This window comes from Anas platyrhynchos, chromosome 25, assembly GCF_047663525.1.
Source record: "Anas platyrhynchos isolate ZD024472 breed Pekin duck chromosome 25, IASCAAS_PekinDuck_T2T, whole genome shotgun sequence".
Taxonomy (NCBI): domain Eukaryota; kingdom Metazoa; phylum Chordata; class Aves; order Anseriformes; family Anatidae; genus Anas; species Anas platyrhynchos.
The window spans coordinates 4,524,858-4,665,175 of record NC_092611.1 but is presented as its reverse complement, the minus strand read 5'-3'; the positions used below and the strand labels follow the sequence as shown (position 1 = coordinate 4,665,175).

The following is a 140,318-nucleotide window of genomic DNA, read 5'->3' as shown; positions in this document are numbered from 1 at the left end:
CCCTATCCTGCCTTGCTACAGCCTTCACTTCATGCTTGAACTCCCAGGGTGAATCCCTCAAAGAGGGGAGAGCTTCATCATGTATCTGCTGATGGATGGATGGGTATTTACCTTGGCTTTCCCCACCTCGTGCCTGCGGATAGCTATCTGAGTGATGAATTCATCCACGCAGAAACCCTTGAATTGTGGGGGCAAAGGGGACGCATCTATTACAGCAGCTTGGCGCAGGGGAGAATGAATAACAGAGAGGAGCCGGGTGGTGGTTGCACATCAAAGCCCACTTCCTAGCCTATCTCCTAGATTTCATCTGGCCATGGCAAAATTGCAGGCACAAGCCAGCGGTCTTGCGCATTCACGGTTTGTGTCTGTCTGTGGGGGGAGAAAGGAATTTCTTAATTCCCCTTCTTCTGGATGTGCTGCTTTCCTCCTTGCCTACCCTGCCAGGGATGCATTTTTCCAGGGTGGAGAGCCCCGCTGCAATCCCTGAATGTGCTCCAACCACGCTGCTGCCGGGAAAGGCGTTGGGACACGTGGGCATCACCGCCAGGGCTGCCACGGGGCTTGGATTGCCTGCAGCACCCAGGAGGGAACAGCCCTGGTGCCAGGGGATGATTTACATCTTCCCCCATTTGTGGGGTGAAGCAGGCTTCATTCTCTGCATGGCAAGGGAATTTGGACCCTGCTCTCTGAAGGTGTGACCTGTGCACCCCTGGTGGGAGCAGGGATGCCAAGAGAGGTGGGGAAGGTGGCAGGGGTGAGCCACAGCGCCGTGTTTGCACTGAAAGGGAAAGGTTTCCTTGCAATGCACACCAAGCCCAGGCTGTTCTCCCACCAAACCTGCCTGGCAATTAGCACAATTTGCACTAACGAACCCTCTGGCAGAACCCAAGCTGGGTTCTGAGGCTGCCCCTGCTTCAGAGCGCAAGGTTCAGCTTGGTGTGAAAGCAGGGCCAGCGCTGCTGGCAGGGGATGGGGACAGCTGGCACAGCCCGAGCCCTCCGTCCGGCTGCACAGCACCAGTCAGCAAATCCAGCTCGACCTGCTGGAGGCCATCTAGGTAGGAAAACAGCTGGAAAAGGGGTCACATTCCTTCTTCCCCACATCCTCAAAGCTTTCAACGTGTTCTCCATGAAAGGGGGACCTTTTGCCAGCATTGTGCAACGCTGGCTCATGTTTTCCTTGAACTTTAGTCATCCTTTAATCTATGCCATGGTAGCCTCCAGGGAAAAGTGTTGCTGGTTCCCGCAAGCCGCTATCAAAACCTTTCAGCCCCATCCCAGGCCATTGTTCTGCGTCCTGTCACCCACCTTGTCCCCAGGGCGACGGCACCAGGCGGTGGCCCTGTGTCTGGGGCACTGCTCATGTCCCTCTCCCTGTGGGCTCCCGGCTGCCAGCAAAGCTATCTGGCAGATGGGCTGTGAAATGAGCATTGTCCGGATCCCTTATAGCCACATTAAAAAAAAAAAAAAAAAAAAAAAAAAAGCCATGCTGAGCTTTCACATATTTGTTTGTTTGCTTATTTTGGCAAGAGGAAAAAGGGCAAATTCACGTTTGGGTAAATGTATCCTGCGTCCTTCATCTCTCATTGTGGCTACAATTGGAAAAGTTGCTCCCCACTTCCTTCCCTTATCAGCTAACGAGGTGGGTAATGTGGAAAAGGCAGCTGGACGGCAAAACGCACGGTCCGCGTGTTCAGCATTACTGCTGTTATTAATAGCCTAGCTCTTGGGCAATGTTTCTGGGCAACGCTGGGTCCAGGAACTGCGTTTTTTGGGATTACATATTTGCTTGTCGGGCTCATCCCAGCCCCGTGGAGCTTGGGTCAGGGGGCACAGGGTCCGCTCCCAGGGGGCTCTCGGTGCCAGCAGCTCGCCGCCTGTCTGGTGCTTGATAGGTGGTGCCCACCTCAGGCAGAATAAGATAGGAACAAGGGAAAGGTGGTTTTCCAAGAGGATGGGGGTGTCATGGGGACCAGGGCTCAATTCAGCACCCAGGCATCAGGAGCTGAACCGTGGCTGCAGGCAGGGTGGGAGCTTTGGGGAACTAGGAGCAGGGTGGGAGCTTTGGGGAGTTGGGAGTGGGCTGGGGACTTCGCACCTCTCCGGAGGGCTGGGAGCAGGAGGAGAAAGCAGAGGGGGTTCACATGGGCAAGGGGAGTGAGCATGTATCCGACGGCAGCCTGCCTGACACCCCTCTTTCCAGGAAAGCCATCTCTCACCCCAGCCTTCCCAGGGCCCTTTTCGCTGGAAAAGACTGCGCGTGATGCTCTCAGCTGGCTGTTTCCTGGAAGAGCCTTCGCCGTCCCACCCTGTGCTGCCCGTCCCCACCCCGCAGCTCCTTCCAGCGGCTCCCCAGCCCTGCCAGCTCGTCCAAGACCTCAGGAAAATCTGTTCCACACGAGGCCATTGCTCGGAGCCCAGCATTCATCCCAGCTGGAGCGGGACGGGGTTTTAGCAGCAGAGGATGTGAGAGCAGGCACTGGGGCTGGTTGGTTTTTTTGTTTGTGTTTTTTGTCCTGTAGTTCTCTTTGTTTAAATCCAGATTTAATAACCCCATAGCGTCAAGCTGTCTACACACACCCATGGGTGGCAATTGCTTGGAAGGGGACGAGGAGGTGCCACATTAGGGACCTTCATTTAGCTGCTGGGTGCAGTTTTGGGTTCAGATACAGGATCCCTGAGCTGAGAGCAGCCTCAGGGGAGTAAGGCATTTTCTGTTGTGTCTCCAAAGCTTGGTCTGGTAACAGCTGGCACACAAAAGCTTTAAAATGCTTTAAGGGCTCTGCAGATGAGGCAAGACCATCTAAATTAGGTGAAACCATCTAAATTAGACAAAGCTGTCTAAATCAGACAGGCGCCCTTCCCAAACTTGCTCTTGTTTGGAGTAACCCTGATTCATATCACTGGCCTTGAATCCTATAGGAACTCTTGAAGAAACTGGAAGAGACATGTCATCCAGTAAGTCTGTGAGCACTCGGTTTTGGTGGATTTACTTACCCAAATTCTTCATGTTACACATTAAACCAGGATGCCCTCAGACTTGACTAGAGAAATGGGAAATTCCCCGCCAGCCTGGAGGAACCAAACACAAATGAGTGGGAACCACCAGACCCCTACAAACCCCCTCGGGTGTGAATTAACACGCGCATCCCCTCCCTCCCTGCCCCAGGAGCAACCACACTGCCTCCCTTGTCCGCAGCTCCCAGCTGAGGCTGGGGGCACGGCCACCCTCACCGAGCGGTCCTGGTGCCACCACCTCGCCCGAGGCCGCGTGCTCATTGTGGTCGGGACAATGGGCACGGGCATGAATGGAAAATGATCTGCTTTGTGGGGCTGACAGCAGAGCTCTGTTCCCCAGCAAGTTGTCCTTGGGCTCCTGGGCAAGGGGAGTGCTCCCAGCCCGGGAAGTCCTCGCTTTGATCCTCCTGCTGGCTGCACTGTGTTTTCTTACTGCTCCTCGGTAATGCAGCGCATTAAAAAAAAAAAAAAAATAGTAGAGGAGAGGGAAAATAGTCCTTTGCAGCCTTATTTACTGATTGAAGCTTGCTTATAGAAGCCCAGCAAGGAAACAGGGGAAAGCTCTCTGGTATCACCAGGCTGCTGGCCAAGGCTCGCACAAGTCCTGTTCACCTGAAACTATCTCAGCCACTTCTTATGGAGGAGAGAGCACAAATCCACCACGAATCTTTAGGACATGTTGGGTTTCATCATTTTCACACGCTACCTTTTGCATGTTGTTGAGAAGAAGGAGATTATTTGGGGAATACAAACAGATGTGGGAGTCCAAGAAGGGATTTTTCCTGGCTGATGTGATCCCAAGCTGACTTCACACCCTCCGCTCCTTGCCCAGCCTGCAGACCCCTTATCCCAGCCTGCCTCTGCACATCGCATCCCGCAGGGCACAGAGCGGGGAATAACCGTGGGAGAGGAGCTGTAAAGAAAATAATCTGGCCTGTTTCTCTGCAGAAGTGCCAGGAGGAAGGGGCTGGGATGGAGATCTCAGCCTCTCCCACCCGGCCCCTCTGCATCCGTGTAGTTTGCTGGCCGCGAGTGCCGATCCCCTTTATGGGGTGCTCTGAAATCTGCTAAAAGCAGCAGCGTGAGCCAGGTGCTTTCATTAGCTCCTGTCCTCTAATTCCTCAGCAGTCCAGCTGGGCAGAGCAAGGGGCAGGGAGCTTTGGGGAAAGTGGAGGAAAGACAGGATTTTTGTATGACAAAACATGTGAATCACCAGGGCCCTTTTCTCAGCTTTTCTACTTTTTTTTTTGAATGCAGTTTTGAGGAATGTCCAAACATAGAAAACTTTAGCCCAAAAGGAATTTTATCCAAAAAATTTATGAGCAACTTAAAAAGAGAAGGCAGTGAGAAGAAACTGAAAGCCAGATGTAACTATAACTTTAGATGGCTTTTAGTTTAGTTTCTGATTTTGTAGGGGCTCTAACCGGGAACCTTTCTGCAATATCTGTAACAGGGCATTGAGGCAACCGTGAACTTTTGATCACTTGGTTCCTGGTCTTCTGCCCATCTCCAGAAGGGAGTATCTGACCACTTTGTTAAACTTTTGCCATTAGATGCTGGTATGAGGAAGAGGGCAGCAGGAACTGGCAGCAATGCTGCGAAATCCTGGGCGCAGGGGCAGTGAAATACCCAAAACCGTGCAGACAGCAGCTCCTCCCGAGGGCACATCCCAGGGTCTGGCTCCAGCAGAGCCAGTTCAGGGTAAGCAATGCCTCATTGTGCCTACCCACACATGGCATGAGCCCATCAGGAAGCACAAGCAAACCTTCGCCTTGCTAAGAGGGGAACAACAAGACAGCTGCAGCTCAGGGAGGAATGGTGCAGTGCCCACAGGGGGGACAAGGAGCTTTTGAGAAAAGCACCCAGAGGTGACTGGAGTGGGCTCTGTCAGCACAAGCAAGCTGTGAGGTGCTCCTCTGGGGAGGACATCCTTGGCTAAATGTCTCTGGTTACTACCATGAGGAATTTGCCCACTTTCTCTGTATATTAAAAATGGGATTCCCAGCATCGTGTGCCATTTCCCCAGAAACCAGCTGCTCTGGTGCACCAGGAGGGGTAAGCAGTCTGCAGCAAAACCTTTCCTGAGATGTAGCTCAGTGCTCACTGTCCTGCTGGGCTGGCAGTGGAGCTGCAACCAGGACAGGGGTGAGGAATTAGCCTGAGAGATGCTCAAGGTGCGAGATTTCCCACTTGCAAATAAGGGCTCAGATCTTAAATCAGTGCCATTTCTATCCCTGTGGCTGCTGGAAAAACAAGTAACAGCACATGTAAGTAACAGCACATAGATACTCCTCTATAAGGAGTCCTGTACAACTTCCCTGGGAAATGATAAGTGATAATTAGGACAAGGTAAGACATTAACACCTATTTGAATTAACATCTTCTGCTTTGCTTTCCAAAGGACGCCCAGGGAGACCCTGGCAGTGTCACTGTCCAAAGCTGGGGGTGTCCCAACACAGGCTGGGGGAGAGCAGCCTCCTTCTCTCCCCCCTGTCCTGTACCCCAAGCAGCATCGGGGCCTGGTGCTCTCCAGTGTGTTTAGCTTCGCTCTGTGTTTTGCCAGAGACTGTTATTAAGAAATAAGGCTCTGCCTTTTTATCATTCCTCTGAGCGTCTGTCTGATGTCATTCTGTCTGGCAACCAAGCGATCAAAAGAAGCTCCCCTGGGAGAAATTTCTCAAACAAACAGCCAGCAAGAAAAAAAATAATACCCCATTAAATATAATAAAATGCAAGAAACCACGGCGTCTCCCTGATAAATGAAAAGGCGGTGTAACCCGGACTGCAAACACACCAACTCCCCTTGTCGAGAGCCAGGTCCCTCAGAGCAGGGATGCAGCGTGCCCTGCGCCCATTACCTGGGTGATTATTCCTAATTAAAGCTTTGTCACAGTCTGAGATCACACGGCTCAGGTCCAGGCTCACCCAGCACATCCATTTTGGCCAGCAGCCCCCGGTGCCATCGCTCCCACCTGCACAGAGTCCTCATGTTTCACACCAGCAGTGCAGATCAAGCAGTTTTAGGTCTTCATGTTTTTCGGCAGATTGGTGGGGTTTTGCCCTTGTTTGAGGAATCTGTGTGCCTGCAAAGCAAATCCTGGCTCTGCTCCTACATATTCATTACATCCTGGAGGTTGCAGGGGTGACAAACACCCTGTTGCCAACACCTCCGAGCCCCTGGGATGTGTGTAGGCTTCTAGTTTTGGCAGCTCTGCTTTCTCTTCCTCCCTTCTCCCTCTCCACATCGATTTTTGCAGTGCTGGCAGAGCCCTGGGAGACCTGCTCACAGAAATGGGCAAGGCTGAAGGAAGGCAATGCAATCTGCAAAGCTTCTTTCCCCGCTCCCAGGTGGGGGAAGGAGCGCCCTAAATGCCAAAATATTTCACAGCCACGTTTTCAAAGTGAAAAGGACAAAACAGCGACTTGAATCGGGATGTGGAAAACAAAGATAGGAGGAAATTATTTTTTTTTTTAATGTCAGAACAGAGTGTCTGAAGAGGAGCTGTCGTGGAACGGAGCGTGTGCACCGATGAAAAGCCGCCCATTTGAGCTGGATCCCAGCTGAATTGTCTTGGACCCGTCGCTCACACATCTGTAGCTGCGATCCTCCTTTCCAAGCTGCTTCTCCTCGGAGCACTTTGCAGAGGTCATTCCTCTTTGCAGAGCTTCGTTCCCTCTTGCCTTGCAAATTTCCCTGCCATTTTCTTCTCTCCTGCTGGGAGGTTTTTGGGGCCGGTGCTCACACTCAATACCTTCAGCAGAGTCTCTTCTCCTTTTCCCTGTGCTCTTTGCTCGGCTTTGCTGGGAAACATCCCCCAGACAGCTCTGCCCAGCAGCAGCCATACAAGCAAGGCCCATTTTTCCCCAGCTGTTTTCCTTGTAGGGACCAAAGCAGCAGCGGGGCTGCCTCTTGCTGACAGCCCAAGCCCACAGCGAGCATCCCACAGCTCCGAAATGAGGCGTTGGTGGTTTCTCCACCACTTCGCAGGGTCACCGCCGCATGGCTCAGATGAAATCCAGAGAACCTCTGTCCCAGCAGGCATTCACCAAATGCAGCCAGATTGTACCCAAACCAACCCCTGCGGGATCCCAACCCCAGTCCGGGGCTGTCACTCTGGGGCTGGGGTCTCTGCCTCTCGCAGGATCTTGCAGCACAAGGGGTTGCCGCAGTCCCAGTGTGTGCACACATGCACCACTTCCATTTCTTTCCCAGGGTGGGAAAATTTTGGGAAACTCCTGGGAGATTTCTCTTCCTGCTGCCTGAGGCCAGCTTCCTTCCTCGCAGATTGTGGGGTCCCAGGCACCAAAACCAGCAGCTTCCCAGCCAGAACAGCCTGCCCTCCTCATCCTTCTGCCATTCACAGGGGCTGAGCTGCCCCTCGCTGCATCACACCAAGGCAGCACCGCGTGTCCCTGCCACCAGCTCTTCCCTTTGCAGTGCGGGCACGCTTCTGTTGCACTCTGACCAATTGTATCTGCCTCAGTTTCCCCCTGAATAGGGATTTTTTTCTGTCTTATTCTGTGAGATCCTACACAAATCTCCATGTCCAGCCCTCCTAGGTGTGCCGCTCACCCCAAGTCCCACAGTCAAACCCTTGTGGGTCTGCAGACGTTGTAGGGTCGCAGGTCCCTGCCTCTTCCTCTCCCCACTCTGGATGTGGGATTTTCGGCTCCTGTCTTGAAGGGCTGGTATGGTATCTCTCACGCTTGGCTCAGGGAGCTGAAAGGTTTTTCAATCATCTGCTAATGATAGGAAAGCAAACTTTCATTCCCTCTCTCCCCCAGTCTTGGCAGGGAAGGTGGAATGCGGAGCGTGAGAGGAGCAGCCACCTTTCAGGCCAGCAGCTGTTTTGGGGGATGGGGCAGATAAATGTGCAGGATTTCCAATCAGCCCTACACATCCCGGCCAGAAGACTTCACCGGAGCACGGTGTGGGGGAATAGCTGACTGATAACGCTGCCTTCATCTCCGGAGATCCCTGAGAGCTCACCTGGAGACACCCAGCTCTGCCCGCACCGATGGAGGGGACGGTGGCGGACCCCAAACCGAGCACAAGGACACCGCTGGGCAGCATGCGATGGAGAAGGTAAAGAGAAAACCAGGTCAGCTTGCTTTGGAAAGAGCTGGAAGGCAGAGCAATCTCCCCGTGGCAGGAACCAGCCCTGCTTTGAAGCACTTGCAGGCCAGGCAGCACCGAGGTGTGTTTTTCCCCCTCTTTGCAAAGGGGGTGTGGGGATGCGGTAGGGCTGTGGCCCCAGCTCGCACGGGGAGGATACGGCAGGCTCAGGAATTAAATTTTCTGGGCACGGGGCAGAAGCTCAGCCTTGCTGCCCTCCCACCAACCCATCACTGCTACCTGCCTGCCCCTGCTGAGCTGGCTGCCCCCTCCCAGAGGTGGCAAATGGACGTGGGGACAGCCGAGGGGACACCCACGGTCTGCGGGGTGGCGAGGCGTGAGACGAGCAGGAAAATGCATCGGTGGAAAGGAGATGCCGGATGAGGATTCACAGCTGTCAGCTCGCTGTGGGCAGACTGGAGAGGAGCCACGTCCCCGGACAGGCTGTGATCCCCATGGGGCCACCTCCGGAGGGCTCCCAGCCACCAGCCGTGCCACCGGGGGACCCGCCGCAGCGAGGTGTGACGGCCTGGGGGGCAGACACCCCCACACAGAGAGGAGGTCATGTGGGATATTTGATTTTTTCTTCTCCTCTTCCCTCTAGCCACCACCTCCCCAATTCCCACCCTCCCACCCCAGCTTCATGTGTGGTGAGAAAGGAAGGAGCCCTGGGGGGACACGCAGGGACCAATTCCCATCTGGGCACCCTGCAGCACAGCCCCAGGCTGGCCAGGCACGTTCCGATCCCCCAGGCTCCAAAATCAAAGCTGTCTCCGTTCCTCCCAGTTGCCAAGGGATAGAAATCCCATCAGGACCCAAAGTGGATCGTTCCACTGGGAGATTTATACCGGGAGAAGGAGCAGAATCAGTTATTTGATGATTGTTGTGCTTTTTTTTTTTTTAATAAGTCCTCAATATCTCCATTCCCTCCTTCACTGCACAGCACAAATCCCCTTTCCAACACATGCATGAGAGCAGAGCTGAACCGTCCGCGCAGAAAACAGGTGATAAATCACGGGGAGATTGATTCAAACCATTCCAGGGAATGGGAAACACATGGACGGGCTTTCTAATTAACTGTTTGATATGGCTGCAGTGAGTTTGGGTGTAGTTTCCAATGTTTTGCGTTTGGCTTGTCTCAGACCTCTCCATGGTAACTGCAGGTTACCGGAAAGTGAGAAAATTCTGCATTCAAGAGAGCTGAAGTGACTTGGTACAGTTCAGCTCCACCACAATAAATAAAAAAAAAAAAGTAAATACAGTGTTTCCTCCGAAGGAACATTTCTCTTCTCTTTCTCTTTCCAGCTGGGAAAACAAAACAAAATCAAAGGTCCTTCTGCGTTGCCTGTGAGCCTTCCTCACCAACCAGCATGCTCATCCTCCCCTCACACCCCTCAACCAGCTTGCCCACCCATACACAAGCACCCAGCAAGGTACCCAAACACCCCCTTTTTTCTTGTCAGTCAACCTGCCCACCAAAAAAATACTACAGAACATTAGCCTGGGGATGTGCTGAGACATCCCCACCATCTTTCCACCCAAACTGCTCAACACTTCGGGCTGTGTGTGTGTCTCAAGCAGAACACACCTGCAGGTTTCTTATTCATGGGGTGGCATCATGCCCCAAGGTGTCACCATCTGTCCGGGGTCGTGGTGTTACCCCAGCAGGGCAGCAGGCTGCAGGGCGTGCATTTCATTCAGCCCAGATTCATGCTGCTGAGTTAATCAAGCCTTTTAATTCATCATTAAATCACAGCAAGCCTGGGAATCAGGAGTGATGCAAGGCCCTGTGAAGGAACCCAAATGCTCCAGATTGCTTCCAAAAGGAGCAAGTGCAGCCTTCCAGCCTGCACACAAGCACCAAAGCTGCCTGCTTGTGCCGTGGTGGGCAGGTGTCGGCCACTGAGGTCCCTGCGGGGGTGCAGAGCACCAGGGCTGGGTGCTGTGACAGCTGGCAGAAGTGGTCTGCAAGCAGCTGGAGAGCAGGGAAGGGTGAGCAGGGGAGGACGGAGATCTTAGGGTCCTGGTTAGCAGGATGCCCTGGAGACGCTCACCCCAAATCTGTCCGAGTCCTGCTGGCATCTCCTGTTTCCATCAGCCGAGAGTAGCCAGCATACTGAAATCTAATTTAAAAAGGAATAAAGGTTGGATCCATCTGTGCTTGAAAGCAGCCTTTTCCCATATCCTGCTTTTGGCACGTCCCCCCAGCTGGGGCATTGCACCTCGCGCTGTAACACGGGCACAGCTGCTGCAGCCGGGAAGGGGAGCGAGGCACAGCCCCACCACGGGGATCCTGCACAGCCACCAGGCTCTGAGCTCCAAATGAAGTTGGGACGCTAATATTTTATTTTTTATTGGCTTTTTTTTTCTCTTTTCCCCCCTGTTTTACCCTTTCTGCACCACGGCTCCCTGGGGCCCCGGTGGAACATCTGGCCAAGCCACTTCTGGTTCCATTTATTAGCAGATAATTTATTTGTGGATCAGGAGGGAAAGGTGACCCCACCATTTACCGGAGGTATATTGTTTGACCCCTTGGTGATGCCTCTTGAACACGGGTCCGTTAGGTGTTTGGGGCCTGATCCAGACCCGAGGAAGTCAGACGCAGATCTCTGCTTTAAGATCCAGGGCTGTCAGATCTTGCTCCAAAAACACTGGGGGAAATTAGTCAAATAAGTGCTCTGTGAATATTATTACATATTATTCATTCTCTGGGAATATTCTGAAGTATTATTCACTCCTTGTGCATATTATTAGAGCAGCTCCCACTCAGGGAAGGAAATTAAATTGTATAAACCACCGTTTCTCTGTTTTCGGTCCTTTCATCTTTTATGCTCTTTTTGCCCACCGTCCCTTTCTTCCAGCCTTTATTTTCAGCAGTCTGTGAGCTTGGGAAAACAGCAGAAGCACCCCAGACCCCAGGGCATGAAGACTTTAAATCGGGGACCATCTTCTGGAGCCGTGTTTCGCAGCACCCATCGCTGTCCAAGCCTGCCTGTCATCCTCCCCGTTGCTTGTTTGTATTGCAGCAGTGAGCTCAGCTCATTGCATGTGAAAGGTGTCAACAGGCTAATGCTCCCTTGTCAGCAGGCTCTTCGAAGCTCTCTTAAGCCTGTCCAATGGCCGTGGATCCTATTCAATTTCTGTTCCCCATGTTTGGCTAAAATTATCCAGCTTTCAAAAATAAAAATGATTTTTTTTTTCCTTGCACAATCAAAAACGTGAGTTTATTTTTCCTCAAATCAAAATCCAGAGGCATTTTCCAATGAGGCATTTTGGAAGAAAAAAAAAAAGAAGAAGAAGAAACGAAAATTTCACAAATTTTGCAGCCAAAGGCAATCGACCCCTCTCCCCGGGGAGGAGTTTCATTCACTTCTGGCATTGCCACGCATACCGGTGGTCAGCCCCATCGTACACGTGGCTGATCACGGTGCGTAAAATGAAACGGGATTCTTTGCATTGACTTTTGGGAACAACAGCCTGAGCCCGTGATGTGTAGGGAACACTTCTCAGCCAGGCACAGCAGCTCTGGAACAGCCTTCGTACGTGTGCAGCACGAGGCAGTACAGCATCAGATGGCTGAGAGGCTTCCCAGTGCTTCCAAAACAACCTGAAAAAAGCCATTTTCCCCATTTCTGGGGGACTGGTCTTTTTATTTTTATGCCTCAGCCTATGTGCCAGCCTCCTGGGCAGGTTTGTAGCAGCTTTGCCAAATCCACAGAGTCACAGAATCATTTAGGTTGGGGGAGACCTCCAAGATCACCTAGTCCAACCTCTAAATTGTTCATTGTCCAACCTGCCAAATTGTTTGCAGCCTTCCCGGTGCTCGGTCAGCGTGTCCTCTCCTTTGGGAGCAGGGAGCTTTGCTGGCTCGGCAGTGGAAATGTTTTTTCCCCCTGTGCCCCGTGCAGATGGGACCATGGTGCTGAGACACCGTGCTCCTCCCAGGGGCTGACATTCAAGGCACAAAGCCAAGTGTGAAGGTTTCCCCGCTCCTTCACTAACAGCCAAGTTGTTTGAGGTCTGTTAAGGCCCTGCAGACAGGCACAGCTGGATTTTAACCTGCCTACCACCACAGACCCGCACCCAGGGGATGCTCAGGGACCCGAGGAGCTGCCCACCTTTTCGGGCTCTCCGTGGAGGTTCCTTTCCCACCCACACCGCCCGAGCGTGACATCAGATCTCACGGCTCGGCCTCTCGCGGGGCCCTTTCAGCTGTAATGAGATCAGCTTTTCCTGCTTGTGACCAAATCCAAACAATTAGAGAAAGAAAGCCAAGCCAGGAACTAAGTCACCAAATGCTCTCATAGCTTGGTAGGGCTTGGGGATGGGATTCAGTCCTGCCTTCTGCTTTTGACAACAGAGGAATCAGAGGGACAGTGCAATACATGCTCTGTTTACAGAAAACAATTTATTTATCAGACATCTACTCTTATTGATGGATGTTTGTTTGGAAAAGAGTTAGTCCTAAATGATGGCGGATGCTGATTTCTGTGGCCCCTTTGTGCTGATGAGATTACTGGCCCCATTAAGGACTTATTTATGGTGAAATGGTTGGGATATCTGGGTGACCCCATGGGCACTGGGAGCTCCTTCCCAGTGACCTTTCTGTGCTGTCTTTCCTGCAAAGAAAAGCGGATGTGTGGCACAGGTTTATATGGGAAACTCACTGGCTTTCAGGTCGGGGTGTTAGGACATTTCCTACCCATGGAGCCACCCACGGCTGAGGTCAGGGCAGGCTGCTGCTGGCTTCTGCCTCCCACTGCAGCCCTGGCTTTGTGGGTGACCTCATTCGTGTCATTTTGGCTCCCCTCAGTCCATAAAGGACATCCTGTGATGCTCGGCAGGATGCTGAGCCCTGCAGCATGACAGCCTGCAGAAAGCCATGGTCAGTTCTGTTACAGACAGTAGCTGCAATGGTGTTTTCTTCACAGGCTCCTTCTGCCTTTTCAAGTCCTTAACCCTTTTTATTTCTTGGGAAAGCATCTGGGTTTCAGCTTTGGGTCTCTCCAGTCTGTCATTTTACACAAACACCCAAACATCCTTTCTTGGGTGATGGATTGGGGCTGCGCTTTGGCTGGGATCACACAGCCCAGACTGGCAGAGAGGCTTTGAAGTCATGAAAATTTCACATTCCTGGCCTGCCAGCAGAACAGCGCATGGGAGAGAAGTACACGCTGGGAAACACAGCCCCTGGCTCATTTACCCTGCTCCAACGTCATCCCATATAACTCTACACACCCCGTTAATGCACCTAAAGGGCATCGTTACCCTCAGCTTCCTCTGCAGTAAGAGGGAGCGGTTCGGATCCCACGTGGATTTACACACCCAGGCCATGCTCCTGGGCTTTCGGGGAGAGCCACAGCCCTGATGCTTAAATCCCTGCTTTAATATAACTCCACAGCTCCCTGCAAGTCCACCCCGCACTTCCAGAGCAGTGCAACACCAGCTTAATGCTTGCACAAATTGCCTCCACGGCAGAAAACACTCTTGATTTTTTTTTCCTAACCTCTCCATGCAGTGAACCCTGGGGATTTGTTTTGGACCCAGTGCCCAGGCTGCGAGCAGCCTCCCAGAAGGAGCATGAGGGCTGTGGTGTTGGGTCCCAGGACCTTTTGCCTTGCATGTGAGAAGGCTCCGCTTGGAAAAATATTAGCAAGCACTGCGATGATTTTATGCTGATTTACTAGCTGAAGCCGTAAATCAGCACTTGTCAGAGGCTTGAGTTACTTGCCTGTGCCAGAGATTGATGGAGCCAGCTGCCAGGACAAATTACCAAGCGGCAAACCTGAGCCTGAAATCATTGTTTTAGGCCTCGGAGCGAGCTGAAAGCATCCAGGTGATTTATACAGGAGGAAACGGCTTTATGTCCTCTTCAACTGGAGCCCTGAGTGCTGCCAATAAAGACCCGCGAAATCTCCTGGTTTTAATCTTGCGCTCAGGAAGGACAGCACCAATTTAATTAATTTAGGCTCTGAACTCATCATTAGGATCAGGTTTATGGGTGAAGTCCTGCCCTCAGAGGAGCAAGTGGCATTTTGCCTTTGTCCTCCACAGAGCAGCACCCAGCATGGTCTGCCCATGGCTTCTATTATCCCTCCCAGATTTTTTTATCTGGGGTTGTGGCACCACCCTTGTACAACACCCACAAAAAGCCTCTGTGATGCCTCAGTGATGGGTTCTGCAGTCCTGGGTGGGCAGAGCTTATCCAGCAGCTCAACAAAGCAGAGCTGGCTCAGTTAGCAAACAGCCCCGTGCCACATCTACAGCCACATAAAAAATAAACAGCAAGTTAATAAATAAGGTGCCAGCAGATGGTGCTCAATAATTTGCAGCATCCTCGCTGGGCTTTAGGAGCACAACAAAAACTGGTCAAAGCAAAAACTTTCTCCTGCGTGGTGTGCTTCCCCCCTCCGGACCAAGAGAAGGATGACGTGCACGCTCACAGACTATTTATTACAGCACACAAACAGGATTAGCACTTCTTTGGGCTGCTCCATTGTCAAAACATGAGAAAGCTGAAGAGCAGCTTCCTGGGCAGAAAGCTGGTAGTGCTGTGCTGTGATGGCTGCTTCATGTTGTTTGGAAAGAGGTTGTAGAAGCGTTTCTTGTGCCAAAAGCGGCTCTGCAGATGCAGCAAGCCGAGGCAGGGCTTACAGCCCCGTGCAAGCTGTGTGTCAAACTCCTCCCGGTGTCAGCAAGGAAAGTGCCTTGGTGCACCTCAGCCCCTGCTCCTGCTGCTTGTTTGCACCATTTTTGTTTGTTCAGAAAACACGGGGGAGGGAAAGCAACAGGAAAAAAAAACAAATCCTTTTCCTTCAAACCCAGACCCTTGCACAGGGGAGCAGGGACCGGGTACAGGGCATGGGGGCACCCAGCCCTTAAAATATGCTCCAGCCTGCGTGAGATACAAAACACTGCAAACAACTTGCAGCAGGAATGCACTTTTTGTGCATTAACACAAAGAGAGGGCAGCATGGGGCCCCTGGGCATCCTGTGGTATCCTATCCCTGGGGTACCACATCCCTTGGGGTACCACATCCCCAGCCATCAGAACGGCACGGGCAGCAGGTGCAGGGATGGAGGCAGGAAACTGTTTATAGGGCTTAGGAAAAGCTGAGGTTTCTGGCAGGTTCCTGAGACATTGGGTTTGGCCCAGGGCTCTGCTGTATAAATTGTGGGATTAGAGTCAAACATGAAACTGGAGCAAGAGGCCAAAGGCAGCGCTGGCAGCTGGCTGGAGGTATTTTTTTCTTCGCGCAAGCGTGTCCAAGGCAGGCTTTTGGAGAAGAGAAAGGTGAGAAAGGGGGAAATGAAAGAAAGGGAGCCCAGCAAAACAGGGGTGAAAGTAACCCCAAAAGTAAGAGGGATGGGGCAACAAGGGAGTGTAGAAGGCAATACAGAGACTGCATAGTGGGAAGCATCCCCAAAACAGGCTGTGGAGGGGACGGGAGAAGCCACCACCTCCTCGGGGACCCTGTCCCAGGTGGGTGCCCCCAGACCTGGTGCCCGTCCTCGCTGATTCCTGTCCCTTCCCCACTCTCTCCCAGCTCCTGGCCCCTCTGCCGTGTGGGCAGGAGGGTGTTTGGCCACCGAGGGCTGTGATTATCGTCACCGGAGTCGCTGGAGAGGCAGCGCTGCTTTTCAAGATCCCGGCCGTGCACTGGGCTGACCTCCGCCTCTCAGTGCCGTTTGGTTTGGATTAGCTGACTCATTGTTTGTGGCGGGGTTTCACGGTTCTTTGGTGGGGCCAAGATAAAAAAATAATATCCATCCGTGCTGGGCACGGGGGGAGATTTTGTCCACAAAGCACCGAGAGCAGGGTCTTCCTGGGCTCTTAACGAAACCTGTGATTTTTTTGTAGCTAATTGCCCGTTTGCTGCAGGTATCACTCAGGACCAAGGGGATACACAGCACATTTCCAGCATCACAAATCTTATCTCCATCCTCCCAACTTTTGTTTTCTCTAAGCAGCCGTACAGACGTGCTGGGGATAGAAGTCAGATGTGGTCTGAATCGACATGAGGAATTCAGGCTGGGAAAGCCATACCACGTGCCTGGAGCAGGAATTTGAGCGCGGAGCCGCTCGGTGCTGGTATTGCCTCCCGATTCTCACAGGCACCCACTGAAGACCCCATTCTTTCATCAAACCCCCCCAGATGGTCCCTCAGCCCACCAGGAGATGCATGACCCTCCAGGACGGGTGTCAGAGCCTGGTTTGCTCCATGGCCCCATCACGCAGGGCGCAGCCAGCTCTTGTCACCTTGGGTTGTGTCACCGGGCTCCCTGACTGAGCCATGCAGGCAGCCCCATTCCACGAGGATATTTTAGGTGCATTCTTCTTGAACTCAGCCACGAACCAGGAGGTCAGCGCCTGGCCCAGATGTCCATGGAGCCTGTGGGCATTCAGCAGGCAGATTCCTCCTGGTCCCGAACCTGGCCCCATTAAAACTCTTGGGAGGTTCCCATTGACCTCACCGGGTCTGCAGAATGCTGAAGGAACCAAGTGCAGCTGCTGTCACCAGATGCCCCAAGCCTGGTGGGATGAGGCTCTAACCGACTGCAACATGGCCCTGTGCTGCTCCCTCCCTGCCCTTTATCTTTGCTCATGCACAAACCCAATGACATTTGGCAAGTGCAGCCCCCAGAGCCCACGGTGCTGCCCCCAACACCAGACCCATGCTCAGGGAGGGGGCACAGCACACGGTCCTCTGCTATTTTCCCCAGGTCTGGTTTGGATGAGATTTCAGCAGCGATTTCTCCTGCTTCTGTCTATTAAAACAGCATCCCTGTGTGCTCATTGCCCTAGATGAAAACCTGTTCCCTTTACAAGCTATTTCTCCAACCTCCCAAGCCAGGATCTGGCTCTGGCTCCGTCACCCCCAGCACTGACCATTCCTCAAGGGACTGGGAGGCTCAGATGTGCCCCAGGTCACTAAACTTCCTTCTTTTTGGGACTGTCCCAGTCCCAGGTTTGGGTTTGTCTCATGTCAGAAACAAGGGCAAAGTAGCAAAATTCAGATCAGACCCAAATGTAGGCTCTGGATTGTAATGCAGTTGTTCCCAGTAATGTTCCTTCTTGCAAACCAGAGTCCTCGTCCACAGCAGACGGGCTGGTAGCACTCCCAAATTCCTTGCGCACCACGTTGTGCTGGCATTTAAGCAAAACGTACAGAGTTAAGGGGCACGAGGGAAAGGCACTCGGACCAGCTTTATGTCCTTGACCTCCGTGCCACCGCTCCAAGCTGCTGTACGCCACACGCCGCTCTCCGGGGACAATGTCCCATTGATTGCCCGAGGAGCTAAGGGCACTGCAGAGGGCTGTGGGGACACTGCAGCACGGCCGGGCGCTGCCGTGCCCTTGGAAATGCCTCGCACAATGCTCACCCTGTGCGTGCTGGCACATCGCAGCACCGACACGATGTCACCGGGGGCCTGATGCTCAGCAGCACAAAAAGGGGCTTATGGCGCAGGGGCACAGCCGTGCCTCTCCCAGCGTCACGAACGTCACTGATGTCCCCCCTTTTCTCACTGGAGACAGAATGCCATTTAAAAATAAACCAGCAGGGCTGCCCTGGCCATGCCTTCAGTGTGAGCACCGCCAGGCCCCCCACATCCCCCCTCACCCTGTTGCAGACCCAGAGCTTGGCGAGGCGCAGCTGGAAAATCTGCGTGCTGCAGACCAGGAGCGAGGTCAGCCTTGGTGTACATGGACTGCTGCGATGCTCTGCACCCAGAGAGGGGTCCTGGCCATGGGGGGTTGCAGCCTGGCAGAGCTGGCACATCACAGATTTTTGGCTCCAAATTCCAACACTTTTTGGAAGCATGGGGAAGAAAAAGCCTTTTTTTTAGCAGAGCAATAGTCCAGGTGGCAGGGGGTGATGGGCTCGACCCCATCCCGTGGAAACCCCAGCCCCTCACTCTGAGAGCATCCATCACTCAGGACCGTTTCCCAAGAACATCATCAAATTCTTCTTTTCCAGTCTGGTCTGGGGGAAAAAAAGGTTGAGTCAGGAAACTTCTGGCCAGCTGCAATTTTCATTGCAGGGTAGGGACGAGGCCCTGTGAAAGGCTCTGTGAAATGCTAAGGAGGGCTCAAAACCAGCATCACCTGGCCGTGGGATGTGTCACAGCTCCGAGGGGCCAGCTCTGGATGGGGTCCCCATCGCCAGGGCTTGCAGAGGCTTTGCTCATTCCAGCTGCCCCACTCCACATAGGGATGCCGTTTGGTTGCTTTTTATTTAACCTTTAATACCATGTTGTTTCTATATAAGCCTCTTTCCAAAACAAAGCCTATAAACTCTTCAAGCAATAACAGATTTCTGTCCCCCTGTCTCTCCCCAAGGAAGTATTTTTAGCTCTCATAAACACAAGCCATTAAGGACTCAAGGGTGAACACCAGCACTCTGCATCCCAGGGGAGGCACCGCTATAGGGGCAGCCCATCTTCCTTTCCACCCAGCCCAGCCTACAGCCCAACCCCAAATCACACCCTTGGTTTTGGGCTCAGGCCCCACTGCACAGCGCAGCTCTGCAAAGCAGGTGCTAAAGTGGGATTTTTTTTCAAGGGAAACCCAAAGGAACACGCTGTCCAGAGCTCAACGAGTTGCAGCTGGCTTTCCCCAAATGTCACGTAGCTGTGAAAACTCTCGTCCCTGTTGCTCGTGCTCCTAAATGCTCAGGAAATGCTGCACAGGACATGCCCAGCGAGCACCAAAACGCACCTCTCCACCATCTGCTCCCAGCCTTGGTCACAGAATCACTGCAGTTCTCACAAATTTTTCCTAGAATTCATGAAAAATTCATTCTTTTTGTGTTTATTTTTTTCTTCCTATTCAAAATTTGGACACTTGGGACAGCGTGAGCAGCTGCAGTGTTTCTCTCCACTCAGCTGGACGCCAGCACACTGGTTTTGTACAAATGACACAAGGGACCACAGAGGGGGTGAAGAACTTGCCTGGGTTGCGAGTCTTCGTGTTCACCACAGGTTGTGCAACAGGAGGGGCCAGGGATTAACTCAGTGGGCTGAGACCCTGCATCTGTGCTGCTGAGCACAAGATGTCCCCAGGAATGGGGACAAAAAAAAAAAAAAAAAAAAAAAAAAGCTGGAATAAGCCACCAGTGCTGGGAAAGGAAAGCGGGAAAGTCTTTGATGAGAGCACAAATGGTGCTTGCTTGGATGCAGCAGCCCCCTGAATTAGCAAAGGGCTGGGGACATGGTTTGGGGACAGAAAGTGGCTGCTCTGTGGGTCTCTGGTGGGTCTGCAGGGCTGGGCTGCCCAGGGCAAGGTCTGGAGATGCAGCATGGGGAAGGGGCTCAGTGGCACTCGGATGGAGCGAGATCAGAGCTGGGCTCGTCTCCAAGGTTCACGGCAGGGCATAACTCTGAATTTCCCAAGCTACCCAAGCTCCTGGGGCTGCAGCTCCACAGCCCCCTGGGATCAGATTCCCATGATGGATTCCCAGCTGCAGAGATAGAAAACTTCCCGAAAGGGCCAAAGTACCATCTGCTGAGCAGCCCCGTTCTCAGGCTATTTGGGGTATTTTTATTTCTGAACAAGGCAGAAAACCAGGAGGGATTTCTCCCTGCTTCAAGGCTTCTGTTTTCCTTCTCCCTTCCCCTGCAGTGATGCAAGCCTAAGGCCCCCAACAGCAGCAGCTCTTCCCACCATCCCCTGACCCCAAAACCCTCCTGTCGTGAGAGCATCCCATTGCCATCGGGTGCAACAGGGCTCAGGTCTTGTCTCTGCTTTCTCCCTCCACTAGGCTTGCCGAGGGGTCACTGGGATGTGATTTGTATAGTTTAGGGGTAGACACATTGCTGGCTGATTTTTTGAGCTGTTCTGCCTTGCTGAAAGCTCAGGGGCATCCCAATTTGTGGCTACCTGGCTAGAGGGTCTATCAAAAGATTTAGGGCAGGGTGTGCCAGCGTTTCTTCCCCTGCAGCTTCTCACCCACACCCTCACCTTTAGAGGGGAATAGAGCCATCCAGGAGGATGGATGAGGACGGACTTTGCTTTCCAAAGGGAAAGAGGTCTAAATGGTGGGGGCACCAGCTGGGAATGGTGAGCCTCTACCCAGACTGGAGCTCTGGCCCTTCTCTATAAAATATAGGCTGTCACCCGCCTGTGCATTGCTTTTCCTCTTGACACCAGCCTGCCCCAGGGAGGCGCGGTGGGAAGCCCTCCTTGCACGGCAGCGGGCTCTGGATCGCGTTTTTCCATCCTTGAAAGGAGGCGAAGCCAGGCCCTGGGGAGACATCAGATCTGCCTGAGCCATAACAAAAACTGCACGCATCCATTTTGCTGTCAAACCAGCTTTAAACAAGCCCCGTGTGAGTAAACATGGGAGCACGGGCTGGAAAGGCTGCACACCCGCTGCCGGCTCTGTACACGCTCAGCAGATGTTGGCCTCAAGCAGGCGGGGATCTGAGGAGCTGCTCCAGCAAGAGGCTTCCCTGTGAGCAGGGAGAGGTGATGTGGCTGCCGGATCCGTCCCTTTGGGTGGGCAGGACCCTCGTGCACCCACACTGCAGCAGGTGCTGGGATGCAGATGGCAGCGGTGCAGCCCGGAGCATCCCCCAAATCCTCCCACCTGTGCCAGTTAAATAGGAGACCTCCTGTTTGACCCCAACTCAACATTTAAATCACCCCTAGGATGTGCCAGGGTGGGTGTCCCTCTGCAGGGCACGCTCCAGGGGTGCAGCAGTTTTTGGTCAGGGCCCCAGGAGCCTTTCCGAGAGCTGCCCCCGAGCATCGGCACGTGTAGCTGAGCAGCCACGATGCTGAACTAATGTTATCTTAGCAAATTGTTTTGTTATGGCTGTCGGATTCCTTGAGGAGCGGTTCTTAACCTGGAAAAGCAGCGGCCCCGGTGCAGTGGGAAGTTTTTCATTATCGGCTCCAAGGAGCTCAGAGATGGGAGATTAGGGGGAAAGGCGCACGAGTTCTCTTCCCACAGAGGAAAAACACGGAGGGGCCTCCTCAGTAAGGTGTGAAAACACCTGGGAAATGCTCACTGCATCCCCAGAAATTGCCATGGGTGAACCTAACCAGGCTGCGAGCATCTCTCAGTGCTGCTTTAGCAAATAAAATACAGCACAAGGTGTGGAGAGGAGGAGAGCATGCCCACAACAGCACCGCCGCTCTCTTTTCTTCTTTTTGTAACCTTCCCTGCATTGTTTTTCACTATATTTTGAGCAAACCCCAAATATTTCTACTGATGGAGGCACAGCGCTGGCTCTGTATGTGTAATTCAGGGCAATTTAGTGCTGGCACAGCCAGGGCCAGAGGAAAGGCTGAAGGTCTGGTGCAGCAAGGCTGAGGACACTGTCACGGACGGGCGTTTGGGCTGCTCCCAACAACTTCATTTTCTTTTCCTTTTTGGGCCATGTCATTTTTCCCTAATTTTGGTTAAAGTGGGTTCTGTTTTGTTGTTGTTGTTGTGTTTTGTTAGAGGCATCCACAGAAACTGAAGCTGGTCCTGGGAAAAGACAAAGGCTGAGCCCAGAGGACGCTGAGTGCCTCACGTATCCCCTGCAGTCGGTCAGCCTCTGGCCCTGCGAAACAGTGCAATTTCTCACAAGTTCCCCTTTTCCTAGAGCCACAGATTTATCCCCAAAGAGCAGGCCCAATGTCCCGCATGAGGAGGATTTAGGGCCTTTTCCTAAATAACCGTGCTTGCATCTCCCACCCCATTGACAGCCATCAGTGAAGCCCCATGGCCTCATCCGTCTGTCCATCCGTCCGTCCCACTGTGCTGATCAATTTATCAACATTCTCAGCTCCACACCATGAGGGGAATGTCGTCAGGTTTTTATCTCCTTTCCGCTCCGGGTTTATCAGTTATTTATTTATTTGGGCTCATGGCTTCCCTTGTTCGTCCTGACGTTTGGTTTCCTCAGTCCCCAAGGCTGCCGGAACGAGACACTGCAATTAAAAAAAAAAAAGAAAAGAAAAGAAAAAGACAAATAATTTAATGTTCTCTGGAACAAGCCAAGGAAAGCCTCTCCAGGGAAAGGGCGGGATTCGTCTCTGTTTGGTTTATTTTTTTATTTTTTTTTCAGAGGCAATATTAACAAGACAAAACGAGAAAAAAATGAGTGGAGCATTTAACCCTTGCAGCTTCACACCGGCAGCTTCTCTGCGAAGTCTTGACCACAGGGAGAAAAGAGGTCATGGTAGCAAGGAGGCATCAGAAGTGGGTTCTCTGGTGCTTTTTGGCTTTCTCCCAGCACAAATAATGCTGTTTAAAAAAAAAATAAAATACTGTAGGAAATCTTCTCAGTGAGGAGAGAGGAGCGGTGCAGTGGGATGTGCGGGGCACTGTTTTGGCTACAAAGGGCAGCACTGTTAGCTTTTTCCCATGTAAAATCACCCCAAAAATAAGGACAACCCCCCCTGGCAGTTTTAGGAATTGGTGAATAGTTTCCCAGCCGTGTTGGCTGCTCAGCACCACGCACGTTCCCCTCAGCTGGTTCAGAGCAAACCCTTTGGATCCCCTTCCCCCTGAGACAACTCACTGGCTTTGCAACAGAGCTAATTCTGTGCTTTTTATTTTTTTGTTGTTGGTGTTTTTTCATTTTTTTCTTTCTTCCTAAAAGGAAACAAAAACATTGCCTCCCCCACAGACGCACACGCACGCGACACGCTAATTAGAGCAGACGTTGCTTTTTTGGGTCCAAATAGGAAACGTCAGCGGCGGCAGCCCTCCTGCCGCGGAGCAGCACAGCAGCTGCGTGCATCCAGCAGCTTTTCGGCTGCTGCCCTGTCCTGTGTTGTCCCCCAACAGGAGCTGTGCCCACCTCATTTGTTTCCAAAACCAAGGGGGTTCAGCATTTTTATCCATTTTTGCCAGCTCTGCTATTCGCATGCATCCCCTGCCAATCAAACATTTTTGCAAGCTTATTCCTGAAACTAAAAGGACAACAAAAATAGTGAATTTCCCATTGTTTTTCCAACCTGAGATACCTGACTTGGATTGACAGGGTTTGTGATGTCCCAAAACCAGGATTTCCCCATGTGCTGTGGGATTAAGGATTACCCAGAGCCAAGGTTGTGCTGCCAGCTTGGGAGAGCCAGAGCAAGGCTGCCAACACCCCCCCAAACCACCACTCGCTTCCAAAATGCCTTTGCCCTTTAGCTTTGAAAGCCTTGGCCTTAAACCACAAAGAAAAACCCAAAGCCCCCACCGGGACCAAATGACCAGCTCTGCTTTTCCGTTTAGCACATAATGAATGAAAATACAGAGCCAGCGAGGGTGAAAGGAGAGCTAGGCGATGGGTTGGTGATTCCTGCTGGGCAGCGGGGGTGGCATGTGGGGTTTTGACCAGGAAACCCCAAAAAGGGTGACTTAGCTCAGGGATGGAGATGTTAAGAGCAGTCAGGGACAGGGTGAGGTGAAAACAAGCTCTGGAAAGAGTAGGTTTTGATGGTTTTGTAGGTCCCAGGTCTGCTGCTTTTCCAAAATGGGGAAAAAGGGAGAAAAAATAATAAAACAAGGAACACAAAATAGACTCCATTAGCAAATCAAATCACTAAAGTCTTTATAATTGCATCTGCACGAGCAATGGGAGGAAGGAAGGAAGGCTGCAGAATCATTAATCCTGGAGATTGTCCTTTTATATATATATTTAAAAAAAAAAAAGGCTTTGGCAGCACAAATTTTGTGCTTCACTTTTTCATCAAGATGTCAGATCCTCGTTCCTGGAGACAATGATAGCCCTGAGAGCTGGAAGGAGAACATTGTCTCTTTTTGTTTCCCTTTCTCCTCCTCAAAAGCAGAAGAAAAATGTTGAAAAGGAAATGAACCAAAAATTCATTTGCAAAAAGACACATACTCCCAACAATTCCCCCCCTTCCAAAAAAACACAAGAGAAAACCCTCCCTCTGACTAACATAAAAACATTTTTCTTTCTCCCCACCACCTCTGACAGCTGTGCATTACCCACAGCCTGAGCACGGGCTCATGAAGCATCCCTGGCTGCCCTGCAATGCTCCAGGGACATGGAAAACCCAAAACCTGGGATGCAGGTGTGATAACAGCTGCCTTGTGTTAGCAGAGCAGGGCAGCAGGGGCCACCAAGCGCATCTCCTTCTTGAGGTTTCCCTTGTTTCCTTTTCTCCTTGTTTCCTTTCTTTCTCCTTGTTTCCTTTTCTCCCCATTCAGTCCCTTTTCTCTTGCCTTTGGGATTGAAAAAAAAAAAAAAATACCATCCAGGTTCTCCCTGTCTTTCAGTGCCTGTTATCCTGCATGTTTGTTTTGCCACGTAATACATCCTCACCTCAGAAGTGCTGAAGCCAGGGGTTAACGGGCACCTGGGGACAACCCAGATCAAGGCCATGCCCCGGAGCGACCCCAGGAAAGACCCTGAAACCTCTCCTCCAGATTCTGAAGGTATCTAAAGACAAATGAAGATGTGGCCTTTGGTCTCCCTAATTTTACTTACCACAGAGCATGGGGATGTTGTTTTTTCCCAAATTCCCTGGGCTTTCCTAAAATGCCCTGGTAGAGCCGAGCATAACGGTGGTTCTCAGTCTTCCCTCATCTCATCCCCTCGCTGCTCCTTTCCCTCCATCCCTGGCCCAGACGTCCTGCCTGTGCTCATGCAGCATGTGGGGCTGCTTCTGGACAGTACCTGGCATCGGAAGCATGGTGAGCCGTAATGATCCCTGCCACCAGGTTGTGTCCCCGTAGTGACCAGGATTCTGCTAACACATGTTTCTGCTACACCGAGCCTGGGCACTGCACTTTGAAGGCATTGCAAGTGCTATGGGCTTGTATAAAAGGCCAGAGCAGCATAATAGCAAGAGAAAGAGCCTGTCCAGTGATGTGGGGAGGGATATATTTAGTGTATTCTCTCATCTCCATACACCACAAGGGTTTTGATTCAGCCTCCTTGTAAACGTGGGGCTCGTGTGCGAAGCCGAAGGCTGCGCCGAGCAGGGAGGTGCTGGAGCGCCTGCACAAAACAAACTCACGGACTCAGAAAAATGGGTGGTATTTTAGCATTAATAGCAATTAGGCACCGAGCCGTGTCCCAAAGTACCTGGTGGCTTAGGGACAGTGTGTATTGCCACCGGTGACCTCGGCCAGCTACCGCCGTGCCCAACATTCCCGGCCACCTGAAAGCATCTCAGCCACTGCCAAATCCCCGTGGTCTCGCAGCAATATCTATTATTGAATTTGGAGCAAAAAGCAGCTGTTACTGTCGCTGCAAATAATTACCCTAACGCCTGGATTACACGCGGTGTTGTTACTTACAGGACTCCCAAACATTTTTCCTTCAGGGCTTGTATTTCCAGAGCTGTCAATCCAACACCTCTCCCCAGCGCTAAATTCATTTACAAGGAGGAAAATAAAACACTTTAAAAAATAAATAATCAAGCCACATTAAATAACCATTTGGGAGACCATCAACCTCCCAGGCTTGCTTGGCTGAACTTGATATTAATTACACTAAGCCCGAAAGCGGCACCTTCCCCAGGAGTCTGCTGGAAAGCTCCCACCGCTCGCCCCATGGAGCAATTTCCAAGGGCTTTGCCTAGTTAAGGATTATAATTTTTAACAGCTGCCGGATCGACTCAGCTCATGCCCTCACCTCCATCTGAGATGCTGACACGGTCCTTGGCCAACAAACGCCTCCTCTCTCTTTCCACCGTCTCTTCTTCGAGGATTATGTATTTGTAGGAGTCTCCATTGACAGCGCGTAGACTTCCAAAAAGCCTTTTCTTGACAAATTCTCGCTCCTGCCACCCTTCAGCAAGGAGGTGAGGGTCTGTTTGCCATAAATGCTCGAGCTCTGCCTGCCAGATTAGAGTTGGCTGGACACATTTGGCACCGACTGGGTTATATAATTAGAAAAAATACAGAAAAAATAAATGCTTGTGGGAACGTGTCAGCTTGCTGGCTGGGGAGGATGATGTGGGGAAGTTTAGTCTGCTGCAAGTGACTGGCAGTCTGTGGTGACAAAGGGGGAAATCAGTTATCCTGGTATAAAAAAAAATATGCTTTTTTTTGTCCCACCCCTGTTCCACACCAGCATTTTGTTGCACGCCCCTGGCCTCACGTGAGCCTCTGTGCTTGCTGTGTGCGGGCGCGTTGGCTACGTGTTACCCGTTAGGTCCATGTGTTCAGCCCACGCCTGGCTTTGCTTTTGTCTCCTGGCAAGAAGCAGCAAAAACAACAACAATAATAATAACAATAATAGGCAGGCAGCATCCCAGCCCCGGGGAGCCGATCCACAGCCACGTGTCCAGCTGAACAAAGCGCTCTTGTCCAGAAAAATGCCCTCGCCCTCCAAGGTTTCTCTCCCTGAGCTCACACTTCAGGTAACCCCCTTTTTTTACCCCCCTTTTTCTCCAAGCTTCTCAGGTTTCAGCTTGGGGCAAATTAAAGCAAGCAGATTTCCAGGTGGTCCCAGACACAGGGATGGATTTTGACTTCCAAAAGGCATTTAGTCTGCACTGCCCAGCCGTCCCCAGTGCTTGGGCTCAGCAAGGGACAGGTTTGGAGCAAAACACTTGGTGGTTTGGCTGGAGTGCCATGGGACCCTCCTGCTCAGCAAATACCCTGGAGTATTAAATCGTTTCATTTAGCTCCTGTGATACGTGCTGCCGTAAGAGCTTGAGAGGTTGAAGCTCTTAATGCCCCAGCGTGAATACCAGCCATGTCTTGGGGGTAGATTCAATTTTCATGCTATTTTTATTCTTTAAAGATGTAAGGAAAAGGTAGGCTGGGTGAGAGCAGAAGGCTGCTTAATCCAACATTTTTCTCCAAACATGGGATGCCCAGGGAAGCGCACAGGAACAGGGCAAAAGAAGTGCACGGGGGGAACTGCACTTACTCCACCTAACTTTGGAAGGTCTTTATTTATTGAAAGTTTTTTGTTTCCTTTGCACAAAACCCCTTCATGAGACAAAGGCAGGGAATAGAAAACCCACCAACCACAGAGGGGTTGTTCCTAAATACTTGCCAGGGGCAAGCAACACCTGGGAACCTGTGGCTTTGCCCTTCTGTGGACGGGACATTCCCTTAGCACTTGAAAGGGACCCCTGAGCCTGGCTTTTGGAAAGCAAACAGGCAAACCAGACCTCAAGCTCAGAAGATCACCAATGCCATGAAATACTCATTTTTCAGCCTCTTTTCCTAAGGCATGAGTCCCGTGCTCACCGGTCTCTCAGCCCATACGCCACTCCCCGCTCCAGGTAACCTTTGAATCCCTGCTTTTAACCACACCATGGGCTGAGGTTTCAAAGACAGGGGTCTCCTTTATATTTAGTGGAGCTGGAGGAAGCAGGTGAAGATGCATTGGTGTCCCCTGTGTCGCTGCTCCTTCTCCTACAGCCTGCTCCAGCTGCTCCTGGCCCCTGCTGCCTGTCACCTGCGTCCCCCACCCCGTTCCAGGTGTTCCCGTGGTCCCGGAGCCGTTAGGTAATTGCAGGTTTTCCGGTGGCAAAGGGCCCTGAGCAAACAGACCACGACTTGGCCAAACACGAACTTTCCCTTTGAAGCAATGGTGCTGGCAGCAGCACCCTTTTTCTTCCTTCCCTATCAGGTAAATGTTTCCCTTGTGCCAATTTTTATCTCTCTGGGGGATTTGTAAGGGTGGCTGGTTACAAGCATGGCTATCACCTGGCCCTGGAGGAGTGAGCCTCTGTTCCAGTAAAGCTGCGTGCAGCTGGAGCCTTTGCAGCGTGGGATTTGCTGGGGCTGGGGCCATCCATCACCGGGCTGGAGAGGGGGACAGTGCTCGCTCGGGTCTGTCCTGTTTGTTTCTTTATGGAAATGCAAAACGTGCTCTGCCTTGTGCAAAACAATAAAGCACACTGAATTTGTCAAATCGTTACAGCACAGCTGCATAGAAAACTGCATTTTAGGAGGGAAAATGAAAGAGCAAGCACTGTGTCCCCACAGAGCACCGGTGGCATCAGGCGTCCCCCAGCAGACATGCCCCATTATCAGAAAGGGCCTTATCTCACCTTATCTCACCTTTGGCCATGGCCAAGGGGCAAAAAGGAGGGCTGTGACTCACGGAGGCCATGCGGGGAACTACTGAGGGCATTTTACAAGTATCCTTGAGCTTCTGCTCCTGAACCAGGCAGGGGTGGTGCGAGGGGCTGCTGGCTCGTCCCACGAGTGGAGGAGCAGATGAGGAATGGGGAGCCCCGATAATGGGGACAGCTGTTCCAGGATGTGAGAGCACAGCTCCGGTTTGCATTAATCCATTTAACTCTATGTTGCTCTTGTTCTCACAAAAGAGCATCCCAGTTTCAGGCTAAAGCAAAGCAGCTTCATGCCGCAGCTTTGCTGCAATTGCTTCCAGGTGTGGGCGAGCCCGGACATTTGCATGGACTCACCCAACAAGCTGTTTTGTTTTGTTTTGTTTTCCACTAAAAATCCTGCAACAGAAGCACAAAAAATGTCATAATATTCAGAATAAACCTGCCAGGCCTCCAAAATTCTTCCTTCAGTTAATGAGCTGGGACTGCCATAAGACAAGAAATGCCCTGCAAACACCGCCCAAATGGCATGGGCACAAGCACGGCCCCCGAGGAACCAGGTGGATCTTTAAATACGTTTTTATTTCAGGTTTGCTATTGATGCACAAACAGCAGAGATCGATGTTTAGTATACATGGTATACACAAAGCAGCCAGTACAATAGGCATCTCCGTCCTTTTGCTGCACACTTGGCAAAAGAACCGCACACAAGAAACCCCTCCCGCCCCGTCCTTCCCTCTTTGGACAAGGACGACGACTTCTCGGTGGCTTGGAAGCCATCTGTTTGATGGCAAGACACAAAAGGGCAGCTCCTCGGAGCTCTGTCCCCAGACAAAAGCGCTGCAGGCTCGGCTATGCAGGAAAATTGTCCGAAAATGGATGATACGTTCATGGGAATGTAGACCTGGAAGGGATTTCCTAGAACATTAAATCCCGTCCCTGCTGTGCAAAGCAACCACAACATCTGCTCCTGGCTCTATCAAGCACTGTGGAGACCAGAAATACTATTGTGTTCAAAAAGGCATTACATAAATCCAGGGAGGGTGGGTCCACAAACATTATCACGAGAAATGTGCTAAGCTGGTGGGAAAGGTCTCAGCAAGAAAATGTTTGTGCTGCCATGGTCCCGTCTCTTGTGACCTTCCTCACCCTACCCACAGCTGCTGGATGCCTTTTGGAGTACGAGGAGCTTCCACATTTTATCTGCACGGGACAGAGCACAAGGTAGGCTTGAAGAAGATGCAAGGTAAGCATCTTCTGCCTTCCCAAAATCTGTGGCTCGTCCCTGTGCTCCCCTCCTGCTGATCCCAAAAACAGCAGAGCTCCGCCGAGAGGCTCCGGGTTGCTGTCAGCCAGAGCTAACTCCCTACGAGTTTTTTCCTTCGTCAGTGGAAAAGCAAAACATAAAAATGATCCCTGATGGTTTGCTCTGAGCAGGAAGCTGGGGGGGGAGATGTGCCGCAGGGTTGTTGTGAGGAGGGCGGTGTGTGAGGTAAGGCAGCCTCCGAGCACTACGTAACCCTCAGAGGCACAGAACAAACCCTCGCACAAAACCCTGGGGGGGTGAAGCTGGTCACAGATGCTCTGCAAGAGGTTCAGGAAAACCCAGGACCCAAATTCATCTTCCTCTCCTGCAGCTCAGAATATCTCTGGGGGTTAATGCAGAGCAGAATAACCCAGCCAAGGCTCAGAGGGAAGGGGCAGGATGCCTGGGCACGGTGTGCCAGTCCTGCCCGGCAGCGAGCACCATCTCCAGAGTGGAGTCGAGCACCAGCGACGTGCAGAGATGCTTCCAGCCCCATGGCACTGCGCCCTGACACTACAGTACAATTGCTTTCTGGAGTTACAGCTCAAATCTCACTTCCACAGTGATCCCTTTTAGCCCTGAAGAGCTCCAGGTGGGCACTTTACTCCTTGCCCTGTACCGGGGGGTAAATGAGCACCCGGCCGTGCTCTGGGCACCCGGTTCGCCGAGAGCCGGTCTCAGCCTCCCCAAAGCACCGTAGGAAAACCTCAGCCTCAGGAGAGGGATTGCTGGAAGCAACGCCACCCCCTCTGCACAAGGTTTACAACCAGAGGGAGGAGGAGGTTAAAAAACAACACGGAGTTAAGCACCATAAAATCTACACTGGTCAGGTCATAAACACGAGGAGAAAAAGAAAATGAAGCCACCGCCTCCCAGCCTGGCATGGGGATGCTCCTGGAGCTCCCCAGGCCACAGCAGTGGTATGCCCATGTTGCAAAGTCATTGCCAGCGTGCCCCAAAGTTGACAGCCCCTCGGAGACCAGCACCCCATCACGCCGGTGGCTGGACAGAACAATTTGCCATCACTGTGTCAGTAAATCCGTTTGGTCCCACGTAGCACGAGTGCTGGGGGAGACAGGGAAGGGGGGAGGTAGGCTTGGCCCTGGGAAGACGGGGCAGGCATCGGATGTGCAATGAGGGGATGGTCCCACGTGTCCTCGGGTCCTTCCTGGGCAGTGGCATCTGTCTGTCCTCTGGCTCCCAGCCTCCGCCGTGGGTCCCTGTATGGTGCGGAGGCGTCGAGGTAGATGTTGGTTCCTGCTCCGGCTCCAAGCGACCTGCTCGGTGAAAGCCCTCTGGCCTGGGCGCACGCCCTTCCCCGCACCCAGGTCCTGTTGTTTTTTCATTTGTTTTTTTTTTTTTTTCCCCTTTTTTCTTTTTCCCCCGTTTGATATGTGCTATGGACATCTCCCCCTCTCCCAGCCCCTGGCTGCTGCTCGCCCGCCAGCCCGAGAGACACCATGCCCGTCCTCGCCGGCACCGCTCAGCACGGCCTCAAGGTGCAGAAGTCCAGCTCCTGCGGCTTCCTCCGAAAACTGCAGCTCTCCCGGGGCAGGAGGCGCCCGGCCGGGGTTGTGCACTTCAGCATCCTCCTCTTGAAGCCTCGACCGCAGCTCTTGGAGCAGGGAGCCCAAGGTCCCGCTTCCCACACCGGGCAGGGCTCTCCGCAGGACCGGACCTCGGCCGGCCTCTGTGCAGCCTCGCACTCGGAGGCCGGGTGGCCGTAGGAGTCGCGGCAAGCCACCGCTCGCTTCTGCAGCCCGCTGCCACAGGTGACGGAGCAAGCCTCCCAGCCACCCGCCGCCCACTTGTAGGAGGGCCGCTTGTAGGTCGGCCTGCCCCCGTCCAAGCGGTTGGACAGGCTGAGGACGCTGTTGTTGAGGTCCGGCGGGGTCTTGCCCTCCTTCTTGTAGGAGGACTTGTCCTCCTTGCTCTCCTTGGGGAGGTAGAAGGAGTAGCGCACCCGGGGAGGGGTCATCTTCCCCACGGAGAGCACCTCCAAAGTCAGGGGCTCCTGGATGGGTTTGAAGGCCTGGAGGCTCTCAACGGCGGTGCCGGTGCCGCTGTAGCGCAGCACGCTGCCCTTCACCATCAGGTCCCTCTCCACGGCCGAGACGATGAAGTGGCCGTTCAGCAGGTACTTGCCCTGCCCGTTCTTCAGCGCCAGGTAGTTGTCGTCACTGATCAGCCCCTTGTAGCCCCGCTGCCTGATGTCGATGTTGGAGGCGCCCGCAGGGATCACCACCACGAAGTTGTAGCCGTGCCTGGAAGGGAGGAGAGGGCAGGGGGGCGTCAGGCTGAGGGCTGGAGGGGTGTCCCCTGCTGGGTGTCCTTTATTCCCACCCCCTGCCACTTGGCCTCAGCCCCAAGATCTTCCCACCCCTGAGATTATCTCCTCCACCCCATAGAGATCTTTTTCCCCATGCCGAGTTTTATCTAGGCTGAGGTCACCCAGATATGGAAAGAGGTTTCAGCTCCTGCAGCTCAACAGCACGAAGGAACCAGAGGTGGCTCCACCAGCAGAAGCCATTAGCACATTAAATGTGTCCTCACAGCTCAGCTCTCCACACAGGGACATTCACTGGCACCTGAGGTTTGCTGCTCACCATCCCCACAGCCTTCCCGTGTCCACCCCAAAAAGCAGAGCTGGGAGAGAGGGAGGCACGTGCAGCCACCCAGCACTTACATGGGTTTGGTGAACAAGCCCGAGACCTTCTTGCAGCTCTTGTTGTCTCCCCCACACACGCTGCATTTGTCGAATTTCTTCTTAGAGCCCAGCTTCCCGTCGCAGCCTGCTTTGATGCATTTGCCCTGGACGCAGACCGAGGTGGAGTCCGGAGAGCAAGGGGTGCCGTCCACGACCTGTGGAGGTGAGACAAGCTGCTGCGGCCCCGCATCACCCCACACCACCCCACTGCATCCAGCCCCCGTCCAGCCAGACCTGAGGAGGTGCTGGCAGGTACTGTATCACTCTTTGTTCGTGCTCTGCTTTGTAACGGGGCTCTGCTGGGTCTGATCAGAGCCATACAGCATCAATTCCCCTTTCTACATCATTTTCTTTGCATTGGTGCGAATGTAAGGGGTTGTGTTGGGAAGACAGCCAGCACTGGCCTGCCCAGCCCAGCAGGTGAATCCCTTCCCCAGTGCAATAATTATTGAATGGCTCAGGTTGGAATAATGTCTAGTCTAAATTTCTCCTCTTTTAGTTTAAGACCATTCCCGCTTGTCCTATCATTATCTACCCGAGTAAAGAGCCCTTCTCCATCCTTTTTATAAGACCCCTTTAAGTACTGAAAGGCCACAATGAGGTCTGCCCAGAGCCTTCTCTTCTCCAGGCTGAACATCCCCAGCTCTCTCAGCCTTTCTTCATAGGAAAGGTGTTCCAGGCTTCTGAGCATCTTTGTGACCCTTTGCATCCCTCCTCTGGACTCATCAACTGCTCCAGCCTCATCAGGACTACGAGCCTACCCTATAGGCAGCCTTATAACCCCAGAGGAAGACCCTTTATAATCTCACACAAGCCCAGCTGCCCACCAGACACGGACAATTCGTTCATGCCCCCCAGCCCTCACCAACCTTGGGTGCCAGCACGTAGAAGTAGCCCGTGCCATTCGCCCGGCAGATGAGCTTGCACTTGTCCCGGGGCGAGACGCCGGAGTACTTGGGGACCCAGGAGACGGAGGCGGTCAGGCGGTTGGTGCTGTGGCTGTAGCCATTGAAAGCCTCACACTGCTCCTCGCGGAAACTCTTCCCTGGCACTGGAAGAAATGGGGAGTGCATGGGACAGGGGCACAGACCAGTCCCTCGGTGTGGGTTTTACTGGTGGTGCATGCGGTGGGGGCCACGCAAACCCCGTGGTGCCCAGGGTTGGCACCGGCAGCCTCAGCACAGTGAGCTCAGGACATTCAGTTCCCCGCACAGCACAGTGACCCAGGGACACCGGGGGAGTGCAAATATCAAGGTCACCTCTGACATTTTCAGGGGGCGTATCTGGGGATATGTTCCCACCATGTTTCTAAGCGCTTTGAAACAGACAAAGAATTTGACATTTGGAGACTGGCTCTCCTCCCACCCCACCCAGAGAGCTGCGGCGAGTTTGGGGTTTTGGCACGCTCAAGGCTCAGCGTTGCTGAAATTCGGCTGCTCCGGAGATGTGAGCGACACCTCTGCACCCAGGAGGGGTTGAGCAGAGGATTCACAGAAGGGGTCAAGCAGAGGATTCACAGCTGCGATGAGCTTGCCCGGCTCATTTCAGGGGCACCAACACATGCAGGAAGCTGGGTTTCCCTCTCCGCTCACTGCAGGAACATGCATTAATGACGACAGCCACGAGCAAGCCGAGCTCAGGCTATATATTTCAGTGGGATTTTCCTCTCATTCCCTTACCTGCAGAGGAGCAGGGGTCCAGGTTGCAGGAGCGGTACTTGACGCGGACGCCCTCGCAGTAGGAGCCCCCGTTGGCAGGCACGGGGTTGGTGCACTCGCGCTTGGCCAGCTGCACGCCACCACCACACGTCCGCGAGCACTGCCCGTAGGGCGCCCACTTGGCCCAGCCGCCGTCCACCTGGTGGGACATGGCACGGTGAGACCCGCCATCCCCTTCCCTGCTGGCTCCATCCCAAGCAGGAGCTCTCGGGGCTCAAAGCCATCCCTTCGCTAGCTGCATCTGCAAGGGAGACCTGCGGCTTTACAGGTCCACAAACTTCCATAGGGCTGGAGAGAGCCATAAAAAGAGCCATAGGGCTCTTTTTCACATCCAGCCTTGAAAAAGAGCTGGTGACCACTTGCACCATGCATCCCTGCTCTCCCTCTGCTTCTTTACACATCACTGTCCCCGTGCAGGGTCCCCAGTGGGGACCGCCCAGCCAGCACCCGTGCCAAAGCATCCAAGGATGATCCTGCAGGGCGCTTTCAGGCACTCACCCTGTACTTGCTGATGTTGTGCCTCTCAACACAGGCGCCCTTGAGGCAGAAGCGTCCCTCACCGCAGCCGGTGCCGTCGGCCCAGGGGAAGTGGCGGGTCTGGCAGACGATCTGCCCGCGCGCCTTGCCCGTGCACCAGAGCTTGGAGCAGTACTGCATGTACGGGCAGGGCTTGGAGCCCACGCCGAAGGCCAGCTCACACTGCTGGTTCAGGCTGTAGCTCGTCCCCGGCAGGTCCTCGGGCAGCGGGATGGGTTTGGAGGGCTGGTCCAGCAAGCAGTCTCCTGCGGGAGCAGGGAGGGGAAGATCGATCGGGTCCTCGTGGGGAGCCTCGTGGGCTCAGCCACGTCTCAGCCCGCTCATTGAGGATACGAAATCCAGCAACAACAAAGGCAGAAGGAAAAAAAAAAGTGACTCCATCTCTTGGTGACGCTGGGTAGAGCCTTGCTGGCAGAGCAGATGTCACTGCTGGGGACACCCGGCTGATGAGGAAACGCTGCCAAACTCCCCGCTTCCTTCTCGCTTTGTTTGGAGAACAGCCACTGCCCAGCCCAGGAGCCTGTCCCCATCACAGCCACCCTGCACCACCAGCCCTGGGACAGATCCTGCTCCCCACAGCAGGGACCAGGACAGGATGGGGACGAGGGCAGGAGGGCGAGGGCGCAGCAGGAGGGCTCACCGTGGCCGCTGTCGAGGAAGTCGGTGATGATGGCAGCGCTGCAGGCTGACCAGGGGTTGGCGCGGTCGATCTGGATGAGGGTGGGGGACATCATGTGGTTGGTCTTCAGCCGGCCGAAGACCTCCTCGCAGGCCTTGACATTGTCATGGGGCATGTTGAAGACGTGGCCTGGGAGATGGAAAGGGGGCAACGTGAGGAACCCCGCTCGGCACACAGCAGAGGGAACCCTCTGCTGTTTGCAAGGGGGGAAACTGAGGCACAGAGCAGGGAGAACCATTGTGAGGATGGCAAAAGGCTATGGACAGCCCAAGAGGAGAAGGAGATATCTGGGGATGGGTGGGGATTGCATACAGCCCGGCTCAGGCTGCACGTGGATGCGGGGACAGGCACACATCACCCTGACAGAAGCCAGCACACTTCCCCTCTCCTTCCCGTACAGCCATCAGTTGCAACAAGGACAAAGGCAATTTCAGAGAAAAGGAGGCAGCAGAGCTCGTGTCTCCGGATGTAGGTGTGCCCTCAGCACCCCCCAGACTGTTATTTCAGGATTCCCAGATCCTGGAAACCAGGCAACCACAACAGCAAAGCCTTTCACTTTCTCAGCCACTCTTTCCCACCCGGCCCGAGGTGGAGTTTCCCTGCTCCGGACGCCTGTCATTGTCTGGCCTTCCGGAGGCTGGACCGGAGCTATTCTGAACCTTGCCGCTGTCCCTCCACCCCTCCTGACTTCAGAGCTGGGCTGGAGGATGGGATTTGGTGATGCAGAAGCCACGAGGCCAGGGAGCACCTCTCATGTGAGCACAGCACCAAGACCACACGTGGTTTTTTCCTCCAGAAATGCAGGGCTTGCCATGCGCTGCACCACGATGGTGTGGTGCCCGTGCCTCAGTTTCCCCCTCCATGATTTGAGAGCTCCCAAAACCGTGCCTTACCCAGCTCGTGGGCGGTGGTGAAAGCCGAGGGCAGCCCGTCGTCCTCGATGACGGAGCAGCTGCGCTTGGGGTCGCACATGGTGCCCACGTCGGCCATGCCCAGCGTGTCGCAGGTGGTGGCACCGCACAGGTCCTGTGGGGCACGGAGGAAGGGGGTTAGCCAGGGGCTGGCACACAGCCCTGTCCCCACCAATTCCCTTGCACCCCAGCAGGATCTGACCCCTGGCTGCCGGGAAAATGTCAGCCCCAGGGGATAGGATGATGCAGCCCTGGGGGATGCTTTTTTTATACCTAGCATCCTCCCATGCCTTCAGTGACAGCAATTCCCACACCAGTGGCCCCTCCAGCCAAGGTGGAGCCAGTTTTGGCACAGAACAGCCAGCCCGGCTCCGTCCTTCAGCAAGCTCAAGGTCCCGACCCAGGTCGGTCAGTGGAAAGATTTGGTCTTGACTCAGAGCTGGCACATTTCTCTGCTCCTTCCTACGAACAAGAAGCTCCTGGAGCGGGCCCAGAGGTCACCGCAGCAAAGAAAAATGCTTCGTGTCCCCAAGACATTTTGCAGCTGTCTCTCCAGGAGGAACCAAGTCCAGCTGAAGCCAGCCCAAATATGGGGACCCCACGTAGATGTCACCAGGACAGGGGACAGAAAGGTGCTTGGACAGGGCAGCAGGGTGGCTGCAGAGCTGCTGGAGTCAGCTCTCCTCTCCAGAGCCTGGCACCTGCTCGTGGAGGACCTTGTCACAGCAGGGGGATCCCGACCTTCCAGACACGTCCCGGCACACCTGCCCGTCTCCAGCACCCAAAGGTGCCAGCACAAATCCAAAGCTACCATTTGGAGAAGCCCAAGAGCTTGTCCTCGGATGCCCCCACCCCTCCGCTCCTCTCCAAGGGACATCACGCCAACACCGCTGGCAGCACTGCCCATCCTGGGCTCGGCCAAATCCTGCTCTCAGCCACACCGTGCTTCTCCTGGCTGGGCAATGCCGCATTTTCTTCCCAATTTGCAATCCCCACGTTTGAGCATCACAACCCGCGGGAGTGTGGCTGGGTGACAAGCTCCCTGCAGCTTCCCCAAAGGGTTTTATTGCAGGGCTGGAGCATCATCCCCATCCCACAGAGCCCAGAGCTGCAGGGGCAGCCATGTACAGGGCAGGGAGCTGCAGCAGCTTTCCACAAGAAAAGGAAACGTAAGGGACTCGCCGGGCGCTCCCATGCTATAAATAAGAGTGATTCATGCTCAGCTCCTGGCCAGCCGAAGTGCCTGGGTTGCTACAAATCTCGCACGAGTGGCCCTGCCAACATTTCCAGCGAGGTTTCCAAACCAAAGGCATTCCCTTGCAGGCAGGTTGAGCTACCGGTAAATAACAGACCCGACAGCTTCGGAGAGCCCCGGCCAGGGCCGAGGTGGCTTTAGCAGGAGGTGCAGGGCTACCGGGCACGGACAGGACCCTGCCCTCGGGAGAGGTGTGGGGTGCACACGGTGTGATGCCCTTGCTCCTGCAGCACTGCAGGTCGGTTTGGGGGCCAGTGCCTCACCAGGCTGAGCTCCAGGAGGATGCAAAGCATGAAAACCCCATCTTATAACCAGTTTCAACTCCACTTTGCAGCAGGTTTAATCAGCAGCTGGGATCCCATTGCATCGCAGGCCCTGTTCCATATACAACATCCCATGGCAGGAGCTAGCATGGGGCATCCCCACACCCCCAGCAAGAACAAGGTGACCAAGTGAGGCCAGCAAGCCCGGCTGCCCCAAAACACCACAAAAACGAGCCATCGCCACACTGAGCTACACCTGGGGGTTAGAGAGAGGCAGCGGTGCTGAGGCTATGGGTTGGGGGGCGGTGGTGGGTTTGGGGGTGTCCTGGGGATGCAGGGAGCAGGCAGCCACCCTCCCTGCTCGTTGTTCTTTTAAGAGTTCCCATTTCCTTGCTGGCGCGGAGAGCTTTTGGCTCCTGGCCCAGCACCTGCACTGACACACTGACCCACTTCTTGCTCCCAACCTCGCCTGCTGGCTGCGGGGCTGCGCTAACGAGCAGCTCTTAATGGGGTTTTCCATCACCCCCATGGCCTGAGCTCAGACCCCAGCCACAGCCCCCATGGACAGCAGCTCCGGGCTCTAATGAGGGGGTCCTGAGCCCCCAAAAACACCTCCTGGGGTGCAGCCTGCTGAGGAAGGGCAGCACACGAGGTAAGTGGCAGTGCCAAGAGGAGCTGGAGGAACAGGAGGAGAGGCTGGGAAGGAGTTCATAGGGGGATGCCCAGAACAGGGAGAGAGACTGAAACTATGGAGGGAAGGGGAGGGAAATGAAAGGGGATTAAGGTGGGAAAGCAGCATGCAAAGGGCCAGTGCTCTCTTTACACGGTACGCTCACCACCATCGCTCTCCACAAAGCCCGTGATGGGGTTGTGCTGTCATTCTGTCATGCGTGGACATCAGACATTTGGGCTCTGTCCGTTTCGGAGACAGCCTGGAGAGCCTCAAGCTGCGACTGAGCGAGGAACCTGGCTAACAGGCACCAACACCTCACCCATCCTCAGAGCACAGACAGCCAGAAATTAAACCAGAAGCAGGCACGGACACACAACTCACAGGGCAACAGCCACGACCGTCCCATCCCCGCCAGCCGGGTGCTCCCTGTGCTGCCCTCGCCCTAGCACCGTGCCAAGGGGCTGCAGGCAGAGTGAGCTGCACCACCAGGGCTCCCTTGACAGCCTCAGCTCCATCTGTGGACACTTTCCAAAGGTTTTTCTTCTTCGCCTTGCAAATTTCTGCAGGTCAGCTGAGTGGGATCCTTGTGGCTTTTATATTAATTCGCATACTCAGAGGCTAGGTCAGACCGCAAGCATTCTCCTGGCTGTTGAGGTTTACCCCGCACGTGTCCAAAGCAATCCCAAAAATCTGAGCTCCCCGGCCTCAGGATTTTTCAGAGCATGCGTTTCCAAACTCCCTCGTGACGCTGTGCTACAGCGAGATGTCCCCTGGAGCAACATCCCTTCGGTTTGATGGGAGGCCAAAGGTGTTCAGCAAACCTCTGCTGTTAGGGCCAGCGGACGTCAAGGTTCAGGACGGGTGAAAATTTTAGTTGAGCCTTTCCTCGCAATGCGTGATGCTGTTCCCAAGAGGCAGGAGGGCAGCTGGAGGATGGATGATGCTCTGCGAGCCCCTCCGGCAAGCACCGGCTCAGGAAGGGAGGTGAAGATCCCGTGGCCATGCTTGCTGGCACATCCACACCATCCAGCTGGGCAGGAGCGAGCTCCCCAAAGGCGAATCCTCTGTCCAGCACGACCGGCATCAGGGAGCAAAGCCGGGCAGGAGAGGCCAGCCCCATCCATCAGCAACTTGTTGACAAAACTGGAAACTGCCGATCAACTGGGCTCAAAGTGAAATTTAAGTTGGGGGCTTATGTAACAGCTTTTTGGCAGGGAGATAAGCTCTGGGGTGTCAGGGGACCACAGATGGATGCATTCAAGGAAGGCAGATGTCTCCTTGATCGTGTGCCTTTGCACTGAGCTTGCCTTGGGATTTCAGGAATGGACGGTTTAGCAATGTGTAAAAAATGCAGCCCAGCCATGCTGTGCGCTGCAGGACGGCGTGGCTTGCAGATCCACAGGCCCAACTTTGTCCCACGTGCAGCTCTGGCGACCTCACCGGGTTTCCACCAGAGACGGAGCTGGCTCCTGCCCGCAGGGGTGTCAGCAGGTTTCCTCCTCCCCTTCGCAGCCACCCAACACAGACAGGAGCTGCTCCAGCAGGATTTAACCCTGCCAGAGGACACAGACCCTGCCAGGGCGGGGGGACAGGGAGATGGGGGCATTGAGGTCCCTCACATCCACACAGCATCACTCCTGCCTGCACTGAGCGCATGCGAGTGGCGGCCAAGCTGAGCTGGCAGCAGCATCCTTCCCACCCTCGAGTGCTTGACCTGGAAAGCAGTTTGGGGACGGCCTCACTGCTTCTGAGGGGAGTTCCCAACACGTCCCTCATCCAGACAGCTGGGCAGGGAGAAGGGAAGGAGAAAACGCAAGTTGTCTTTGCTGCCACAACCTGCCCTGGGGAAAAATGGGACCATCCCCTTTGACCTGGGCGCATCCTTCTTCCCTCCCACTAGCAGCCTGGGGGCCGATCCAGCACAGTGACACCTCTAGCAAGAAGCAGGGATGCAGCCAGACCCTCAGCTCCCCGGGGCTGCAGGCACTGCCTGTTTCTCCAGTGTTTTCTTTAGCCCTGAGCTGGGTCCACGCGGAGCAGCCGGGACACGGAGAGCTGCGGGTCCTCAGGAGGACCTCGCGCATGACTCAGAGGAAGCAGGGAGAGGTTTTTTCTTGGCAGGTGCCACCACAAGCTGCAACGCGCGAGCGCTTCCCAGCCAGGGGGAACTGGAGCTGGCCACCCTCCTCCTCCTCTTCTGGGCTCAGACTCTGCTTTTTGGGGTGGCGGCTGCTTTGTGCCAAGACTGGGGGGGGGTCCCCCTCCTTGGGGAGGGACCGGCAGGTTTCTGTGCATGGGGACAACCTGCCATTGCACACCTCCTGGCCTCACTTGCCTCACGGCGGGGCTTTCTGCAGGATGACAGCCAAAACCAGGCTGGCTCAAGCAGGCTCCACACCTCTGCTTCCCTCCCCGCCGCCCCCCTTTGCCATCCAAGCTGGGCAGTGAGGGTGGAGGGCTCCTTGGGAAAGGGCTGTGGGGCTGGGGGTGGACACGCAGGGTGCAGGGGATGCAGAGGAGGTGGGAGGTGAGGGGCAGCAGGGTGCAGGGCTCCTGGGGGAAAGGGGGGGCAGCCCTGCTGGGTCGTCCCCCCCTCCCTGGGGACCCGCACCCACCTGCTTGGTGAAGAGGATGGCGGTGTCCCAGTACTCGGGGTGCTTGTCGCTGACTTTGTTCCACTTCTTCTGCCAGGCGCAGAAGTTGCGGAGGGTGAGGGCGGCGTTGCCGGTGACTTTGGGCCCCTTGTCGTCCTGCCCGATGAGGAGGAACTTGACGACGGAGATCTGGATGGGGTTGCGGATGCTGGGGTGCTTGTAGAGGCGGGCGGCCGTGGCCATGAGGGTCAGCAGGTAGTGCTGGAGGTCGTCCCCGTGGAACTTCACCATGGACTCGTCGGCCACCACCAAGGTCTCCACGTAACGGGGCACGGAGGCGAACCGCTTGGCTCTCCCCCCCGGCGCCCCCCCGGCCCTCCCCCGGTACTTGGCCAAAGCCTGCAGCACTCCGGGGGTGAGGCCGGAGCCCACGGCACACCGCGAGGCGGAGGCCCCGAGGGGGAGGCCGGCACCGCGGCGCTGCAGGCGGTGGGCTCCGCCGGCCGCCCCCCCGGGCAGGGGGCTGATGGTGTACTCGGCTCCCCGGTAGCCGAAAGCCCCCCGGAGCCCCCCGCAGAGGCTGAGGGCGGCGAAGGACTCGCGGTCTCCGTTGACATCCCCCGAGTAGAAGCAGTGGCGGAGGCCGGGGCGGGGGCGTGCGGCCCCGGGCGCGGTGCCCAGGTATTGCGCGGCGAAGGCGGGGGCGATGAAGCGGGCGTCGGGGGCGAGGTGCAGGTAGAAATCCTCCCCGAAAGCCGACAGCTGGAAGACCACGGCCTCGGCGGAGCCGCCTCGCTCGAAGTGGGGCCTCCCGTTGATGTCGGGGTCGAGGCGCAGCGGGGTGACCACCGCCGTGTCCCCCTGGGGCGCGCCCAGCGCACGGGCACCCAGCAGCAGCGGCAGCAGCAGCGGCAGCATCGTCCCGGCTCACATGGGGGGGGCGAGAAAGCAGGAGCCCCCCTCTTCTTCTGTCTTTTTCTTCCTCCCTCCCTCCTCCTCCTCCTCTTCCCAAAACTCGGCGGAGGCCGGAGGGAGCGGAGTGCGAGCCGCCTGCCCCGCCGCTACCTGCCTTGTGGGGCGCAGGGTTTTTATACACGGCTTTGCTCCCGGGGGGAGCGGGGCGCGGCTTGGCCCCGCCGCAGCCACTCCGGGGCCGGGAGAAGCGGAGCGGGGCCGGGAGAGCAGAGAAGGGGAGGGGAGAAAAAAAAAAAATAAAATAAATAAAAAATTAAAAAGCGAAGCCGGCGCTGCCAGCCCCGCTCCTGGCACTGCAGCCCGCGGGATGCTCCCGCAGGTTCGGCTCCGAGGAGGAGGGGGAGGATGAGACCCCCCCCCCCCCAAAAAAAAATTCCCCCGGGGAAGGGGGAACAAAGTTGGGGAGTGGAGAGGAGGAGGGCTGGGGGGAGAATTGGGGGATGCTCTGCTCGGGACAGGCTGTGTTCGGCAGGACGGAGGCTGTGCTGGTCACTGTAGGGGGTTTGGCTTCATTAATCTGATTTTCAGACCGAGCCCTGCACTGTGCCCGGGGCTGTGTCCCTCCATGCGCCCTCCAGCCCAGCACAACTCCAGCTTGTGTCTGCAGACCAGGGGGCTCCAGGGGAGCAGCTTTGGGCATGGCCCATCCCTCACTGCCCTGCCCCAGCCCCTCCCCGGGGCTCCAACCAGGGGGCAAAGGGACAATTCCCACTTGTCAGGCCAAGCTCTGCCTCCCCACACCCCCAGAACTCCCAAAGGAAGAGCTCACGCACTCGGTGTGAGTTGGGACCAAAGTTGTCCGCTCCCCTGAGACCTCAAGGTGCACTGTAAGGACAGTAAGGGAAGGGAGGGGTTTCTTCATGCCCACCAAACACACCATGATTTGAGGGTGGGAAGGGTGCTGGGGCTGCTGATGCTAGAAAAATCTCATCACGTTTGGGATTTTTAGAGCAGGAGAGCTAAAAGAAGAGAGCTGAAGAGGTCTCAGTGATTGCGGCCAGGGACCACACTTCCTGATGGCGATGGGCACGCTGACATTGGGACAAGCTGCACGGGGAGGTGCCCAGGAGGGTCTCCCTCTCTCGTTCCCATTAAAGCTGGTTTTGTGCCCAGAGAAGCACAGACATCTCAGCAGCACTCCCGAGCTGCCATCGGGCACCCAAGTCACACACATCCTCACAGCCCACACACTGTTCCAGCAGCCTGGTTTAATGCTGAATTAAGGCCCTTTTGCAAATGCTCTGGTTTTGATGTGATTTCAAGCCCCAGCAAAGGCTGTAAGCACAGCCTGAAAATGTGTGTATATCTGGAACATAAACCAAGGCTGCTGCTTGAGACACAGAGCCCACAGCCTCACCTCGGTGTCAGCCCTTCCCCATGCAGTGGTTTGTCACCGGGCTGTGCTTCATTGTGTAGCTGAACTTGTGACCCAAAAATCCGCAGGCTGTGCTTGGTGAATCAGGGATTTTGTCTGCTGGCCAACATGCAACGTGTCCGGGGATGTTGAGAGGGCCACGGAGATAAAACTGGCAGCACAGTGAGTGGAGGTGGAAGGGGAAAAGGCCTGGACATGATCTGGGGCATCTCCAGGTGCCAGGAGGGAGCCTTCCTTCCTGCAGCACTGCTCCATCCGTCGGGATGAGTTTATCCCTGCAGGGCAGGGGACAGGAGCAGCATCCCTGGTGGCATGTGGTCCTGGCGGTGCCCCTCACAGCACCATCCTGCTCTGGGCTGAGCGCACTGCTCCCGGGGACATCTCAGGAGCTGATTTCTGAAGCCGTGCCTGGATCCTGCGTGGGACGGGGATGCTGGCGTGTTTCCTCTTGTCTCCGCCTCTGCTCTGTTTGCTCTTTGTGGCCTCGTGTTTAAGGACAGTAAATTCTCCTTCCCTTCACACGCAATGGGAGGGCAGCAGGGGTTTCACTATCTCCAGCAGGGGCTGGTGCCCAGCGCTGGGGAAAAAAACCCAGCACAGACCTGGCACGTGGAGCCAGGAGCTCAGGGGTCTCTGCCCCATAGGGATACCGGTGAGGAGCAGATGGAAAGGGGAGCAAAAATATCCCCATGTGCACCATGAGAGCACCTTGGCTGCAGGTACCGCAGCCCCATGGCCATCAAGCCAGGGTTAATCACTGCTGCATCGGGCAGATCTTCTCCAGCAAGAGAGGATGAGTCAAAGCAAACTGGCAGGGCTTTATCTCCAGCCTGGAGAACATCTGACTGCTCCTGATGGGGAAAGCAGGCAGAAAATGTGAGTGTTTTGGATCTGCCTGAGCCGGGACCCACTCCATCCCCTGAGACTCTGGCTTTCAGCTCTGCCCATGACGTTAGCACTGTACCAGTGTTTTTGGGGTCGAAGTGAAGTGATGCAGCTCAGCCTGCTGCTGTCTCACAGCCCGCCCTGCCCTTGCTCATCCTCTGATCACCAGGAAATCACCTACCCACAGTCAGAGCTTTGTCTGCAAGCCAAGGTGAAGCCAAAATGAAGCTGCCTTCATTTTTCTGCCTTCGATGAGCTGGAAAGCTGTTGACTGTATATGACATGCTGCCTATAGCTCTCAGGGCTCATCCTTTACTGGCAGCTGGCACATCTCAGTGCGCTCCAGACAAGAGGGGAGGCATTATTATTTTTTTTTCCCTTATCTCAAGGGCATGGCATGATTTCCCCAGTCCCTGCGACTAGAGAAGACATGGACAAAACCCCTGAGCAATTGTGGTGTCTGCTTGGGGCGCTGCTATCTGTAAGACACATCCCTTTAACCAGGGTGGTCGGGGGGAACATCTCTGTTGTGTCTCCTGCCAACACAGAGGGGCAGATTACAGAAACCAGCCAGGACAGAGAGCATTGGGCTGGGAGGAGCACGCAGGGCACTCCTTGATGTCCAGAGGAGCAGGACAGTGTGGGCACCCCAGCAGCAGTATGGATGCTGGGGCTCTTTGGGGTTCTGCAGAGCTGCCTGCCCGAGATAACAACTTGGGCTCACTGTGAGTCAGATGTTTCTGGCTGCATCTGGCTGCTTTTCACCCTTTGATGTTTGCCTGGATTTAAAGGAAATGGGCTGGATAGAGATGTCCTAAAGAGAGTGCCTGGTAATGAAGGAATGGAGATGGAAGATGCCTTTCGACCTCACAGAACAGCTACTGGCAGTGAGATGCAAATACCTGAAATTCAGCTCTTTGGTTTTTGCCTAGAGCCCACTTTAAGGTAAATCCCACCTCCTCCAGACCTAACCCACAGCCCACCCTGTTCTGGTGTGAGCTGGTCAGCAGTCTGAGCGCTCCTTCCCACCTTCCTCTCTTCTCCTCGAGCACCAGCAAGCACCAACAAGTTATTTTCTTTCATTACTTTTTCATCATCGTCGCAATGCCAAGTGTGAGAAGCTAGAAAGAAAAGGCGAGCAAAAACCCTCACGTATCCCCTGGATGTTCCAGTTCATAAAAGAAATAGTTTAAAATAGATGGGCCGAGAGCTCCACGCCAAAGATAGAGTGGAAAGGTTGTAGCCAGGGAAAGCTGGCGTTGCGAGCAGTTCACTTGTCTTCGGCTGAAAGGTTGGCAGATCGGCGGCCTGGGCTCTCACCCAAAAGTTCAGGCTGTGCTCTCCCAACTCCCCACCACATGGGCAGGAAGGAGGATCCTCTCCAGGGACTGAAGATGAGTCAAAGCGTGTTGTTAGGCGGCTTTCCAGGAAAGAAAGGCTTGGACAAAATCTAGCTGTGTCTAGATAGGGTCATTGAGGGAGAGAGACGCAAGAAACTTGAGCACGTGGAGGTCTTTGACACCTAGAACCAGCCCCATCCTTGGTCCAGGAAGACAATGAATTTAACTGGATTCAGCCTGGCGTGGGTAACAGTGGCTGGGACAGGTAGGATGCTCTGCTTGGGTTTCCCATGCTGCAAAATGGGGATGAGAACAGCTCTTTTCCTGTCCCACGAGCAGAGAGGATCTGTGCTTGGGACATCCTCAAGCAGAGCAGCATTGCACGCAGAGAGCTTTGCTTCCACCCTGCAGGGCCACGCCATCCTGCCCGGCACATCTCAGCCACCCCGAGGCACCCCAGGTGCTGCACCTCTTCTTGCAGAGCCAGCTGGGGTTTTCCCAGCTCTCTTCTCCTCCTGCATCCCCATTTTCCTTTTTCCTTCCCTATGTCCATAATGCTTTGGATGTCCCTTACAAGGTGTAGGTGCAGGATGACAAAAAGAAAACCTACCTGCTCCTACCTCTGCCCTCCTGCTGCCCCCTGCTCCTGGAGCGGGACACTCATTTCTGCTGTCCTCCTGCATGGTCCAGACACACAATGTCACCTCTGGCATCCAGCAGGGCTTCCTGAAATAATAGGGGAATTAGGGGGAATACCAATGTATGTAGAAAAAATCAAAAAGTTTGATTTTGCCTGATTTCACAGGTCTCTACTTGGTGATAGCTCCTACCTCTAGCAAGCACCCAAACCTCCCCTCAGTGCTCACCCCCTCCTCTTTAAGGATCTCTCCTCTTTAAAGAAAGACAGCCGTGAGAAAACCATTTTTTTCCAGGATGCTCTGAAACAGTCAATGGAAATTTGGAGGAGACAAAAGCTGGTCCCACGTATCCCCCAAACCAGTGTGACACACTTATTATCATCCGTGCACACACCTGATGGGCCCTACAGCCCAGCCTGAAGGTTTATGAGCCAGGACTGCACAGCTCGGTATTGTACACGCCTGCCCGAAATGGGGCCAGACCTTTATTAATTAATTTTATGCTACATTAGTGGCATAAATATATAAAGCAAATATGCCTAAACACACCAGGCTTGCAAAACTAAGGAGATCTGGGCAAGCCCCAAAGTTTGTCAGAATTATGCACATCTGGAATAAACGTGGGGCGACGGCGATGCACAATCCAGCTGCTGAGGATGCTCATCACTCAGGCAAACCATTATGAGGCTCATTCATTTTCGTCAGCCCATAAACCATGCGAGGGTGGGATAGGGAGGAGGGGGGGGGTTCCTATGTGCTTTGAGGAGAGCATTTTTGGTACAATTTGCCATATTTTTTTAGCGCTAAGGCTGGAGATGGAGTGATCCTTGGAGAAGCCTCTCACCGATGCGCTGCTCTCAGGACACCTTGTAAGCCTCAAACCTCGGGTGAGAAGCCTGGCAAGAGGCTGCAATGCTGGAGAGAGGGGTTACCCTTTTGGAAATCCCTAATCCTGCTTCCCTGACAGCACATCCCGCCACACCTGCCGGCAAATGGGGCTCCAAAACCACCCCGTGGCAAGGCTGCCCTCTGCTGCCACTTTCTTACTCTGGCAGTCGAGGCATTAAATGTAATTTAATGCAATGCGTGGCATTAAAAATCAAAATGTAATTAAAAATAGGGAAGACAAATGTAAGCACCTCATCAATCTGAGCCTGCAGCCTTTGAAATTAAGTCCCCGGGCCACCACCACGGCCCTTTGCTCTCGGGGTCCCCAGGTGATGCTGGGTCTGCAGCACCGAGAGGTTTTGGAGGAGGCAGCCCGGCTGTCCCTGCCCTTTCCATCTGGACCTTTAGATCGGATTTTCCTACGTTTAAGGCACCCAGTAGGAATTATGGCTTTCCCCAGAGCAGATGCTGCACTGAGGGGAAGGTAAAAACAGCTTCTTTAGGTGGGAGTGAGGAGGCTGAGGCACCAAACGCAGACTGACCAGCACTTGTAAGCCACGGGAGCCCTCTCGCGGCTGTGCTCAGTGCAGGGATTTCACCCGGGGTGATCGATTTTGCTCCTAATTCACATGCTTCTCACTCCCAACCTCCCCTTCTCATGCACAGCCAAGCCCAGCACCAGGCTGCAGCCCTTTCCCTCACCCTCAGCGTCCAACCCTTGCAGCTGGGACATCTCTACCAAAGGCAGCTGGGCAGGACCCAGGGCCCTGATTTAAAGCTCAGATGAATTTTTATGAGCGACATTTCTTCCAACCTGCTCGTTTTGAGAGCAAAACTAAAGAAATTGCTTGTTTTGACCAGAAAGAGAAATGCTCGTAAATTCTGGGAGAGCTTTTGCTCCTGGCTTCTGGGATTTGTCTCACTGGCAGAGAAGGATTAAATACCTCTGCCCTGGGTTTGTGGCGGAGGAGATGAGCACACCAGGTGCTGCTGGCACCCAGGATGATGCCCAGCTCATCTCCCCCATCAGCAAAAAATCCTCTTGGTTCGAGGTATTACCAAGGGATGGGGTGTAGGAAAACCCATGGCTGGTTTGGGGCTATCTGTGGCCCCCTCACCCCCTCCTTGCTGCCGCAGTCTGTCCCGGGGGGGGGACAGAAGCCTCAGCGCAGGGCAGCACTGACATCTAGCGGCAAGGTTTTGGGAGAGGAGCTGCTTTGTTCCTACCGGGGTTTTTCTCCCAAATGTTCGCCCTAAAGGCAACGCGGGCCTCGTCCCGGCAGGCGAAATTCCCCCGGAGATGGGTGCCCGGTGGCAGGAGCCCCGGGGAGGGGACAGCCTGGCAGAGCTGGGGACACGGAGAGGGGGAGAAGTCTGCAAGCTGTCTGATCAAAAGGGGCTTTAAATCACGGTGACTACGTGCTTAATGGCTTTCGCATGCTCAGGCAGCCCCACAAAAAGGAAAGCCATGGCAGGAGAGGTTTGTCGGCAGCGTGGAGGGGTCCTGCGAGGGGTTAAGCTGCAGGAACCCAAAAAAAAAGCCTTGGGGGGTGCTCATCCTCTGCCTGGAGGAGCCGTGGCGGGGCAGCCAGGTGTGGGTTCACTGTCTCAGAGAGTGCCTTCGAGCTCGCTCGTAACGAGCCCGGCGAGGCTTGTATCGGCCACGAGAAATTCCAGCTACTGTTTGCAGCGAGAGCCGCTAATGAAAACCAGCGGTGCCTTAAAGCTAAGAGGCAGGCATGTCCTCCAAGATCAAAGATGCGGCAAGGGGAGCGGAAAGCCGGGAATAAATTGCATCCTGTTGGAGAGACGTGCCCTGCATCGCCTGCAGCCTTACCTGTCCTAGTTCAGCGCAGGGGCACCCCTCTGCCTCGGAGCCGCGTGCCTGCGCAGGCTCCTTCAGCGGGCTTTGGGGCTAGAGGAGACAGAATTGAGGCTCACTTTTGGCTGCTAGCCCCGATTTGTGCTTTCCTGCCGATTTTCAAATGCAAATGTGAACTATGAAAAAGCCCCTCCAGCTGCAGCCGGGCGGCCGGGGGAGAGCAGCCAAGGCCGGGTGTTGAGGGAGCACATTTGATACGCAGCCCTGGAGAGATGTCCCAGACCGAACCACACCGTGCCTGGGGTTGCTTTCTTTTTTTTTTTTTTTTTTTTTTTTTTTTTTGCTTTACTTCTTATTTCCTCCCCTCTCCTCCTACAGTCACAGAAAACCGCACTTTAAAAAGACAAGAAGTAATCAGAGCCTTGGCCCCGGGGTAGCGCTGCTATTTAGAGCCACTGCTGTGTTTACTATATAGGTAGGGATGTGGCTTTTAAGTGGAGGTAAGAATAGAAAGGCAGATGTAAATACATCCTCTGTAAAGGGTGCGCCTTCACCCTACACCCCGCTGCCCAGCTGTGGCTGGGACTCTGATTTCCCAGCTACAGGGAAGCAGGAATCCCAAGGTGCCAAATGCTGCTTCACCATTTCAAGTCTTTTTAGGATCAGGCTAAGGGGGTAAAAAGCCCACAATTTCAAAGAGCTGATCCTTGGGCTTGTATCCACTGCATGGTTAAGGCACAAACCCAGCTCTGAGTGTGTGCTACGCCCCATAGAAGGTTTAGGAAATCAGGACAGGGAGCAGGATGGGACCTGCCACCATCCCAGGATATCTCCGTGCTGTACCAAGCATGCTCCAAAAGCCAGGAATCTCATGAACTAATGGGGAAGGAGGGCTAAAGAGGAAAGAAGGAGTAATCTATAAGGAGCAGTTTCCCTTGCTCCATTACAGCCGGGTTGTTCCTGGTGCTAAGCAGGTTCCCAGCCAGGGACAGCGTGCTTCTGCCCATCTCCCGACGCTTGCCACCTCCGTACTCGTGGCAGTGGCCACCGGGTTTTGTGGGCTGAGACCTGTAGGATTTCCACTGACAGCAGGGAAATATGGATGGGGAGACAAAATGGATCCGAAAGGGGGACATCCAGGTGTTTAACGAAGTCACACTTCCCCCTGACCCCAAAATGCACAGCGGGAGCTGGCTGCATTATTTTATTCTTGTAGGTATTTCCCAGAAGTCTGATTTAGCCCCTGGAGCCCATTGCTTTATTCCAGCCTGAGCAAACCCCATGTGGCCCCAGCTGTTCAGGGCATGGAAAACCTCCTGCGTTTGTCACTGCCGCAGCTTTCCCTGGGGCCCAAAATCCTCTGTCCCTGGCAAAGTAAAAGATGCAGGAACCACGGAGCCAAACGCCCCGGGGCACCTCCTGCCTTGCAGGCGCTCCCCATAGCAAAGCCCTGGTGCTTTCCAGCCCTGTCCAGAGGAGCAATCGAAGGGACCCCCAGGAAAACCGGGGGGAGGACGTGGCCACCTCTGGCACCCCTCGGGGGCAATTTGCCCCGTGGCGGGGGAAGAAGCGGCTGCAAGAGCCCAGCGGGGACAGGACCCTGCACCCCCTGCTGCTGGGGCGAGCAGGATCAGGCCCCGGCTGCGGGCGGGCAGCGGCTGGGCCGAAGGGGTTAACGCTGGGAGAGTAACAGGCTGGAGTTGACACTTGGAGGCAGGCGGGGCTCCCGGCGCCTGATTGGCCTCAAACCCCATCCAAAAGTGCTTTTTTTTTTTTTTTTTTTTTTCTGCTTCTTCTTCTTTTTTTTTTTTTTTTTTTTTTTTTCTCTTTCACTTCTCCTCCTCCCCCAGCCTCTGGCTGGCAGGGGAGGGGAGCGGGGAACAGCGAGAGATCAAAAATAAACCTCTTATGTCAAAGCCGGGGGGAGAAAGTATAAATACAGCGGGCTCCGCAGCCGCCGCGGAGCAGCCGTCGCGGGGCCGGGCAGCGGGAGCCCGGCGGGGCCGGGCCATGGGGCGGCGGGCGCTGCTGGCCGGCCGGGCCCCGCTCCACCTGCTGCTGCTGTGCCACGCCTGGGCGCTGCCTCCGCCGCCCCGCGAGGCTCAGCCTCCGCCGGCCCGGGAGGCTCAGCCGGTGCTGCCCGCCCGCCTGCCCGCCCCGTCGGGGCAGCTGGCGCTGCGGCTGGCCGCCTTCGGGCGAGCCGTGGTGCTTCGCCTCCGGCCCGACGCCTCCTTCCTCGCCCCTCGCCTCCGCCTGCAGCGCCTGGGAGGAGGTCGGAGGCCGCCGGGCCGCGCCTCGCCCCGCCGGGGCTGCTTCTACTCGGGCACCGTCGAGGGGCGCCCCGATGCCCCCGCCGCGCTCAGCCGCTGCGGGCCGGCCGCCGGGCTCCGCGCCGCCTTCCTGCTCGACGGGGCGGCCTACGAGCTGCTGCCGCTCGGGACGCCCGCTCCCGGCCCTCCCTGGCGCCGCTTGCACCGCCTCCAGCGCCGCGCCGCCCCGACGGCCGCCCCGACGGCGGCCCGGCCCCGGCCCCCGGCAGCCGCCGGCCCCGCGGAGCCGCTCCGGAGGCCCCGGCGCTTCGTGTCCGAGGCGCGCTACGTGGAGACGCTGCTGGTGGCCGACGCCTCCATGGTGCGCTTCTACGGGGAGGACGTGGAGGTAAGGGCTGGAGCTGGCCCCCCGCCCCATCCCCGGCCCCATCCCGCTGTGACCCTTCCCTTCTCCATCCCCACCACCTCCCCTTCCCTCCTGTCCCCATCCCTCTGTCCCCCCCCCCAGCCCCTCATCGCTCCCCGGTGTCCCCACCCGTGCCATGTCCCGCTCCCACTCGCCCCCCTGTTGCTGCCAAGGCACGGAGGGGAGCCCAGCACGGCGGGGAGCCCGTGTGCCCCCCACCCGGTGCTGCACCCCGGGGTCCTCGGGGGGTCTGGAGCCAGCAAGGGGTGGCCCCCTCCCACCCCGGAGCCTGGTGGGGCAGGGACAGGCAGGGACTGCTGGCGGTGGGCTGGGGACCTGCGCTCCGTCCCCACCCTTGCTTGCTCTGTAGGAGCCAAAAGTCCCTGGGCAAAGGCTGCAGGGGAGTTCAGCTGGTGTTGGGGACCCTTTCCAGAGCCGGCACCCACCCCATGCATCTGCCCAGGCTGCACACTGCAGTGTCCCTCGTGCCCAGTGTCCCCACTTCTCTCTGTAGGGACAGAGCTGTGCTGCAACGGGCTGGGCAGCAAATGGCACGGTAACAGCCCCGCTCCCGAGCCACCTGTTAGCAGCCCAGCAGATGCACAGCGCTGCTTTTTCCCCACGCCACCGCTGCCAGAAGCATTCCCTGCCTGGACACGCTGCCCCCAGCCAGGAAACGCAGAGACCCCCGCAGCGGGACGGGGTGGGGACGTGGCCCCCTGGTGCCGGGGAGCTGGAGCCCAGGAAACGCCAGTGCAACTGCAGATGTGATAAGGACAGGGCTAATCCCTCGGGTCTGGTGTGCACTTCCCATCGCAGAGGGGCTCTCGGCAACACTGGTTGCTGATTTTTGGGGACCTCCTCCCAGTGCCTCAGTTTCCCCAGGTCTTGCGTGGGGGAAATTTTCCCAAGCGTTGTCCTGTGCTGCACCCCGCTTCCCTGCACGTGCTGCCCTGCTCCTGGCAGGGAAGGTTTGTTTGGGTCCCCGGGTCCAAATCTGGGCTGGCACAGTCTGAAATCCCCAGGGCTTTGCAAGAGACAGGCGTGCACCGAAAGTGCTCGTCCTGTGCTGTGGCTGGCAGGGTGCAGGGCTGGTGGAGGAGAGCTTGGTGTGGGTGCCTGAAACCTGCACTTTGGCAGCGTGGCTTTGCCACTTCTGCCCGCTTTGTCCTTTTTTCTGCTGGCTTCCTCCAGCTTCTCCACTCCTAATAAAGCAGTGTTTTAATTCCAGCCCTGCTCAGGCAGTGCCTGACCTTGAGAAATGCTGAGCCCTGGTGCTCCAGCTGATTTCAGCTGTTGTTCCGGGTGTTCAGCATCACTCAGGCTTTGCTCTTTGCTTGCTTTTGCTCACATAGCCCCGAGCTGGGCCGGCAGAAACTCCAGAGGGCTCAGTCTGCAGATAGCAGGGGATTAAGGAGCAATGGATGCTGCACTTGGAGACAGCTCCCCCGAGCTTTCAGCAGGCAGAACAGTTTTGCAGTGGAGTAACCTGAACCTTTAAGCAACAGGCAAATAAATGGTAGTGCAAATGACTCCCAGTAGTATGAAACTGGTCCCAGATCCCCCACAAGGACAGGAAAAATAACATTTTGCATCTTCCTTCTGTAGCTAGGTGGGCACAGGAAGATTTTAAAGCAGCACCCAGGGGTCTGCAACCCGCTACAGCTAAGCTGATAGATTTTTGGGTGGGAATCCTGATAATGCCCAGCTTGAGGTGGGGAAAAAATAACAGCCCTGTGGGCACATCACTGCCATGGTAGATCTTGAAGGCAGAAGGCTGCTGAGCTGCAAGGGGCTGAAATGCTGGAACCGAGCCCTGTCTTTGCTGGGAGAGCCCTGGAGCATGAGCGATGCTGCAGGGCAGATGCATGGCAGCTCCCCCCTTAATTACCTTAATAATTAGTTTCTGGTCTGCTCGGCTCCTATTTTGCTGTCTCCTCTTTGTCCCGAAGAGGGGTATCTTTGCAGCATCTCTCAGGGTGTTTCCTGATGGAAAGCAAGCTTTTAGAGATCTCACTTAGGATGAACAGGGCAATTTAAGTACTTGGGAGAAAACTTCAGCCAGCTCTTGTGGCAGCTTCTGCACTTAGAGCATTTTCCCCTCCAAGTGTAGCAGTAAAAAGCAGCCAACAAACACCTGCTCTATTTCTGTCTTTTGATCTCAGCGACACAAATACAGGGAGAAGTTCCCAACTCAGAGACCCAATAGCCTGCTTGCTTCTCCCTAAGGACCTAGGTTTTGGGAGCCAAAAAACTGATGGCTCCCTTGTGCCAGTGAGCTCTCAAGGAGATGCCCAGGCAGCTGCGATGTTGAGTCAGAAGAAGCCATATTTACATAGTGACTTTTCTTCCCGTAACCACACTTTAATTACTAAATATTTATTAAAGGCCACAAGCATTGTTTGTATTCCCAGTTACTTTCTTGCATAAGCTGCAAGAGATCAAGCAGAAGATAGTCACCATGAGATGCATTCAAGCATTGCAAATTATAATCAATGTCATGCTGTTATTAGGGAAATGCTATTAGTGATTTATTTTTAATCAATCTGTGCCATGGATTGAGCCATTATAATTCAGCTGTTAACCCAATTTAGATAACAAGAGCTTAATTCTGCTTCCATCAATGCTCATGTAAACCGGGAGGAAATTATGAAGTGAGAGCAAAACCAGGCCTGGGATTTGGGGATTTAATCCTCCTTCTGGGTTGATGACTGCAGGAGATAGGGGGTCTGAGGGGCATCAGCAGCAGGGCAGTGCTGGGCTCTACCACCTGTGAGCACCCAGCAGGTCGTGGAGGACTTTGTGGGATGTGAGTTGTGGTGAACAGAAAGTGCTCCCCTATATAGAGATGGATGCAAGGCCCCAGGATGGATGCAGAAATTATTCTTTGGGTTTTCATGCAGAGAACCCAAGATAATTTCTGAAGGGGGGAGGACTGTGTATCCCTAGCAGAATTAAGGGGTTCTTTATTATGGAAAACTGAGGCAGGAGATGGTGCAGGGCTTAATTCCTCTGACGTGCTGAAGGCTGCACACCACACAGGCTGCACTTGGAGCAGTGCTCAGCAATGCCCCAGATCTGTCTGCAACCCCAAAAGCAGCAGGCAGCCACGGAAACTGGCTGCAACATCCCCAGCCAGTTGGCAGCAGAATGAGATCACTGCAGTGGGATTTCTGCCCCCAAGAGACCAGGGATGAGACGCGTTTCCAAGCCTTCCTCAGCAGACGGGATGGCTGCTCTCTGCTTTTCTTTCCCTCTTCGTTGATGCAAGGAGCCCGTATCCATTGCCTCCAAGAGCTGGCACGTGAAGGCAGCGACCGAGGACCACAGCAAAATGAGGTTGGGCTGATTAAGCTGGGATTCCTCTGCTGACTTTTGTGGTTTTTCCAGGCAGATTTATGAGGTATTAGGAGTGCTGTTGCAATTCCTCCCCTGTAAGACCAGCCGGGCGCTGGAGTGTGTGGCCCCGTGCATGGCATGGGGCACCTCTGACCTGCACCCAGGCACAGCCAGGGTCCTGCTGCCACCCCTGGTGCTCAGGCCAGCCGTCAGAGTGACCCAGAGGTAAAGCCAAAGCCACCCCAAGCCTCAGTTTCCCTCGTGTCCAGCTCTTAAGCTTGCTTATGATACTTTGCAGCTTGAGCCTTGGAGCTCGCTTAATCCCTTGACAAAAGAAGCCGACCCCTCCTGAGCCGATCCCAAGGGATGGGATTAACAGGGATTTTTGCAAAGCAAAAAGCAACCTGCACCAATCCTGCCATCCACCAGCACCGCCTGCATTTCCCCAGACCCAGGTGCAAGGGGCTGGAGGATCCCTGGCACACGGCTGCGCGGGGCAGGAGGAGCGCGCCCCCCGAGCATCCCCTTGGCAGATGTGCTGCTCTTCTCCGCCTGCCTCCTCCTCGTAATGTTAAACAGCTGCCGAGCCTCAGCCCTGCTGCTGAGTGCCGATTATAAAGGGCTTTGGTATGAAAGGCACGGTGCAAAAGGAGCCCTGTTCGCAGGCTGCCCCCCGCAACCCCTCGGGGACACAGTTTGCTCTTTGCTGGCCCATGCAGCGGTGCTGCCGTGCCTCCGTGTCCCCAGCCTGACAAGGGACAGCTGCTTCTCTCACGGGACAGCCCCAAATATCCAGTAAGGAGGGGAAAAACGGGTGGGAGAGGAGGAAAAACAAGGGAGAAGTGGGACAGGGATGGGGCAACCAGGCGCAGCTGGGGTGTGGGTGCCCCCCTCATCCCCAGCTCAGCCCCCATTTCACTTGGCTGCCACCACTGATTTTCCAGGGCACCCAGGCAGATGTTTTGGGAGGCAGGCTGAGATGTGTTTTCACCAGTTGTTTTCGAAAGCTGGGCAGCCCTCGCATCTGACCCTGTGTTTTCTTCCTTCCATCTGTCCGCTCTCCAGAAATCTCGGCGTTTTTCTTCTCTCCCCCTGCAGAAACGCTGGCTTCTAGGGAGAAGGGAGGGGAGGAGGAAAAAAAAAAAAAAAAAAAGGCAACTTTATGAACAAACAAACAAACCTACAGCCCCAGAGCAGGTCAAGCACAGTTAGTCTCTGCGGGTGTTTTTCCCCAGCACGAGCTGGGGAGCGTGTGGGGGGAGGCGAGCCGTGCCGGGGGCTGCACCCTGCCATCCTCCTGCACTGGGTGGGACCACGACATTAGATCATCGTGCACATACCACAGCAATAGTGTCGGTCTAAGCCTGGTTTCTCCTCCCCCCAGTCGTACCCCCCCCCAAAAAGAAAAAAAAAAAAAAACGATAATTTTTAAAAACAGTTTGGGGATCTCTGCAGACTTCAGCTTCCAAGTGCTTCCTTTGAAGATGAACGTAAGTAGAGATTTTGCAAGAGCCTGTATCAGAAAGCGCAATCCTTCGGCATTGGCACGTTGCAAGCAATCACTCCAGTTCTCTGTGCTCCAACTTATTTATTTTTTTCATTGCTGAGCCTCTTCGCCGCACGTACTGCTTGCCGCTGGCAGTCCCGTGACCTGTAACCACGTCAGGCAGCTGCCTGGGTAAGGGCTGCGTTGTCTCCCCCAGGATCGAGTCCCCCACGGGTCTAGATAAATAGTTTTTCTCCTTGCAAAGTGGCCGCTGTGCAGTTTGCCCGAGCAGGGTTCCTTCTCCCCAGGCACAGCAGCAGTGCCAGTGGTGCACACGTGCGGCTTGCTCGGGGCTTGGGTAGCAAATGGCAATGTCAGGGCTGGGGTAGGAAATGGCCGTGCTGCAGCAGGAGGAGTATCAGAGCTGTGGCATGGGCACTTTGGGGGGAAAATGGTTGAATTTGGGCTTCTTGGGAGCAAAATGAGCCAGGCTGTAGAGACCCTTGTGCTGCCTCTGCAGTGCAAGTGGGGCAGAGGAGGGATGCTCCCGCGATCCACGGGGGCTGGCACCTCGAGGGACTGTTTTTCCAGCTGTATTTACCAGCTGGACAGAAATCCTGCCATGATCTCTGAGGGCGCTGGCTGGAAATTGCAGCAGCACCTTGCGAGGAGACAGAAATCAGCCCACGAGCTGTGTTCCCTCCTAGGTGGCTCATCCAGCCTCCTTGCAAAGGCACAGGGAGGATGCGAGGAGCGGGATTCAACTCATCTGCAGTCAATTGTTGGCCGAAAGAGCAAAGTCGGCCTCTCCTGAGCTCTGGGGACTCCATACCTCATTTTTAGCCCCAGCTCCGAGCCCTTGGCCAAAGCAAGGAGGGATGCAGGTGGGCTGCTGCTCTCCCCGGAGCAGTTGGGGTCCTGCATTGGGCCACCCGAAACCCAGCGAGCTCCTGCACGGTCCAAGGACGGGTATAAATAGACACCAGATGGTGGAACAAGTGAATTTGACCTTTTAATCTGTGCTAAATAGCCGTTTGTTTGGTTCACTTTCCATCTTTCCAGCTCTTTCTGCCGTTTGCAGATGGAGGGCAGGCAGAAGGATGTTTTCCAAGCCCCCACATTCCCACTGCTGGAATAGTTTCTTGGCTGGGCATAGCCCCACAGTCATATCCTAGGGCTCTGAGAGCTCCCGGGTAAAAAATACAGACTGGTGAGAAACCTGGAAGGGGATGGACAGGGACGGGGCAGGACTTGCTTCAAGGTGCTGGATGATCCCATGATTTTTCACACCTCTTAGAGTGCTTGAGCAGGAACGATGGCATTAAGGTTAGCTTCTGTGTCCCAGGCATGTTTTGTGGTGCACGTATCGACCTTAAGACCACCACAGAGAGAAAACCTCCCTGCAGTGCTGTTGGGAAAAAGTTGCCCCTTTTTCCTGTATCATCCTCTCAATGGGTGGCGATGCCGCCTGGTTGCGCAGGAGCACTCTGGATGCAAAGGAAACGGGAGGCTGTGGACCTGCAGAGCATCCTCCTAGGTCCTCCCAGGGGTAATTTTAGGAAGGCTTTGTGCTATTTTTAGGTAGGTTCCCAATGGACTTCCCCACGGGACAAACAATCCCCCCGTCCCCTGGAGCAAGTGGCTGCACTCGCAGGGACCTCGTCTGCGTTTCTGGCCTCGGTGGTGACTTCTCCGTGACATTCACTGCGTGTTTTGGCCCGGGACATGAGTCACACATGAGGGGCTCCCGCCGGCTCCGTGGGCTGGCGGTGCCGTGGCAGGGCGACCCGTCTGGGGCCGGGAGAAGCCACTTTCTCTTTCCCAACACTCGCGTGTTGTGTAATAGCCGCATTTTTTTCCCCTGACTCCGGGTCTGTGAACGGGTGCCAAGCAGAAGAGGAATGTCGATGCTCCGATAAGATGTTTACATCAGCCTAAACGTTGCTGGCGCACTTGACATATGAAGTAACCGCCGGCTGTCCCGGTCGCCGAGCCGGGGATGCTGCTGGGAGAAGCCCCGGGGTGGGAGCGAGCCCCATTCACCAGCAGGGACCGCGGTGGGAAGGAGCCGCACGTGGCTCGGACGCGTGGGCCACAGCCAGAGAACACGTTCAAGGAGTAATAGGGCCGAGTGTCATGGGCAGAAAGCGTGGTTTGTGGCTGGGGACATCGGGTTCGGGCCCCGCTGACCGGCGCAGGCAGGAATTTTGCAGCAGCGGGAGGGAAATTTGCAGCAGCGGCGGCTGTGCACGCACGGCAGCCCCTGCCCCGGGGAGATGAGGGCAGGGTTAATGCCGTGGGAATATGCAGGAGCACTGGTGAGGACACGTGAGGCTTTCCCAAAGCGTCCCTGGGTGCAAAGGGTTGGTGGCATGTGACAGACGGCGGCTGGAGAAGGGGACAAGGCAATGACCACGGGGTGGGATCGTCCTGCCCGTAACCTGCCGCGTCCTTCCCACTGGCACAGGGAGCACAGCGCCGTGTACCAGGATGGCAGCGCCTCGTCCACCAGCCCAGGTGGTCGCATGACCCCACAGGGACGTGGTAGGCATCATAAACGGGGCTGATTTCTCATTTCCTAGCAAAACCAAGAGGCGCCCCGCGCAGACGTGAGCTACACCACGCGCCCCTGCGGGTGAGGTTTCACCAGGGCTTTTCCCATCCCTCTCCCTCCCTGCAGAACCACGTCCTGACCCTGATGTCCATGGCAGCCCGCATCTACAAGCACCCCAGCCTGAAGAACGCCATCAACCTGGTGGTGGTGAAGGTGCTGGTGGTGGACGACGAGGCGGCGGGGCCGGAGGTGTCCGACAACGGCGGCCTCACCCTGCGCAATTTCTGCAGCTGGCAGCAGCAGTTCAATCCCCTGAGCGACCGGCACCCCGAGCACTACGACACCGCCATCCTGCTCACCAGACAGGTCTGCAGGGACCCCTGGCACGGGCTGGGGGGAGACGAGGCATCGAGGTGGCCCTGGAGGGAGAGGAGAGCGTGGGATGGAGCTCCCAGTGGGGACGAGCTGAGATTTTGGGGTCGGTGCTCTCTGGGCGCTGAGTTTTGGGTTTCCCCGTCCTCACCCTCTTGGTGCTGCTTTCTGATAGGATTTCTGCGGACACCAGAGCTGCGACACGCTGGGGGTGGCAGATATTGGCACCATGTGTGACCGCAACAAAAGCTGCTCGGTGATCGAGGACGAGGGCCTGCAGGCAGCCTACACCCTGGCTCATGAACTGGGTAATGCACAGCCTCTGGTGTTTTGTTATTTTTTGTGTGTGTGTTTTTTATTGTTTTCTGCCCAGCACTGGCATCTCCACTCTGGGTACCAGCTGCAAAGCCTGCAGTGGTACTGGGGGGGCTTCAGGCACCAGCAGGGGCCGGTTTATGTGAGCAAACATATTTACAAGTGCCAGAGCTGGTAGAAATGGGTGCGTTTGTCTGGTGTAACTAAGCTGTGATGAGCTGCAGCATGGGACCAGGAGCTTCTCATCCTTGTGTTGCTCCTAGAGATCTGCTAATTTGGGTTGTTTTCCCCAACATTTCATACATCATTGCGTTACAGCGAGCAAGCATTTTGTTTATTGCTCCTGATTTATGGAAGCAAATAGAGGCAGGTAACTCACAGAGGCGCTTCCTGCTCCCCAGGCCACGTGCTCAGCATGCCCCACGACGACTCCAAGACCTGCGAGCGGCTCTTCGGGCCCCTCGGCAAGCACCACATGATGGCCCCGCTTTTTGTCCACCTGAACAAGAGCCAGCCGTGGTCGCCCTGCAGCGCCATGTACCTCACCGAGTTCCTGGACGGCGGGCACGGTAAGACTCAGCAGCGTCTCCCTTGATTGCTCGGGCTCTTTGCAAGCCCTGGAGGGGTTCGTGGGGTGAAGGTAACTCAACCAGACAACAGGCTGAAGCTCTGGTCGCCTTCTCGGTGCCACCCGTGGTGTTAAGATGCATCTCCAGCCTAATTCTTGTACCTCCTTGCTGCTTCCAGGCGACTGCCTGCTCGACGCCCCGGCCAAAGCCCTCTCCCTGCCCGCCGAGCTGCCCGGCCAAGGAGCCCTCTACAGCCTGGACCAGCAGTGCCAGCAGATCTTTGGCAAGGACTTCCAGCACTGCCCCAACACCACGGAGGAGGACATCTGCTCCCAGCTGTGGTGCAGGATGGGCACCGGGGAGCCGCTGTGCCACACCAAGAACGGCAGCCTGCCCTGGGCCGACGGCACCCCCTGCAAGGGCAGCGGGCTGTGCTGGGACGGTGCCTGCCTGCCCCAGGACGCGCTCCAGCCCCAGGTACTGGCACAGTTCATTGGGATGTGGGGCTGAAGGGCTGGGATGTGGATTTCTGGAGTTCCCAAACCCCCATCCTGCAGTCTCCAGGAGCATATTGGGGTTTGCTGGGTTTATATTTTGGATATCTCCTCCGACAGCACTGTGCTGTTTGCTGGTTTGTGTTAGATGCGCACTGCTGCGCGTTCACCGGGCTGGTCCTAACCAGAGCGAGCAGCCAGCAGCTCTGCAATTAACTCTGATTAAACTGATTTATTTATTTTTTTTCCGGGGGGTATTAGCAGCGATTTCTGAGCCAGCCAACAAAGTGCCAACTTCCAGCACGCGAACTCGTGGAAGCCGGCAGCAACTTCACGCAAAGCATGTGCTTAAGTGCTTTGCTGGACCAGGGCCCCGCTTAGCGGCACGGGGAGAGGAGCTGGGGGCGGACGGGGGGAATTTTTGTGCCTCCTCCACCCTCTCAGCCCCTTGTGGCCTCTTGCAGCCGGCGGTGGATGGCGACTGGGGCCCGTGGAGCCCCTGGGGGCCCTGCTCGAGGACGTGTGGTGGCGGCGTGCAGTTCTCCCACCGCCACTGCGACCACCCCCGGCCCCAGCACGGCGGCAGGTACTGCGAGGGGCAGCGCACCCGCTACCAGTCGTGTCACACCGACGAGTGCCCGCAGGATGGTAAGCCACCTGGCAGCTCATCCGCTCCCCTCTCCTTTTCTCTGCAGTCCATCAGAGGCAGTTTTGGGCAAAAGCTGGCTGCTGCAGCTGTGCGCCCACCATCCTCAGGTCTCTCCTGCGTCTCCGCGATGGCAGAGGAGGATGGTGGTTCCTGCCTCCCAGCCTGGGGCTTTGGGGTCACGTTTTTGCCTCTCCTTCCAGGCAAGAGCTTTCGGGAGCAGCAGTGCGAGAAGTACAACAGCTACAACTTCACCGACCTGGATGGGAACCGGCTGGAGTGGGTCCCCAAGTACGCCGGGGTGTCCCCCCGGGACCGCTGCAAGCTCTTTTGCCGAGCCAGGGGGAGGAGCGAATTTAAAGTCTTTGAGGCCAAAGTAAGGTGTCTCGTGATGGCAAATCCCAACGCCCATCCCTACCCTGAGTCAGAGCAAATCCCTGCAGGCAGCCGTGCCCTGACTGCCCCTCATTGCCCTTTTTTCCCCAGGTGATCGACGGGACGCTGTGTGGTCCGGAGACCCTCTCCATCTGCGTGCACGGGCAGTGCATCAAGGCCGGCTGCGATCACATCGTCGGGTCCTCCAAAAAGCTGGACAAATGCGGGGTGTGCGGCGGCAATGGCTCGACTTGCAGGAAAATATCCGGCTCGCTCAACAGATCCAAGTAAGGCTCAGGGGAGAGCGGGTCTGCAGAGAGGGGCTGGGGGAGAAGAGCAGCGCCAGGCCGTCGGAAGGGAGCAGAGACGCGTTTGTTCCTCTCGAGGCTGCGATTGGAAAAGCTGCTCTCGCTCCGCAGAGCTCCTGACCCAGCAACATCTGGCCGGGGAGCTTTGCTCGCTCCATCCCTCGCAGCCAGCCCCGGAGCACTGGGCAGATGTTCACAAAAGCCCAGCGTCTGCGTAAGCGCTTCCTACGCTCGCCACAGAGGAAACGAGACCAGGCCCGGGCTTATCAAAGAGCCAAGGCAGCGTTTCCATGGCCAGGCTCCTGCGTGGATCCCCTGCCCCTACCCCTGGTCCCCACTCCTGGTTCTGGGGGTGTCTCTGCATGGAGCAGGGGGTGCTGTATGGGACCAGCCTTATGGTGCTGGCTCTGGAAGCTGCCGCGATGCAGAAGGGTAAATTGGATATTTTGGGCTTTGAGCATTTTGCTCTCAAGCAGCAAAACCAGAGTGGGCCTGTTTCTGCCTCTCACTGCTGGGAAACAGCATGAGGTTTAGGAAATCTTTCTTCCATTCTGTTGCTGGACCAGGATTATTGGGAATCCTCCAAAGCTATGTAAAGATGTTTTGCTCTCTGCACCCGTAGCGTTGCACCCAGCTGCAGGCTGCATCTGCAGACCTAAGGAGCCAACGGGGTTTGCAGCCCTGCAGATGCAGGCTGAGCTCATCCCCAGACCCCAGGGCTTCGCTGCCTTTCCTTTGGGGCAGCATTCTGCAGGGGGAGCTTATTTCCTAAAACCAGAGCTGGTGCTGACACCCCATCTGGGAATAAAGTCATCGCCCTGAGGAGTTTACAATAGGAATCACTCCGCAGTGCAGGGAGCCTGTTTGAGACACATTTTGAGGGTTGATTCAGGATATAAATAGCTCAACAATTTCTCCCTGGCTTGGGGTGAGGTTTGGTCCCAGGACGTGGGCTTCGAGGCAGCTGCTTCCCTCGCCCAAGATGCTTTGTCAGGAGCTGGAGTTAATGTGTCCCACGGAGGCTTTGCTGAACAGATAGCAACAAAAGCCCAGCACATCCCATTCCATGTGGCGAGGTGACTCACTCAGTCAAATTAGATTTCCTAAATGGTTTCCTTCCAGGGAGCCAGATGAATGGAGCTTCCATTCTCCTATGAATTGTTTGTGGTTGACTAAGGAGAGATTAGCGTGGTAGTACGGCCAAGAAGAGATCCCATTAAGATCAGGGTTGTGGAGGCCAGGGCGACTGAGAGCAGGGTTTGACCCGAAGGCTTTGCTCCAAAATACTCCGACTGTAATTACCAACCGCAGCACCAACCTGGGGAGTGCACACGAGACCCCTGCTGGCCCCGTGGCACGGGGTGGCACTTTTGGCACAGCTGCCAGGCGGTGTTAGAGCACAGCAGGCACTGGCACGGGTATTTTTTGCTGCCCTGGTTCTTGCTGCCTTCTAGAAAAGTCTTTCCAGTTCACAACAAGCCATCTGCAGCCCGAGATGGCTGTGCTTTTAACTGCTTGGCTCCTGTTCTCAGCAGCAACGTCTGGCCCCCAGACCCTGCGATGCGCCCACCTCTCCCCTGCCCTGCTGCGCCCTCAGCAGTGACAAAGTCACGGGGCACATCTGGGCTTTTTGTGCCAAATGCTGCGGCTGTTTCAAATGAAAGGGAGTGAGGGTAGCGTGAAAGTAACCGGAATTTCCTCCCGAGGCTGATCACTGTGATAATTCGTTTGATTGCGTTGCTCATTTTTGCATGTAATTTAGGGATTTCTTCCAGCCTGGCGCACATCTGGCACAGCCGCAGCGCTCTGGGATACTGAGAGGCGGCTTCAGAGCCCTGATCCCTCTTGGAAAATGTTATCCCCTGTGTGGGCCTCCTCTCGACAGGCCCAGGAAAATAACCGTGTCCCTTTGCCCCACGCAGGTACGGCTACAACGACATCGTCACCATCCCCGCTGGGGCCACCAACATCGACATCAAGCAGCGCAGCCACCGCGGGGTCCGTCACGACGGGAACTACCTGGCCCTGAGGACCCTGGAGGGCAAGTACCTGCTGAACGGAGACTTTGCCATCTCGGCCATGGAGCAGGACATCCTCGTCAAGGGGACCATCCTGAAGTACAGCGGCTCCATGACGACCTTGGAGAGGCTGCAGAGCTTCCGGCAGCTCCCCGAGCCGCTGACCGTCCAGCTGCTGACCATCGCCAGCGAGGTCTTCCCACCCAAGGTCAAGTACACCTTCTTCATCCCCAAGGACGTCCCTTTCAGCAAGCAGAAGGGCAAAGAGAAGAAATCGGCCAACGCCATCCGCCCGATGCTCACCTCCCAGTGGGTCCTGGGCGACTGGTCCGAGTGCTCCAAGACCTGCGGCTCGGGCTGGCAGAGGCGGACGGTGGACTGCCGGGACGTTGAGGGCCAACCTTCCTCCACCTGCGACCGAGCCCTCAAGCCCGAGGACATCAAGCCCTGCGGTGACGTCCCCTGCCCGCTCTGGCGCCTGGGCCCTTGGTCCCCCTGCTCCCAGACGTGCGGCGAGGGCGTGCGGACGCGCAACGCCTCCTGCATCCACTACACCGGCACCATCATCGCCCCGGAGAAATGCAGCTCCCCGGGGCCACCACCGGCCACTGCCACCTGCCTGCTGCGACAGTGCTGAGTGGGGACGGGATGGGACGGGGCGATGCTCCTCACCCCCAGGGACAGGGACACAGATGCCCTCAAGGACAATAGCCGCTGGTACCCCCGTGGTTCATCCCCCTCCATCAGCATCTACCTCAGAGGGGGGAATAACGGCGGCAAAAAGAGGAGGAATTGCTTCTTTTTTCCTTTCTGGCTGGCTGGGGCTGCGGGTCGAGGAGGGCTGGGGTGGGTGGTGCTGGTCTAGGATGTGAGAAATTTGGGGTTTCTTTCCAAAAGCGCCGCTGCGCGGGTCGGGCCAGGTCACTGTCCCCGCCATGCAGCAGCGTGGGTGTCTGAGCACAAGGAGCGTTTTATCAGCTGTGGTTTCAGCTGGAGATAACTCCCTCGTTTGGCTGGAAGAGGGAATGAGCTGAGGGCTGGGCTAATCAGCTGTGGCAGCTTCTGCTGGATTTATAACCCAGGCGGTGACAAACCTCTGCCTCCAAACATCCCCAGCACCCGCGGTTGTTCCTTGAGCCGCAGCCCCACCAGGAATTCTCGTCTCCACGCCTCCATTTCCCCAGCTCCAAAACCAAGGCTTAATTACACCCGATCCCACTTGCAGGGTTGCCACAAGGATTAATTAAAGCTTCTGCAGTGCTCTGGCTGTGAAATGCCTATTGCTGTACCCCATTCCCCTCTGGAAGGGCCACTTGGCTGTGCCACCACCCCTCTCTTGTCTTCCTCGGCTCCGTGCGCTCCTTGCTCGCTTTATCAGCTGTGCTTTTAGTTGCAGAGATAATTTGCTCATCTGGCTTGCAGCAGGACCGAGCTGAGGCCATGCGTTAGGTGGGAGGCCAGGCTATGGGATCGTCACGCTTCCTGCTGGATTTATCACCTCCAACACTGCAGCCCCCCCTTCCCAAGCATCCCCAGGACCTGCAGGTGCCGAGTGAGACCCAGCCTCTCCCACCCCACTGCAGCGACCGGTGCCATTACTCAACCCTGATTTCCCAACCCCGGGGTGCATGAGGATGCTCAGATCCAGCGTTTGGCTCCAGCCCTGCTTAATTTGGGACTGAAAGGTCTGAAACAGAGCCTCGCAGGGCTGGAGCTCCTCCTGCCCAGCAGGGACCGGCTGGGCCCCCTCTCCGAGCCCGGACGCCGTCTGGCCGCGGCGCAGATGCTGCTCACTCGCTGAACTTTCCCCTTTTGAAGCAGTCGCCTCTCGCTGGACATGTGTTGGCAGCAGCCGCTGCCTTGGGAGCTGGGCTGGAATCTGCAAATGTTTTGTCATGGACATCGTGCCGTGAGTGGATGTCTCGGCGTCCAGAGGCTCCTCTCTCTGTGCCCCTCGCTGCTTCCCTGCGGACGGCCAGGCATGCGTCTCCCCCTTGAATTCCTGGGGGAATGGCCTCTCCTGTCTGCCTTTTTCCCATGGCAGAGGGGAGAGGGAGAAAAGGGCTGGAAACCCCAACCTGGATTGAGGAGAGCGGCACGTCCCCGCAGCAAAAACACCCGGCTTTGCTCCTGCTGGCTGGCAGCAGCAGGAGGACTTGGATTCACTACATCTGTCTTTCCCCATCTGCAAAACGAAGCGGCCTCGTGGAGCTGCTTTTTGTCCAGGAGCCGCTCTGAGCACGGGGAATAAATACTGCTGCAAAACGAGAGGGCGCTTCTGCAAGAGGGGCTGGGGGGGTGGTAAGATATTGTCACCAGCTTGGAGGTGACCGAATGGCAGGTCCACCTGGCAAACTGTGCCTTTGGGAGAAATTCTTTTTGCCCCCTTTCCTAGCAGACAGCCTGTGTTGTCTGCGAGGAGGCTCCGGTGTTATTCATGGTGCGGGGATGTGACGCTGTGCTGAAGCTCTGCGGGAGCAGGGAGAGGGCTGAGGATTTTTTAGTCGACATTGACCTCTGGGTTTGGAGCAGGGAGTTCATCTAAGCTGGTGTGAAACCTTCCCTGGTGCTGTGCCCACCATGCAGGATGGCACCAGGGGCTGAGCCGCCGGCCAGAAGCCCGTCCCCTACCCTAGGATCTGAAAGCAGGGACGTTCACCCCTTCGGTGGCTGACCCCTCTCAAAGCCATGGGGCGTATAAGCAGGGAGCAGAGGGCTGAGGGTTTGGGCTTGGCTCTTTTTTAGAAAAGAAAAAACAAAGGCCAGCTGCGGAGTTTGGATGCAGAGCTGCTTGGGCTGCAGTTCAGACCTACCTTCGGGCAATGTTCTCTGTCTGCTAATTAATCTCCAGGAATTTAAGGCCTCTCGCTCTAACAAATAGCTGGATGCTAAAGTCATGTAGCCTTGCTGGGTTATTTTCTTTTCCCCTTTGCATCTGAGAGGGTTTCAGCTCAAAGGCGAGCATGTGTTTCCTCTCCAGCGTTGTAACCAGCATCCATTTAGGATGGGTCAGAAATTTCAGCCTGAGACGGTGCCAAGGAAAACGTCCGTATTTATCAGCCCTGCACAGGAGTCTTGCACGCCAAGGGCCTCTTCCAGCTTCTCATATTAGCTGTGCAGCCTCTTAGCCAGAGCTTCCCCTATGCAAAAACCCCTCCGTGCTGCAGGCAAATCCCACACCGTGCCCTTTTTCCCCTGGCACCTCCCCAGGATGTCAAAGGAGCAACCGCAGGAGCGTGGCTGAAGGTGCACATCCGTGCAAGGGCAGGAGGCTCCTTGCAGAAAATGCACCCAGATTTAATCAAAACGCACCCATTTTTGATCTTTCCCTTGCTTTTCCAGCCAGGATGCTGATGGGGCCCTGCCTGGGGCTGGGGTGCGGGGTCTGGGTGAGGTGTGGGGTCTGGCACGTGCTGTTCCCGTCCTGCCTTCCCGTAGAAACACGTAGCCTTTACGCTGATTAAGTCCAAGAGGTTATATATTAGGATATATATGTGTATATATATGTTTCCCTTCAGTGAAGGATTGTAGCAACGTACTGAGCCTCTCGTGTTAGGTATTTATTATAAATTTTTGTTTTGTACAGTAGCTGTCTGGAAAGGAGAAGAAAAAAAAAGGAAAAAAAAAAAAAAAAAAAAAAAGGACTGTCTGTGTTTTATCATGCTGCTCCCACGTCCCCGCTCCGAAACCCGCAGGAGAGGGGAGGTCTCGCTCCGCGTGCGGCCGCCGCGCCCCACGGCTGGGGGCTCGCTCCCCCGGCGTGCACAAATCAGGGCGAGCTTTGCAAGCGGAACAAATCCCACAGAAGTGAGCTCGGGACTTCGGCTGCAAGGGGAAAAAAAAAAATAAAAATATCGTTTTCTGATTTTATCTTTTTTTCTGTGTTTTTGACTTTGAGAACAAGTCTGTTTGTGACTCTGCCTTTACCTCTTCAATAAAGGATTTCCTGCCAATCACCTTTTTGCATTTTTTTTAACGCTTTTCGCAGGATGTTTTCTGTCTCCGTCCCAAAAGCAATATTTAAATCTCCCTTTCCAGTAGCTTACTCCGCTTTAAATAAACAGTTAATTCAGCTCTAAGATGCTGAACCAAAACAACATGTGACGGAGCTGACAAAACCCAGGGAGCAAGAACGCTTCCCCAGAAGTTTCAGTCGTCCTCTGTTTTGCAGCCTGCTCTGAGCAGCCACCTCCTCTCTGTGCTTATGTACACACAGCCAATTCTGCTGCTTACCGGGAGGAAACACAGCCTCGGGCTAAAACAGGAGGGTTGCTGGCTCCTTCCCTTTTTGCACTGCAGTGGGACCTCGGTGCTGTTTCTCTATGTGCAGTGCTGTCCTCCGAAACGCAGGGCTGCTGAAACCTGGCACGTGGCGGCGCAGACCTGCCAGCTATTTTGTTGGACTGTGTGGGCAGCGATATCTGGCCCTGGGATGTGTCACTACAGCCCTGGGCACAGGACGCGTGACACCCTATTTATAACCGTGTGGGACGCTCGCTTCAGGTGCCCTCCCTTGGCCCCCGTACAGCCGGGTCCCGTTCTCCAGCTCCTGCCCCGTCTTGTCCCCCTCCTTTTTGTCTCATTGCCATCATTGGCTTTGAGTCAAATTATTGGGATTTCCAACAATGCCAAGGGCTTCAGAATATTAACGGGTAGGAAAAAGCCCCTAATTAATCACAGCCGAGCACCGTTACGATTTGGGTGTTACGGAGAAAAAAAGGAACGGGGGCATCAGAAAATGAAACTTACTGGAGCTTCCCAGTCACCGTGTCAATGCTGGCACCCCAAAAAGAGTGGGGACTGGTGGGCAGAGACACTCTTCTGTGGCCTCACTGGGGGAAATGATTAGGGTCAGCCCAGCTGCTGCTGCTCCACCCCAAATCCAGCAGCATTTTGGGCACGGTGCAGCCCCCACTGGCTTCATCCCCTTGATGCAGGGCACTTCGCTTGCGTGCAGCACCCTGCCACGTTGTGTTGGAGGTGCATGGCACAGAAGAGCTGTCTGGGCAGCAGGAGAGAGGATTTTCTGAATAGGATTGTGATTGATGGAGAAACACAGCCCAGCTGCCGAGGAGGTGATAGAAGCCAGGCTCCAGCATCCCTGACGTCTTTAAAGCTGGCATCGCTCAGAGGATGCAGGATGGGGAGGGGGCTCTGTGCCACAGGCACAGACATCACAAGCACCTGCTGAAAGGGGGTTTGCTCGTGTTCCTGAACCTCATCCCAGCAAGGGCTGGGTTCCCCAACCCGAGTTACTCCTGGATAGCTGCTCCCCGCGTGCTGCTGTGCTCATGCTGACCCTTGGTTTCCTTTTCCCTTTTGCTTTCCTCTCTCCCCAGTTTAAATCTCTCCTCCCCTGTTAGCAGGCAGGAGCTGCACGCTCTTTCAGCCTTGTTTTGCTGAATTTATCCAGCCAGGCTCATGGCACAAAGTGCCCTCCTCGTGCTGCGGGGGCTCCGTGCGGGGCTGGATTTATTGTCCCTGGGCAGAAGCAGACACCGTGTCCCAGCAAGGTCACGCCAGCACCTGGTGCTCCAGCCATGAATCCTTCCTCATTTCTGATGGAAACATCTTTCCTGGTGTGTCCTCGGACCACTATGTCTGGTTTAGGCTGTTATTTTCAGCTCAGCTGACGTATCCTGGTCTTTCACCCCCTCTGCTCTTCCAGATCTCTTTCTCCATGCGGATGCCTGATAAATCCATACTCAGTCACCCAAGCAAGCTGCCTGGTTCCCAAAGGTGCTGGCTGACAGCATTTCAGACGGGCTGCTGCGATTCAGCACACCTCAAAGATAGGATCCTGGGTCCAAAGAGGCCAAAACCCCCAAATCCTGCCCCAATGCCCCCACAGCTGCAGCCCTTGGCACAACGTCCCCACCTCCCCATCCTGCTCCGCAGCGCTCGCCCAGTCTCAGCTCATTTCCAGGCTCTTCCCCTGACCTCCCACTGTTTTCCTTTCGGGTGCCAGCTCCGGGCCTGATCCTGCACGACAAGGACAGCTGATGCCTTGGGGCTGGCACAGACAAACCCCGCGGGGGGCTCGCAGCTGGCCCCTGATGACAGAGTTACCTTCCCTGCAGCTGCCAGCAGCCCTGAGCACATCGTGTCCTTCGCAGGATGAACACCAAAGCTGTGCTTGCACAAAAGGAGGGGGCACCGGGAGAAAACTGGGGGTTGCCAAAGTGCTCGGCAGGATTGGGGTGATTAACTGAGCCCCAGGGAGCGCAGCAGGCAGGAGCAAGGAGGGGACAGTTCCTGCACATGGGTGCTAAGCAAGGACAAGGCAGCAGTTCTGTGAGGGTGGGAGCAGTGCAGGGAGGCTGCACAGGGCACTAGGAAGGTGTCATCTGGTTTCTGTGCTACAGGGAGCATCCCACATGGAGCAGAAAAGCAGACTTGTAAGAGCATGGGATCTGCTCCTAGGGCTGCTGAAGCAAAGGGAGGATTCTCCTACAGGCTGCAGCAAGGGGGTGAAAAAGCCCTCAGCCAGGGATCACCCATTCTGGGAGCTTGCAGGCGGTGAGCAAGCCAGGAGGGGAAAGATTCAAGGATCCAAGCAAGAGACCAGCCCCCAGAGAGCGGCTGAGCATCTTCAAGCACATCTCCAATGAATCCTGCATCAGTGCCCTCTGCATCCTGCCTGGGGCAGGGAAGCTGTGCAGCCAACAGCGAGTCCCACCAGGGCTTTGAGATGTCCCGGTGCAAAACAGACGGAAGCAGCGAGGAAATCTGCCCGAGCAGCATATTTTTTTGCAGCAGCAGCAATCAGGAGAGGCGCGAGCACGTGGGCAGCTTCCTGGTGGGACAATTCCTGTGCATGCAGCCGGCACACCGGAGCTGGACCTGCAAACGCTGAAGGTCAAACACATTCCCAGTCCTGGAGGTTTCAGCAGCAGGAAGAGCAGAGCTGCCACAAAGGGAAGCTGTCCCGGATGGCCGAGCTGCCCTAGGAGCTGCTGGCACTGCCAACACCACTCTTGCTGCAGGCTTTAAGCCTCTAACATTTTCCAAAATGCTCAGATCTCATCTGTTAAACGAGGCAAGGCTTCAGGAGTTTGCATCTTGTGCAGAAGCTGCAGGTGGAGGCCAGGAGCCATCGCGATGCTGTCAAAGGTTTCTCTTCATTTCCCCGCTGGTGTTTGTACCTGCGGAACTGCAGCCAGCCCAGCCAAGCTACGGTCCCAAGAAATAAACAAGTGTGGGCTCACTCTTGGTAGATACAGAGCAGATTTACCACCAAATTACTCAGGTTTCATGTCAACATTTTTCCATCTGTGTCAATGACTCGAGCTCACAATGTTGTAAAATGTGCTTAAGAGCAAGTCGCCTCTTACGGGAAAGCTGTGACTCTGATCTTTTACACATCTTGGAACATTTCATTTATTAAGTGTGATCCCCGGAGTGGATTTCCATGGAGCATTCATGCAGATTTCTACAAAGAATTTGGGGTTGCAAGTATTTTGGATAACTCTGTGGGTGCCATTCGGTACCCTGAGCCCCACCTTCTCTTTCTCGTGCATCCCAGTTGTGCTCGGTCCAGCACAGAGGTAGCCCAGGATTTATCGACAGCTGATGCCCAAACCCACAAGTGTCCCACGCAAGGAGCCTCCAACACTCTGCAGAGCCTGCTGCCGGCCAGACCCACCCGATTCCCTCACCCAATGCCCTGCTGCTAACTGGAAACCTAACGAGGCAGGTGGAGAACACAGCCAGGAGCTGGGAGGTTGTGTGGGAAAAGGAGAAAGGGGAAGAAATTAAATTAAGGTGCTCTTTTTGTTTGTTTGTGTTATTTTATTTTATTTTATTTTATTTTATTTTATTTTATTTTATTTTATTTTATTTTATTTTATTTTATTTTATTTATCTGGGCTGATCAGTTTGGCAGCACTGGTGCTGCAGTCATGGCTGGGTGAGCTAATGCATCCGCTTTGGAGTGCAAGCACCCAGAAGTCTCCCTTGCTCACCCTCCTTGCAGTGTTTTGTGGTTGAAATCTCCTTGGGGTGATGTTGATGTGCTGTCAGGCACTCACCCCGCTCTTGGGACAATGCTGAGCAATGTAAAGAATTAGTTACAAAAAAAAAATAAAGGCAGCGCGTTGTTTCATTGCATCTTTTCACTTATGTCTTTTCATTTCGTTTCATTTATGTCTTGGATCCACACAGCAGGTTCAGCAGCTGTTGGTTTAAATGGGATATTTGTAGGGTTTGGTGATTTTGCTGCGGCACCGTGAGCACCTCGCTGAATCTTCCCAATGAGAATTTGGGTGTTCAGAGCTGGCCCCTCACCCACCAAGCCCACAGCTTGCTCGAGGCCAGGCTTGGGCAGGACAGAAGCAAGGGCAGTGACCCACCGTCACCTCCGCTGCATGAACCTGGAGCTTTGTACACAAAACTATCCCAAATCAGTGTTTCAAAGCAATGCCACAACACGCAGCACAAGTGTCTGCAGCCAGCAAGAAAATGCAAATTGCATCGAGAGCCTTCAGGAAACAGCATCAGCTGCACACCCACTGAACCCACTTGGTCTGCAGCAGTGTCACCACAAAACGCCCTCAGCTCTGCACTTTTTGGGGTAGCATTTGGAGGGGCAGGGATGGTAGCCCTGATTTTCATTAATCTTTATTAAACCACAGATGGACAGGACCAGATTCTTCCTTGCCTTGCAAATCATATCTTGTTTATCAGCTGAAAAAGGTGGCAGCAACCTGTGTGCACACATGCACAATTTGCCCAAATCAGTGCTGTTTTGCTCTTGCTTTTCACCAAAGTAACTTGCAAAGGAGCAGTGCACCGGGTTTACCCTGCAGCTCCCCGCAAATGCAAAGCCAGAGGAAGCCAAAGGAGAATGAAGCAGCAGAGAGCAGGATCCCAGAGCCTGCAGGGGTTCTGCTCTCCCCCTGGTTTTGCAAGTAACCAGCAAAAAAATAGTCCCAGGGTTTTTACACCAGCACAAGGAGTTTGGCCTTATTTTTTGTTGTTGGTGGTGGTTTTTTTTTTATTGTTTTTGTTGTTGTTTGAGGAGCAGTGCGGTGTTTTCCAGGGGCCGCTTTAAAATATTTTACCGCTGATTAACGTTCTTGGACGGTGGCCTTTCAATCTGTTTCCTGCCTCAATTTACTGAGCACTTATTGCAATAAATTAAATAAATAAATAACGTGACCACGGAGAAAATGGCCGCACTAATCACCTCAAATTAAACTGCGCTTACCCCAAGTTAGTGCAGATTTGGACCAAATTACAGGGGTGGATTAACTTGAGGCTCATTAACTCCCAGCTCCATTGGGGTAGATGTAAACTGCAGGATTCTGCTCCCACGTGTGGCTGCGCTTTGTGTGCTGGGGCAGCTGCCTGGGGGGCACCCACTGGGAAAGGGGCCTGGGGTCCTGGGGGTGCATGCATGGGGGTGTGCATGGTCTGGGGGTGCACACACTCGGGTGTCCTGTGTGCACAGTCCCTTTCTATGCATGCATGCTGCAAAGTGCTTGGTGTGCACTGTCCTGGTCCATGCATGCATTGGGGTGTCCTGTGTGCACGATCCATGGGGGTGCACACACCAGGGGGTCCTGTGTGCACAGTCCCAGCTTATGCATGCACACACTGGGGTGGTTGGGGTGCGTGGTTCTGGGGGGTGCTTGCACCGGGGTGTTCCATGTGCACAGTGCTGTCTGTGCATGCATGCAGCTGGGCATCCCATGTGCAGTCCTGGTCCTTGCATGCACTGGTGTGCCTGGTGTGCATATCTGGGGGGTGTCCATGTGCACAGCCCCAGTCTGTGCATGCAGTGGGGTGCCTGGGGTGCATGATCCCAGGGGGTGCATGCACCGGGGATGTCCTGTGTGCACCGTCCTGCCCGTGCATGAATGAATGTGAGTATCCCGTGTGCATGGTGCATGCACGCACCGTGCAAACCCATGTGCATGGTCCTGGTCCCACGTGCACAGCCCCAACCTGTGCATGCATGCAACTGTGCACGGTCCTGGGGGGGCTGCATGCACCGCGGGTGTCCCGTGTGCACGGTCCCGCTCTGTGCATGCAGTGAGGCGTGCAGGGTGCACGGTCCCAGGGGGTGCATGCACGGGGGGTGCATTGGCTGCCCCCAGCCCCGCGCGCTCCCCGCCGCCCTCCCCGCGCCTGCGCCCTGTGCCCCTCCCTTAGCCCCGCCCCCTCCCCCTTGGCCCCGCCCCCGGCCCCGCCCCGCGCGGAGCACTGTGGGACACAAACACGGCGCCCCGCGCCCCGCGCCCCCTCCTCCCCCTCCCTCCCTCCTCGCGCCCAGCCCCGCGCGCGCCGCCGCCCCCCCCCCTCCTCGCTCCCCCCCCCCCCTCCCCTCCCCGCCTGAGGGGGAGGCGGCGGCGGCGGCGCCTTCCTCCCGCCCACCCCCCTCCTCCTCCTCCTCCTCATCTTCCTCCTCCTCCTCCTCCTCCTCCTGCCGCCGCCGCCGCCCCGCCATGGCCCTGCCGCGGTAGGGGGCTCGGCCTCCTCCCGGGCCCCGCAGGTAACGGGGGGGGAACGGGGGTGATGAGGGAGGGGGGTGGGGGGGGGAACGGGAGGTGAGGGGGGGGGGAACCAACGGGCGCCGGGGGAGGGCTTTGGCTGCTGCACCGCGGGTCCGCCCCCGGCAGCGCCCCCCCGCAGCGCCGCGTGGGGAAGGGGGGGGGATAAAAACAAGGGGGGGGGCAGCGCCTGGTATGGACCCTGCTGGGCCCCCCCCGGGCCTGACACAGCCCCCTGTGCCCCCACAGCACCCTCAGAGCACCCGGTGCCCCCCCCCGGGTCTTCAGGAGCCCCCTCAACCCCCTGTGCCCCCCTCCCAGGCCTGTGGGGTCCCCTTGTCCCCCCCTCAGCCCCCCCGTGCCCCCCACAGCTCTGTCAGAGCCCCCCCGTCCCCTCCTCCGGGCCTGTTGAGACCCCCCCCGGGGCAAGCAGCAGCTGGGGAAGTTGTGCCTCCTGCCGCTGCTTCCATTTATTTATTTATTTCGTTTATTTATTTATGTGTTTATTTATTTATTTCCCCCCCCCGCGTGTGTTTATGTAGGAAGGGGAGCCCCCCCGGGCTGCAATGCCCCCCCTCTTGCAGCACCCCCTGCCCCTCTGCCCACCCATTGGGGTCTCCCCTGCCTCCCCGCTCCCCCTCCGCCTCTCCCCGGTTATTTTGGCTCCGGCCTGCCCTGCGCAGACACGAACACCGGCACCGGCACACGCAGGAGCTGGGGGGTTTGCACCACGCTCCCGGCTCACCAAGAGCTGTCGCCTCCTTGCCTATAGGCACCCACCCCAAGCGGGGCACTGCTGCCCGCCCGAGTGCCTCGATGCTCTTTCCATACGCAGGTTGTGCTGGGGAATGCCTCCGTGCTTGACCGCCGCAGCCCGCTCAAGCGCAGGCACCCCAGGAGGCTTCTCGCTGCCTGCAGAAAGCTGCTGAGGCTCTCCAGGCAAATAGGCAGGCACGGATCTCCCAGCAAAGCAAAGAGACGGCTCTGCCGAGCGCGTTGTACCTGCTGGCGAGGGAGGGTCTGTCTCCAGGGCCTTGTGCAACGGGTGTCGCATCGCCTGGCTACCAAAGGCTGCTGGCACATCCCGTGTCGTGCCTGTTTGCACACACCAGGAGAGGAACAGGCAGCGTTTCGCAGGTAGCCTTCGGGATGCGGGTGTTTGTCCCACATGCTCCCAGGCAGGAGGTTTCCCCGTGTGTCCTTCCATGTCTCCTGTGTCCCCGCAGACACCCGGCGGCAGCTGTTTTGGCGCCTGCCCCCGGAGCGTGGCACTTCCTCGCTACACGTGCCAGAGGGGTCACCTGTTCTTACCCTGCACTTCATGGCTGCCCTGGGTTTTCTTTTCCGTTTACTCTCCCAGAGGCCGCTTGGAAGCAGTCTGTGTGCTTCCCGGGGGTCTGCAGATCCCAAGCTGGAAACCTCTGGTCTGAAATTCATCGGATTTCTCTTTTCAAGTGATACCTGTAGTTTGGAAGTTGCCCGATCTTGTCAGCCTCCCGTTCTCATCCAGCTCAGAACCTTTCTCGCATGTTTCTAGAAGTCTCCTGCTTTCATTATTCTCCTCACACCACATCCCAGGTTTGCCCTACCCACGTGGGAAACTTCTCAGCTTTCCCACTTAAGTGCTTGCCCCTGCTTTTTCTCCGTGCTTCTCCCGCCTGGCATGGCACTTTCCCTTTTTCCTTGTATTTTAATTTTGTTTGCCCTTTGGGTGCCTGGTACTCTTAGCTTTTATTTAGGTGGAGGAGTTTCCCCCCTGAGGTGCTTTCTGGTTTTGAGCAGGTCACGCTCGTGGTACTGCTCTGTGAACCCTGCGAGGTGGCACCGGGTAGGGATGGCGTTGCTTTGGAGGCTCACAGGCTGGTGTCCCGGAGTCTTGCAGAGCATCCCAGACGTGCTGTGCCTTTCTTCTGCCCCTGAGCTCTCTTCATGCAGCTCGATGTCCGTGCGTAACGCGGATCCGAGGCCTGATGCGCCTGGAGACCTTGCCTGGGTTTAAGTGCTCCTGTTTATGAAGATAGAGCTGAACAAGTGTTAGCCTGCGAGCCGAGATGCAGCTCTACCAACGTAAATACTCCCATTGATGTAAAGCTGTTTATACCAGAAACTGGTTATAATGCTGTAAGTGCGTCTCCCGAGGGACTCCTTCTATTTAAACAGCTGGTTTTAATCTGAGGCTTTAATTGGTGCGAACACTCCGAGCAGTCCCTTTCCAGGGGAAGGGAATTTCCAGCCCTCCTTCAGCCTCCCCAGGTGGATGCTGCGCGGATGCTAGCTCGCGAGGAGGGGAGGCTCGCTCCTGCTTTCCCACCCAGGAGCCTTCCCACTGGTTTTGTTTACAGGGTGAGAGAACTCTTCTTTTTGTGACTGGGAGCTTTGGGGGGCGAGGGTCTCTGTGTAATTCTTCTGTAATACGTAACAGAAGTAGTCGGCAAGTGAAACTGAATCCTTGCCATGTTTGTTGCAACAGGAGGTTAATCATAAACTCTGGCAACTTTTTAAAGGGGTGGTTTCGTTCTGTGGTGTCTGTTGCAAATGTGTGCTGCTCCGAGGGGCTGGTCAGCTGTTTGCCAAGAGGATCAAAAGCAAGTCCAGCTTCCCCTGCGTGTGAAGCTGAACAAGTGGCCCGGCATTATTTTTGGTTGAACCCCGTGACCCATTTGAAGGAGGCTCTTTCTTTTTGTGTCCTTAATGGCCGTGTGATGTCTGCTGTAAGGTGAGGTTGCACAAACACCACTCACCTGTCACTGATAAGGAGACCTCGGGTCCTTTGCCCTCGTGTTGGTTCCTTCTCATCTGGTGCTTCACTGCTGCTGTCTGTTGCATCCGATAAACTTTATTTTTCAATGATCTTTGGGGATGTTTATTTCTGTAACAAGATGCAGTGATATGTGTAACTTCGCTTTTTTTTTTGGCGTCGTAATTCACTGCCTAAACAAGAAGAAAACCAAACTGACAAATCGGCGAGCGACGCTTGTGCAGGTACGTGACGAGGAAGGACATGTCCCTTGACGTAGCAGGGATTGTCTGTTGACATACATCTCTCCTGCCTGGTTAGAAGTAGGTTATCCCTGCTCAAATTATGCAACTGTGCAGACAGCCAGACTTCAGGAATTCCAAATACTTCAACGTGTCAAGTGCTGACTCCGAAATTAAATGCTACGGTCGCAGGGCGCATTGAGTCTGTCGCTGGCAATGTGACATCAGTCTCAGAATTGTGCGGCTGAAAAGGGGCAGCAGCTCGATTACCTGGTGCTCTGACAAAGGAACAGAGCCGGGTGGGAAGTGTGCCTTCACCTGTAGCAGCACTTTGGTACCGGGCCATTACTGTTTCAGCAGTATTAAGCAGCAAAAAAGCCCTGAAAACTGGTTTATGCAAGAAGTTGAAGCTCCTCGCTTTGCGGTTGCTGCTGTTGCCTTGGAAGATGCAGTTTTTAGCAAATAGATCTAATTAAATAGTTGTGTACTTACTGCTAAGTAAACACGGGAGTCCATTACTCTTAACTTCCTTTGGAGGTCACATTGATTCTTCTAATGGTTTCACGGGATGAAAACAAATGTCTGGTGCTGCTTGCAGAAGGTGCACAAATGAAATGGTGGTGGTAGGGAGCGAGCTGCAGACCTGGGAAAATGGCATTCACGTGTGTGATGGGGAGGGAGGAGTTGGGAAGGCTGGGAATTTAATTTAGTTCTTTATTTCCATTTAATCAATTTAAGGAAGTGACTTAAACCACGCTTTATTTGTAGACAGCGTGTTTTTAATATATTCCAATTTAGAGCCGGGGAAATAATGATTTCAGACAAACAGGTTTATCAGAGTGCGAGAGGGCTGGGATAATAAGGGCTGCAGAATGCGCGCAGCTCAGCGTGCGGTCGGTGACAGTGGCCAGAAGTAAATCATTAGGGGGAAAGTAGCAGAGCAGACGGAGGTGGCATAGTAATCGTCCCTCAGCGCGTCTACCAGCGGCACGGGATTTAGAGATGGCCTGAGCAGGACATCCTTGCGTGCAGACAACCTGTTTAGTTGTGCCTCTTGGACCCGTCATCTGTGGATTTGCCTAAACCTTTCGAGCAGTTCATCCCTTCAGTTTCTGCAGTGTGCTGTGCAGTGAATTCCACAAATTGTGCGGAAATATATTTCCCGTTGTGTTTTTTTTAAACCCGGTGCATGGTAATTTCATTGAGTGCTGCCTAGTTTCTGTAGCAGGAGAAAGAATAAAGAATCTTTTTGCCAGTCACCTTCTCATTTGCAATTGTATAGATCTGTGTTCTCAGTTTTCTCTTTGTTCCCCCCCAGCTGAATTGTCCCAGGCTATTTAGTACCTCTGTCTGCAGAGGCTGTTCTACATCACCTTTTTTTTTTCCCTTTGAGGTCTGCCACGTTGTTTTGAGGTGATTCAACCACAACATTTGTTTGCCTGCTCTACCCAAGAAGGTTGAATAAAGGCAGCTTTTTCCAGAGCACTGAGAGGCTTTCTCATAAAGGGCATTTTGTAGCTCATCAGTGCTAATGTTATAAACGTTTGCTGTGCAGTGTTTTACGTTCAGAAGTACAACTGAACATGGTCATTGTGCTGTGTTGCTGGAGGTACAGTTAGGGATACTCGAGAAGATGTTGGTTTATAAGTTTAATTACAGGTGGCACAGTGCATTTGGATATTACTAAGAGTACCTTATGAAAAAAGTGAATTTATGGTGGGTACTTGCCACAGGTGAGTCTTTTGCTGGGTCCTACAGAGATCCAAAAGTCCTGGAGAAGCCTGGTGGTTATGGTGTGAGTTGGTCCCACGTTAGGGACGGATATTTACGTGGTGTTGGAGTGCTGCAGGTCCAGCAGCTTCTGAAGTTTTCTTTCAGCTTTTGTTGTTTGTTTTTTTGTTGTTCTCTTTAGTGGCTCTATACCCATGGTAAGAAAGATGTACTCCAAGAGGTTTCTGTGAGATGTTAATAAAGATGCTGGAGGCTTAAAAAAAAAACAGCCAATGGATGAAAACAAAATGCACAAAACTCTTTATTCCCAGCCCGAGCCACGCGGTTGGTTCTCCCAGCCCAGGTTTGGCCATACAAGGCAAGAAAGCGAGAGAGCCTGCGTTGCCGCTGCTCACCTGACAGCAGCTTTGTGGGTAAACACCAGGATTTTGGGTTTTCAGGGCCAGGAAGAACTCCTTTTAGGCATTTAATTTTACCTGCATAATTGAGTCATTAGGAAAATAAAGGGTACACACAGTGCTAAGAGGGCGATGACACAACCGCATTCCTGCCTTGCTCCAACTTGTTGGGGATTCTTTATAGCCGCTTCCGTCTGAGAGGCGGCTGCTTGTTGCCGTGTCTGTGACACCCCGACTAGCTGGCCCTGGGCCACGCCGTCTGGGTCGGCGATGCCTTTTTGCTTCTCGAGATTGTGCCCGACGTGTGGCTGCGCCTTGATCTCTCTCCCCTTTGCTCTTTCCGCAGGTTCTCCGTGGCGTTGCTTGTCAGCGCAGGCTTCTTGCACTTCTGGCAGGAACGGGGCTAGCGCGCTTCGGGGAGGGTTGAGATTTGCATTCTGCCTCAGAAAAATTAATTTATTACAGTTAATGTGTATTTCATTAAGGTGTAATGCTTCCTTGCTAATCCAAAATTGAAGTCGGGGAAGGAAAGCTGTCATTTCTTGTAATAAAACTGAGTACTTCAAACAACAAATCAGTTGACAGGTAAGCTTTGTGCTGAACCAGTAAAAACTAGCACTTAGCCAAATTTGGCTGTCACAAACCTAATGATTGTGATGTGCAGTTACAGTCGTTTGTTTCTGCAAAATGAGGCGACAGCTTTGTCATTTGCAAGTGACAAAAATTAAAGCCTCGCACACAGTCGGGTAGGAGGCAGTGCTTGGGGGTGACAGCACCGGGGTGGGGAGAGGAGGAATTCCTCAGCTCCCGAAATTGTGTTGCTGCTGGCGGCTCTCGGGGCGTAACGCACCCAGGTTTTGTCCTGGAGGAACAGAAGAGATGGTTTGCTTTCCAAGGGTGGTTTTTGCTGTGCCATCAATTAAAGCAAGGTCTGAAATCGACTCTCTTCTGTCTGAAACATGCCTCGTGTGCCCTCTTTTCTCCTCGAAGTCGTGTAGTAAGGCTTGGCAGTGCTCTGTAAGGAGGCGTACACGTGTGTGAGGAAGCACAGAGGTTTTTGGTTCACCTTTTGACTCTTCCATGGATCTAATGCAGTAGAGCTACCAAGAAAGTCTTCAAATATAATAGTTTGGCACGAGGATACAAAGCCCATGCCATTTTTCTCCCCGCTTCTTTCCCATGGCACCCTCAAAAAGGGCTTGGGGCTTTTGGTAGTAATTTGGGAGGGAGATTGGGGTGAGCAGACTTTGTGATGTGCGTTGTTCCAAAGTTTGTTGAGATGCTTGCAGAGCTTCTGAGAGCAAAGACTGCGATGCTGTGGATAGCCGTGGTACAACAAGAAAAATTATCTTTCTGGTGTTCGTTTAGATGAGAAGGTTGCTGCCATGTGACAAATAAAAGCGCTTTATGGATTTTTGGGGGCAATTTACAGTATTTAGTAGAATTTAATGTTTGACTAGTATTTGTTCTGAGACTAGTAGCATTCCCGCAGCTCGGTCGGAAGAATTGCCTAACCCAGTGCTTCCTGCCCCAACCGCTCAGAAGTGCTCGACCTCAGGTCAGCGAGGCCGCGGGTACCGGCGGGTCTGGGTCTCAGTTCAAGCTCCTCACTGAGACGGGGAAAACGAAGCTTGGTGCTTTGTTACACAGCATGGGAAGAGGTCGTGCTGGGGCTTGTCTACGCTGAGAAGCTGGGGACAAACTAGATCGGAGTTAGCACAGGGGAGAACTTTGAAGAAAGTGTTCAGAGCGCGTTAAAATGACGCTGTTGTGGAAAGAGTGGTTGAATTTGAATGTGTGCCTCAGGGATGTAACATCAGTCCGCTCGGTATAATCTCATTATGTTCTGGGGCTTGCCTGCATGACGATACTGCAAATTCATTTGTTGCTTTTATTCTAGGAAAACAAAACAAAACAAACAGGTTTGCTTGTGTGCTGGCGGTACGAGCATCTCCAGCACACGCTTTCAGGGCGAGCGGCTGTTAAACTCACCATGTAAGAGTTTGGTCGTGGGCTTTTTCAGCAGAGAACTGGTGAAAAAACAGTTGCAGGGCAATGAATCTGTGATGTATCACAATACATTCCGTCTAATGAAGTTTGCACATTAATTTTTATTAAGAAAATAAATATTGCATATATAGCAAGACCTCTTAGCTGTTACTGCTCGCGTTGCTAAATGAGCCTCAGTTTTAAGTACAGCCTGAAAATGTACTTTTATGTGTTATATGGAGCACTAATGTGAGATTCCTACAATGAAAAGTTCAAAGTGCTGGAGGCTGGGGAAAGTGGCATTTATCGAGTTTGCTTATTCAACCATGTGAAAGCTATATTAGGCACATAAAGTTTATACTTTGCACTGCAGCTTCAAAAAGGCAACAAGTTAAATCTGGGTCCTTTGAAGTAGTGAATGGTAACATTCTGTTCTCTGAAAGAGCTGACTTCAAATGATCACACCAAAACTTGAAAAACTGTCGTGGCTCGTGAAGACAAGGCTTGGAAAAAAAAAAAAAAAAGAAAAGGAAAAAAAACAACACAGGATATGAAAATGTGTGGAGTTGCTTGCGTGTTGTTAGGGATGGAGCAGCCAGCGTGTTGTACCTGGCTCCGTTCCCGAGGCTCTTCACCCATTCTGCACCAAAATGCTGCGAGTTGCTGCTGTCCGCTCTCACCAGGAGCATCTTCAAGAGCTCAGCTGGTGCATCAGGTGTGCCATTTGTTGCAGCCAGCAAGCTTCAGTGATGTCAAAAGGTGTGGAGTCCTTTAAGAGAACATCTATCTTCTCCACGTATCTGTGTTTTAAGACACATCTCATCTGCTAGGTCTTGCGTAAAAAATACTCAGTGGCGTCAGACCAACGATTCATGTGTGGCGCACGCTCCAGTGCTGTCCTGATTATTGTAATCTCTTCTTTTAATTAGATCCTGAGATTAAGCACTGTCTTGCTGATCAGTGCACTTAATGGATGCCCTGTTGGTTCTAGCTAGTACATGTTGCTGTCTGAAATGTCTGGCTAAATCAGGTGCTCTGAGAAGACCCAAGCATAGCTTACTTCAGAGACGAGGTAAGCAGCAGACATGCAGGGAAGAAGAACGCACCAAAAAATCCTCTTGAGAACCTTTTGGGAGGCTAAAATAGATCCTGACAACCACCTGACAAAAAAATGAGGTATTAAAATAGTCTGGTTATTCTGTGGGCCTTTCAGTTAGCTGCTCAATTTAATTAAATGCTATGGAGATCTTTTCTCCAAAGTCACTTTTAACTAATTAGCTTCCAGATTGTAGCTCAACTCTATTAGTAAGTCCCTAGTATATAATGGTGGGTTTTTAATTTCATACTGCTGGATTTCCAGTGAATTTCCTTCTGTTCCTAGGACTCGAGTTATGTCATTTGTTTTTACGCTTTGTGCTGATGATACATCTAAGCCTTTTCATCAGCATTTTTTTTGAGCCTGTGTCTCTACGGAAACACTTGGAGATTATTGCTAAAACAACTCCTTATGGCACTTCACAGGTAAATTCTTTAACCTGTCATTTCAAGTACACAAATTACATCTTTTTAACCAGCTCCTTAGCTGACTTGTAGTTTGTCTATTCATCTTGTTTTTGCTAATAATTCTGCATGTCACGTTATTCAAACATTTTAATGTAGTCCTCATCTTCTGTGGCATTTCTGTTTTTTTTTTCTTCTGAAAAATGCATTACCAAGTTAGTGTGACATACTTCAGCTTCAGTAAACACAGGTGGTGTCTCATTTTCTGTTTGGTTTCTTATTTTCCGTTCTTCTTCATATTGTTTTCATTTAGCCAGGTTCTGCAGTTGTATACAAACACCTAATCATATATCACTGCTGATCTTTGAGAGATGAAAACATCTTTATGTTTTTAAATAACCGGAGCTTTGGCACTAAATATTTGAGAGATTGAATTAACACTGTGGTAATGTTGCCAAGCCTTCTGGCAGGTGCGTGCCACACAATAAGACAGTCTTTGAACAGTCTTGCCTCTTCTCCTAGTACAGTAGCACCTTTTCTTGAAAACTAAACTATCAGATTGCATGTTTATAATCACAGAGCGGTGTCTAATGGAAACATTTTTAGATTGACTTCTAATGAAAGGAGTGGCAACATGTTTTACACACCTACAACGTGATCTTTAATCTTCAAGTTTTATCTAGACTAGGAGTTGTAGCTATGCTTTAATCTTGCTGTAGTAATCTAGCACGCTGAGTGCCCACATACAGAGCTCTCAATTGCCTGTCAGTGGTTCCCAGGGTGTTTTGGTTACAAACTTCTGTCAGCTCGCAGCTTCTCCCATCAGTCAGAAGGGTCTGCTCTTGGCCATGGCCGTTTGCAGTGCTGTGCAGATTCATTTTCATTGCCCAAAGCCAGTGGGACCGAAACCATTTAGCAGGTTGCATTTCACTGTATATGACTTGAAGTCCAACTCTGTGACACCTTCCAGAGTTAACCGATTCACAGATAAATGGGGAAATTACTATCTGCTGTGAAGCTGCCTCATGGCAGACATAAGTTTGTCAGCTGCGGAGACCAAAGCTCATTTTTCTCTTTGCCCGAGACATGAGCAGAGTGTCTCTGTAGAAATGAAAAGAAAGGCTTACAGTAAGACAAAATGCTCTTGCCAACTTGAGGTGGGTCAGGAGGAAGTCTTGTAGGCTGCTTCCTGTAGGCCACGTATTCGGGATGATAAAGGACATGAATAAATCTGGAAGTGTCACTTTCACGAGGAAATGACAAGACGGAGCTGCACAAGAGTCTGTTGCAAGTGTGTGGCTGCTGGTAAGCTTAATGAGGGCCTTGGCATCTGTAATCTGTTACGTTCAGACAGATGACTTCTTAATTCTGCCAGATGCAGGGGTTGGAACAGAGCTCCTTTGAGTTTCAGGACATGTTTGGGGCTTCTGGGCAGATACAGTCTGCAAAGGATGTGCTGGAGGATGTGTCAGCCCAAATTGGTAAGTTCCATGTCGTGTTCCGTTTCATCACTGGGAAATTTTCAAAGGTTTATAAAGGCACTTTTATAGACCGATCCACCTTCATTTGGGTATTTGCATTTCCATCCTCTGCCTTGTGCTGGACTCTAATGTATGCTCCTGATTAGGCCGTAGTAGTTCTTTCTGTCAGCCTGCATCCAGACTGCCTTTATCTAATATCTCCTGCTACATTGTTGGAATAGGGCTGCTGAATTTTTGCATTTGACTTCTTGACTTCGCAAATGAATGATCTAGAAAAAAAAAAAAAAGACATACTGTGCTTCACAGTATGTGTAGAAACAGCAACTCCTGAAAAATAATGGTTTAACTAATGGTTTGTAGCCTTTTCTTTGTTAAGACCTCATGTTACAAGAACAGCAGCTCTGTGATGTGTTTTATGTTGTTTTGAATATTCTAAATTACTTGGGATTTAAGCAATAGACATGTTCCCTTGTTTTTCATTACAGTAAACGTTGCTTTTTTCGCATATCCAGCAAACATGCTGCTTTTACACCCAGAGGCAGTCTTGTAGCGTGAGGAAGACTTTGGTCCTCTCACTCTGACTTCTGTACACTTTTTACTTGGAGCATTGTTTAGAACCAGTATAACTGAAATGTTTGGAACCAAGTAAATATATCCCGTTTATTCTTGGTTTGGATTGCTTTAACAGAAGGTATTGTGCTGTTTAGTTGTTAAATATCCATGGTGTAAAAAAAAATCTTCTGCAAAACTGAGGAAGAGACAGAATAGCAAGCTGCACCTCTTCTGGTGAACAAGGCTGAAACCGTGTAACAGGAACGAGCAGAAGTAGATTGCAAAAGCAGTGCCTTTCCCATCCTGCCTCGTGGGGAGGTTTGGTAATACGGTGTTACCCAGGTCCCTAACAAGATGCTTTGGCTTCTCTCGCAGGCCCCTTCAGTTCTGTTCAGATCAGCTCTGAGTCAAGACAGCCGTGCTAAGTGGATGCTTCTGGGAGCAGTGGCGGTTAAGGGACTGGCTCCTGGAGCTTTGACAGAGCATGGACATTGACAGAACATGGCAGGAGCATGCCCTGCTCAGCCAAAGCTTTGGAACCCAGTACCAGGCACTGAGTAAGGGTGACAAAAGAGTGTGGTGAGCAGGCCCTGGGCTCACCATGACAAAAACCGAGGAGAGAGCTGAAAATTTTCTAAAAAGTATTTGTAGGAATTTGCACAGAAATGTGAGTTCTTTTGTTAGCTTCATACAAGTTGTGTATCAATTTGCTCACCGCAGAGTAAACCGCGTGTTCCAGGACATGGAGAGCTCAAGTTCAGTGCATTTGGCAGCAGCACTGGTTTCTGATCAAAGCTTACACCTTGATGCCTGTATAAACAGTTAAAGCTGAAATCCTGAAGAGGTGGATGTTTTGCTCATTTTCCCTCTTGTTTGGTAATGCACCACAAGAGTAAATTGGATGGATTAGAAACAACAGCAATTAAAGCACGGTTGCCAAAAACAGTACCTGGGTTTTGAATGATAAACTGCAAGGGTGATAAATGAGTGGGAGCCGTGGCATCTTACACAGGAGGAGTATCAGCACTTAAGTTGAACTCGAAGCTGAAGTTCCAGTCATGCAAACCTAAGACAGTCTGTACTCCGCTGCCACAAGTGAGGGGAAAGGTGTCTGTTGTTACTTCAAAAATTACGTGCTCAACTTTCCTTCAAAATGTATATGTAAATGCTTTCTAATTTTATCCTCTCAGAACTGTTCTGTTGCAGCTGACCTACCATCTCAATTTACAATAAAACTGTTTTGTAGAATAAACTGCTGTTTCTGGCACCCCAGCACTGGTCTCAATGCTTTCAGCAGTTCTGAGAATTAAAATGCACCTACCAGCTTTGTGTCATGCAAGTCTACTTTTCTGTCAGCTGTGTTGTTTTTTTTTTTGCTATCCACATTAAAGATTAATGTTTTCAATAGTAGTGATAATGTGAGTCAGTGCTGTAACTGCCATCAGAGATTTTGCCATGCCCTCAGACATCTTCTCTGTTCTCGTGGCGTGTTACAGTTACAGCTTTTCCATTCTTATAATTTTGAGAAAACTTAAGGGATGTGTTAGGAATATGAACCAGATATTTTGTGGGCACTTGATGTTTCCAAGTAACTATTTGGGTAGAGGAGCTATCAGGTGCTTTTCCTCCTTGTGCTTTGCAGATAAATACTATTTCTAGTCTGTCAGTGAACTTTGAGTAAAGGAATAATGAGTGCTTTTGCACCTGCATCTCAGTATCCTGTACTGAAGAGACTTACCTTGGTTGGTGCCAAGCAAGTAAAGTTATCGTATCCTGGCACAGCTCAGGCTTTCCAGATGTGCAAATCTTTTCAGCAAATTATTGTGATGGGGTCGCAGCCTTGGTACTTAGGCTTTGTAAAACTCAGGAGTTACAGGATTTGTGAGGAGCTTAGCTGGATCCTTACTGATTTCTTGAAGATGTGGGGTTGGTGGTGGTGGTCATTGCCATAGTGTGGCTTCAGCAAGTGTTAAACAGGCCTGGGTGCATGGAGTTCATCTTTAATCTGAAAATTATGTAGGCTGTTTACACAGGCTTGAATCAACATAGAATTATTTGTGTGCACTTAAACGTTTGAAGCAGCTGTTGACTACTGGTGTTTTAGTCCACCTCTATGAATGCAAGTTCTGAAATACCTCCTGCCAACCTCTGCGCCAGCGCCTGCTGGTATGTAGTTGAAATTTGGGAAGGTCTTTCTTTGGGAAGTCTCTGCTGGGCCTTTTTCAGAGGAAGAGGTGACTGTTTGGGAAGCAACTTTCCGCTGTAGCATCTTTGGAAAGGATTCCTTCAAAGAAAAAAGATGAAGTGGCAATATATAGGTATATACCTGTGAATACAGAGAAGCTAAGAAATGCTTTTTATAAACGACAGTAATTGTAGATGGAGTCAATGGCCTCAAAACCTCTGGTGTATGAGGTTGTCAAAAGTGGTGAGCCAAAACCACTCTTTTACGAAAGAAATGGCATTATCAAATTCAGCACTTGTGGAGAGTGTTCAAAAAGAAAAACATACTTTCGTCTGTGTTCTGCTGTGAAAGGGAATGTTACTGCTAACAATAAATAGACGGATTGTAGCATTTCTAGGCTTCAGCTTCGAATGTGGAATTACTCTACAAATAAAGCTCCCAGGTGGAGCTTTCCAGAGTTTGGTACCTCGCTGTCAGCAATTCTCTGCTCTGAGGCCGGGCTGTGCTTCCAGCGCTCCTCCAGGAGGCCGGCCAGACCTGCCGGAGAGCCCTGTCCAAGAACAGAAGCTCCCCACAGACTCCTTACAAAGGAAAACACCTCAAAATTGTCCTCTTCTGTGGAGCTGGGAGGAAGAGGGCACCTGAGGAATTTCAGTGTCTTGGGGTAGTGAAGCGGGAATGGTTTGGGGGGGTAAAGGCCTGGTGCCAGGCCCAGAGACCAAGGGCCGGGTCAGCCCCAGGCCTGGATGCTGGCACAGCTTTTGCAGGCTAGCAGTATCCCCTCAGACTCCATTTATAGACTGCAGCTCAGCATTTATTTCATGGTTTAACGCAACCGGTGTGTTTATGAAGTAACTAGTTTAACACTAGCTCCTTTGTGCACTTACAATTTGAAGTATGCTATCCTAGAGGAAATTGGAGTTGCAACCACTGCGTGCTTCTCTGGATGGTTCATTTCCCTGGCCTGCTCACCCACTGCAGCTAAAGGTTACAGGTTTGCATTCCTCAGATTCCAGGACACCAAAGTGAATGCTGTGCATTGACGTAATTTTGAGCAAAGGAACCTTGTGTTTGCCTTCTCTTCTCATAAATACCGCTAGGCTTGGCGATGGCAGGCTGAGTTCAAACTAGGTTTGCTGACCTAAAATGCTGTTTTAAACAAAGTTTAGAAAGCGCTGTTGAATCATTTGAAACGGGAACGGTTTGTGAGCTCCAGCCAGCAGTTTTGTCAAATGAAGCAAGGCAAGATTTGTAGTGGGAGATAATACCTTTTAATAGGCCAGCTGGTGTTGTTGGGGGAAACAGATGTGTGTTTAGATAGACAAGTGTTTCAAGGCTGAAATAGAAACAGCAAACTTGAAGTTAAGTACACACTCAGAGCAGTTGTTCTAACTCAATTATAAACTTAATTATACTAACCAGTGAGGCACTTAGAGGGAGAAGGGGGTGCTGGTACCTGTGCAGTGGAGTGGGATGTTGGCAGATCCTGGTTTTGTACCTCTGTGGCTCAGAGCAGCCAATTGCTGCCTCTTGAGCACAGAAGAAAGAGAGATGAGGTGTGTTGTGAATGTTATGTTAGCAGCCTAATATTTTAGGTAAGGGTGTAGTTGGGCAGTGCTCCTAGTTCAGCCGTTGGAGACTTCCCAGTTCATGTATTTCTCCCCACAGACGATTCCCGGGCTGCTGCCGCTGCGTATGAGATGGTGCTGTAACCAGTGGCCAAGAAGCGGTCCGAGTTATGAGTAAATTTCCCCAAAGGTAGCTGTAGTGATCCCATTTACACCATGGCTTCAAAGTTCAATGAACGAGTGGCTGGGGAGCAGGAGGGTGGGAATTTCCTGTGCATTTTGGCACGGGAGCTAACATGGCATTTCCATACCTGGAGTCAGTTGGTTCTCGTATTCAGAGAAGTTGTCTTCATATTTTGTCAGTGTCCTCAGGCCAGGACACAGTTTAAAGGTGGGGCGGTAGTTCTGTGGTGCTAAAAATGAGTTGTAAAATGATGTTGCCAAGTCACAAACTGAATGCAAACAGTTCTCTGAGTGTGCTTCACTGACTTGTTCGAAGAAAAACCAAGACCATTCTAGGTACTATGTTTTAAAAACACTGATTTGAGTCATAGTGCTAGTCAGGAGATGAAGAAGCAACTTTTGCGTATGTGGAACTGGCAGGTCACATAAGCCAAATTTTTCAACCATTACCATTTCTTTTCCATTTACAGGGCATAGTATAGAATTTCATATTTACTGCTTCTAAGCACAGAAGCTTGCCATATGTTTAATCATTGTCACAAAACAGCGTTTGTGAATTGATAACTTGGTAAAACTTGATTTTTGTTAGCCTTGAAACAGTAAGAATGAGCTAAGTTGCTCTGACTACTTAAAGGTCAGGTCTACATTAGTGCTTGTAGGATTAAAAAACACCCAGACCTGAATTAATGTTCAAACTAATTGTACAAAGTCTTTGGTTCTGTAGCACTTGCCTTCAAACTGCTTTTGCCCAGGAGTGGAGAAAATTCTCTGGGAGTCCTGAAGTGCTCTTGTCTGACTTCTCACCTTGTCCTGGGATCAGCGCCTTGGCAAGGTTGTGAATTCCCACACGTTTCCAGTGTGGGAATGCACGCTGGAAAAACCATTCGCTCGAGCTGCAAGTGTCTGAGGCAAAGTTAAAAACAACTCTGATGCATGCTGAAGTGTCCCGTTGAGAATATTTTAACAACTTCTGAAAGTATCTTTACATTTCCTTCTGTTTCTCTTGAACTCTGAAATACTTTTCTGTAGCGTGGGACAGGGCAAGGTGGACGTGTGTGCCCTGCTTGGAGAGAGGGGTCGTGCTGCCAGCAGCTGGGAGGGAAAAGCTGGCCCCCATTTCTTTGACACCAACCCAGGACCTGCTTACAGAACTGCTGATGGTGGTTGGCTTAAAGCTGAAGGCAACATTTCCAGCTCCGACTCATTTATCATTCGATACGCCTTGATCTCCAGACCCCAAATGCTCCCGATGTATTGTGCGTTTAGTTTGCTTTTGGTTCTAAATCACTCCCGAATGTAGTACCGCATACCTGAGCATCTAACAACTGCTGTCAGGGTGTATTTAATAATTGGGTTATTGTCAGGGTAAAGCTAATAATTATATCTATCAATTATATCTAATAATTGAAAATAAGCTTAAAAAAAAGTCATTTTGAAATGTTGACAATCCAAAGACTTGAGGTGGGGTTGTAATGCCTTGGTCCTTTACTCTCTTTTATCACAAGGACTTACTGCAGCTATAAAAGTGCCCTGTGCCACTGAAAGTTTAAAAAAGAGAATTGAATGCCTTAGGACCTGTCTGAGCTTTAGCATCCCCATCTTTTCATGTGAAAAAAATACTTCCATACTGTTTAAATTATCTTCTAAAAATATTTGACAGTTTTACTACCTTATTAACTATAAATAACTGGTGTTGTTTCCCCTCCCCAGCCTAGCTCTTCTGATTTTACTGAAAGCAGCATGCATATGCATACATCCTTCAGCCTGTGTAGGAGCCGCTTGTTTGAGCAGCGGTGTGTCCGAGGAACAAGGGACAAAGTCATGTTATGGAAGTGACTCGACAAAACAAGGTCCCACGTTCATGGCAGGCACTCTTCTCATGTAATAAATTCATTTAAATTTATTGCACTGCCTTCCGCTATTTTATTTTAAATTCTGTAACCAGATCAAGGTCAAGGAAGTAGAAGATGAAAGGGGAAAGGAAGCCAGAAGAGGAGAGAGGCAGGCAGGAAGGGGGAAGCAGGACAAGCAGTGCTTCAAAAGAGGGTTTGAAGGAGGTGAGCAGGAGAGATCTCTCAGAGACGGGAGGGATTGTGAGCGTTACTCATTGAGATGAATGGAGAAGGAGGATTGTGATTAGTCTTCTGGGCACATAAGTATTGGGAGTATTGCTCGCCTAGGTTTTTCTCTTTGTTTACCATTCTGTATCAGTGGTGTTTCTAAATACCAGGTACACTATTGATAGTCCTTGTGCATGTATTCATCTTTTCGCAGCCAGTTCCTGAACAGGGGTTCTGGGCTTCTGATGTGCCAAGGAACTGCTGCAGCTACTGGGAATTCAGCAGGAAGGGTATCCTAAGGCCATTTCAGAATATGCTGTTACAAGATTTTACTGCAGAGTTTTGGTCTGAGATCAATTAAATATGCTTTTCATTTGATTCATGCTGGAGAACAAACAGTCTGGATCTTCAGATGCCTCCTGAGGTCGATATGTTTTCTTTCACTGAAGAGGAGTGTTTTGCTTGTGCTTAACTTCTTCTTCTGCAGTAGTGTGAAATTTCATTTTAAATCCAAATGGACTTACAGTTTCACTCAGCCTTTATGTGTATTAAGTCTTAGTCTCTTCTCTAGAATAAATGTTTTTCCAGTGTGAAAGGGTTTGCAGTACCAAAAGTGAAATCAGAGGACAAGAAGAAGTTGAGTGCAGATGCCTGTAGAACAGGATAGGCTCTGACAGCTGCCATTTAAATACGTGCTAAGACTTGTGAGACTGGTGGTAAGTTGTTCCAAACTACAGCGAGCTCTGTATCTGGGAAGCTTCACATGCACAATTTGCAGGAGTGGTATGGTTCTGGGTATGTGTAAGGAAGAGGCAAAGGGTGATGTGAAGAAGCTGACTGACTCCAGGAAATAATCAGATCCAATTATGTTATTGATGTTTAACCGCCAACTTTACCAGATGATGTTTCTGTATCGTGTTAATTACGTGACTCATGTAGAACACAGAAGACTTTACATGGAAGCTTGGGGGGCCATAGGAAGGGGTAACATTACAGTTTATTTTCCCTCTATGCTGGAATAATTCAGAAACAATTTGAGCAAACACGCGAACCAATTTTATATATTTTTTCTTTTGGAGATGGTCTTTACAGCTGCCAGACAGTGTGGGACATACGGTCCCCTCTAGTCCTTCAGGACCTTGCACAGAAAACATGCATTTGTTCCTACACGTAGAAGAGAACTGGTCCCTGAGAAGGCAGTGTGTATTTTTTGTAAGAAAAAGTTGCACTACTTGCATTATTTATCACATGTATAAAATCAATTTGTGTCTATTTGATTTAAATCCAAACTTCACTTTGAGGTTTGTAATCCACTGTGTTTTTGAAGAAATTTTCAATAACTTCTCATCCTAGTCCAAAATTATTTATTAAAAGCAGCTTTAGGCAATCAGTACCTGCACTACAGCAGTAAAGCAGAGCTATTGGCAACTATTATTTTGTGTTTACTAGCTTGAACTCTGCCCTCTGAAAATTCATGTTGTAGTTTCTCTAAAACTTCTGGTATTAAATGCCTTCTCTGGGATATTTGCCTGCTCCTGCACGCTCATAAGTGGATCCAAGAAAATGTCTATTCCACTTAAAAGAATCATTCGACAAAGTCCCTCAGGCTTAAGAGCCATGAGCAATAGTTTCCTGAGCCCAGAAAATAAAAAATCGAGGTTTCTTACAGAGATGATGGTTTCAAAAATGCTTTCTTTGTAGTGTTACAGGCACTTGTTTTTCTCTAAACTGTGTTGGAAATTTGTACTGAGCGGACAATAGCAGAAATGTGGGAGATGATATTAGTGATAGACTGCAAACAATTTGGTCTGCATTTTTGAAAATTACAACTGAGTAATTGCATTTTCGTATAGTTAATCCATTGCACAGTCTGGATCCTAAAAAATAAAATAACAAACCAGGCCCTAGAGGATTCCACTGCATTTTCTTCAAGCAGGGTCTGAAGTGAAGCCACTTCGCTTTTGCTTTTTGAGATGAAAATGACAGCTCTTCTCTTTGTTTTAGGATACCTGTGATCTCTCGTATGTGGAAGGAACGCTAGCAGAAAGGTGAAAAAATGGGTGTTAAAACATTCACTCATAATTCCCCTGCTCACAGTCAGGAGATGCTTGGAAAGCTGAACATGCTTCGCAACGACGGACATTTCTGTGATATCACCATTCGCGTCCAGGACAAAATCTTCAGGGCGCACAAGGTGGTTTTGGCAGCCTGCAGCGACTTCTTCCGATCCAAACTCGTCGGCCAAGCAGAAGACGAGAGCAAGAGCGTGTTAGACCTGCACCACGTGACAGTGACTGGTTTTATACCCCTACTGGAATACGCTTACACAGCAACGCTGTCCATCAATACCGAAAACATTATTGACGTGTTGGCTGCAGCCAGCTACATGCAAATGTTCAGCGTGGCTAGCACGTGCTCGGAGTTCATGAAGTCAAGCATTTTATGGAATACGCCCAACAGCCAGCAGGAGAAGGTGCTAGATGCAGGCCAGGAGAACAGTGCAAACTGCAATTTCACTTCGCGAGACGGCAGCCTGTCTCCGGTGTCTTCGGAGTGCAGCGTGGTGGAAAGAACCATTCCCGTGTGCCGAGAGTCGCGAAGAAAGCGCAAAAGTTACATCGTCATGTCTCCTGAGAGCCCCCTCAAGTGTAACACACAAACAAGTTCCCCTCAAGTGCTGAATCCTTCAACTTCTTACCCGGAGTCCAGAAATCAGCCTGTAGACTCCTCCTTAGCTTTTCCCTGGACTTTTCCTTTTGGAATTGATCGAAGGCTTCAGTCTGAGAAGGTGAAGCAGGTGGAGAACTCTAGGACTTTGGAAATGCCTGGGCCCTCGGAGTCCAACAGAAGAATTGCAGACTACGTGACGTGTGAGAGCACGAAAGCCAGCTCGCCCCTCGTGATCGAGGAAGACGTGCGTGTCAAAGTGGAGAGGTTAAGTGATGAGGAGGTTCATGAGGAGGTATCGCAGCCTGTTAGCGCGTCCCAGAGCTCCCTGAGCGATCAGCAGACGGTCCCAGGAAGCGAGCAAGTTCAGGAAGATCTCCTGATCAGCCCACAATCTTCCTCTATAGGTATGGCCGTTTCTGGGGTTATAGATGTACAGGTGCATGCGTGTGCACTCATGATTTTACTGGAGGAAATGTGTTTGTGTTTTATTTTTGTGGAACTGCTTTTTTTTTTTTCCTGTTTAATGAAATGTTTATATATAAACCCTGGTGGAGGGACAGGACTTAGAGCAATTTAAACAACTGGAACGCAACTAAGGAAGGTAGGCCTGCTGGTAGACCTCCTGATTATTCAGAAGGGATTGATAGCCCCTTTTTACTTCTGGTTGCTTGACTGGGAAAAATAATTCTGTTTTCAGTAGTGTCAAAAGGCACGATCCCAGTTACGCTGTAACACCAAATCTGAAAGACTTATGGCTTGTAGCCACAGAGGGACAGAATGGTACTTTGCATCAGACATAAAATCTTGTATAACCATGACAGAGAGCCTTTGTAAGAAGATTTGCAAAATAAGTGGTGGAACACTGTCATCTTAATGTCCCAGACGAAGGCAAAACCACACAGTCATAATACTGAGAATCTTTCCATTTCTGTGGGGCTTGGTTCTCAAGTTGCTTCTTCAAATGCTGCCAATTGCTGAGAGAAACCTTTTCCGTAAAGGACAGTTTGAAGCCAGTTTTGGGTTTTTCTAGCAGGCTGTTGCTTATTAATAGCTAATATTTAAAGGTTGTTTTTTTCTCTTTGCTCATAATGTATTAAATGGCTTTTAGTAAGTCAGAAGGCCGGCAATTTGCAATATTTCTAGTTTAATTACCAAAATTTTGCCCTAGTCAGCTATTTTGCCTTCAGTTAAGTGGCTTGACCTGTGTTTGGTAGAGTTTGTTTACTGAAAGATTTTTAATAAAGCCTGGTTTATTTGAAAACCATAAGAATGAAGAATGTGCTGGTCTGCTTCATTCACGTAATGTATACATGAAAGGCTACGTCAGTTAATTAAGTAAATAAACTAAAACAAAATAAATAAATGTAGCCTAGTAGCCTGCACAATTTTTTTTCTTTGCTCAGTGTATCATTTTCTTCTCTGCAGAAAGTGGGTCTGGCCATTTTAAGTTTACAGTAGATACAGTCTGTGTTGTTAAAGTATCTCGAGTAATACTCACTAAAAAGAAATGAAAATATCTTCCCTGTGTCCAGTCCTTTAAGACTTGATGTTGTTGTTTCTGTTCATCAGTTTATAGAGTTCATGTGTTGATATCATACGTCATTAATTCTTTTTCCAAGTGAAAATGTTTTATTTATCAAAGGCAATGCCATTTGCCTTTTCTGAGGAGCAGACTTAACTTAAGGACCTCTAAGTCTTTGGATGTAGTTTGCCAAAATAGTGCACAGATTAAAAACAACCGTTTGCTTGCTGGGCAGCTTCCAGGAGAAGTGGTCCTTGTTCAAACAGGTTTAAATTGACTCTGATTTTAACTCATTTTAGTAGGAACTTAGGGGAGACCTTGCCATGGCCAAATGATCGGAGGTGCAAATTACTACATCAGCATAATTGTACCATCCCAGACAAAACAGAACAAGTACAAATAATGATAAGGGAAAGTTACAAACAGCATATCAAGTGAAAGGAGGGAATTTTACCAACTATAAATATCATATCCAAGCAGATCAAATGAGTGAACTACATTACAAATGAGTAGCGTATATCTACAGAAGTTTTCAGAGGGTGTCTCTTGGAGTTTGAAATGTCAGCAAAACTGCACAGCATGGGTTTGGATGAATTGGGACCTGAGAATGGGAGATTAGAAATCGGTTGTAGAAAGAGAGGTGCCACAATGCGATAAAATCTCCTTTTGAAACATGCTGTATGTAATACCCAGGCACCTTGCTGCATCTTCCTCTTGCTGAAGATTGCTTTAGCCAGTTTCCTCAGCTGTGAAATGATTTCTGTTGACAAGCAACTTTGCACATCCATCTTCAAGAGGTTTCTGTTTGGAAGCTGCGTGACATTTGCTGGAAAATCTTCCATTTTCTAGTTCCTATTCTAGTTTTTGTACCACGAAGGTCGCAAGCTGACCATTTGTACAGCATGGAGCAGAGGATCTTAGTGATGATAATGTTTAAACTTGCAATGTCTGTTATTGAGGATATTAGCACAGCATGTTCTTCCTTAAAGGGCTACGTAGAGAAAAACAGTATACTAGCCAGCCCCAAATCCTCAAAGTGCAAATCTGTTCTTTGTCCTTGAATATGCTTGAATTAATGTGTACTGCTCTTTGCATAACATTATTAACTATCCTGATAATAGTTTTTATTCACATTTTCCTATAAAGAGAAACAATGCTCTCATTTTTTGCACAGTTCCTATGTACCAAATATATGATAAGGCATGCTTTGTAGCTCAGAGAGCACTTTTTACCTCCCAGAGATGTGTTTCTTCATGCACTAATATAGGAACAGCAAATGAAGGCAGAAAGATATGTTAAAGTACAGCTTTCTCTTTCCTGAAGATACTTTCCTTGTATAATTGCATATATTTATCTCAGTGTTTTATAGCGCATTTGTATAAAAGCATTCTTGCCTTTATTTCTGATATTGCAAAAAGCTCTTCTTCACTCTTTGGACAATTTCAGAATCATTCATTTGCAATTTATTATATTTGGAGGCACTTTATAATACAGAAGGAGACGTGAAGCAGGGCCTCGATAAATAAGTCATTACAGTAACAACAATAGCTGTGTATGAGAAGATATTTTCCTAAGTTATTAGCACAGTTTCTATTTGAGAGGTGAAGGCATAAAATTAAACTGAGGAGCAATTGGGATTATTTTTTTGGTAGACTTTCAGTTAAGCGTAGCATGAGAAAGAAGGATCCATTAAAATGGGATTAACTCTTGTAACTTCACAGATTGCAGAGTTGCAAATTTCCCAACCACAGTTTGTCAGTTCATAGCAAAATTAAAATTTTTGATTCCATTAGTGTTATTTTGAAACTGCTAGAGATGCTCGTTTCCTCCCATCACTGGTGCCACAACACTGGGTACTTTAAGACAATCATCTTTTACTTCAGTAAGGTTTTGTAGAACACTCTGTCCTTTACAGGGAGGAGAGCCTTTTCTGGAGACAGTACTCTCATTCTTTTTGATAAAATAAACATGTTTTCTGCTTCTCTTTCCATGCTTTTGTTTCTTTTCAGTTTTCCATTTTGTCTGACACTTGTCATTGTAGACCTAATGATGCTTTATTTTCCTAGTGTGCTTTTAGAGAAGGGTTCCCAAATTCAGACTCTGTCTTGGAGCTACCCTAGCAGCAAGAGCAGCTCTGAGCACTATCCTAAGCTGTGCTCATTCTCAGAACCTAGGTGCAAAGAGCACAATCTCCTTCCCATCTGTTGTCATCTCAGAGGGATTCAGTGGTAGAGACCAAAGGCTGCTTGGCTTCAGAAAAGTTCGAGCATTGCTTAGTACTCTGTCTCAACAGAGGGAAGAGGAGGCAAGACGAATTTTCTTCTGCATCGCTCCCAAGTTATTACACGTTACTGATCATAAATGTGGGAATCCCTGTTTTGGAGAGGAATGACAGCAGCCCTGATCCTTTTGAAATTTGGTGGAGTTCAGTCATTTAGTTTTCTCATCTCGTATTGCACGCATAGACATTGTCAGAGGAATAGGAGGAACGTGAGGAGATCCAGCCTGCTTCCTGCATGCAGCTTACAGGAGAACAAAACACCGTTTATCTAAATGGGTGCACGTAACCAAACCAGAGGATGGTTTTATCAAAGGGTATGTCTGGGGGAGGAATCTACAAGTTCTTAGAAATGTTTGAATGCTATACTGCCAAATTCCCTCTATGTTATGGTGACATCAGGCCCAAATGTCCTTGCTTAGTTTGCCTAAACAAGGTTTGAATGCCAGACTTCAAGTGGTGGTGAGAGGGGCCTGTCTGAGCAACAGACACTTTAGGTGAATAAAGTCATAAAGGTTTGGTTTAGTGCTGCATTTACCTTAGGTTCTGTTTCTAAAACCCACTTGTCCAAATGTTGGTGCTCTGAAAAAAATTTCTCAATGGTTTTGTGTATACATCTCTCATACAGACAGATGTTCAGGCTCCTTTGTGTTGCATTTGTAATTTCTCAGAGGGCTCTTCCCATCTCAGCATCTTATCAATAAATGAAGGCATTATCAATTGAATAGATACGTATGTGGAAGATTTGGAACACAAAAGCCATATAAAGTGCAAAACTGAACTGTACTGCTCATGAAGTCTTGAAATTTGATGAAATATACCCTTTAGGTGAAAGTAACATTTCTGCTTTGCAGTGTTAGTACTGGATGTGTTTTATAAACTCTGGCTGCATTTAACATAGATTCTTTTCATTTTCTAGGTGTGCCAAATATTTGCCCTTTATTGAGTTGTCCGTTTACTAGATAATCGGTGCAGAGGAGAAATTGAATTGGAACACGTTGCTTCTGGGTTTTCTAAATGATTTTCCCAAGACAATTTTAATATCTCATCACCCAGGAAGCAGTGTCTCTCCGAGATTTGGGAAAGCAAGCTGTATGTGTATTTACCTGCCCCCCCCAAACCCTTTTTGAACACGTATTTGCATTAAGTTGCCCTTTTTTCTTTGCCTAGGCTCAATAGATGAGGGGGTTACGGAGGGATTACCCACACTCCAAAGTACCTCTGGCACTAACGCTCATGCAGATGATGATGATCGGTATGTACCAACGTAGTGTGCAAACTGTTCTGCAGCAAGTGGTATGTTGTAATTAACCTACCCAGCCTTAATCCCAGAATGTTTAGCTGTTTGTACATATAATTCTCTGTGTTGATCAAAGTACAATCAGTGCCTGAAGGATCAGATGCTTTAGAAGAATGTAGGTGATGAAAGTCAGAATTTGCTTACTTGTTGCTTTTCATTTCCTGTCTTATTTCCAGGCTACACTGGTGAAGAAAGATACTCATGTTTTTACTGTTTCTTCATCACTGCTCTTTATTCATAAATAAAAAAAAAAAGTCTTTGTTGTGAAACAGGTGTGGTTGCATGCGTGCCGAAGCTGACGTAAAGCCACAAAAGCAATAAGATGAGATAGCTGGCTGTGGCTTCCCCTGACATTACTGTTGTCCTACGCCACAGAGCAGCCTTCTGTCTTTTCTCCCAAACTTCCTACGTAGCTTTTCACCAAGACGCTGTGTGTTGGTAATTGTAGACACGTAGTAGCCTTTTGCTGTGTTGAGATGAGTGTTCTATTATGGGAATCCCTTGAAAGGGAAGGCTGGCAAAGAAAGCAGAGCTCAGATGGGTCTGTTTGCTCGAAGCTCTATGGTAGTTCTGTTGGAGCAAAGCAACGCACCTGCAAGATGCTTAAAAGGGTGCACGCGATTGGTTTGACTTTTATTTCTTTGCTTTTGTGGTTTGTGTCAAGTATGGTGTATAGATAGCTATTCTGTTCCTCAGGAAAACTTTTAAAGTATTGACAAGCTAGCTTTTGCATAGTGTTTTGTTAGACAAGTGGGTCTGAGGAAGAAATGTGAATCTTTGGGAGTTGTTCCAGAAACTGTGTCAAGTGAAACTCCCTGTAGAGATAACTATGAAGAGCTGCGCTTTCATAGCTCATAAAATCTTTCCTGCCATTTCCATCTGAAACCTGTCCCATTGTAGGATTAAATTTGAAGGGAAAATAACTGCCTGTAAAAGATTTTGTGTATGACAGAGAAGATTTTATCCATCTGCTAGAAAATCTTAGTGTAAAAATAATAACCAGCACTTTGGGTTTGAATTGGTAGTAGGAGCACATGTTGCATTAGAACTAATCCCTTCCTTTTTAAAGCTATAATTCTAAAACCAAGTGGCATACGTATTTTCAGCAGTGGATTATTTCAGAATATTCCCATAAAATTACAGAACTGCATCCAATCTGCACAGAAAATTCAATATACATATAATCCCTTTAACACACTGAAAAATTCTGCAAAAAAGGTCTCTTTCATGCTGAAAAGGAAAGAATATTTGCCTTAGCTTATGCTCAAGTTTGAAATTAATTAGTCTCAGGGTAACAGAACCATCAGCAAAATGAACTAGAGTTTGCACGTTGTTTATATAACAGTAAGGGAACTAATAGTTATGGGAATTTATGAAAATTTTAGACTGCAGAATTAAGATTTTCTGCCAAGTGATTTATTTTATAAATTCAAATGAAAGTTCCAAGACTTTACCTAATTTGTGAATCAGTTAAATGGGTAAAATGAGGCTTTCAAAGTCATAAGAAGTTTTCTTTCATATGCACGTGCGAAATGCAGTGCCAGCCCTTCAAGCAAGGGACTCCTGAATTCCCATTTCAAGCACAGGATGGGCGTATCAACAGATAAATACAGCCTGTCATTCACTATGCAGCAATTCGGGTGCACAGTTTTGGGTGCATAAAATGAGATACTACAGAATTCTTAATATAATCAAACATGTAACTCTAGGTGAATCAAATGGAAACGTGATCAATAAAACATACAAATGGAGAAAAAATTCCTCACTTGCTGTTTGGAAGCTTTTTAATGGACCTTTACTTTTAAGTCCAGTTGTTGTACGTTGTTTTATGAGTGGAGACTCTCCTAATGTCAAAATCAGTTGTGATTAGACAATGCGAGTTTATATTGAAATATACATATTTGAGTTTGTATATATTTTATTTTCATAAAGCAAAGCAAAAGATTAGTCTATCTAAAAGTCTTCCAATACACTGTTCTTATCACTGTGGAAACACTTGTAAATATTTCAGACTTTAGGATGTTTTATCTCTTGATTTTCTTTGTTAAATAACAAACATAATAAATCGGTTCTCCTCCATAACCAGTGTTTTCTAAACAGCAGGTCACATGCAGTTGTAGTCAGTTTAATAGACATGCAGGAATCTGGTAAATATTAAAGCTGCTGTTTCACAGTGATGTGTTACGTTCTTTCTCGGATATTTCACTTCTGGGTTGTAACACACTTCTCTAATAAAGATGCCTAACACAGCCTTGGCTGATTTAACAGTTAGTCTCTATATCAGTTTGTGGCTGTATTTACAAAGGAGTTGCAAAGGCTCAATTATAAAAGATCTCTGAGATCCATTATAATGAGAACTCCCATTTTCCTAAAGCACTTGTTATTTACAAATAGAGGACATTTTTAGGCTCACTGAGCATTCCAGCATTTACATTTATCAGCGTTTAGTTCTACATTGTTGAATATGTGTATAATCTGTTGCTGAAAAGAAGAAAAACTTGCAGGTCGTATCTTTTAGTGTTACAGCTAAAACATTCTAAACCTATCTTTTAATACAGCTCTTACAGGAATTCTGTCAGATGTTAGATAAATCTCAGCTGTTAAATGCCACATTATCACAAATTGAAAGTCATGGAAAATTGAGTATATATGAGGAAAAAGAAGCAGGGGAGACAAAATGTGATTGTGTTTTAAATGTAATTTCTTCATTGTGCTAAGGTCCACTCTTATGTGACTGATAGGTATTTCAGCTGCTTGCAATGTGAGAATGGAAAAAAAACATGCCAGTCACTGGTAGCTGGAGAGCCTTTTATCTGCTTTAACCAGCCTTTCTCATTAAGAAGTTTTTAAATAGAAAACCAAATCTTTATTTTAAATTTCTTGTAGGAAGATTGTCCCCATAGCACATCTCGTTTCTGTTTCAGTGGCAGAGAAGCTGGCACCAGTACAGGCTTTGAGAATGAGCTAGCCCGAGAAAGCTGAAAACAAAGGGAGAGCAGTGGCTCCTAATTTCTGCAGTGTTTGAGTATCTCCCTAGAAAGCTCTAGGAGCACAATGTACTTTTGCCTCTTCACAAGCCTGTTTGGCCACAATGAGGGAGGAAGGACCCGAGAAACACGTCACTAGAAGTTGAAGTTCTCTGTAAAGCAGATTAAATATTGTTGCAAAGAACAAAACCTAATTCTTGTTTGAGCACACTACGTGTGTATACCTGTATGTACATTAAAGAGCAAGAGTTCTTGCTGCCCATCTAGTGATCCCTTTCGCAGCCTTGTGCATCACAGCTGTCACTTCTGTTGGCACGTAGCTGTGTAAATATTAATTATGAGTTCTCCAATCAGCTGAGCACAAGGAAACCTTTTTTGAAGGGATTTACCCCTTAGCCAAATTGCATATTTGTCAAATATCAGATGAGGGGAAAGTTGTCCATCTTGGGCCCAAATCAGTTTGGCTATTTGATTATGTATGCTGATAGAGCTTCTATAGGTAAACTGGAAAGCGAATGGTTGTACCAGCTCTGGGGATAAAACCAGTGTTTCCACATCTGAGTAAAATCTGTCCTTTTTCTAGTGATCTGCTCACAAAGAGGAGCAGGAGTGCCAGTGCTTATGGCAGAAATTTGGCTAGACGAATCAGAACCTATGCCTGAAAATAACCTCCTTTGTTGCAAATGCATGTGGTGAGGCATCATTTTTGGACCCCTGAGTGGCAGTGAACTATATTCTGTCAGGCCCAGGATATGAGCTGGCAACTTCCCTCTTGTAAATATTCCCTTGAGCAGAGATCAACAAGTTTGCCAGTATCTGTCTTTTCCACAGCTCTTTTGGACACAACTGTGTATAAAAAGAAGTGAAGGACAATGAAATTGCTTGTCCAGTTTAAAAAAAAAAAAAATAGCCCAGCTCTCAGGAGGCTTGTAATAACAGGGTGGGCAGTCTGTGTTAGAGCAGAAATGTGCCGTGTGTGTGCAGCCCAGGCCTGCCCAGATGGCTCGGCCCATTTGCAGGGCCTACTCAGCCCTCACCATACACGAGGTGACCTGATGTGTCTGGTTTGTGCTCCCTGGTCCCAGATTTTCCATTATTGTGGATAAGATACAGCTTTTGGGGTAATATTCTCCTCACGTGTGGGGAAAATTCTGTAAAAATCCCCGGCACTGAGTTTCAGAGCAAATATTACTCCCAGTTCCATGCAAGGCCAGAAATCCTCATTGGTTTTACAGACTGTTACCAAACTCCACAACAAGCTCTTATCTTGTGTATGTCAAGAGATGCTTGATGCTCTCTCTCACCAGACAAATTTATAACTGGAACTTTTGCTGCTGAAACCCCTCATTTGTACTCAGAATTCAGATACCTGTTTCTCACAGCTGTACTGACACTTATTTCCAGAGTACCTACAGTTAGGGTGTTGATTTTAAAGAAAGAATCCTAGATTGTGTGGACTTTTGTGTGGCAGATAAGCAGATGTAGTTGTGCAAACTGTGCACTTGGTTCCCGTGTGTGTTACAAGTCCACAAATTCAACCGAGCCGAGAAACCAGTGATGTGGGCTGGAGATGGAAGTACCAGCCAAAGGCTTAGTTCAGCTAGGGAGACCTTCTGCCTGTCTTCAATGGGAGACATTGTTCTTTATTCACCATGCGTTTAAGACATAAGAGTTGAGTAAAATTGCATTGTTCTGGCCATGCTAGCTGTCACCAGCAGGGAAGATTCAGGGTCAGAGCAGATCCCTGCTGCCAGTGACGTCTGATCTGCCATCAGGCTGTGAGCAAGCTGAAATGTCTATTTGACAAAAAATAGAGACCACAAAGCTCAAGAAAGGGGAATCCCAGGTAAATACAAACTCCTATTGTTACCCTGTTTGTACCAGCCAATTTGTTTTTATTTCTCTATGCCCTTTGGTGAAACAAATGTCTTGCCAGAGGACTTGTATTATAACACAGTTTGCAGCTAGAGGCTGTGTAGCTGTGTAGGAGCAATTAGTCAGTTTTAAATGAATTACTTTGTAAGTTAAATTGTTCCTTTAATATAGTCTGTGTACTCTTTTTTTTTTTTTTTTTTTTTTTTAAAGTACAACGCTTGAGTTATTGTGGTAGAGCTGATTGAATCAGACAAGGAGCACGTATTGATTAATTAGATGAATATTTTAAACTTAGAAATATGTAATTGTGGATACTAATGTTTGTTCATGGAACTTGAATTGAAATGAAAAATGAATCGGCTTTAATTTCCTTCGTAAATATTACTGAAACTGCAAAATAATCCTTTTCTTTCCGATTTACTCAGTTCTTTAAATTCTTCCTCAGGGACTGTTGGCTTCTTGTAAATCATCGATATGCGTGATAAAATGCCCATGCCTGGAAAATTATATTCAGTTTGCAGCTGTTGTTGAGACCTGTTGCCTAAAGAAACAGACGTTACTCTGTGTCTGTTCAGATTTCCAAAGTCAACGTATATAAAACTTAAGATGCAGATCAGACATGTCCCTTTAGAGGAAGACATTTCTGATGTAAATATAGATCTCCACTGAAATACAAAAGGACAATTTTTTTTTTCCTTCTCAAATGTTCAAGGTTCAGATTTCCATGGACAAGGGTTCTTAATTTTTTCTATATCTTGCTTATAAATCAGTGAATTTTTTCTTTGTAGTTTGGAGAACGTTCAGTATCCCTACCAACTCTACATTGCTCCTTCTACCAGCAGCACAGAGAGACCCAGCCCAAATGGTCCAGATAGACCTTTTCAGTGTCCAACCTGCGGGGTCCGGTTCACTCGCATTCAGAACTTAAAACAACACATGCTTATCCACTCAGGTAAGAAATGTTTCTGCTTGCAAGAATCGCTCATTTATAGACTCACAGAGGTTTGCTCTCTGTGCAGCAAATACAGTAATGAAATTCTTTTTTTAATCACCTGCCAGGTGCTAGAGAATTGATTTCAGAAAGATTGGGTAGAGAGGTATGTCTCATTGAATGCTTGTTTTGATACATCTGATCTGACTGATAGCTGCGCTCATGGATAATTAGCATTTGTGTGGACTGAAAGAAATCTGATTGCCTGAAAGTCATCAGAATAAATTATTTTCATTATAAAGATTTGAGGTGAAATCTCAAAGTATACTTGGCTTTTTTATTATACTAAAGAAGTGACGTAGATTGATTTTTTTCCTCTTAGATGTCATAATTGTCTGCTGTGTTGTAGAGGAGACTTGCAGCCATTAAAAATATGAACCATCTCATGTCTTTGCATTGAAGGAATGTCATATGCTTTTGGATCTCAGAACTTTTGGAAGGATTGCAGGACAATTGAATTGGTTTGATAACCAATACAGTTACCACAGATAGTAGTAATAGGTAGCATATGGATGTCTCCTCTGAGTTTTGATCCTCAAACAGTTACATTCTTTTTGTATGAACACTTAATGTCTTTGCTATCAGTATTTTTCAAGACTTTTCAGCAGTGTCCATCAAGAGCATTGATATTTTAGTGAATGGAGGGAGTATTAAAGGGTTATTGCACTAAACAGTTTAGCATCTCCTAGTTTGAGATTGACACTTACCTGCACTCAGATGCTGTACCATTTTAGGGCAGAGCAACCACAAATGTCAAGGCATAATCTTTTCACTGTTGGTAGTTATTTTTCAAATACCGTCAGGCAAAATGACCAGACTGTGTTTAGGCTAGCAGTAATAATATGCATTTAATATTTAAAAAAGCAAAGTGTGTGAGCATATCAGTTGTGAAATTATCTGAAGAAGGTTGCTAAAGTCATAATTGACAGCAGACAGCTTCAGCAAAGCATCTCTGGCTGACCTGTCAATTGGCAGCCCCTGCGCAAAGCTGGAAAAGATTTGAATAGCTGTTTTAGAGTAATTAGTGTGCAAAAGAAGCTCTCAGACCTTGGAAGCATTAAAAGTGTTTTCACATAAGCAAAATGGCCGAAGAGATTTTCCTCAAACTATCTGAGAAAACAGATGCCCTTGAACAGTATAAAAGCATGAAAAGTTTCAGCTCCACAAGACGATATTCTAGAATATTAACTTGTTTTCACATGCTTAACAGGGAGTTTCAGTGTAACCTTAACTACAGCTTTCTCAGTATAAAAGCCCCAATTAAAAGTTCAGCTCCCACTTTGAACATAAGGAAAGCAGAGTGAAAGACTGGTGGAATTAGCAGCCTGGACTGATGCACATTCAGCCCTTTGAAAAAACCTTTTTTATTCCTTGACAGCCCTATTATGAATAGAGCTCCATATTCCAGATTCTTGACCTCACGTTTGGATTTCTACACTTTCTGGAGTTCAGACTTTTTATTAAACTTAACTTTTTGGTGATTCAGTCTTATGTTGTAATAATTGTGTTTGGGTGTGATTACGTACTCTTTGGCACTGCAGCATGTTGACCTAAGCATGCTCATGGCTTAGGGTTGTGTTAGTGCCTATACTAAATGAAAAGTGAACTAGTATCAGAATGTCTAAATTAAAACAAGAAAAAACAAAAAAGCGAGGCATGAACTTAAACCATCGTAGAGAGTTCTCTGTCATGCAAAGTTGCTGAAAATTCTTGTATATAAGGGTTCCCACACAATATAAAGGCTGCTACTTTACCCTTTTATCACCATTACAGGGGCATCCCTGTGCACAAAGTCCCCCCTGCCAGAACGCTTCTCTGAGGCCAGAGGCAGCAAGAAAAAGACATTGCAATTAAGGGTAGTCTGATAATTGCATTGTTGGGAACCAGTCTGGCACAAGAATCTCCCAAGATCAAAGGAACTCAGAGATGGTTTGAGGTGACTGCTGCATCAGATACTTTTTGGCTACGGCTCAGGATCTTAGCCATAGTCCAGACCATGGAAGCTTATGTTCATTTTAAAGTGTGAAAAAGAAGAAATGTAACCGTTAAAGACAGGTTACAGTGTTATGAAATATATTGGCAACTGGTTCTGAGAAATTGCAGCTATGTGCTAATTGTTTTGTCATTTTAAAGTTAACCAGAGTGTTTCTTCCTAAACCAGTACTTCTCTGTGACTGGCCACAGTTGCCGTCCTTTTGCTGTTAGAAATCTGGAAGGATTTTTCCGGTGACCTCTCATTACAAAAGGTGAACATCTTTTTCTCTCTCTTCTGCAGGCATTAAACCATTTCAGTGTGACCGCTGTGGGAAAAAGTTCACCCGAGCTTACTCGCTAAAGATGCATCGCCTGAAGCACGAAGGTAAACGCTGTTTCCGGTGCCAGATATGTAGTGCCACTTTCACTTCCTTCGGGGAATATAAACACCACATGCGGGTTTCCCGGCATATTATCCGCAAGCCTCGGATTTACGAGTGCAAAACATGTGGCGCCATGTTCACCAACTCTGGAAATTTAATCGTTCACCTGAGGAGCTTGAACCATGAAGCGTCAGAGCTAGCAAACTACTTCCAGAGCAGGTGAGGTGCACAGCAAAAACCTAACAGGGAAACTTGCTTTTTTTTTTTTTTTTTTTTTTCCTTTTTTTCCTAAATCATCTTTTCCTGCTTTCAGGGCAGCCTGCTGTGCCTCTCATCAGGTTGTCAGCTAATTCCAGTCACATTATTTCTTGCACTACTATCTGTTATATCTGATCTGCTTTACAGTGTATAAACTCTATGGGAGGGCATTGAAGAATCCAGTGATACGCAGAAGCTGCTTCTAGGCTACTTAATGTCTCTTTTCAGTAGTATCTATGGACAGGCTAATGGTGTTAAGCCACAGTATTTTATCCTTTGCTATCTGTGGAGTTCTGTAAATGATGTAATATCCAAAGTCTTGTACACAGCCTGTTTGTTTACATAAGAAATAGACCTGTGACTTCATTTTAAGTATTTGTTTGCTGGTCGGTATTGTGGAAAGATTGCATGACTCCATACCTTCTCTTACATTTTTCATTTTCTAGGTAACATATTGCTAAATGAACAGAATAACAGGGTGTGATGTCTTGAAATAGTAAAAGCCAATTATATATTTATTGTTTATCAGGGCCCAGAAGACTTGGCATGTTTCATAAATGCACTTCACTAAGGACTATTAAAAAGTGCTACCTGTGTTCTGTGATATCAGGCTAGCATTGTGCTCTCCTATTTAAAGAAATGTTTGTAACCATTGGAATTTGATATAGCAAAACAGGAGAGTGGATGAGGGAATTGGATCAAGATAGCCCTTAAATTTATAGAGAAGGTGCAGCTTTGTGTGTGAGTCATCTGTCTTCAGAAGTGCAAAGGAAATATAATGTAAACATTACAGCATCTACAAGGCTATCCCTCATGATTTCTAGACATTATGCTTTTTCCACTACAAAACATTTCAGCATTTTTTTCCTATTTGATTATCTTAGAAGTGATGTAAGATGAAAGAATTACAAAACAAACCAGGAAAGCCAGTCGCTGTTTTTCCAGCACGATGTTGTTTAAAAGTGCAAGTGCTTCGAATCTGTGGGTTTACGCAGTTCTTGTTCTTAGGGCTTGCGCCAAAACTAGAGTGAAAACTCTTAAGAGATGATGCCATGATTGTGGTAAGCACTTTATTGCTGCCATCAAACAGATGAGAAGTACGAGCTTTTTAGTTGTCTGTAGGCCTGCCTTTAGTTTGAATTTACAAACACTAGAGTTAGCATAGTTGATTGTTAATTTGGATTTGAAGCAGTGAATGCTGCTGCCACTGAAATAAGTTTACTGCTTTTAAACGGATTACAAAAAGGAAGCAAAGCATACAAATGCATATATAGATATAAAAAAATAACTTGCTTCAGTAGAAACCTACATTTCTAGTGCTGAACATTTGAAAAGAAAATTTATTTTCCTTATTGCTCATGCTCTGCAAGTACTACTTAATAGTTTGGTAGATTATCTTTGGATACACTCAACCAGCAGTTGGTAAGAGTAAGTTTTAGAATTGTTGTCCAGAAGGAACTAAAATGGTGTGGATCAGGGAAGGAAATGAAGTTTTTTCTTTTCACACTAGTATGATGTGTCCACGTCACAAAACACCACTGTAGTTGGAAGCCTCCTTGTACCTGCAGCAGACCCTGTGCTTCCTTGCCTCAAGCTTTTGTTTATAGCCTGTCCACTCTGAGTGCTACTGCTGTTTCTTGGGTGGATCTTATTTCAGGGGTGGAAAAGGCCCACATTTTTGCCAGTGCTGAACTCATTTTTGTTTCTATTTTTAAAGGTTGAGTGCTCCCTTTTTTCAGTGATCTTTTTAGTGCCATTTGATGTTCCAGTCATTAACTTCCATTCTCATCAAGGTGGTACAACCTAAATAATAAGTTACCGTGTAGGAAATACAGATGCACAGCAATGCAAAATAGATGCTGTTGAATAAAATTTTGTGTGTTTTAATGAGAACCAGGTTATAGTGCTTAGTGAAGTATGCTGTGATGATCTTAGAACAGTGTGAAATGAGTATTTGCTCTCTATTAAATGCAGTATGTAGCTTGTGTGATGTAACTGATGCAAAGAAACTGATACCTCCAATGTTTGTGTGAGAAGTGACGTTTCTCTTCTGTCCTTTGCCCCTCTTCTAGTGACTTCCTAGTACCGGACTACTTAAACCAGGAACAAGAAGAGACCCTCGGGCAGTATGAGCTAGGGGAGCATGGCTTTGAAAGCAACTCTTCTGTCCAAATGCCTGTCATTTCACAGGTCTCGTCAACTCAGAATTGTGAAAGCACTTTCCCCTTGGGGTCTCTGGGTGGGTTGGCAGAGAAGGAAGAAGATGTGCCAGAGCAGCCAAAGACTAACGCCACTGCTGAGGCAACCGCAGGTGACCCTCCGAAACCGGAGCTGTCATCTATTACTATTGAATAATTCATGGTTTGGTTTCATTTTTGTTCTTTGGAAAGTGCCTGTGTTTGGTCCTGTACATTTTAATTTAATTTTTTTTAAACAAAAGTGGGGAGATTTTCCCTTTTTTACTTTGTAAGCTACGCTTTAAACAGAAAACTGCAACAGATGTTACATTATTTTTCATGACTGAATGATCACTTCTGTGAAAATATTTAAGACTGAATGCACAAAAAGATCTTGTCAGAACATCATGGAAGCTGTGATACACTTCTAAAGAAGAACAACTGATTCAGATCACTTTAACTATTTCTTCTTCCACAGTTAGAACAGCTCATTAAGTTTCTCTTGCTTCTGCAGACCCTCTGGTTAAGGGAAAGAAATCAGAGGAAACCTTTTTAAAGTGACAAACAAAAGGATGCATTGGAAATCATTATTGAACATCTTTGACTAGTTTTGAGTGGATGCTTTAATCTTCTGCATAAAAAATGACACTTCCTATCACTGTGCCTGCTGTTTTTCAAAGCGCTTACTGTAACCCTTTTCTTGGAAATGGTAAGCATTTTTGAAACTAACAGTCACACACTTTTTAAAAACACATTGTCCCTTTTCATCTCAGATAAATCAGTTTTGACAAACCAAGTGATGTCATGCCAGGTATTCCTACTTCTTATATTCCAATCCTTTTAGAAACTGCTTGATCAAATAGCCTGTCTGGATTTGCCTGTTTAAGGTTAGGCATGGAAATACTATGGCCAGGAAAATTCTAGTGATGCATAATGAACTGAGGAGGATAGAGAAGTGTATATCCACACAAGCCTGACAAATATCTCATGACTGTATCTTTCTGTAGAAGGGAAACCATGCATGAAAATGAAGGTTTTCCCGAAGTGAAATTCTTAAATCTTGGCCAGATTGTTTGCAGTTCTGGTCACTTCCCCCTGTCATAAATACTGTATTTTTACTAATCTCCAAAAGCTAACTAGAGGGAGTTTACAGATGGGGAAAAAAATGAGCTCTTTTGTGCATTATTGCACATTTTTTGTTTATACATATGCATGTATAGTTTCTGAGATTTTTATTAGTCTGTTTTTGGACAAAACAAGCAATTTATTCTCTTCAGAGGCCAACTTTCTAACCCAACAGGGGGTTGTTTACAGAAAGCCTATATAGTGGTGATGAATTGTTCCTGTTTCAAAATATTTTAAATCCTTGCCAACTCAGTTTATTAAAGGCCATTACTCCAGCTACATACACAGCTCAAGTAAGCAATAAATTGAAAGATTTGCAATTTCATTTTTTCCATATTTAGAAAAAGCTTCAAATTTAGGGTGTGGGATTTTCAGAGCAGTGATTCTTGTTTGTTGAGGCTGTTTGGGCTATAGTACTGCTTTGAAAGCTAAATTAGGAAATACATTAGGAGGTTTTTGATTTTTTTAATTGCTTCTGAAGTCGGTGTTTGATGCCAAATGCCTATAGCCTACAGATGACATGCTGAGAGAGTAGGTATTACTTGATCTTAGTATTCCAAAGGCATGATATACTCCCTTAGTTTTGAATCTTGACTTTAAATTACTGTTTTCTATCTGGATTTGCTTTATGCAAACACGAGGAGGAAATGAAACCGATAGAGAAAGGTTGCTCCTGAAGAAACAGAAGACACAAAAGTCATATTATCTTGCAAGATCAATTTGTATTCAGTTAGCTTAGGTGGCTCTGATACTCTGTAGGTCTGAGTTGTTTCTACTAATAGCCAGCTTTTGTAAAGAAAAAAGCTTATTGCCCTTTGGAAAGAGCTTAAAGGGTTTCAGTGACTTTAACAAATCTTCTCTGCTGTGTTTTAGGTACAAAACATACTAGTTAAATAGAGGGAAAACAGTCAGGATTTCAATCCTTTCCAAGTTACTGGAGTGAAGTTTCTCCACCAGATTCGAAGGGTGTTTTATAAACATGCTGCAAAGAAGTTCTCTGCTACAATTCAGTTTTGCTGTCTACCTTTTGTACGTCTTTAAAGGGCTTGAAAGAGAAATTGTTTTTTAGGGATACTGTACTGTGAGTCAGTCCAGTGTCTTTTTGATGGGCTGAACTTAAAGACCAGTTCTCTTCCACTTCTGATTTCTGTAACTGAAAAGCCAGTGAGACAAGGAGATGCCTTTTTCTGAGTTTTCTCTTGACTTATAGGGCTATGACACTGAACTCAAATATAGGGTTTTCTTTTTTGTGATAAGTGTTATTCATCTTTCCAGGTATATAAGAATCCTTTGCAATTCTTGTAGCAAAAAGTACTTACACTGAAACAGTTTCAGACTGTTTAGGTGTAATATTCAAAGGTCAGATGTAGATGAGCATAATCTTCTATTAGAATATGGTAATTTTCACCCATTACTCTGCTAAGAAATGTGTTGGTGAGGAGATGTGCAAATACAGAACAGACATATCTGGATATTGGATTTTTAAAAGATTTAAATTTTTGTGTCAGAAGGCAAACTGCCTTCTGAATACCAAAGAGAAAATTAAAAAGTTTAAAAAAAAAAAAAAAAAAGAACAAAAAACAACTTTGTAGCTCTAATCTGTTCTTCCTTGAGAAGAAATGAGTATCATTAACTGTTAACACCTTGGTACAAGACAAGTCTTGGGTTTTGTTTTCCATTGCAGTGTTACACATTATCTTTTCAGCCTTGTAATCTCTGTGTAACATCTGATATTTTTTTTCTCACTTTTCAATCTCATTTCACTGCAGGGGCAATAGAGTTCTTAGCGGGTTTGTTTGTTTGTTTTAGGCTTATTTGTTAACTTCCCTGTTTGTAATTGTTTCTTGTTAATATCTCTTTTCTCCATAGAAGTTACCACAAATTAAATACAAATACCCTTTTATTTCTCCTCCCTAACTTGTTGGAAGTGTTCAGTTCTTTGGAATGCTGGTGTTCTTCACAGGAGAGATGTAAAAACATAGGACATCATAAAACAAGCTCTGTTGCTAATACTTGGATTCCAATTTGAGTGAGATAGATATCTAACTAAACTAGAAGAAACTTGCCTTAAACTGCACTTGGGATTAATCCTAAAGGTTCTTTCAATACATTATCAGAGCATTTTGAACCCTGGACTGCATTTTCATATCACTCCCCCCATCTACCCCCACCCTCAAAAAAAAACCTACTCTAAGTTATTCGGTTTGCGTTTATAGGTGTGCATGACTGGGATCACAGAATAGTTGAGATTGGAAGATTGGAACGGACCTCTAGAGATATTCTGGTCCAGACCCCCTGCTCAGAGCAGCAGACAGCAAGGACAGGTTGCTCAGGACCTTGTCCAGTCAGGTTCTGAATGTCTCCAGAGATGGAGACTCCGTGATTTCTCTGGGCAGTCTATTCCACTGTTTGACCACCGTCACTTTAAAAATGTTCTCGTGTTTAAATGGAAGTTCTTGTATTTCAGCTTGTGCCCACTGAGAAAAGTCTGGCTCCATCTTTTTTTCATCCTCCTATCCATTAGTTAGCCACATTGGTAAGGTCCCCCGAGCCTTCTGTTCAAAACAGTCCCAGCTCTCCCAGCGTGTATTGCGAGATGCTCCGATCCTTTCACCATCTTCCCGTCCCTTCTAAGTGGTCGAGAATTTCTTCCAAATACCCACCTGTAAGACCCATTGCATTGTGGCAGTTTCTGCCCCAGTGAGTTGTCTCCACGTTCATTCACAAGTGACGTAAATGTGTTTTACTTCTGTGTATCCTTCTATGCAGCACCATTCTTTGCACTCAGTGGAAAATCCTTTCCTCACCCATTTATTTTGCAAGTAGAGTGCCTTCACTACCACAGAACTAGCAAGATTCTGCCGTGTGCTGGGGTCCCGTGTTCTTGGAGTCTGATCGGGGTCCTTATCCCTTGCATACTGTGCAGTATGTCTGATGAGAACAACGGGAAAGCAGGGGAAAGTTGTGTTGTGTTTTTTTTTTTTTCGCTGACTGAATGTGGTGTTTCAGGAGAGGGGATAACATTCAGAAGCTATCTCTTTCCCCACAATAAGCAGAAGAAAAAAGAAGTGCGATTTTAGCTGTGTGGGAGATTTGGCCAAATTGTAAGGGTTTGTTTTGTTTTTTGATGCAGACATATAGCACAACTCCCCTGGAAATCCATGGGGATGCCTTCACATTCAGCAAATTAAGCTCCCTGTCAGAACTGCTTGTCACTTTTCTTACACCACATTAAAAAAAGATGTGTGTTCCTGATGGTTTGTCTGTCTTGCTACAGTTTGAGTTCAGTTGTCAGGCTCGCAGATAGTGTAGTCAAGTCTCTCATACTGAGAGATTAGTAGACTAGGTTATTGAAAATGGTTCTGGGTTCACATGTATCTTGAGTCTAAAAGGTGTGAATTTAAACTTTTTTAAAAAGTACTAGCTGCCAATGCAGTAAAATATATTTTATAAGACTATGATCCCTATATGTCCCTTACGGGATAAAATTTTATTGTTTTTAAGCTATGGTTTAAAGTTTTTATATGAGGGCTTCAGTTGCTTCTTGGTTGCTGGCTTCCCCCTCCAGCCCCAGGATATAAGAGCACTGAGACTATTGCCAGTCTCTCTCTGAGATGCACCATGAAGCATTTTATATGCAAATAGAACGGGAGCTTTGTGCACCCTGCAGGGATGGAGAAAATGCAGATGTGGGAGCGCCCGTTGCTCCTGGATCCATTGCAACTTCCACACCACCATCAGAATAAGGAAAATAGCTAATTTTCATTCAGCTCGATTAAGTTCGAATTTTGCGTACAAGGTGAAACCCAGCTTCGGAGGGTTCTCATCTCCAATTACGGACATAATAAATTCCATAGCATCTTGATGACAGATAAGAGGGTTCAAGGCCAGACTGCGCCTCAGCCACATCAGAGGTCCCTAGTGAGGAGAGTCGGTTCAGAGTATTTGAGGAAATGTACCATAAAAAGCAAATGTGAAATTTTTTTAATGCAACAGTACTTACTGCTCTGGGTTTTTGTTAACTCAATGTGTGCTATCACAGTAATTCAGTGCCCCACAGGTCTCAACTACAAATCTGGTTGCACTAAAAAAAAAAAATAAAAAAGAGCCGAATTAGTTTCTGGTGCTGCCAGCCTGTGTGGCAACTGTACCTACAGTCTTCCTGAGGGTTGCTGAAGTCCCCAGAGGAGTGATTTTGTTTAACCATTCATTTCGCTGATGCATGCTTTTGATATTCTGACTTATAGCCCTGGCTACACAAATTTCTTGGACAGCTTCTTTGCCCTGTTCCTGCAGTGCCTTTGCTCTAGGTGCTGCCCTGTGGTGAAACCCCGAAGAGGGAAAGAGTAAAGCTGGAGGAAAAATGTGAATTAAATTATTGTTGGGCTTCTTTGTGCATTTTAGTAACAGTGAAACCCCCTTAACTGTGCCAGTCTCCGGTCACCAGCCGTATATCCAGTCGTCATCTCATCCACAGTACAGCTTCTCTTGTTGATGCTGGCCACAGCTAGATTACTTGGCATGTTTATTGACTTAACAGAATTGTTTTTTGGTTTTGGTTTTGTTTTTTAATGTATACGATGTTTAAATACACTTCACATTTTATATAATACTATCTGGCTATTAGTATTTTTCAGGAACCATAGTTCTTGGTGGCTATATATATTTTTGTGACTTTTTTTGTAAACTAAGTGCCGTTTCAACGTTACAATCATTTTTAGAGTTATTGTAATCAATGTGAATATCATGTTTTTTCAAATCTGTTCTGAGCCTGTAGTGTTTGCTTTGTGATCATATGTGTACTGTATATATTCTGTATAGTTACATTGTATTGAAATACTAGCTTGTTTGATATAAGAAAAGTATGTATTGGGTACCTTTTTGCTAGCCTGGTTGTTTAATCTTTAAAAAAAAATGTTCTAAAATACAAAAAAAAATTATCCAAACTGGTCCCATTATAGGTCAAAATTAAGGGGGGAGAAAAACTAGTTTTGAGTGTCTTTGGATAGAAACATGAAGCTAAGATTTTTCATTAAAATATTAATGTTTTATGGAGTATATCTTTGCTTTGTGTCGTTCTTTAACTACACCAGACTTTGTCTTATAGTACAAAAGACTTGACCCTGTGTAAGAAGGTGCAGTCCTGTTGCTAGAGCTACATTCTCTTATAACTTTTGCTTATAATTAGTCTCAAAATAGTTGAATATGAAGAGAACTCACAGTTGCTCAAGCTGTCTTTGGAGGAAAGGTAGTTTAAAACAGACCAAGCATTAATAAACGATTGGAGGAGTTATATGAGTAAAGAGTATTAAGAGTAAAGTAAACGTTGTTTAATTTTCCATTGTCTATTACATTTCCTTTTGTTAATGTTCTCTTTTAGGCTGCATTCTGCAAAAGCGGTGGGGCCATCTTTTGAGTGGGGCTTTATTGATGGAAAGCCAGCCAAGAATGAGGCCAATCAAATTAGTCAAAGGAGAAGATGTTTAAAAAGGACAGTAGACAGAGTCATCGTGATCACAGCCGTGCGCTTCAAAATAGTCATAAAACAGCCAAGAGTCATGGGATTTAAAATATACCTCTGCTGTTTCTGGCAACCCTTGCAATTAAATTAATTTGCCTCCTACAGACCCACCTGTCTGACCGAGCAGGAATGCCGGCTGGATCAACACGTAGCTAGGGCACAGGTAGGAAAATGGAAGTTTTGTAATTACTTGGCTGAAACGATTATAACTCTGCCCAGTAACCTATATGAATAACAAGCAGGCTGACATGATTAATGCGCTAGGAGTCAAATTGTGTTCAGCATCTGACATGGGAGTGAAAATAAATAAATAAATCAATAATGGAAAAGCATTCCACAGAGCAGCGTAAGCAGCCACAGTGAACCTTGGATAGAGAGGGTTGAGAGTTATGAATTCCAATTTCTTGCGTTCCTCAGGACCTTGTATAGGGACAGAAGTATTTTATCAAAAGCATAATTGGAAGATGGAACGTATCTGGAGAAAGCTTTGGAGAGAATTAAAGTTTGAAATGTACAGGCTTTGACTCCATTGTTCTCCCGCAAAAGAAAGAATTCATTTGCTTTGAAGACAGACTGCAGTTCGGAGTATGCAGTGATGTTTAGCAGACCATTACAAATCTAAAGCCTGTATGACTGTATATGAACATACACTGTCATAAAGCTAAGGCAGGACTGTTAAACTGCATGCCTTTGATGGATATCGAGGTTCAGCCTGGTGACTGAAGTGGATTTTTGCAAAGCACAGCCATATGTTTAAGTTTAGCATGAAGCATCTTTTAGAGATCCTTAACAAAGCAAGTGTACACTATCAAAGATTTTCTGTGGATTACTTACAGCATTTAAGCATTTTGTTCCTGACAGTAATGAAGTACCCTTTCTTTTGCACAAAGGAGAGCAGCTGAGATGAGATTGAATTCATAGCTACCGAGAACGTAGTAGAGCAGGGAACAGCGCTCTCCTAGGGCTTACTGCACCATTCCTACGTATGTGATACCCTGGTGAAAATGGAGCTGCTTAGAGGAACCTGCCTTGGATCATGTATAAAGCGCTTTTCCCAAGCTGCTTGTGCATGCAGCATCTCCAGAGTTCAGAGCAGAAGTCTGTCATCACCATTCTTAGAGCGCAGATTGCTGTGAGACCATGAGCTAGCAGAGCAGGGGTAAGTGTGTACATCAGTTACAGCTCAGAGCTCTTCTGAGTAGTTTTTCAATTATTCTGATTTTTGGATATGTTAACGCTTTTCAGGGAAGATATGGATCCACTTGTATAGCCAACAAGCACTTACACTTACTAAAAATCAGTAGCCCTGATTTTTGTATTTGCCTTTCACAAATCCTTTAGAAATGGGCCACAAACTCCAAGTGAAAACCATATGTTCAAAAACCACTCTAAAGGCTTGCATTAATCTTTGATCCTGAGCTGTCTTCATCTCAGTCAGTCTCCTGGTGAAGCTATGAGAGCAGCTCATGGGGCATCTATTTGTATATCTCACTTAAACCTTCTATCAGAATTCTGAAGTTAGCAATCTCAGCATAAGAGAGCTCCTTTGCCCAACTGTATGTTAATTTGTGTGGCTATGCCGCTGTCACCGGCTCTTAGATCCCCTGTTGTTTTGGATACAACTGTTCTTCATAGTTCTGATTGGATTTACGTGGGAGTATCTCTGAGAATACATCCGCTGCATCTGGCTCAACTGCATTCCCAGTCTTCCATATGCTTGTATAAAACTAGATGCTTAGGTCCTGTGTTTTGTAATACTTCCATCATTTAGAAGATAACAGTTTTTTTCCCACAAAGTACTGCTTGTTCCCCTGTACACGCACGCGCGCGCACGCACAATCTGTATGTGCTCATTCAGAAAGAATTTTGAACAAGAAGCATATAAAAACATCGATTGACCAACTCTTTCCTTGCTGCTTCCCTACAGCCGGTATTGCTATGCTTTTCTTGGTTGATTCGCAGTTGGCTGGAACAGGTTACTAGCCTGACACTCCACAAGAACCTCGCTTTGCTTTTCTCTCAGTCCTTACACACTTCTCTTGCGTTTGGGGTGAAAAGCAGAGGCATGGTTTCATGTGATCCTGTGCTCATCCCTAAACAGAAAGGCAGGACTTATGGCCAAGATATTCATCGTAAGGGAGCAGACATATTTTGTGGTCTTGAGATATTTTTATTTTGGAGGAGGGGAATGTGAATGGCACTTCAGTCTAGTTTTCTCTTTATTTTTTTCTTCACGTAGACTGACATTTTCCAGACCATTTCTAAGAAAAGCCAATGTCAATTACAGATTACTGTTAAGCATGAAGTAACATCAAATAAATACGGGCAGTATTCATTTACACTAAAAAAAATACAGTCCTAAATTATTTGATAGACTGCAGTGCAGTATAGCTTTCAAACTGTTTTGAACCCAAGATATCTGTTAGTATGTCCCTGACACTCAAATCTCTAGAAAAACAGAAAACTAGTGGTAAAATGGATCGTCTGAATTCTTTGCAGACAGGGGAGACGTCTCCCAGGTAAGTACACCTCCGAGTCAAAGAATGAACAGAAGTGTTGGGAGAGGAGCAAGGAGACTACGCTGTGTTTACAGGCAAGTGAAGATGACTCAATTCCAGGATAATTTTTATGTAGGTAAATGAAGAAGGCATTTTGACATGCATAGAAGAAGAAACAATGCCTCAGGGTCTGCTACTACATTGCTGAAGGGTAACAGTCCGCTGGCTTCAGAAGAGCAAGGTAAATTACAGTCCCAGTCCACTTAAGCATTTAAATATTCGGCCTTTCCAGAAATGTGTTTAAATTGTCCCTTAACAGCTTACCCATTTTGTGAACTTTACTTCTGGTAGTTGCTTCTCTGACTCAGCACAGTGTATTTTATATCCTGTGTATTACTGGGTTGCACAGAACTGTTTTTGGAGACTTTCTGTGCATAAACAGAGCCCTGCACTGTGTAAAATAACTGGAGAGAAAAGACACCAAAGCACAGGATTAATAGACATCAGAGTTTGGAAAACCAAAACATCTCTGTAGTGTTGAACTTCATCTTCCCACAATTTAAACGAGAAAAATAACAAAAATCCTAACAAAACCTTTTATATAACTTCAGTGTTACAGTGATCAGTTTCAAGGTTGACGTGACAGCAATTATAAACAACAGTTATGCAACTGCCTCGTTGATTGAATTGAAATTAATACAGAGAAAGAAAGAGCCAAACAAAAAGAAGTGGCGATGGGTTGACTTGTTATGTTTTAAAATAAAAAATGCTCAGGTCTGCCTCTTTTTCAAAAGCGAGCACAAGCCCAGGATGAAAAATCTTGAAGAATAGAGAAATAAACTGCTCTTAAAAATTCTATTTGTGTTAGAGGCGGAATTTTGTTTATCTTCTGAGACTTGCAGCTTTTTCTTTTTTTTTTCTTTAAAATCTGACAGTGAGGTAATTCAACATTTTAATTTTGTTTGAGTTCCTTCTATTTTAAAATTCCTTTAAAAAGCTGCAACACGTTGTTTTCCTGGGTACTGCGATTGCAGTGTCACTGATTCCCACTGAGGTGAAGGCCCACGTATACTTGTTGGCACACACGTTGTTTCCTCCACTTGCCATCTGGCAGGCGCTCAGATGTTTTTGAGTGGAACTGAAGGCAACATGGCTGCAGCACATCCCGCAGTCAGCATCTGGTGGCTCAGAGAGGAATGCTTCCTTAGAGCAAATACCCATTTGGTAGTACGTGAATTCATTTTAAAAAAAAAAACAAAAAAAAAACAAAAAAAAACCAACAACAACAACAAAAAAACAAACAGGGAAGTTCTTTGTCCAGCTGGCTGTACCGGCAAAGCCCAAGTCCTGCCTCTATTGTTACAGGAGTTGTACCTGACTCATTTTCTGTGATCCATCTGGTAGAGGCAGGATGCAATTACTGTACAGCACCATTAAAGGCTTAGTGCAGACATGAGCTAACCTCCTGGACTTAATTTGCCATTGTGAGGTAGATGTTGAAAACAATGCCAAGGTGGATCTCTTATCAAAGAAAGCCCGTGGCTTTTCTGTTCCTCCGGTATTTTTCCTGCTGATCCAAGGAGCAGCACATTCAAGAAGAGATGGGGAACAAGACATAAACCTGTTTCGTTGCTCATCCTTGCCTTTTCCACCTTGAGTGGTAAGATGCAGAGGAGCCTCCAGCTTGTTGCTACCACTGGGAGAGGAGGAAACAGATTTTGGAGGCTCCCACACAAAATGGGTTTCTTACACATCCCACTGATGTGTACGCTACTGTGAGTCATCCAGTGAATTTACTACCCTGCATGCAACAGGTTCAGTGAGCAAAGTGCCAAAGAAACCCACAGAATATAGCACACTCGCTAGTCCTACGTGCACAGTCAGATGTGATGAGCCTTTGCACAGGATTTCCTACCAGCTTTGCCACAAGTTGACGTTGGACAAGTGGCTTCATCCCGTGTAATCTTAGTGTTGAGGAAAAAAAAATGATCTCAAAGCTACCTATCTTAGCTGTTGAGTTTCTAAATGCCACTTGTTTACACTTGTCTTTTTGCATATTTACCTTCGGTGTGCTGCTAGGTGTCGCGAATAGTGCTTTATGCTGCCATCTCACTGCCCCTGCTTGCCTTCCCTGCTTTCTTCCCTTGGTCTGTTGCTGTGGTTTGTAAGGGAGCGAGGAAAGAGTGAAAGCTCGCATGGCCTTTGACATCTTTCCAGGCCAGTAATAAAGCACTGGGAGGTTAAGTTTTATGTTTTGCTTAGCCTTCCCCTCTGGAGACATGAAAAGAATTATAGGAGTTTGATCTATTGTGTGGCTAGGCAACTGTGATGGGTGCTTTATTAAAGTCTATAGCAATCAAGCTAACACAAACCAGAACCTTTCTGTGCAGCTTTATGTAACCCTTTAAAAAGTGATGGATGTTTTGCGGCAGGAGTGGAGGGAAATCAGTAGGTTAGGTCAAACTGCACGACGTGATAACCAGAACAATTAATAGTACTTACTGTGAAATAGCAAGCTCTTGGCTCCGCAGATATTATACGGTTTATAAACCAGGACAGATAGCCTTTAACGTATGGCTCTGATCAAAAGAGTGCCTATAGAGCCCTCAGTACAATAAAGCTGTTCCATGGAGATCATTCTTTTCCATGTCTGTGATGTTTTAAGTAGTTTTTTTTGCTACTGGTTTTGCCCCTCTTTGTCTCCGCGCTATAGGAGCAGCGCAGTTTGGGGGAGGGTACCGGATTCCTTTCTTTCAAGAACTGGCAGCTGAACCAGTGGCAATGGGGCCTTTTCCCCATCGGTTGCCATTTGTACAAATTCACTGAATCAGCCGCAGAGCTGTAAACGGGCATGATCTGTTTTTGTCTTTGTTCCTAGTGATGATGCCAGAAACCCTCCAGCTTGAATTCCCGTCGCAAAGTGGGTCTGTGGTACCCGTGTTCTGAAAAAGCTTTTCTTTTGTTTGCTGTCCAACACAGAGACTCTAAGCTGGATGTTGGGAGACACAAAGGACCTAACAGCACAGAATGCAACTTGCTTGACATGCCAGGGTACATTTTCTTCTCCCTCAGCACCTTGGCTATTTTGATACCTTCATTAACTTGAGACATTCGATTTTGTAGGTATTGGCTGGTAGACCAAGCAGCTACTTGTCTGCTGCTCTTCCTTCCTAAAGCCAGAGAAGGAGGAATACAACCTCAGCAGGAAGAATCAGAAGAGGGAAGAATCAACCACAGCAGGAAGATTTAAATGGCAGAAGGCAATTTGTGCTGTACAAGTATCGCTCTCAGCAGCATACAGAAAACACAGCCTCCAGGATCTCTTTGCCATCTCAGTCTATGCAGGGACTACAGCCGTAAGTCTGCACTCTGCCTTCTCATGCAGTAACTTAGTGTTTTATGCAGAGCTACGTGCTGTTATGGCTTTCTCTTACACAGGGTGCAGCCACATCATTTCAGGGTTTCTTGAGCTGTGAGATTGGCGCCTAAGTGTTCTAGTGCACTTCAAGACTGAGGTCCTCATGCCTGTAACATTAGTTGCACAACTGCATAAAATTCAGTACTGTGATTTTTTTTTTAATCGGAGTGTCAAGTACATCCTCTTTTCTCATTAAAGCTAACTCAATTCTTAAACTCCTGAAGAAGAGGCTGGGGTTAAGAAGAAGTGGAGTAATGGTTTTCTAAAAGCGCCCTTTTTTTTCCTGACTTGGAAGAAAAGGTATTTTCATACGCTAACATTTTTCACAAAGAAGACGCAGCTCCCTGCAGGACTCTGGCTTAGCCCTTTTGCAAGCTTGGGAAACCAGTATTCCCTTACTTGCATTCAAGTCATGTTTGGTAGTTTGGCTTTAGGTCAGAGGGGGTTTGTAATAGCTTTGAAAACTAGAAAACAATCCCTTGTTTCTCCTTACAAAAACTGAAAGGAACTGTGCTGGAAGATGGGAACCCACCATAAAAGTGCATCAAAAAGGCCAGGAATTTGCAGCCCTCTTTCAGCTAAGCCGTGTGTAGTTCCACTGCCATAACCATGGAGCAAAGTGCTTGCCCTTGGTGTTCTATTTATGGAAAACAACTATAATATCATTAGACCAGGAGAGAGGCTGGACTTATTAAATCGCATTACCATATTGGCAGAGTTTAGATTCCTGTCCTGGAAGAGTGTCCTTAGCAAAACAATCTGCCTAATTACCCCTTGGTCCAGCAGCCTTGAGTGAGAAAAAACAGATTTCGCAAAGTAAAACCGATTCAGCTGTTACCTTTCCAGTCCACTGTCCTTAAACAAAGCAGTTGCATCTCTCCATAACCTTGTAGTGAATGAACTTCAACTCTCTCAGCCAAGTCTGAATTTAGCTTGTGTTTTTTTTTTATCTCCAGAGGTGTTTCATTAGCTCAATTACAAGTGACATGTTCCACTATGCGCTGCTGACTGAAAAAACTCAGCCAACGTAAATCCCTCTCCAAATAGAATCCAATTAACCTCTTACTCCCCCTTCCTTTAATCCCCCATGCCCCATGACTTGTTCACAGCCACTCCTTTTAAAGAAGACCAAAATAAACTACTTGAGGTAACTATGCACTTAACAACTGAGGTGTTTGTACTTGCTTTTTTGGTTCACTTGGGCTTGGGTGTATGCTGTTATTGTTCAAAAACCAAGAGCCTGTGTTTTTTTAGATGGCATCCAGTGACAGTTCTTTGTTGCACAAGTCACAGTTTGGGCAAGAGTCTGTCCCTAGGTTTGCTATGTGGGTATTTTCTGTGCCTCACTGTCCCCATCTGTAAAGGACTTGCAGTGATCCCCAGTAACATTTAGAGAGGCTGTTGAACCCGTTGGATGCAGACCACTGTGTAACTGCAGAGACCACACAGGGACATACACGGTGTTATGAACGTGCTTGCTAACGATTCATTTTGTTTATATGCACTTCAGATCTTGGTTAAGCATTGCATGTGGTTAAGGTGCCTGGGTGTTGCACTGGCTTCCTGCTTGGGGCTGAGTTTTGCCCTAGATCCATTAATGTTTTGGCAGCAGTGCTTCCTCGCTGGTGTTGTCAAGACAGTTAGATGCTGAAGTCATCAGTAAGGCATATAACCCTAAATGGATAGGTTGGATCAGTGACCTACTTTAACATACAAGTCTTGCACAAGCCTGACCTTCTCCCCACGATCCGCCCTGAGACCTCAGCAGCACAACCCATCCCAAAGTGTCCTGCGTGTTGTTCTGGTCATGTGCTGAAGGCTCGCTAGCAAGGCAGCAAGTCCATCAGCTGGGGCCAGGAGCTGTGATTTGGAAACCTGGAGTGCTCGATTAGGCTACAAATCCACACAAACATCTCTTTTTCCTGGCTTTTTTTTCCATTGTACCCACAGTCTGTATCCCAAAGAACTTGTGTTCCCTGTGGGTTAGTGGTAGGATTATTACTGGCATTTTGTCTGCTTGCATGCTCCAATGAGATCTCCGTCTGGGCTGAGATTTAGGCTGCAGCAGTTGCTGGGTTTTGTTTAGTTCTGTTAGCAGAACGTGATTTTAAAAATAATGTTTAAATAATATATATATATTAATAATGTTTAAATTTGTTTTCATCTTCTAAGCATTTTCCTCCAAATGGGACTACAACAAATAAGCAGTAACACTCAGAGAGTGGTATAAATCTGCTAATGAGGACAAACCAGCCCTGTGGAGAGATGAGAGCAGGTTCCACCACAGGTAAGCAGAGGCCTGGCACCCCATAAACTGAGAAATACAGTCAAAGACATACAGATAGAGTCGGTCTCTTCTGATAATGATGCTTTGTGCATTTTGTGGGTCTTGGAGTAGCACGATCAAACTCTCTGCATTCCAAGCAAAGCTTGGAAGTGTTGCCACAAACCGCAATGTAAAGTTTCGTGTCTTTGTGGGGTGCCACTTTTTATTCCTTTAAGTTTGAATTGCCTGACAAACTTGTTTCCTAAGAGTCTGGTGTGCGGACTGACATCGTGGGTGCCATATTACTGCCCAAACTGAGTTAGTGTGGGATCGACTAAAGCAGACATCAGCCTTGGGAAGGCTGAGAGGTTCTGGATGGCTGTCAGAACGAGTGTCAGCGTGGTGCTTGGTGGGGTAACACAGGCAAGGCGTCCAGACTGGTGCGTGCCTGTATTTATTTATGTGCCTTCATTTGTGCTGCCTGTTGAGTGATAAAACAGGCTGAATGCTCTGTAACGTGGGAAGGCAGAGATGAGGCTATACTTAACTGCAAAGTCAATACTGAGAGAACTAGTCTGGTCAGGTTTTCCACAGACAATTATCTATTTATTCTCTTCATGTAACATCTCCAAATCCTTTTTTGGCTTTTCTGCTTTTAATTCCCTTCTCTTCCCCTAAGCTGAACATCTATCCTTCCTATCTCCTGCTGTCTAAAGCCCATTCACGCCAGTGGTCCAGCAGCCTTCAGACAAAGCACATGCCTCCTGGTTTCCCTTGTCATCAAAACCAGCAGGCTTCTCCTCCCGTCCCTGCACCCCAGGCAGCCCAGGACTGCTGGCTGCTCTGCTCTGGGCCCAGCTCATGAGCCTGGGGTTTATGGGGCAATGGGCGCGATCCCAACCCTGAGCTAAGCCTGCCTAGAGGTGCTTTCCCCATCTCCTGCGTCAGGCTGGGACGCTCACAGGTGTCTGTCCAGTTCAAAGTAGGGGTGAACCACATCCCCCAGTGCTTTGGGCTGTTTGAAATCCACACAGCATTTCTGTGGCTTAAGCCCATTTCTTCATTTAACATTCTCATTCCTGGGGATGTTTTGTTTCTGCCTATCCCCTTAAGAGGTCAAGTGCTTCCCCAGGGAGGTTAGCCTGTAGTTTTCCATGCACCCTGACTACTCCATGCACGAGTGAATTTGTTCTGTGATAATACAGCCGAGCAGGCAAAACCACAAGTAAATCAGACTTTTTTTTCCACTTTTAATAACAGTTTACTATTCTGTAAGTGCATGTAAAGCACATGCCCTATTCCCTCAGCCAAGGAGCTTGACAGCTTGTCAGCAAGAACTACCATAGGTCTAGAGTGACTGATTTATACAAGTAAAAGCACACGTGCCAAGACCTGGCAGCAGCTTGCTCCTTTTTTTTTTTTTTTTTTTTTTTTTTTCTGTAACAACTTGGCAACTCTCTCTCTTCTCCTTCATCCAAACTTTTGCCTTTTATAGTCTTTGAATAACGCTTTTTTTTTTTTTTTAATGTATGTAGCAGTTTCCCCTCCCTCCTCTTTCAGCCATTTGCACTCCTTATCTGAGTTGGCCATGGGACAGGGGATCTTGGCCTCACAACAAGCAGTTCTTGACTGAGTACACACAACCACAAACACGACTGCACATGGACTCATGTTTTTGGGCATGGTAGTGGGTGCATCTCCAGGGCTTCACGACACTTTTACCTGTGCTCTGATATTCCCATGCTCCTGTATTGTACATGCTCATGTTAAAACTCTCCTTCACAGAAGCGTATGCACATGTATGAACTCACATCAGTGCAGTCAAATATTTATTAACATGGATTCTCCTGTTCTCAGAATTACACAAATTTGTCTGCATTATCCAAGTGGGAATTCTTACACGTTTGCACACACGAGCCATCCTGCCTTAACCATATGGCGTGCAACATGGGTTCAAACTTGTTTATGTATGAGGGTTCATTGGCTTGCCCTATCTCTCTCAAGTCTACATTCAGGTACGGGCTCATACGCAGCTGTGCAGCCACACGGTTTCTCAGACACATGCATTCTCAGGCACAGACAGTCTCTCACACATAAGCTTATAGATTTATGATTTGTTGTGAGAGTGGAAAACAGCTGCTGCAGGCTAATCAAATACAGCAGAAGATTTAATGCAAAATATTGAAAAACACTGTCTGGTAGGAGGGTGAAATTCTTAAAAACATGCTTGTCTCGTGGCTCTAGGCCAGTGCAAGAAGATTTGCACCTGGCCATGATAAACGTCAGCAGCGGGCCTGGAGGAGGCTTAGAGGGCTGCCAGGCACATGGGGTAAAATTCACGTTGGGTTTGGCCCTGTGAATACGCTACAGAAGTTTGAGGCCGTGGTTTTTCCAGGGCGTGCAACAGAGCTGCTCAGCATGGACCGGTAGGAGTAAGAGTAGTCCAACTTGAGCAGAAGCTTTGCAGTACATTGGCAGAGCAGGCTGAAGTCCTCGCTGTTCGCTCACTTCGCCCTACCTCCGTGGACAAATGGAAAGCCTATTTCTTCAGGGCTGTCAATTCGGCACCTTTCACCAGCTCTGCAAAGGCTGCAAAGACTTGGAAATAATTAACTGCAAAGGAAAGAATTTCATCTCAGGTTTCTGCTGACTGACGACACAGGCAATTTATGATGCCACAAGAAGCTGGGGCTGAGATTATTTCTATGTAACTCCCTATGCTGCTGCTTGGCAGCTTAGTGACTGTGTTGGAAGTGACTGAACTGGATTAATGCCTTGTGGATTTGCACTGTAAACTTCCATGAATTTGGAGTTCTGGGGCTCGCCTTAGCTGAGTACAGACTAGGCTGTGGCACTGGCCATGTTCTCTCCTGCTTTCCCTGTTGCCTGTAGGTGGGACTTGCTGAGCACGGGGCTTCCCCTTCTCACCCAGCAGGGATGATCTCACTCATTCGTTTCCAAAGGTGAGAGCGCAGAGGGTCTGACTGAAGTTTATCTGGCACTTGGAAAAACAGATACACAGGGCCGGGCTGCAAAAATAGCACGGGGCCAGTCTTCAAAGTGTCCTTCCCGCAGAACCTTGGCAGCTGAGGCTGGGCTGTGCTGCTGCTCGCCTCCTGCTCCTTTGGGTGCTAGGCAGAGAAAATAGGAGATCTGAGAAGGGCACTCGGTTATCGTGGCTAAAGGACAGTGTATTTTGTTCCTGTCTGTGCTTGGTCTGCAAAAGGAGACAAGAGGCTCCTGCCCCAGTAGTGGTGTTGGTGTCAAATCCAGTGTTTAATCTCTGTTTTTCACCTGCAGACCTGTGTTATTCATTCTGATTGAAGAATTCACAGACTGAACCAAGCAAACCCATTCTCCTGTGAACCCTACTGTGAGTTGAGTGAATAATTTCTGAAGAGTAGGGTTACGGGGCCGTTGGATCTGGCCCACTGATTCTGTACGTGCCTGTCTGCACGATCTTCAGCCAGCAGCTTCCTCCTAGTTATTCCTGAATCTGCCTGATCCAAATATGCTGTGACGATCTGCCTGTCTTTGCTGTGCATTTTAGGGTCATCAGGTGAGCAGTGCAGTTCAATCTGTAGCTGTTCTTTGCAGTGAGCCACCAACACGCCCACGTGCTAGAGAACCAACAGCTCTGATTCATGGCTGATGGGTGCCGTTCTGCCAAGGAACCCATCTTCCCCCTCTCCATGGGCAGGCAGCCCTGGGTGGTATAAAGTGCACATTGAAACACGCTCTCCAGGGATCTGAGAAGCATCTGTTCCTTCCAGATGTTCAGTTGCCTTATTGTTTGTAAGATTTGAGGCTAGGAACCCCCTTCAGTTATGCAAGGCACTCACTGTTCTCAGATGTCTGGGAGAGCGTGGGGTGGGGGAGAGCTGGCTTTGCGTGACGTCAGCAAGGAACAGAGGCAGAGGTTTCGTGCTTTTTGGAAAACACTTGAAAGGCCTCTGAGATCTGGCTAATCTCCATTGTTCTTGTGTTTTCCGGCAGCAGAATGAGAGAGGAAGAATGGAAAGAGGCAAGAGAACAGAGCTGAGAATTGGAACTGGAAGCTTCTCCTGTGCTCAGGCAAGCTTGGCAGAACACATCGTGGCAAATGGAACTGGACGCAGCAGAACCCAGGCTTAAGCCTGGCTCAGATCTTAGACCCAGCACAGCCTCCTTAGATCTGCAGGATCTTTGTGAGTAGAGGAATGTTTCAGCTAGCCTCACTGAAGCAGACCCAAGTGCAGCTGCTGAATTCAGCTGTGGGATGGGGCAGAGGGTAGCACTGCACAAATGTGAGGACTTTCTGCTCACAGCCATTTTATGTCTATGATTTTTCTACAGGTTTGTTTTCTTCTGTTGTAGATCATAAAAACACTGTTAGAACCACACATGCTTTGCAAACTTTGATCCAGTAACACAGGTAAGCTTTGGGACAAAGCTGCAAAATGATTTCACAAACTTGCCAGTAAATGCTCAGCAGAGCTGGGTATTGTACCTGCAATGCACGGAATTCCACATTAAACCTTTAAACAACCCCCCCTCCCATCACGTTGCATTTCAGAACAGTATGGGCCAGTTGTAGAGTCTGTCCACATCATTATATCCTAGCTGATGGGTGGGCAGGTTGAGATACATGGTCAGATCGTTTTGGAATGGAAACATTTCAAAGTGCAATGATATCTAAAACACATGGCTTGAGGAACAGAGATACCGTGGCTCTTTATTTTTCTGTGTGGGCTCAACCAGGTATAGATTAGAGCAATTCTGGAGTAGAAACCTGACACTGGCCAGAGCAGTGCCATGTCCCTTCCTGCTTGTACAGCCCACAGACTTTCCCACTCAGTACTTCTTCTCTTTCCTGTGCACCAGCAGAAAAGCTTGGTTAAAAAAGAGTCATTTTCAGCTCAAGGTTTTAAATGTTTTGTTCCTGATGGTGAGTCAATGATTTTTCCAGTCCCACCCCCACAATAAACAAGTGCAGGCTGAGTGTGGTCCAGAGGAAAATGTGAGTTACACATGTCCTGGCCACATGCTCCTCCGGTACCAATGATAACCATATGGTGGCTCTCAGACCCTAGCTCTCCAACGAGAAGAAGTGTTAGCAAGCATTAGTGCAACCTCCTGCAGAGCAGATATGTAACCTAGCCTCGCCTGTAGCTGCTTGCATGTGCCCAGTAAACACCTTCACAACCTAGTACAGTTGTAGTGCCACATTTTGTGGTTCAGCTATGGCTAAACTGGGGAAGGTTGGGCTGATGAGCTTGCTTGAGAAAATTCCTAAGAATAACACCATGGCAGGTGTATTGCCTGCCCTTTGTGCTGAGCCCAGACCACAGAGTAAACAGGCCTTTGCTTAGCAATTTTATGGTGATATAGGCTGTTGTTTATTTATTTATTTTTTTACAGACCTGTTTCTTCTGTCACCCTCAAAGTAACACTCAGAAATGTGTATGGTATAGCCACAAATCTAGAAGGATGTTGCTATACTGTTAAAGCATCAGTGGAGCTTGGAGGAAATGTTCCTCCCTCCCTCCCTCAGTCTGTCCCACTCTTCTTTTTCCCCATCTCATCAACCAGCTGCTCTTCAGTCACGTCACCTTGTCGTGGCACTGGGACCCATTCCAGACGGCCTTTATGTGCCTTCATCAAGGTAGGCTGTGCTGGGACAACTTAGTCCTTCATCTCCCATGCCCTCTGGAAAGCAGGTACCCTGGTATAACAAACTCATCGCTGAACCCACAGCTCCTACTGCACTTCTCTGCTCCAATGTTTCGCAGTCCATCAATTGCTTGTCAGATTTGGGGACTGTCCTGGAAGCAACCATGTCCCAGAACCAGTGCAGGAACCACAGCCCTCAGCAGTCCCCAGCACACATCATACCACCTACTGCCAGACTGGGAACTTGCCCCAGGTTGGCTGCTCTCCATTCCCTCACTCTCTGTTCATGCCTTATATCCATTAACTGTCCAGCTATTGCATGATACTGCTTGCATGAGCTCCTAGACCCCCATAAATTAGCATCATCTTCACCATTTTCTGTAGAGTTAATGGGAAAGCTGAAGCCCAGAGATCCTGAAGGATGTTATTCCCATCAGGTACTTTTAAAGATTTGGTCATGGAAGAACTCAAAGGAAAAAAGGCAATTATATTAGAACCCCTGTTGTTTGAGGCTGGTGCCCTGGCTTTCCTTTCTCTGAGCTCGCCCTGGTCTTTGCTCACATGGTGTGGGATTTCCACATGCATGGTTCCCCATTCCTTGGAAACATCCACTTTCTGTAAGCTCTCCATATCTCGCTTACCTGTATCTTTGTTTCTTTATTTTGAGCTACTAGCGGGGTAAACAGGAAGAGGTTCATTTTTATTTTGTAGTGTAAAATCTCAGCTAGGTAACCTTTATTATAGCTAAGATAAATACACAGCAAACATAAGCTTTACTCAGGCACCAGTTCACAGGGACTTGGCAGAGGCCTGCCTGCGTTTCAGAATCCTTGTCCTTTTTCTAGATGAAAGCCCTGCAGAAGGATTTGTTTTTCAGACAGAAGGCAAGCCAAGTTGGTGATTTCATCCCAAGGCAGGCTGTGTCAAGCTGGTCCTATTCAAACATGCAGGAAATCAACCTTGGAGCTCATTCAGAAATGAGGATGGAGAGTGGGGGTAGAGACGGGGGCTGCGAGGAGGATGAGAACTTGGATTTTGAAACTGAGCTCCAAACAAGCAGGAAAGATACCTGCTGTCAGTGTAGTGCTGAAGGGGCCAGTCCTTCACCCTCTGAAGGATTAACTGGCAAGGTTTCAAGTAACATTTCTTAATTTCTCGCTCTTCCAAGAAGCAATCTCATCTGTCCTCATGCAGCCCTGCAAAGGCCGTGCACAGCATCACTCTGATAACAGGTCAAGTGGCTACCACAGGCTAAGGGAAATTTTCTCAGTGCCCTCATTCCAGAGCATTTTTTTCTGTTTAGAGCAATCATTGTCTAATTAAAACAGTTGCTTTCTGACCTAAAGGGTGGATTCCTGAGCAGAGAGAGGGAGAGCTTGCTCTGAACAAGGGAGAGGGAGAAGGAGGTAGAAAAGTGATACTTAGGAAGCGGTTCTTTACAAGCTACTGTAATGATCTCCACTTGAACATTAGTAGAGCAGCTACATAGCACCAGTGGCAGAGGGGAGGCAAAGGATGGCAGAATTCAGAACATTTATTCTTGTCTGATACAAAATCTCTGAGACCCTGGGCCAGTCACTTCATCCTTCTCTGTACTCATTTCAAAAATGAGAATATTTCTCTTCCTCTTATGGAGGAGTACGTCTGCCCCCAAGTTTTGCTCCACAGGTATGTGAGCAAGAAAGAGCCTCTCTGAGTACCTCGATGGTATGATCACATTTATCCAGCTCTCCAGGGAAGAGTTTTCCCCCTCTTTCCTCATCTTGGAATGTGGGGGAAAATTCTGTTTAAAAGTTCCCTCTGCCTTTAGTACCCTCCAATACCCTAAATATGGATCAGTGCCAATTTAGATGTACTGGCTCAAAAAGAAAAAACCTGTACCTTTATTTATTTTTTTCTGATGATGTGTATACATCAAGTCTCTCTGTGAAAGCCCTTACTAGAACTGTGACCAAAGCAACATTTCCCACCTTCTCTACCCATGCCATATCTGTTCTGGCAGAGCCCAGTTCTTTACTTTGCTTGTCAATGCACCACAAAGGGCAAAGATCAAAAGAACCTGCAAGAGTTTTGTTGCTTCCTCCTCAGTTAGCTGTAGCTCCCAGCAGCAAGAGAAGCACAATGGAGAAAAACTTGGCACAATTTTATCTGATGCTTTTCTGCAGCTGCAAACTTGCTGTTGTTCAGCAAAGATATCACTCCAAGACACCCCACTGCTGTGCAGCCTTTCCGGTACAGCTAATCACATGGGAAATTAGGGAGAGAAACCTGCTTGGGATCTGTGTGTGTATAATTCTTCAGCTCTAAATAAGATCTGCAGGGACTTCCCAGCAAGGCAGATACAGTTTGCTGCTGCTGCTGCTAGAAAAAGCCAAGACTTGCCCCTTTGCTCTTACTCTTTCTATATAAGAGCTTCAAGGACTGCAGTCCTTCCTTTCTAGCAATTGCTCTCATGGATCCAGACTTCAGTGGTTTGGTTTTTGTAATCAAGCACTTTCTGATGTGAATAATACCAACAAAATGTTTGCAGCTTGGCCTGGAGGATGGGAAAAATGCAGACACCAAAAGCCAAGGCAGTTTTTTAATGTCGATGCTCATTAGGTATTTTTTAACATTAGTGGCTGGTGCTGGAATCTGCCCACGCAGGCTGGAGGCTGAGGAAATATTATTTGCACACATCTGCTCCAAGAGATACTGTCAGACTTGGGGAGCATCTTGTGGTAATTAGGGGAATTCATTCCCTAATTTGGTCCAGCAGAGATTTTTCCTGATTTTTTTTCTGTTTGTGAGTTCCTTTAAAATTTTATTTTCCATGTTGTTTTTTCAGCAAGTGAAAGGCTCCCAAGCAGTGTTCAGATCCCGTGTTCACATAGCACCTTCTTCCCTGTGAATTGCAAAGCACTTGGCAAAGCTGGGCAAGAAGTCTTTCTGAAGGAAGGGAAGAATAGCTTGCAGTCACGGGCTCAAAATAAAACAAAAAAAGTGTAATCCCTTATTGCCTTTCCACTTTCCTGTTCCTGCCATATCTTCTCCCTCCTCCCTCCCCATTTCCCAACCTACACGTGTGCATTTGCTTCCCAGACAGAAGCCCCTACAAGACCTCAGTGCCCAGGTTGAAGCAGACCAGGTGCCTGCCTTTGATTCTTCTATCCATAATGCTTCCCTGAGCTCTCCTCCCAATCTCCTCTGCTGCTGTTCGAGTGGTGTGTGCTTAGTGGTAAAATAAAGATGTTTAACTGGATCAGCCAGATGATGTCCCGGGCCAGAAGTGGTCCAGACAACATCTGATGAAGTGAGACTGTGACTCACTAGCCGCTGCCTTCTGGAGAGCTCTCTTGGAAGCCACGTTTCCTCACCTCACTGTTGTCTTCTTCTTCCTTTCTGCTGGTCTTGCCCAACGCAGGGTACCTGTCCTCCCCAGCCCAAAGCTCAGTCCCCCAGAAATGTTCACCTCCATGTGAGGAATTCCTTTACAAAATCTTTTAAAGAAGAGGACAGCTTTAAGGCCCCGTGCTTTTTCTGAAGAAGGGGCCTTTGATATAGTTTAATTAAAAGTTCGTCCTGCGGAGCTTGTTTGATGTCAGTTTTGAAATTCTGTACATTTGGTTTCCATTCTTATTCTTTTGTGTGTTTAAATCAGTACATTTCCAAATAAGGTTTTTGTGTGCTCACCGCAGATCTCTGTGCTCACTCCTTGAACCTTAATGCTTTTTGTAGCATTGAGCAGTGACAGGGTTATGTTAACCTCTCTGCTTCACTAGGCACATTTGTTCCCTCAAAATCAACACAGCAGCTGTAGGCACTGACATCTGAAACAGTCCTGGCTCTCTTTACGGCACGGAGTTTCTCTTTGGTCTGTGTGGATTGCACAGGGTGCCTTGCAGGAACACACAGACGAGCAGGTGCTCAGCCCTGCCCCACGGGGCAGTTTTTTGGGGAAAAGCTGCTTAGGCAGCATGCTGGCTATTTGGGGACATTGGTGGGTGAGTATCCGCGGTGGGGATAAGGCAGGTTTGTGTCAGGCCAGGCTTGGTTTGGGGCCAGGTGCAGCTCTACCCAAAACTGTGTTAGGCCAAGTGGGAGCACCTGGCTGGATTGAAATGCTGCTCCTCAGGGCCCTCCTTCTGCCTGGTGAGCATCCATATCCCTTCCTGGGGTACTGAGGAATTATGGGGAGGAAAAAGTGGAAATCTGAAGGTAGGTAGGAATATGTAGATGAACATGGGAGGCCCTGGATGAAACTGTTCAGTGTCAGATCCAGGAGACCAAACAGTTGCTTTTGGGACCCTGTGCTTGGGAGCATGCAGGAAAGCCAAAGTGGAAAGTGAGTTTTAGAGCCTAATGCTGATGTATCAGTGTTGTTTGAACTGTGGTTGGGGGTACAGCTGCACAGTGACTGTGTGTCTATCCCATTGCACTCTGGAGAGCAAGGGAGAGCTACGGGATGCTGCTGGGAGAGGCAAGGTGCCTGTGTTGTAGCTTTTGAAAAACCCTTCACAATAAAGTGAAGTTAATCTAGAAAAATCCTGAGATGGGACAAAGTTCCAAGAAAGCTGCAGCGCCAATGCAAGATTCAATCCCCCACCAGCTCCTTAGTTTCCATTTCTAGCTCAACCAGTTGCTAGAGCCCTTTCCTGGGTGGCCAGGCACCTAAAAACCCTTTTCTCTAGCCAAAATGGAGAGAGAAAATAACAACATATTTCTGTCCTGCAGCACTGAAGCTGTTATTGGAGCAGCTCTCTGTTTTGTAGCCAGGTGAACATGCTGGGAAGACAACACGATCAAGAGGTGCTTTAAGTGCTGGGAAGGCGCCGTGAAAGGTAGGGGGAAGAAGCTACTTCTGTGTGAGCTGTTTAAGATGCCTGAGAAGTGGCTTGGGAGGGTGCTGCTTTGTTCTGTGCCTCTTGCCTGTGCCATGATCGCAGAAGTGCTGAGATCTGAATAGTTTTAATTTTATTCCTAATCTTGTGTGCTGTGCACAGATCATAAAAATCAGTGATGTGGTTGCCCAGTGGAGACGAAAGCTGCTTACCTGACGTGTATGGTGAATAACAATGAGAATTAAGTTGCACATTTCAGAATTGCTTCTGCTGTTCTGGATGGATGAAATTGTGCCACAAAATGGTGGATTTCCTGAAGCTTTACCTCTTTCTCAGCACCCACACTGTTTTCATGTGGCTTTTTCCATTTGTTGTCCTTTTCCTTTGAGAGCAAAGTGTACGGAGGTCACAGCCCAGGATCCACCCCTGTTAGTTTTGAAATGGGGAAAACTGCGACCCAGAAGTAAGATGAGTGTGCTGAGGGAGGTGTGGTGATCGGGGGGCTCTGAATTAAGGGGAGGTCTTCTGGAGGCTGTGAAGCTGTGTTACGTGCCAGTGTCTTTCTGCCCGTGGCATGACTGACGGAGAGCTGTCCCGAGAGGGAAATGGTGGTGGTGGTCATGGGGCCTGTGCTTCAGGAGTCATTTCTGTTGTCTGATACCAAGAAAGGATCAGTTGTCATGGTTACCAGCCTCCCCTTCCTGGTCTTGCCAAATGTCTTCTCTGGAGCCTCGGGCTTGGAGCAGGATTCAGCATCTCTCTCCTGGTGAGGTGACACTGATCCAAGCACCTTGAATTTCAGATTCGCCTGCTTTGGCACACTCGTGTGACACTGCTTTGTGCTTCTGTATCTCAAGGGTGTTCTTATGTTCTTGCTTTATTTTTTTTTAATTAATAAGGAAGAAGTAAATGAAATAAAAATTAAGCTCTGGGCATTCTTAGGGGTGCAGCCCTGTGCTTGCAATCTGGACAGAGACATCAGGTGTCTGCATGGGCCTGGGGGGTCTCAGTTCCCTGGACCCCATGCACGGGGTCAGGAACTCAACACAGTCGGCATCTCTCTTATTCTTCTTTTCTGTATTCAAACCACAGCACGTCTAGTTATGAAGTGACCTGAACCACGGAGGTCTGTCTTTGCAGGCCTTTTGGTTTGAATGTGACTTTTTTTTTTTCCCTGAATGCCAGAAGAAGCTTGAGTGAAAGGTGAGCAGGTTAAAAAGGAGTCTGTCTTTTTTTTTTTTTTTTTTTCTTTCTTTCTTTTTTTTGAGCTGGACTTGGTTAGCATTCCTTTTGAGAACTGAGTAAAAAAGGACTCGTGTGAGTCGTGCTGGAGTCCCAGGCAGCAAGGGAATGGCAAGGATAGCAGCAGGCCAAGCTGGAGAAATTCTTGAAGTAGGAGGAAGGTGAGGGGTCTCAAAGGAAACATGAGGTCATTTCCCCTTTAACATAGTACATTTCGGAGATATTTTAACAATTAATCAATATCTAAATCTGCAGTCCATTATAGGGCTTGGCAATGTGCTATTTTATAGTCTAACAAATGGGAGCCTGCCTGTGCTAATAGGTTGAATCCCTGAGCTACAGTTAATGTTACTATCACATGGCAAGCGGTAACTTGCTCCTCCCTGCCTTTTTTGAGATGAGGTCAATTATATTTACCATTTATGGAAGATATTCTTCTAATTAAAATGACGAGGATGCAAGGAATCCACTTTTGCTTTCTTTATTTTAAACGTTTAAAGTAATAACCATTACCAAAACCTGGGAACGAGGGGCAGGGGAATCTCTCTGCGTAGCCAGCCAAGTGTTACAACATCGCTTTGGCTGCAGGCTCCAAGGCTGCTGCTAAGCCCCTTCGTAGCCCGTGCTGGAACATCTGGTCCACCTCATGATGGATGGTCAGCCCGAGCAGCCGGGCAGTGGAGTCTGGGCCTGACTTCTGCACAAGTGCCCAGACTGTGGGGGCTGAACAGCTGTGTCTGATGTTCTGAGCACAGAGCTGGGAGCCTGCGCCGCCTGGGACACTCCTGGGGAAAGAGCTCGGCTTGCAATGTCACGCTGGGAGGTGCAGGCTGCAAATTGGCATCCTCCGTTCCCCGTTGAGCTGCTGGGCGGCCTGAGAGCTTCTGAGCAGAGCGTCGGGCTTGCAGGTTGCCTGGGTTTCCCCAGCTCTATGAGCAAAGTCCCAGTGAGGTGTTCCTGGCGTGACATGTGCATTTCTGTAGGCCTTGTGGTTAGGCAGCAACCCCTTTCTGCTTTGCTAGCACTATGTCTGGTGATGTCAGCTCGTATTTATTCCTCTGCCCTGCTTACCTGGATAAAAACAAGCTCTGGTCTCTCGCCGTTTGGATTGACTAACTTGATCATCTCCTCTCAGGCACAAAACTCAAATGTTCATTTTTTTTTTCTTTTTTTTTTTTGCACCCCCCTCATTCTCCAAACAACCAAATCGTGCTTCTCTAACTTCTGTCTGGAAGCTTGTTTGGGTTAGCAGGCGGTGAGCAGCAACTCCTCACTCCCAACCTGAGCCTTTCTGGAGCTGGGGAGGGAATGGACTTCCGTGTCTACTTGAGGGGTTATCAGAGCACAGCGTCACGGGACTGTGAAGGCATTAGTCATTTAATTAGCATTAACAAGGCAATTATTATCTTAATAAAATGACTGATTATGACATTGAAGTTGTATTTGAGGTTTAACAGCTGCAGCAGCCTGACTGAATTGTATGTTTGTTAATCCTCAATGAGGGTGTTCTATTTCACTGAGTGATGTTTATTTAACATGCAATAAGTGTCTTAGTGAATCTCTATTAAAGGCATATGTGGAAACCTTAATTTGAAGCATTACAGAAGAGAGTGAGACTGTTCAATTCATAAAATCCTATTTAAACATTGTGAGCTCCAAACCCAGCCAGTGCCAAAGCAAACTGTATCCTGTAAGTCCTGTGCCAGATGTCTCATGTGGGGTAAACTCAAGCTCCAAAGAAAATAAGGTCTGAAGGGAACACTCTGGCCATTGAATCTCCAATCCAGCCTATATAAAGGGGTTTCGTTTCCATTCAGGAAATACAAACCTCTTCTATATGGATCCTGTTCAAAGTGTGTTTGCTGAACAATTCTTCCCAGCAGCAGCGATTCTCAGTAACACCTACGCCTGTGAGCAAAACTGCATCTGGTGGAAAGGTTTGGGAAATACTCTAACCTCTCTGTGAAGTTCTGAGAAAGAAGAGACAATGAATCGAGAAGATTCAATTCCTGAGAAAGAAGAGACAAAGATAGAGAGCTCTCTGGGTGTTTCATATGGCACCGACTAGTGTCTAGCTGGGTGTTAGACACCCTAGCTGTTCTAATTGTGTTCTGGGTCAGATGTGAGATGAATGAAGCCTTAGCAAACATGACCTTATCTTTTTTTCTTTTTTTTTTTTTCTTTCTGTGTCCTATGACGTTAGGCAACTTGCTGCCACCTGACCACTGTGGTTCACCACACTCAGCAGGGTGCTCCAGGGCACTGGGGAATTGACCTCTGGGAGGCTGAGGTGGTGTCCCTAGAGCTCCTGACTTCACTCTGAACCTGGCCTGTTTCTGTCTGAGTGCCTCTGGTATTTTGCAGGTAGTTGCATGTTCATTTTGCTTGTGTTCAGAGACTTCTGGACGTGAACCAGGTCTGAACTGGCACCCTGTAGCAGCAGTGAACTCAGCTAAGAGGCAGGATCCTTTAGTGCTAATTTGGCACCGAGTTAACGCAGGCACAGGACTTCCAGTTGGCTCAGAATAGGCAAAGTGCATGTAGAGACACGACACAGGCTGTATCTCAAGCTCCTCTGAGTTTAGTGGCAATTCAGCTCCACATACACACTTTTGGACTCCGATGCCAACCTCCTGGGCCAGGCCAGCACTCAGCCCTTGAATCTGGGCTTTGCTTTCCTTCCACCTACAGGAGAACTGTTCCTGCTGGGCCAGGGAAGGGCTTGGCAGTCCTGGCAGCCTTCACAGCATGAGCTGTTTGCCTTGAGTGAAATGCAGTAACTGGAGAGGGACCCACACTTTGGACTCCTGGGAGCTCTGCTCTGCTCCCTCAGGTGAGTGCGGGCAGGCTGCACTGCCTGTGAAATAAATCTGCTGGGGTGAAACCTTCTTCGTGTCTGTATGAGGTCATCTGCCACGGTAGTAAGGTCCTGCATGTTTTCCCCTTACAAAGTCATGTTCCGTGTCAGAGAGGGAAATGGAGGGTGCTAAGAGGATTGCCTGAGGCTATTTGACAAGGAAACAGCAGGCTGCTTTAGGAGCTGTCTCCTGTCCAAGAGACACAGCTACCCTGATGTCAGAGGCTATTCGGCTCCTGTACGAACAAGGCTGTCTCCTCGCTCACTGCTGGCTCTGGTGGCCCCGTTGGCTCTACCTCGTGCTCTGCTTCAGCTGTGGTGTGAAGGCACCAGCTTCTGCCTGCTGGGCTGACCCCGTACCTGGCTGAGGTGCCAGCAAGCCCACCAGCAAATTCTGGGGCACCCTGCTCTAAGCACCTTGCTCTGAGCACGTAACAGCCTCGCTCAGAGTGGGAAATCGCTATCCAAGACTGGCAAGGTTTCTGGCCCCACGCAGTGGCTAGGTTGTGTTCATCAATTTCCCTTTCCTTGCCTGTAATTTCTTCAGGGCAGCAAGCCAAGCAGACCCATAGGCATGACCAGAATATGGGATAAATATTCCAAGTGGCTTGATCTATAGGAACATGCAGATGGGGGAGGCAATGAGTTCATCTCCTCCATGCTCTTGGCAGGGCTGTCCCTATATCCCCCCGCGTCCTGCAGTGGGGCGATAAGCTGGCTGCAGGGAGAACGTTCTGTCCCTTCCCTGGAAGAAGAGATTCATCTGAGCCTTCCTCCTGGGAGCAATCCTTGGTAGGCAGCTGAAACTTTCCTTTTCCTCTCATCCCATGACTATTAGGGAATATCCAGCCCCTTACATTGTCCAGAATAATTCCACTGAAAAGAGGATTAGTGCGTTTCAGTAACCCCGGGCTGTTTCCTGTCATTTACCTTTTAGCTGCTTTCTCCCAGATTGGTGTCTCCAGCCCCTAATGATTTCTTTTGTTCTTGGAGCAGCAGGTTACTGCAGCTTCCCTGTAAGAATACATTTAAAACAGAAGGGCAGGGAAGGAGCAAAGACGTCCTTGACTCTGAAACACCTCCGGTAACAGAGCAGAAAGCAGATCCCCAAGGCCCTGCTTTCAAAGGTGTCTTAATTTGCTGTCTGAAACAGTTGCCAGGGTTTCTAGTCCTGTCAATCCCATCTAAAAAGAAAAAAAAATGTTGTAAGTACAATTTTTACTGCATACAGTTGCCCAAACAGGTGGGGTGAAATCGGTGTGAGCTCAGGTACAGCCAGTCGCATCAAGCAGTGTAAAAGGCACCTGGTGGATGGTGACCCGACACCGTGTCACGCTAAAGATGTTTTGAATTTCTGGCACGGACAGGGGGAGAAGGGTGAATGAGAGCTGTGTTGGGGGTTGTTTTGTTTTTGAGAGAGGAAGCATTTCATTTCTGATGGGAAGTATTTTGTACTTGCTTTCTTCTGCTATCTGTTCCCAGCTCAGACAGCTCTTCTGTTCTTCAGCATGCTTGCCCAGGGCTGTTGTATATGACTG

The 140,318-nt window shown here is 49.6% G+C and overlaps 3 protein-coding genes across 6 annotated transcripts; 2 read left to right on the top strand and 1 right to left on the bottom strand.

The window, feature by feature from the left end:
• Nucleotides 1-28,690: 28,690 nt before the first annotated feature.
• On the bottom strand, nt 28,691-41,869 carry ADAMTS15 (ADAM metallopeptidase with thrombospondin type 1 motif 15). Its single transcript, XM_021272483.4, has 8 exons — nt 40,794-41,869; nt 35,970-36,102; nt 35,038-35,205; nt 34,359-34,642; nt 33,822-33,999; nt 33,012-33,193; nt 32,122-32,297; nt 28,691-31,699 (listed from the first exon to the last, which is right to left on the bottom strand). The coding sequence occupies exons 1-8, from the start codon at nt 41,688-41,690 to the stop codon at nt 30,919-30,921; spliced, it is 2,799 nt and encodes a 932-aa protein (XP_021128158.2). The 5' UTR covers nt 41,691-41,869; the 3' UTR covers nt 28,691-30,918.
• Nucleotides 41,870-50,560: 8,691 nt separating this feature from the next.
• On the top strand, nt 50,561-67,803 carry ADAMTS8 (ADAM metallopeptidase with thrombospondin type 1 motif 8). The gene is made up of 9 exons (XM_027444238.3): nt 50,561-51,353; nt 58,877-59,116; nt 59,298-59,430; nt 59,839-60,006; nt 60,185-60,483; nt 60,965-61,148; nt 61,350-61,522; nt 61,633-61,808; nt 63,752-67,803. Exons 1-9 carry the CDS (start codon nt 50,604-50,606, stop codon nt 64,482-64,484), a joined length of 2,856 nt encoding a protein of 951 aa, XP_027300039.2. The 5' UTR covers nt 50,561-50,603; the 3' UTR covers nt 64,485-67,803.
• Nucleotides 67,804-74,055: 6,252 nt separating this feature from the next.
• ZBTB44 (zinc finger and BTB domain containing 44) lies at nt 74,056-115,564 on the top strand. 4 transcript variants are annotated; one of them, XM_027444403.3, is made up of 6 exons: nt 74,056-74,342; nt 92,971-94,040; nt 98,607-98,691; nt 104,387-104,550; nt 106,865-106,948; nt 109,277-115,564. In XM_027444403.3, exons 2-6 carry the CDS (start codon nt 93,023-93,025, stop codon nt 109,285-109,287), a joined length of 1,362 nt encoding a protein of 453 aa, XP_027300204.1. In that variant the 5' UTR covers nt 74,056-74,342; nt 92,971-93,022; the 3' UTR covers nt 109,288-115,564. The 4 variants fall into 4 exon arrangements, with proteins under 4 accessions (XP_027300204.1, XP_027300203.1, XP_027300202.1 ...); XM_027444402.3 differs by having other exon boundaries at nt 74,199-74,342; nt 104,441-104,550; nt 106,865-107,165; XM_027444401.3 differs by having other exon boundaries at nt 74,199-74,342; nt 104,438-104,550; nt 106,865-107,165.
• The last annotated feature ends 24,754 nt before the right edge of the window (nt 115,565-140,318 follow it).

Excerpts from the sequence above, each read along its gene's own strand:
- ZBTB44 (XM_027444400.3), top strand. The coding sequence starts at position 93,023 with ATGGGTGTTAAAACATTCACTCATAATTCCCCTGCTCACAGTCAGGAG. Across the intron at positions 94,041-98,606 it reads CCCACAATCTTCCTCTATAG|GCTCAATAGATGAGGGGGTT; the intron begins GTATGGCCGTTT and ends TTCTTTGCCTAG. Across the intron at positions 98,692-104,386 it reads CATGCAGATGATGATGATCG|TTTGGAGAACGTTCAGTATC; the intron begins GTATGTACCAAC and ends TTTTCTTTGTAG.
- ADAMTS8 (XM_027444238.3), top strand. The coding sequence starts at position 50,604 with ATGTCAAAGCCGGGGGGAGAAAGTATAAATACAGCGGGCTCCGCAGCC. Across the intron at positions 59,117-59,297 it reads CCATCCTGCTCACCAGACAG|GATTTCTGCGGACACCAGAG; the intron begins GTCTGCAGGGAC and ends GCTTTCTGATAG. Across the intron at positions 59,431-59,838 it reads CACCCTGGCTCATGAACTGG|GCCACGTGCTCAGCATGCCC; the intron begins GTAATGCACAGC and ends CCTGCTCCCCAG.
- ADAMTS15 (XM_021272483.4), bottom strand. The coding sequence starts at position 41,690 with ATGCTGCCGCTGCTGCTGCCGCTGCTGCTGGGTGCCCGTGCGCTGGGC. Across the intron at positions 33,194-33,821 it reads GGACCCCTGCTCCTCTGCAG|TGCCAGGGAAGAGTTTCCGC; the intron begins GTAAGGGAATGA and ends CATTTCTTCCAG. Across the intron at positions 31,700-32,121 it reads GGCTTGTTCACCAAACCCAT|GCACGGCTACAACTTCGTGG; the intron begins GTAAGTGCTGGG and ends CCTCCCTTCCAG.